This window comes from Thalia democratica, chromosome 3 (assembly GCF_965202585.1).
Source record: "Thalia democratica chromosome 3, ktThaDemo2.hap1.1, whole genome shotgun sequence".
NCBI classification, from domain to species: Eukaryota; Metazoa; Chordata; class Thaliacea; order Salpida; family Salpidae; genus Thalia; species Thalia democratica.
Window position 1 is genome coordinate 46,571,560 of NC_139167.1, and position 144,179 is coordinate 46,715,738.

The 144,179-nt window shown below is 26.0% G+C and overlaps 3 protein-coding genes and 1 long non-coding RNA gene across 4 annotated transcripts; 2 read left to right on the plus strand and 2 right to left on the minus strand.

Annotated features, from left to right (window-relative positions):
* Positions 1–49,742: 49,742 nt before the first annotated feature.
* LOC145831635 (lysyl oxidase homolog 3A-like) lies at positions 49,743–70,937 on the minus strand. Its single transcript, XM_082938944.1, has 16 exons — positions 70,712–70,937; positions 64,666–64,846; positions 64,244–64,395; positions 64,019–64,099; positions 63,824–63,954; positions 62,733–62,979; positions 55,719–55,905; positions 55,458–55,663; positions 53,737–53,892; positions 53,183–53,345; positions 52,635–52,721; positions 52,357–52,513; positions 51,825–52,019; positions 51,275–51,338; positions 50,956–51,067; positions 49,743–50,835 (listed from the first exon to the last, which is right to left on the minus strand). The coding sequence occupies exons 1-16, from the start codon at positions 70,844–70,846 to the stop codon at positions 50,777–50,779; spliced, it is 2,313 nt and encodes a 770-aa protein (XP_082795070.1). The 5' UTR covers positions 70,847–70,937; the 3' UTR covers positions 49,743–50,776.
* A 5,707-nt stretch (positions 70,938–76,644) lies between these two features.
* On the plus strand, positions 76,645–102,785 carry LOC145831584 (uncharacterized). Its single transcript, XM_082938885.1, has 11 exons — positions 76,645–76,836; positions 78,602–78,707; positions 79,190–79,313; positions 79,373–79,418; positions 84,037–84,144; positions 86,445–86,634; positions 87,081–87,220; positions 94,150–94,246; positions 94,361–94,448; positions 94,778–95,002; positions 101,514–102,785. Exons 1-11 carry the CDS (start codon positions 76,749–76,751, stop codon positions 101,700–101,702), a joined length of 1,401 nt encoding a protein of 466 aa, XP_082795011.1. The 5' UTR covers positions 76,645–76,748; the 3' UTR covers positions 101,703–102,785.
* A 17,874-nt stretch (positions 102,786–120,659) lies between these two features.
* LOC145832318 (retinoschisin-like) lies at positions 120,660–124,122 on the minus strand. The gene is made up of 6 exons (XM_082939638.1): positions 124,039–124,122; positions 123,317–123,380; positions 123,203–123,241; positions 121,968–122,126; positions 121,721–121,887; positions 120,660–120,797 (listed from the first exon to the last, which is right to left on the minus strand). Exons 1-6 carry the CDS (start codon positions 124,078–124,080, stop codon positions 120,660–120,662), a joined length of 609 nt encoding a protein of 202 aa, XP_082795764.1. The 5' UTR covers positions 124,081–124,122.
* On the plus strand, positions 120,779–133,634 carry LOC145832319 (uncharacterized). The gene is made up of 5 exons (XR_014369726.1): positions 120,779–120,800; positions 124,051–124,151; positions 129,941–129,998; positions 130,330–130,368; positions 133,459–133,634. It is a non-coding gene; the product is annotated as an uncharacterized LOC145832319 (long non-coding RNA).
* Positions 133,635–144,179: the final 10,545 nt, after the last annotated feature.

Genomic DNA, 144,179 nt, shown 5'->3' on the forward strand with positions numbered 1-144,179 from the left:
AAAAAAATAAATTTTACAACTTTTTTTACGAGCGTCACTTCATTTACCATTTACGGTACAACTTTTATGATTTCTACTATAGTTCTGTAGTTTCCTTGCTTATTCGCATCCTTATCTTTACTTCTACAATAATATTTTATCCATCATCTTTTAGCTTAGAGTATCTAGTTTCTGAATAATCATTTGTTTTTTATATTGGGTTTGTATAAATGGTGCTGTAGCCCATAGAAAAAGTGGTACATTATGGCTTTCTCAGTTTTTTTTGAAAATCTGACGATAGGCAAATAGTTTTGACTTGATGTTTTTCTTATACATAAAAAATAAGGGTAGCTGTCTAAATTGCGCGAGCGTACAAAATTGCACGAGGGGACAAAATTGCACGAAAACACAAAATTGCACGAAGATACTTTTGCACGAAGACTAATTTGCACGAGAGCACAAAATTGCACTAAGATAAAATTGCACGTAGACAAAATTGCACGAAGGTTCACTTTTGCACGAAGACACTTTTGCACGAGGGTACATTTTTGCACGAGCAGACAATGATGCACGCAGACACTTATGCACGAAGGGTCATTTTTGCACGAGTGAAAATTTAGCACGGAGGGTCAATTTTGCACTAGTTTTGTTTCCTACCCAGGGACGGGTCAAAATTGCGCGTAGACATTTTTGCACGAGGGGACAAAATTGCACGAGAAAACTCTTTTGCACGAAAAAATGTGTATTATAATATATTTAAAATAAAATCAGAATTAAAAAAATTAATAACTAAATAATAGAAAAATAGGAAAAAAAAATACAATATTTAAAAAATAAAAAAATAAGTAAAAAATATTAAGTAAAAATCAAAAAAAAAATCAAAAATAAAAAAGAAAATAAATATTAAGTAAAAAAAAAATCAAATAATAAAAAAAATAATAGTAACTAGAAATATAAAAAAATAATATTTTTAAATTAAAAAAAAAATTTAAGAAAAAAATAAATATTAAACGTTAAATAGAATAAAATAAATAATGAAAGAAGTCAGAATTTTAAAAATAAAATAACAAAATAATAAATAAATTTTGAAAAAATCAAAAAATAAATAAGACTTTAAAAAATTAATAAATTATATGATAAATACATTAAATAAAAATCCAAAACAAAAGTTAATAAAATTATAAAAAAAAGTTAAAATAAATGAAACAAATAATGAAAAAAGTTTAAAAGAAATACGAATATTTTTAAAATTCAAAATGAACAAATTAAATAGTAAACAAAAATCAATCAAAAAAAAAAATATGAAAATAAAAATAAAACTAGATCATAAAATTAGATTCTAACCGTTATTAAAATATAATTACCAAAACGAGTTTTGTTTATACTGATAATTTTTTTTGTTAAAAATAGAAATTAATTGATTCTAGCTGTTATATTATTTTGTTTGTTTTATTTTAGTCAAAAGCGTGTATCATCTTTTTCTTCTAAAAAAGTAAGAAGAAAATTGCTTCTGCCAGTGATTTTGCTTAAGTCTGGGTTAGATAAAGAGAAAAAACAGAGCAGGAGAAACTTAAGATATAATTAGAGTAAAACGCGTGCAAATAGTGATGCAACTAAGATAAAGTTTAGACAAATAGAAAATAATGATATATAAATTATGTTTAAAAGTTTTATAAAAAAAAATCTAAAAAACAATTATAAATATAATTTATGGAAGTACACAGCCATAACAGAACTTTTTGTACAATGCACAATAAAAATTTCATCAGACGGATTTTTTCCTTTATAATTTTTTTTAATTGATTCACTGTTTTGCATGCTCGTTTTTTTCTGTGCAAAAGTATCTTCGTGCAATTTTGTCCCCTCGTGCAATTTTGTATGCTCGTGCAACTTTAACACCTACCCTTGTAAATATAATTTATTTATTATTATCTTAATCTTGTTTTATTTCATATTGAAGTTTAGTATAATTTAATTTAAGTTCACATCAATACATGTTTCTTCTTTAATAAGGGATATATTTATTAAAACAAAACCCTATTTTTATTCTTATTAAAAACTTTTTAAATTTTTTATTAGCTTTTAAACACAATAATTTAGTTTCAATTTAAAAAAAGCTAAACAAATTAAAAAAATAAATAAAACTAATATAAACCTAAATAACTTAAAATTAACTACACTAATACATGCTTTTTTTTTTAATATAAGATATAAAGGTTTTAATATATTTTTTATTTAGTTATTTTAAGTTTGTAATTTTTTGTGCAAAATTGACCCTCCATGCAAAACTGTCTGTCGTGCAAAATTGACCTTCCGTGCAAAATTGTAACTCGTGCAAAGTTGAGCTTCCGTGCAAATTAGTCTTCGTGCAATTTTGTCCCTTCGTGCAATTTTGTGCCTGCGTGCAAACTAGTCTTCGTGCAAAAGTATCTTCGTGCAATTTTGTACACTCGTGTAATTTTGTTCTCGTGCAATTTAGTCCTCACGTGCAATTTAGTAACCTCGTGCAATTTTGTCTTTGCGCAATTTAGACCCGTTCCCAAAAAATAATATTCTGCTCATTCGCTATGTACGATTTTTTATAAAACTAATTATTTTTAAAAAAATTGGTGATTTACTGTTTTAGTATATTATGGTATATCTCAATAAATATTGAAATTAAGAAAAAAATCCATACAGAACTAATTAATCTGCATTGTTACCATGCACACTTTTTTTTAACGAAGTACTTTTTGAAATATTAAGCATTGAAAATTTCCTTTTTTTAATAACTGTAAGCTACTTAGTCTTTGAAGTACAAAACAAACTCTAATAATTTGTTTTAAATTATTTTTTTAGGTGGCGCTACAAACTATTAAACTAATTTAATACATAACTTGATGCTATTTTTCATCAACATAACAGCTAAAGTATAGTTTAGAATTATGAAAGTATACTTTCCACAAGTAATATAATTCCATAAAGTTAATACTTAGTTTTTGAATTATTTTTAAAACTTTAATATTATTGTACTTTTTATATGATAATAAGCTGAAAGTATAAAAAACAACTTTTACAGTTTTTACTCAAGTTCTTTATATTTCACACTCAATTGCATCCTTATTTTTACATCTTCATTAATGTTTTATACATCATCTTTCAGTGTTATGTATGAAGTTTCTTAAATATAACTTTTTTTTAATATTAGGTTAGTATTTTCTTTTCTTTGTTAAAGTTGCTGCTTTATAGGTATTGTTTTTATAAAGTTTTAAATGATTAAGAAAAAATCTGTTACGGTTATGATGAGCCCTATGTTAAAGTTTTTGTTCTAACAGTATAAATTATTTAAATTGTTTTGCAGTGGTACTTTTAATCTTTTTAAATTATACTTTTTTATTAATTATTATAAATAAAATTTATAATACATGCTTGATATATTTTTTATGTAACAATTCTAAATCATCTATTTCTGGTTTTTATCATTTTATAATATTTTATGTTACAGGTTGTTGTTTTTTCGACTTTTTCAAATTTCAAACCTTTTTAGGTTAAATGGCCAATGTCTTAATTTTTTAAATCATCAATAAATATTTATTGAGGTTATTATTTTTTGATAACTTGTTATATAGTTATTTGCCTTAACTTAAAAAGAATGCTCAATTTACTGGGATGTAAAGAGCTTATTTAAATAAATTTATGCAAACTGTATATTTTAAACAACAGTATAATTAACTAACGGTTACATGACTATTCAAATTTGGACAACTCAAATTCTTAAAAAAATATTAAAAGGACTATATCTCAATAAGTAATATAAATTTGAAAAAAATAAAAAATACATATGTAGATCTTAATAATATCTAAAGCCATTTTTTTTCTTTTTTTCAAAATCTAAAATACTTTTCAAGATATTTTAAAATCACTAAAAATAACTATGTTTTTTACTTTATATAAGCCATATCTTAAATTTTTTTTAATGTTTTGCAAAAAGAAAAAAATGGCTTGTAGATATTAATATGATTTACATTTGCATTTTTTATTTAAGTCAAATACACATTACTTTTTTATTTTTAGTCGTTTTAATCTTTTATTAAGAATTTGAATTGTCGGAATTTAAATTGTCCGAATTTGAATAGTCGTGCACCCTTAACTAACATTGTTATATGCAGTTTCATATTTTATTTTTGCTTGAAAAGGTCGCAATCTCTTGCCACCGAAACCGGTCGCGAACAAAATATACAATTTGCATAAATCTATTTGATAACTTGTTATAAATTAAACTGATTAATGTTTATAATTAAATAATTTAAATTTTCCAACATTTATTGAAACTTTTACTTTAGCCAACTTTTACTTTAGCCAAGTTTTTACTTTAACCAACATTAGCCGTGATGAAATTATTCAAGCAGAACGTTTTCTGACTTGTTTTTAAATCTTAGCCAAAAAAAAACCTTAGCAAATTAAGATCTTAATCTTGTATAGTGGACTCATCTGCCGTTTTTTTAATGATAATATAAATAGTTTTTTATTTATATTATTTCTTAGTCAAGATTGTAAAGCTTAAAGGTAGTTCTGATCTTTTAGGTTTCTTGGAATTTCCTCCCATACTTTACATCCAAGATAGAATAAGGTTGTACAATCATAAAGACTATTTACTCTAAGGATAATATGTCTCTGAAAATCTTGTTGAATTATTGTGAATTTTATTTACTGTTGTAAAGTAAGGCTTAAAGTTAACTGGCAAGTATTTCTTTAAACTTGTGCATAAAATAAAAACTCTTATTGCTGTTATTTAAACTATAACTTATAAATTATCCAATAACATTTTAAATGTTCTAAATTGAACAAAATTAGTTCTCAACTTATTAAAAATAAGGATAGAGATATAAAAAATTAATTAAGATTAAAAGGTTGAATTTGCTATATATTTAGAGTAATATATAGTTCTTCTCAAAAAAATACTTTTCGTTATAAAATACTGTTGATTGTACTTTTGTAACTGTATGACTGTTGAAAAAAGTTATTTTGAGTTAGCTAAAGAACTTTTCACCACAAATCAAATAGTTACAACCACAGTACAACGAAAACTTAATAAGTTAAAGTATTAAGTTAGATTGAAAGATCCTGTAGCCTGTAGAAAAAACAGTTATACGCACGAATAGGAGCCCTCATTAATCTACGTACTTAACACGGATACACACTTTTTAAAGTGCGTACCTTAAGTAGGTGCGTACCTTACACGGATACAAACTTGTTAAAATGCGTACCTTATGTGGGTGCGTTCCTTACACGGATACATACTTATTAAAGTGTGTACCTTATGTGGGTGCGTACCTTACACGGATACATATTTCTTAAAGTGCGTACCTTTTGTGGGTGCGTACCTTATTCAAATATATACTTCTTAAAGTATGTACCTTATGTGTGTGCGTACCTTACACAGATACATACTTATTAAAGTGCGTACCTTATGTGTTTTGTGTTTAAGTGTCACTTTGAGCTAATGTGTAACTTCATGCTAAAATGTCACATAAAGTGTCACTCTGTGCTAGTATGTCACTCCGTTCTAAAATGTCACTTTGTGCTAAAATGACACTCCGTGCTAAAATGCTACCTGTGCTAAAGTGACGCCGTGCTAAAGTGTCACTCTTTGCTAAAGTTTCACTCTGTGTTTCACTCACTGAGTGTCATTCGAATGTGATCAGTTTTCACCGAGTTTCCCCTAATTTGAATAACTTTTTTTTAATAATTTTAAAATCCGGGCATAAAAGTGAAATAAAGAATGCAATAGCAAAGAATAATAACCATAAGATCGTAAACCACATGAAAGGAAGTAAATAAGCTTAAGAAAAACAAATATTGCAATATAAAACATAACTATCGTAATTAGTTTAAAGCAGTGGTCGGCACGCTACTTCGAATCCGTGAACCCTAAATCACAAAATTTCAAATTTGTGCACCCCAATTTGCATTCTTTAGCGCCGCTAGTGTTTAAGAACATGTAAACACTTTTAATCGTTTTTTTTTTTACTAAGAATTCGATAACACCTAGTTAATTTTTACACGCTAACTTTAATTTTACCATTTTACCCTGTCCATTTAGATAATTTTTTAGTATCGATGATCTAATTTTTACAACAATATTTTACTTGTATCACCCAGGTCTAAAATACTAACTAAATTAGTTTAATATATACATTATTTAAAACTAGACTTAATTATTTTTAGAGGGCTAAGTATGTGACAGCCCTGATGTTATTGACCTTTTCTATACTTTAATTTATTATAAGTAAAACATAATTGAATTGTTCCGGTCTAACTAATTTTTTGTCAAATATCAGTTGATTAAGCTGATTAATATAGTGATTTTTAATGTAGCAAAACGCTTTTAAACAATAAGAGTCAATAAAATTAAACATTAATAGAATACTAATCGTTTTATTTTGTTTTAAGAATCTATGAGATTTGCTCACTTCAGTTTTTCTTTGGGCGGCTAAGGGTAAAAGAATTTTTACATAATGTAACAATCAGAACTAGGAGAGTACAAAAATGGTCGTTTTATTAACAAAAAAATGGTCAATTAGATGTCAAGGTTGAATATGTCTTAAATGTAGAAAGATTAAAAAAAAAAAACTTTGATTTAGTTTCTGCGCGAAAAAAAAAATTCATGTACCCCAAAACAAGTTTCATGCACCCCAAAAGTCTCGTGTACCCTAAAAGAAATTTTATGTACATTAGTGTGCACCAGTGTACACCGTGCCGACCACTGGTTTAAAGTGTAAACAAATTAAATACAAGTCTTTAATAGTGATAATGATCTTACAAATGTAGTGTAAAAATAAATACAAATGGAAAGTATCAAAAGTAAATAATAAAAAATAACGATTTAAGAACATAAAAACATCGATACATACGTTATGTAAAATAAGGTGGATTTATTATATTGTGTATAGTAGATTGCAAATTAATTAATTAGATTAGCAGGAAACATGATAATTTAATATCTTATAAAAAAACAAACATAAAATTCTGAAAAATATAATTTTGTCAATCAAGTCAAGTTTTAAAGTTTAAGATAGTTAAAAAAAAATTCATTTAAAAGAAAGTTAAAAATAGATATTTATAGTTAATAAAAAAAACATATATTACCAAGTTTATAAAGTTTTTAAACCTAGGCTATACTTATTTTTACTTAAAATCTAAATGTTTATAATCTGTTTATTGTCTTTTTATAACCTTATCTAAATATCTAAATAAATATTTTTATCATATACAGAGTATATAAATACAAACCTTGTTCCTATTAAGTAAATTAAGTGTTTATAAAAATTATTTTTTGAAACTTAGTCTTATATTTTATATAATTAGATAAGCTCCTTGTTATTTTTTACTGCTTGTTAAAACTCAAAGCTACTTTTTAGATATAAGCGATCAAAGTAAGAGCATTCAATAGGTTCCTTATGGGAGGCCCAAACTAAAAGGGCAAAAATAGACTATTTCACTAAAATTCTACTTACTTCTTCAATTTTTGAGCAGTTGTTCTAAAAATTTTACAGAGTAGTCTTAATTAAATTTTAAACAACTTTTTTTAAACAGATTTTAAAATTTTTGTAAAAAAAAATTATTTAATAAAAAAATTTCAAAACATTTTTAAAAATTAATTTTAGTCATAATTTTTTTAATGTTTTTTAGATAAATCTGCTTCCTAAAGATTGTTTATGATAATGAAAAATAAATTTCCTGAAAATTCGAACTTTATTGCTTTAAAAATAAAGGAGAAGATAGACTTTAAATAACCTTTTTAAAGTTCGAGATTATAGGTCTTGAAAAATTAAAAAAAAATATTTTTTGTAAAAAAAACTGTTAGACTCCCCTATGCCCTTAAACATCATTGTAAGTTGGTAACATTGTAAGTAAAGTAAGTAAAACTCTATGAAAAATTAGACTATTAAAATTAACAACATTAAACATTTTTCTAAAAAAAAATATATAAAAAAATAAAACAAATTTTATACACCCATATATCTAACATTATACACACATAAAATATATGTTGAAGTCTACGTTATAAGGTGAAGTTTCTATCAGAAATGTATTTAATTTTAAAATTTATCAATAATTTTATGAAGTAATTTAAATTGTTATATGATTAAAAAAGAAAACGAAAAAATTATGAACAAATTTGAAGTTTTTCAAAAAAAGTATGTTTAACAATTTAGACTCTACAATAGAATAAAAAGTAAATAGGTCCACTTTTTTATGTAATGATCTCAGTAATATATAAAATTACAAGAAGTTAAATCCCAATTAGGTAGATCTACATTTTATGATTGTATAATGTGAACTCAAAGGAACTTGAAAAAATAATTTTGAAAATATTTAAATTGAAATATTAAGAAAAAAACTATTTTTTACATATAATATTTTGCTATTACCTTCATCTTTATTTTTATCTTTTTAAATAAACAGATCTGTGGTAAAACAGAATACTGGTTATTCAAACATTGTCCTGGATATAAAACAAAGTTATAAAAACTATCAGCAGCCTGAGTTACCAAGTGATCTAAGATCTGATCCGGATCTTTTTTTAAAATTAAGATCTTGCCTGAACGGGATCCAGATTTTTTTGTAAATTGAGATCTGACCGGATCCTAAAAATAATTTTATGATTCATATAATTTTAATAGAGAAAATAAAACTTTAAAATTTAATTATAATAAATTTTTTTATAAATATTATCTTATAGTATATATTTAAAACTTTCAAAGAAGAGTCAATGTTCTGTTTTATAAAAAAAAAATCAGACTCCCTGCTGCAGTAAAAAATATAATAAATTGGTAAGTTATAAATAGTTTGGTCATAAGCTTCTTAATTTTTTTCAAACTGTTAAAATAGGATCTTTTCTACTAATGCATGAATCGCTTCCTGAAAATATGAGGTCAATTTATTATAAAACTAAGAAGAAGATAGAATTTTAGTATTCTAATTTAGAGGAAATCACCAATGAAAAATTCTTCTTCTATATTTTCTATGAAACTTTTTATACAAAAGTTAATTAGCAATTTTTTATTCTTTGAAATTCTTTATATTGTAATTAATTATCTTATGGTATATGATTTTAGCTGTCATAAATATATTTAAATCTAATTTAAAAAAATGATAAATTGTTCAAAAAGTATAAGAGTGGTTCCAGATTCATAAAAAACTTAGTACTCACCTTGGACTCAAAAAGTTTTAAGTTTAAGTTTTTTATTTCTCTAAAAACTATTTAAAAAAATCAGTAGAGGAATCACATTAGCTCTGCTGATATAAGGCAGGGCTAATTGAAATTACCTAACTGAAATTTTCATAATACTAATTATAATGTTTAAGTTCTTCCTATTTAGTTTGACTTTTCCTAATAAAAAATATAGTTTTGTTGTAAAAACAGAAACAATGTGGCCACTGTGTTTTAGAAAGGTTTTATAAAACACATATTTATTGTGCATTATTATATTTATATTTTTTTATATTTATTTATAGTTTAGTGTAAAGTACTAAGGGGAGAGAGTATGTAAAAAAAAATCTGAATTTTTAAAATTCACCAAAAATCAATCTCCTCCATCTCATATAATAGCAATATACTTTAAATGATTTTATAAAGGCAAATTTAAATAGTATGAGCAAAGAAACAGACAAACTGTTACTAAGGCTATTATAGGGAGGCGTCAGTCAACTTAGTAAAGAAAATTTAATACTAGGTGTTAAATGAAAACCTAAGTATTAACTATAAGTCAGTTTACATGTAATACATGGTGCTCTTACAGTTTTATGACTATTTGTTGCATTTTTGTGGTTGCTCTTGTAGAGAGGGCAACAAGAAAAATGTGAATGTACATGATCATAAAAATCGAAATCTAGGGGAGGAGACAGTGTGAAGCCCATAGTAGACTATGGTTTGTATGGTCATTATTGGCAGTAATGGGTTAAAAAAGAGTGCCTACCGTGTTTAAACTTAAAAAATAAATGAAATTTTTAATGTATGTATAAATACGTTTTAAAGTTTTTATTCTTTCATCATGACTTTTAAGTTAGCTAAAAGTATTAGTCACAAGTAAATAGTGTTCAGCTCGATGACCTAAAGGTCTTTCTCCACACCAATTCATACCTTAGTTGTGACCGTTCACATTTTCATTTTTTTGAATAAATAGAAAATTGAAACTTTGGCAGAATAGAGTACATATAGAATTATTTAATTTATCACTATCAATAATTAAAGTTTTTTCCAATAAAAAATCTTACGGTATATACTTTAAGCTTTTAAAAGGGATATATATTTATCTTTCACGCGTAGGTTGTGGTTGGTCTGATGGACCAGGTTGGCTACGGCGCGAAGAGTGTGGGTCAACACCCCTTTTATTGATTCCTCTGTCAATGTTTCGCTGGCTACAGCGAGTTTCGGGGTTGTTGACCTTGTCTAAGGTATGATGTATGTTCTCTTTAGAGAACATACTATCCTTTTTGGTGGGCTTGGCTCTATTACTCATTATGCTATACCCACTATATACTATATAATAGTTAGGTATGGCCCACTAGTTATTTAATTAAATTTAGATATTTTAGATATTTAGATATTTTAGATATTTAGATATTTTAGATATTTAGATTAATCAAATTTGGTTTGTAAATTTCAGAGATTATTAAGAGCACCAAAAAGCAGCTTGCTTCTTAACTAATTATCCACAACAAAGCTTATTTATTCAATTTTATATAACCAATTTACAGATAATTTCAATATAATGATCTATTAACACCAAAGTTTAGTTATTTAAATTTATGCAAAATCAAAAGTACAATTAACTACAATTTTATTTTATCAACAGCAGAGTTTATTTATTCAAATTTATGCAAACCACAGTAAAATTAACTTCAATTTAACTAATTTAGAAATTTCAATTTAAGAGACAGAACTAGAAAATAATAGATTAATGACAATACTCACAATTTAGCACCAGGAAGTTCAGCTTGAGCTTTTTCAAATCTAATCATTTAAAACTAAAGGCGGCAAAGTTAACAAATTAATAAAAAACCCCTAATTAGAGAAAACTCTTTTGCTAAATTTAATTTTTAGCCAGAGGCGTTACATATTAATTAAATATCTTGTATATATAGTGAATACTTCAACTAAACAAATGGACTTAAAATACTATAGTATACACATTATTATCACATTCTTAGATTAGGCTAACATCAATTTTATTTATTTATGTGATGATAACTGTGTCACCATTACTACTGTTTATAAATTCAAATATTGTAAGATTTTATTGTTTCACTCAAAAAAAATTATTTTATATAAGACTATTTAGCTGTTAACATCAATTTATACGGTTGAATGATCTTACCTCATTGAAAAAACTACATTGCATATTTGCTTAGTCAGCAAAATTTAGGAAATTAAAAAACAAATTCAGAAAAAATTGATCACATCCGTTTTAAATTATTTTTTTTAGGTGACGCTACAAATTATTAAACTCATTTTATACATAATTTAATGCTACTTTTCATCATCATAACAGCAACAGTTTCTTAAATATTTTTTTAATATTAGGTCAGTATGAATAGTGCTGACTGCTGTGGGAACGGGTCAGAAAAGCACGGGCGTCACTTTAGCACGGAATGACACAGATTTGATCAATTTTTTCCAGTTTTTTTAAAAAATCCCCTAAATTTTGCTGACCTATTCATACTGACCTAATATTAAAAAAAATATTTAAGAAACTATTGCTGTTATGATGATGAGAGTAGCATTAAATTATGTATTTAGTTAGTTTAATAGTCTGTAGCGCCACCTAAAAAAATAATTTAAAACAAATAATTCGTGTTTGTTTTGTACTTCAAAGACTAAGTAGCTTACAGTTATTAAAAAAAGGAAAATTTCAATGCTTAATATTACAAAAAGCACTTCGTTAAAAAAAAAACTGTGCATGGTAACAATGCAGATTAATTAGCTCTGTGTGGATTTTTTTTTAATTTCAATATTTATTGAGATATACCATAATATACAGAAAACAGTAAATCACCAATTTCTTTAAAAATATGTATAAAAAAACATCAAGTAAAAACTATTTGTTTATCGTCAGATTTTCCAAAAAAACTGAAAAAACCCCATAATGTACCACTTTTTCTATGGGCTACAGCACCATTTATACAAACCCAATATAAAAAAAAGTGATTATTCAGAAACTAGATACTCTAAGCTAAAAGATGATGTATAAAACATTATTGTAGAAGTAACGATAAGGATGCGAGTAAGCGTGAAAACTAAAGAACTCTAGTAGAAATCGTAAAAGTTGTACCGTAAATGGAATGACGCTCGTCTTTTTTTTTGCTTATAAACTTTAGATTACTCTTTCATTAACAAAAGTTTGAACTATAAGATAAACATTAACTTTCTTTAGCAATTGTTTACATATTTAGTTAATAACATTTACTCATACCTACGCCATTAAGCTATAAAGAAAGCTATTCTTCTTTTTCAAGTTGTGATGTTAAAATAAAAGTTTTTCACTGGACTTTGGAAGCAATCAATTTTGCCTTTGTTCGTATATGTTACCAACTTCTGAAAATAAACTTTCAAAATAAAGAAAATATGGTGGTGCCGAAAGATACCTGGAAAGATGTGTGTATTTTTTCTTGTTTGAGTTCCACCAACACAAGACTTCAGCTTCTTTAACTTCTTCAGCAGATAAGTTTTATTAAGCCAAAAAAAAGATTCTGTCTTAATCTCTCGACCAAATAAATCTTATTGCTCACTATCGTAAATGTTTCTGATTAAAACGTAGAATAGAACAACAAAAAAACTTTGGGAAAATCATTTTAGGTTTATTAGGCGGCACTAGAGGAACTTGATCACTTTGACCAGTCTCACGACAACTATAATTTTTTACTTCTGATTTCAGTAGCCTTACAACCTTTTGTTTGAGATTAGCACGGAAAAGACAAGTTGTAACGCCTCTGGCTAAATAAAATAAACTTTTCAATATTGCAAACATTAAGGGGTTTTTATATTGTTTTCCCGCCAAACAAACAAAAGTTTGAGTGTATAATCTTACTGTTTTGATTGGTTTTTTTCCTTTTGGAGTTTTAAGATTGAATTTTACATAAAAGTATTGTTGGTATTGTTTTTGCAGTAAATTTCGTGTTATAATAAATTCTTTGATTTGTTTCTACATTGTGAGGGGCTATAAATAAATAAAAGTTGTGGTTGCTACATTCACATTACTAGTTAAAAGTTTTTGCTATAGACTTAACAACATTTGTAAACAGTTTGCTTCTCTTAAAAAGTTATCTCAGTCAAAATTAATTCTAAGAGTTTTAAAATAATTGAATTCTTTGAGTGAAATATTCTAATAACCAACTATTAGTTTATTTATATTTGGTTGTTGCTATAATTAAATAAGTTTTAGTTTTTGCTACCATTATTCATAAGTGTAAATCATTTTAGTAGATAATTTGCAAGCAGGCTCTCACTTGTTAACGTTTTTCTATCAAACTAAGTTATATCAATTTGATACTAGTGGTTCAATAGTGTGGCTTAGCACCACTATACCCTGTTTAAATAATATCATCAGTGTAATTCAATAGTGTGGCTTTAGCACCCCTATTCCCTAAATAACTTCCATGATGGCCAGTAATAGTAATGAGAGTGAGCTTAACTTTACAAGACGAGTCAGTAACCGACTGCGAGACCAAGGCGTCGAGCCCCGGCCTATTGACCCGCAATGCTCTGCACTCCGTGACAGGTCTTGTCCCACTGGACAAGTATCGTCCGTGAGTGTACGATATGGTGACCCAGGTAACATTGATCACGCTTTAATTGTGTCTGAGACACTGAGTATAGAAACCAGTGCTGAGATCGACATGAACGCAGGGGTGCATCAGTCAGGAGGTAACCAGGAGGAGGAACAACCCCAAGCAGCAATGGTCAGTCATCCACAGGTAAACTTCACCTAGCATGAAACCCCCTATAGACCAGTCTAATCCAAGTGGTCTGCCCAGACAAAGCGACCCACCCCAACAAACTTCCCCACCAAGCAACTACGGGCTTCCACCAAGGGTGACAGGACCACCTAGCAACAGCTCCATCCCTCCAGCAATAAACTCACCTATGCCATCCCAACAACAACTCCAACCTAACAACCTAAACATGGGCTATTCCCTCAAAAACAACATGAGACCCCCTATTCGAGTACCACCTTAAGAACAGAGTGAGGAGGAGATAGTACAGGGAATCAAAGATTTGAAGGAACAAATTCGACGGGCTAAACTTCGAGAGGAATTTCGAAAATTACAAGAAGAATTACATGCATTGGGAAGTCCTAACCCATCCACAAGGACGAATCGCGACATCGCAACTCAGGGGAGAAAAACTCATACATGGATCCTCAAATCCAGGTTCCCCACCAGGTTCCACAGAACTCAGAGGCTCAAGACTTACCAAGGAGCCAGGTGACAAGTCGCCCACCTCCGAACGATAATAGACCCTTAGTCGAACCAGGAGGGCTGTGTAAACTTTGAACAAAGTGTTCGCAGTCCGATTTACTGCCAACCTCAGCCAGAAGACAGCAGGTACAACGGTATGGCCTGCACATTCGGCGGTACGCCCCGCACTACAACAAGTCAGTTACTCCAATTGATGCGGCGAGACAGTGAACTCATGAATCAAATTGGGTACATAAAACGTGATACAGACCAATTCAAACTGAAACTACAACACTTTGAGAAGATAGCTAGCGAGTATAACATCCAGTCAGATCAGGACCTTTACAGGTTGCTTGAAACATTAGTAACCTGGAAGGAGCGGGAAAGTTTGACACAGAGATAAGAACAGAGGAGAGAAACTACAGAACGTTAAAAGAGTTCCTGATGAGCGGGCAAGAGCGAGTGAGCAACATACTTCTGCCGCGGACCGAAAGAGGAGCCATGTCAAGTAGGGAGCGCGATGATCAAATAAGCCATTGGTTGGCAGAGTTCCGCAGTGAAAGGGTGTTTGAAAAGTTTGTCACAATACACCTAGCACCTCCCCATTTAAAAAATCGCTTAAGGGAAAAACTTCATCTTTGTGAGAGTGACTTCCGAAATGCTTGGAAAGTGATGCTCAACACAGATGAGCAAGAAGCGATGGCGCGAGCTAGGAACGTAAATTACCACCCTGCTCCGCGCCCAAATCGAACCAGTCTAATCCAAGTGGTCTGCCCAGACAAAGCGACCCACCCCAACAAACTTCCCCACCAAGCAACTACGGGCTTCCACCAAGGGTGACAGGACCACCTAGCAACAGCTCCATCCCTCCAGCAATAAACTCACCTATGCCATCCCAACAACAACTCCAACCTAACAACCTAAACATGGGCTATTCCCTCAAAAACAACATGAGACCCCCTATTCGAGTACCACCTTAAGAACAGAGTGAGGAGGAGATAGTACAGGGAATCAAAGATTTGAAGGAACAAATTCGACGGGCTAAACTTCGAGAGGAATTTCGAAAATTACAAGAAGAATTACATGCATTGGGAAGTCCTAACCCATCCACAAGGACGAATCGCGACATCGCAACTCAGGGGAGAAAAACTCATACATGGATCCTCAAATCCAGGTTCCCCACCAGGTTCCACAGAACTCAGAGGCTCAAGACTTACCAAGGAGCCAGGTGACAAGTCGCCCACCTCCGAACGATAATAGACCCTTAGTCGAACCAGGAGGGCTGTGTAAACTTTGAACAAAGTGTTCGCAGTCCGATTTACTGCCAACCTCAGCCAGAAGACAGCAGGTACAACGGTATGGCCTGCACATTCGGCGGTACGCCCCGCACTACAACAAGTCAGTTACTCCAATTGATGCGGCGAGACAGTGAACTCATGAATCAAATTGGGTACATAAAACGTGATACAGACCAATTCAAACTGAAACTACAACACTTTGAGAAGATAGCTAGCGAGTATAACATCCAGTCAGATCAGGACCTTTACAGGTTGCTTGAAACATTAGTAACCTGGAAGGAGCGGGAAAGTTTGACACAGAGATAAGAACAGAGGAGAGAAACTACAGAACGTTAAAAGAGTTCCTGATGAGCGGGCAAGAGCGAGTGAGCAACATACTTCTGCCGCGGACCGAAAGAGGAGCCATGTCAAGTAGGGAGCGCGATGATCAAATAAGCCATTGGTTGGCAGAGTTCCGCAGTGAAAGGGTGTTTGAAAAGTTTGTCACAATACACCTAGCACCTCCCCATTTAAAAAATCGCTTAAGGGAAAAACTTCATCTTTGTGAGAGTGACTTCCGAAATGCTTGGAAAGTGATGCTCAACACAGATGAGCAAGAAGCGATGGCGCGAGCTAGGAACGTAAATTACCACCCTGCTCCGCGCCCAAATCGAAACAGGCCAGGGCGAACACAACAGCAGTGGAGAGCCAACAACGATGAAATTATATGCAGGAATCATCAGAGGTTCGGTGCAAATGCTCACACCTGTGTAGACCATAGATGTACCATGCGAAATCAAGTCATATTCCCGCTCCATGCAAAAAATGAGCTCCCAAACTCTCCACTGTGAGAGGGAGAGTGATTGGGGCCACGACATCTCACACCCAAGCTGCTCGAACTGTACATAATACAACCCCTTAGCAGAAATTCCCACCTCAACCAAGACCAACCAGAAATACCTCGGACGGCGTGGTTAACCGTCCAGCAAACGAAGTGTCCACACCTTCAAATGAACCGAAGGTGATCATCCACATACAACAAACAGTGTTAGGTAATGCAGCAGAACCTGATGAGAACCCACGTTCTAAGCAATCACGGCCAGCATCACCACGACCAGCGCCAACGATCAGTGCCACTTTAGCCAGCCCCAAAACGGGCACTCCCAACAGTCTGGGCAACCGCAGCCAGCATCACCACGGCCAGCGTCAACGGTCAGCGCCACCGAAGCCAACACCTCCACGACCAGCCCCAACGATCAGATCAACTTTAGCCAGCACCAGAACAATTACAGCAAACGGCTAGTTCAGAAACTCACAGAGAGCCGTCTCTACCCTCTAAAACGCAAGCATTACCTGCATCATAAGACGAAAACGCTGGGACAGAGCCAATCATGAACGGCAGCACTCCCTTGAACAATATGAAAAAGTGCAAGTCCCCAAACACTACCAATCACAACAAAAACAGTGATGAAAAAAATGTAAATAAATGGACGTTCCAGCTGACTAAATTCCCTGCACCTAACCCAAAAAACCTGCCACAAAATCTCTTATTTGTGGCAGATTCAAACACGAATGTTATCTTCTTGGTTGACAGCGGATCTGAAAAATCAATCCTGCCAAAGGAATTGACTAATGGAATTAATAAATATTTCCCACCACAAAGCAGATCCATCCAGGGGTTTGGTAACAAGACAACCCATCCAATTGGTAGCGTGGATGTCGAACTTCACTTTGGAGAATTAGAACCCATCCACTACTCATTCTGGGTTACCCAAGCGACACGTCACTTCGGAATAATCGGCATGGATTTGCTAATAAAGAACCAACTTGCAATCCTGCCATCTACTTCTCAATTATGCAAGATGGGTTCAGGAAAACCAGCTAAACTGTTTGCACCGGCGGATTTGCCTGTCCCGATAGTTGCTTTAATCAACCACATAAACACGGTTGGTGAAAACACGGCCCCACTAGAAGAAAGATGCAAAAAACTGTTAATGGGCTTCCCTGAAATTACCAGGAAGCCAACTTACCAAACAAAGCCGAAACACAACCATGAGCTCGAAATTGTACTCGACAATTACAAACCTACAATGGTCAAAGCCAGAAGACCTGGTGGCCGACGAGCAGTCATACAACATCGTAAACACCAACGACACAAAGAAAGAAATGAATATTATGAACTCTCCCTATTCCAATGTGAAAAAGTTTGGGTGAAGCGTGCCAACAAAAAGAAACTATCCACGATATATCATGGGCCATACAAGGTGTTCAAGCCTCTGAACATTCAATGTTTATTCAAAATAATGGAGGGGTAGTAAAAGTGTCAATTAGAAATTTTAAAGCATGTTACCCAAGAGAGGAATTGGAAGAGAGTAAGAGTAATGAAATTCCCGAAAACAGGTATAATTTAAGGGAAAGGAATAAAGTGTTTAACTGGGATAAAGTAATTAACTACAAGGAAGGAAGCAGTAGCGACGAAAACTAGGGGAGTTAAGTTTACAAAACTGGTTGACAATTGCTACACTGGGGAACCGTTGGTTCTGATTGGTAAACAACAGTTGATTTTCACTAATGATTTTTTACAACACCTAGAGACTGCTTGCGTCTTTTATATTACCGTTAAATGACTTAACTTTTACAATCTTTTAACTTTGAAATTAATGGTGTTTTCGAATTGATATTTATGTAAACAACCATTGAAAATTAGTCTTTTATTGACATATATATATATTTTATATAAATATTTTTTATATGATATTTTATATAAAAATCTAAATTTTTAAATTGCATTGAGTTTTGATTGTCTCCTGTTTAATGAAGCTAAGTATTTTTTCAAACACAAAATAAATTTTTAAGAAAACCTGCTATTTTACAGTTTGATGGTTTCAATTGTTTTAAAAACTTTATAGTTCTAAATTTAAATTAACTTTATTAATTTATTATTTAGTTTTTGACCAACATAAATGTATATTTTTAATTAAAATTAGCTTAAAGAATTGTAAACTGGTTTTTGGTCAATCAGGATTGCTTTTTTACTTGAAATAGTGACAAACTCTAAATTAAATTAGTTTTCACTTAAAAATTAATAGTATTGGTTTGAAATAACAATAAACAAAAAAATAATAAATTAGTGAAGTTAGTTTAAAATTTATGTTCAGTTAAAAACTTAAAATACAGTAGTGATATGTAACAAATTTCATATCTTAGAATAAAACTAATTTGATCATAATTTAAATTTGAGTTTTCATTTTGTTTAATAGAAAGAATAAACAATCAATTACGACCTTAAACTTTGTGAAGTGCAAAAAGTCAATGCATGAAAGGAACAATGTCAGCACAGCATCAATTATACGGATAGCAACAAGATATACACAATTTTGAATTTACCGTTTTTTACTCGTCTTTTTGTTGTCGTTTTTCTGTTTGTTCAACATCATTTGTAAATACAAACTATTCTCACAAAGTAAAAAACATAGAGTTAGTTTGAGTATGTAGTTCATGTTTAATAAAATATTTAAAGAATACTGAACTGGGGATTTTGTAGTGATTGCGAAGATGTGTTCAATTAATAAGTATGTAAGTCAAAGCCATATAACTAAAATATCGTTGTCAAAATAATGTAAACCAAGTAGAAAGGTCAATTAAAAAGAGGATCAAATAATGAATTTCAGCTTCAGTTGTTAAAAGGTTTGCATGTAAATATAAACTGAGTTATGACTTTTAAGGAGATATGCTTTAATAAAAGTGTTTACGTAGTCCCACCACTAGCGGCGCTTATTAAAATTGGATCTTGGGGTGCACCGATTTTACTTTTTTCAGCTTGGAGTACACAAAATTTGACTAGCTTGACGACAACTGGTATAAAACCTTCTTTCAAAAGCCTCTTCTATATTTTCTGCCAAGGTTGCTAAGGTTGTAGAACTACTTTGATCTGGTGGACTATTAGCTTTATGATTTAAAACCTTTTTTAGTACTGCTATATTCGGGATTACAGTTGACAGCAATGCGTTTTTTTTACTACACTGCTGCGTAACTATGTAAAAAGGTTCGAGCAGTTCATTATGGAGGCTAACAAGTTTCAATTCATCAGCTGTAAGAATATTTTCGGGTTTAAATTTGTTGTTAGCCCCGTAGATCTGGACACTTGTTTTTACAACTTGCACAAGTAGCAAGGCTTTTTGTAATGACACTAATAAACCTAAAGTGACCTAGATTTGTTTTTAGTTTTTCGCAGGCTGTAGAAAAATGATATAAGTGGCCAACAGTTTAACAGGCCTTGGCTGTTAACACACTTATATTTAAAACAGTGAATCTTTAATTATCAGTTTAAGCGTTTAAAATAAAACAGGATGCTGATGAGGATTCTAACAACAACATACCATTCTCATGTTAAATGCATTGTCGCGCAGAAAAACGTGAATTTGATTCATAAATTCATTGAAATTAAAATATATGCTTTATTAAAAAAAAAAGAAAATATTTTTAGTTTGTAAATAGAAGTTCTATTATAGAACTAAACTATATAGTCAGTAAAAGAATCGTATCTGCAAGAAACTTTAAATTAACAATTCACTATTTTTACTATAATGGATCTATGTACCTGTATGTTTGCAACATATGATTGAATTAACTAAACTTTAATTATTCTCTTTCGCTTGACTAATTTTGTATATACTAATTATTCAAATCACAATAATCTAAGTATATAAAACTGAAAGAAGCTGATCGTAGAAAATAAAGTGTTTCCAAACTAACTGGATCCGGATCCAGCCAAATCTCAGCTAGAATTCAGATATAAAAAAAAAATCCGGTAGATCACTACCAAAATGAGTTATAAACAAAAATTTGTATGAATAATAATCAACAATATTGATAGGAGCTTTTAGTTTTTCAACATTCAATTTTAATTTACTACCAGGGTTACATGACAATTCAAATTCGGACAATTAAAATTCCCACAATTCAAATTCTTAAAAAATTAATTAAGAGATTATATCTCAAAAAGTAATAAACTTTCGAAAAAGTTAAAAAATATGTTTGTAGGTCTTATAAATATCTACAATGCCTTTTTATTTTTTGCAAAATTTCAAAATTTTTTGAATTTTCATTAGACATTAAAAAATTACAAAAAATAATTATATTTTTAAGCTTACTTTAGCCATATCTCAATATATATTTTAAACTTTGCAAAATTAAAAGAAAGGTTCGTATATACAAATATTTTGTTTCTTTAAAGTATACATTACTTTTTGAGTTAAGGTAATTTGCATTTTTTTTTATAGAATTTAAATTGTCGTACATGCTACTACCAGGTACAAGTTTCTTCTCTACAATAAGCTATCTAATACAGTAAAGAGATCAACAACGTACACACTTCAAGAGGTACGCACTTGCGTAAGGTATGCAATGCACTAAACCACAAAGTGAGTGAAATCAAAACGCTTTAGAAAAAACTGATAAAATCAGTTATGAAAAGAGCTTTCTATAAGAATTTCTGGTTTAATATAAAGTTTTACAAATTTAGATTCATTTAAATTGTTATACCCAGGGTAGCCACAAAACCTGGAGCTTGACAATTTAGGCAAAATAAAAACAGGAAAAATCTGGAACACGGGAAATCTTTTTTAAACTTGGAATTTTTTACAAAACTTATAAAAAGCCCTTTAATTTTTTAAATTATTCTTTTTAAAATACATTGTTTAAAAAAGTTGTATATTTTATCAATTTTAGACTTAAAAAACAAGTGTACTACAAGTTTTTAACTAGTAATTGATAAATTATTATTTAATTTATTTATTTAGTTAATAAAAATGTTTTTTTTTACTTTTAATTCCATTGTCATGTAAAGTCTGTCAACAAAAACCTATTTCTAACTGATGCAACTTATTAGAGCTCATTTTACAAGTCAATATTACATTTAGTGTTTTCGTTAAATCATAAAATTTTAATTGCACTAAAAAACGGTTGCAAGGACTAGTGCGAATAAAAAACAAGTAGAAATAAGAGATAAATTGAGAATCGAACTAAATTTTAATTATTTATACTTTAAAAACTTTCTTTTAGCTCTTATCATCAACATTTTTTAAATTTTATGTTAGTTGTTACAAAATTAAAAATAGTATTAATGTTATTTAATTAATTAGGTTGATAAATAATAATAAACTATCAAATTGAAACTAAAAACTAATTTTATCTAGATTGTATGGCTATTTATATTATACATCAGCATAAAGGCTTTAAAACAACCATATGAAAAGAACTTTGAAAAAATTGATTCGAAATATTAGTATAGGTTGAAAAAGAATAAAACAAAGATTAAGAAGTAATAAAGTATCGTTAAATAGATGAATATATCAAAAAGCGCCATTTTAAACTTGGGCACAGTTACCATAAGTAGCTATAAAGCTATAAATCTTAGTAAAAAAGTTGCTTTTTTGGAAGGTGGTAATAAATTAGCTTTTAGCCCTTAAATAATTGCGATAAGTGATTTTACACTATAAGCTTATGGAAAAAAATATTGCCGTTTTGATAAAAAAATTGCTTTTAAAATAAATAAAACCCCCTTTTTTAAAAGCTTTAAAATTTTTTAATTCTGGTGACTCAAACATTTAGCTCATCTAGTAAAAGCTTCTTGCTCTAAAGTAACCTTTAATAAAGAGTAAAACAGCATAAATAATTAGTAAACTGAAATTAATGTATGAAAATGAAATTTTTTGGCAAAATAAGTTTTAAACTAACTTAAATTTTAGCTTTAAGCTTGTTGAATGATAAAAGTAAAACTATTACAATCAGTTCTTTCCTTAAAAAATATTTAGAAATCTTATTAAAAACTGTCATTAAAAAGGTTAAGTTGATAATAATCTTGTTTGTTAGTTTAAGATAATTAAAATAATTTCATTGTTTGAATAAAATAAGGAGTAGAGTTTGAGACTGATATTTATTCACCATATAGAAAAAATCAAACAGCTCAATTCATAGTATATTAGTTAAAAAAATGTCTATTCCTTTTGATAGAAAGTATTTTATCATTTCATTTTATACATATTATATCTTAAAAATTAACTTTATAAACTTCAAACTAAAATTTCCAGAATATTGTTCTATAAGTAAACATAGCAATGTGAAAAAGCAAATTTTTTAACTCTTTTTTGCACATAGACATTTTTTTACGTTTTTCATTTAATTTACTTAAATTAAAACAAACTTTATGCTGGTTGGACATGTTAATTGTTTTATTCAATAAAACAAGTTTACAAATCAATAAAACAGTTAAGCAAATATTTAAAATTTTAACCTACATACATATACAAAATTTTTCTAGACAATATTTGAAATATATGGTGCTCTTAAGTATTATGATTATACTAAACATTTTACTGTAGTGAATTTACTAATTCTTTCCTTTTATTTATTTTTGAGTTATTTATTGCATTTTTTTGGTTGCTCTTGTAGAAAGGGAAAAGTAAAATTTAAATGATGTAAAAATCAAAGTTTAGGGTAGGAGACAGTGTGGGCGGAGCCCATGGTAGACTATAGTTTCCATGGTCAATATTGGCAGTAATAGGTTAAAAAAAGTGCTTTCCATTTTTTTTATTGTATGTATAAATAGTTGTTAAGTTTTTTGGTTATTTTTTACTTATTATTATTGTTTTTAAATTTAGCTCAAAGTATTAGTCACAAGCAAATGGTGCGCAGCCCATGACTGAAAGGTCCTTCTGCACACCAATCCATTGACCTTAGTTGTGAGCCTCACATGTTTTCTTTTTCTTTTTTTAATAAATTTTAAGTTATAAATTGAAAATGTGCTTTTTCTCTGGTTGCTAATGGACTTATATTTAAGACAAAATTTGTATGAAGTTTGTGAAGTTGAATTTTTGTTAGATATATTAGTTTAAGATTATAAAATACTAACTGTTTCAAAAGGATAATCTTTAAAGAATATTTTTATAAAAAAAATAGAAAGGATCTTTTTTGATACAGAAGTGGTAAATTTGTTTTTTAAATTCTACCTGTAGATACAATATTGCACATTTTAGTTTTTATAATCAAAGTTAAATGTGTTTAGTGTATACAAGGTTCTCTCTGGCCCAGACTTTTAAAATACCTAATCTCAAAAAACGGAGGAGAAGTTAAATTTTTAGTGAAATAATCTATTTTTGCAGTTTTAGTCTGCAACTCCTGTAAGGAACCTATTTTTGCCTCTTACTTTGACTGGCTATATCTCAAAAATTATTTTGAATTTTTAAAAGCTGTAAAAAGCATTTTGTAGCTTAGTAAAAATATATAAAATAAGATCAAATTGTGAAAAAAAGTGTTTTATGATTATATGTCCCATGCCCTTAAATTACTTTCAAAATAATTACAAAAATCACTTCTTGATTTTTTAATGTCATTTTGAAACATTTGCAACTGTTTTGTTCGGTTTGTTGTTTTATATGGTGATTGGAAAATATTGATTAAAACAATAGATTTAATTTTGCATAGTGTTGGACTAGCTGTTATATTTTTATATATACAATTTACTTTGATGATTTTTTTAATAGTTCCAGACTAAAAATAAGTTTGATCTGTTTTAGGAGGCTACTAACACTTTGTCATATTATATTGGTTTTCTATATTTGTGCTCCTGCACTTAATTTTACACTGTTTTTTGAAATACTTTTCAATTTGATTATAAACAGGGTTGCCACTATACCTGGAAACCTGGAATAACCTGGAATTGGACAATTTAGGCAAAAATAACCTGGAAAAACCTGGAATTTGAGAAATTTTGAAAAAAACCTGGAAAAACCTGGAATTTTGATCAAAAAAACCTGGAAAAACCTGGAATTTTTCATAATTTTGATATATTCAGTAGTAAAATTTCAGTTTGACACAAAAAATCTATCATATAAGTAAATTTTTTTTGTCATCATCAAAATTTTTTTTATTAAAATACACATTTAGAGTAACTTTACAGTTTTTTTTCAAAGTTTTTATACTATTTAACACAGTTTCTTATATAAAAATTAACTTAAAACTAAAAGTGTGTACTTTTAAAAACCTGGAAGAAATTTGGAAAACCTGGAAAAAAAATTTAAAAACAAGTGGCAACCCTGTATAAAGGTACAACACACTTTATAAAATTTTCTAAAAAATTTTTAAAAGAAAACTTATTTTGTTCCCCATTTTACCTTGAATTTTAAACTAAAAATTTAAACAAGTTCTTTATAAAATGAAGTATTATATACTGATAATATGTTTAAATATTTTTCATATTTTTGTTTAATAAAAAACCCATTATATCAAGTAGCTGTATAGTATCTTTTCATTATTTTTTACCTTTAGTTTAATTTTATACTTAAAAAAACAACTAAACTTGTACTTAAAAACTAAAATGTAGAACGAAATCATATAACCAGGAAGAATTTTTTTTTTAAATCACTGGCTACCCTGTTTATTAAAAATATTTTAACAAGTGGTATGGAATGTAAAACAGACCCAACTAATGAATTATTATAGAAATTATGTAAAACATTAAGATAAACTTTTGACAGAGTGGTAAAAAAATCTAGAATCCTGGAAAAACCTTGAATATTCAAAACAAATTACTAGAAAACCTGTAATTGTTAACAATTTTTACATATTAAGTAGTAAAATTTTGGTTTGACATGAAGAATCTCTCATATTTTTTTTTTAAACACATTTGAAGTAGCTTAACTGTATCTTTTTAATGTTGTTATACTACTTAACACAGTTTTTAACCTTAACTTTAGTCTAAAACTAGACTGTGTACTTTCAATATCTGTACTCAGAACGGATATCAAATATGTCAATATTCAGCTTTCCTGTTAAATTTGTTTATGAATTACATGTTGTTTTTTGTTGTTCTTCTTTTTTAAATTCTTTAAAAAAAAACTAAATTTTTTTAAAGAAAAAATAATTGATACATTAAAAGCAAGCAGGTTGATTTGAAACAAATGTTATGCTATGAAATGTTAAAATTTGTTTAAATTCTTAAAATATTTTTTTAAATCTTGATTGTTACATCAAAAGCAAGCAGGTTTATATGAAATAAATGTTGATAAAAGAGAAATGCATGAGCATGAATGTTTGGTTTTAATTTTTATAACTGCATGCATATTTTTCAGCAAATATTTGTATAGTTTGATAAATTTCTAGATGCTTTTTAGTTTGTTCACTTATTTTTCTAAGTAAAAGTTATAGAATATAATAAACATAACAATAAACTGTACAGACATAAACAAAACCTATAAATAGTATGGACAGATTATATATGTAATTTATTTATTTTTACAAAATAATTGATGGGTTTTAAATATTACCGAAATACTAAAAGTTTTACTCTAATGCACCATGCTGTAAGTAGCCAGTATTTAACAAATGGTAGTTTTAATTAATTTGAGCTAAAAACATTTCATAAAAATATAGCTATTATTTAAAGTTATTTTTTGTACATTTGTAAAACTGCGTTAGTTGAATGCGCCTTCTGTAATATGGTGTTATTAACTATGAGTGTTCATTCGACATATATGAATTTTTATTTATTAAAAGTTTATTAAATGTGAATCAAACCTCACCCTACAGAAACTTTGAAGTACTCTAAAAATATTTTTATAAATTAATTATGTAACAGTGTTGTAATTGTTGCTTAATTTGTAAACACAAAATTAATTAAACTTAGAATATAAAAACTAAATTCAAAAAAGTAAGTTAAATTTAAATTAACTAAATTATAAGTATACTTGGAAAAAGAGCAAAGATCATTTTTTAAACTTACTGATTTTTTTTTGGCCTCTAAGACTTTTTCACAAAAGTTTTTGTAGTATGACTTTTTTTAATTTTAATAAAGAGAATTTAAGTAGATTTCTGAAATTATAATTACTATTAAGTTACAATCAATTATTTGTAGTGGAGGCTTAAAAACAAATCTACTTCAGGCTCCCTCATCATTCACAATAGCTGTAATACATGTTAAAACTCGAGCTAAGATGCTTGAGGCAATACTGGGCATAAGCAGCTGCTTGCTTAAATGTTTGATGATAAAGTACAAGCTGCTCGTTTGAGGCGTACCGAGTGCACAGCTGTAATAAAACATGACCTTTGGCCCATGTGCAAGGATTACTCAAAAAGAAAATTGGAGATGACTTATAATTTCCTTTTTGTTGACAAGGCTACTGTTAAGGCTGGCGAAATCAGCTATTTTGGTAAGCATCCAAAAGTTGTAACTATTTTTTATATACCAAATTTATTAACATTATGTAATATTGGTTCTGCTTGTAAAGAGTTATTTTTTTTAGAATTTAATTAAGTTCTTCTAGTTATTTAGTAGAAAGGTTTTAATTTCATATTTAATTTTTCTGTTTTTAATTTATAAATTTGTAATAATATTATATATAATTATTATTTATTTGTAATCATTTTGAAAATTATTTTTAGAGTCTTTTGTAATATGAATGGGTTTAACCAATTAACAGTTTTTTTTACAAAAAACGCTTATTATTATAAATTGTAAATTTACCCAAAATTAAAAAGCAGTAAAAGTTGTTTAAAGCAAATTAAGTAACACAAGCTACAAAAATTATACATATAAATTGTAACGCTTTTCCTATGAAATAATTTTAGAAAATAGTCAATTCTAGTTCTGTTGATCATCTCGAACATTTAAACATTATTATCAAAATCTCTTTAATCACAAGTTAAAAATTATATGAATAAATTGTATATAGCTTGACTTTTATTTTTGACTTTGGTTGGTCTACTTGAATGCCCTTGTTCATGCACTTTTCATAACCAGTATATATATATTAAAGGGAGCATAACTACTTTTTATATTCTGTAGGTTGATATGAAAAATACTACCAATGAAAGTGGTTGGATAGAAACCTCAAATTAGCTTCTTTGTCCGAAATTAAAAAGTTCAATTCAAAAAACAGCAGACCCACATTTAGATGCTTCAACTACCCAATAATATAATTCAAGAGGTTTGAAACTTGTTTTTTTAGAATATGTTTTAATGCTAAAAGCATTTTTAAATGGTTAAGCTGAAATTTTAAACTCTGTAAAAATTTTTAAATTACCTTTATACATGTCTTGTAATTTAAGATAACAGTATGTATTATTATGAACAAGTTGTTGTGTTTCCTAGAGGTTTTGCAATCTTTATTAAGATTTAAGTGTAAAATCACAAACTTCAGAGCTAGGTATGCTTGATATATTGAAATAGTTTGTTCTTAGTGTTTTATTTCATCTGAGTTTTTAGGAAATGAAAACTTTTTAGAGATGTTTTTTATTTATTAGTTTAGTACATATTTGTAGTTTTATCACTCACAGTTTTTTTTCTAAAAAGTTAAACTTAATTTATTTTTAAACAAAGAACATGTTCCTCTATTGTTTTATCATTTTATTAGAATTATAGTTTTATCAATCACTGATTTGTGTAAAAGTCTTAACAATTAGATAAAGTATTGTTTTTTAACTTAAAATGTGCTTAAAATCTCCTGTTTAATTCTATTTTTTTGTTATATTAAACTATAAGAGTGTGTTAATCTACTTTAAATTGAACAAAAAGATATATTTTTGCTGTTTTTGTTTTCTACATGTTAATAACAAATCAAACATATAACATTTTAACGAACATTTTTGGGAGCCGATCATTTCTAACCCGCTATCATTTCTAACCCGATCACTTCTAACCCGATCACTTCTAACCCGATTACTTCTAACCCGATCATTTTTAACCCGATCACTTCTAACCCGATCACTTCTAACCCGATCACTTCTAACCCGATCACTTCTAACCCGATCACTTCTAACCCGATCATTTCTAACCCGATCACTTCTAACTCGATCACTTCTAACCCAATCATTTCTAACCCGATCACTTCTAACCCAATCATTTCTAACCCGATCACATCTAACCCGATCACTTCTAACCCGATCATTTCTAACCCGATCATTTCTAACTCGATCACTTCTAACCCGATCACTTCTAGCCCGATCATTTCTAACTCGATCATTTCTAACCCGATCACTTCTAACCCGATCATTTCTAACAAGATCATTTCTAACCCAATCACTTCTAACCCAATTAAACCCGATCATTTCTAACCCGATCATTTCTAACCCGATCGTTTCTAACCCATTTTATTATGTTACGTTTTTATTTTTTAGTCTAAATTTCATGCAAAAATAAACTAGTCTTAATGAAGTTATTAAAGTTACTTTAAACATAATGATTTTATTGTGTTACGTAAAAACATTTTTAGCATAAATTTTAATTTTAGTATCAACTTAAAATAATCTTAATATATTTTTATTACCTCATTATCCTATATATATTTTTAGTTTTTTTCTATTTTTATTTTTTGTTTTTTTATTACACTTTAAGAGACGTTTTTTGTTAATCATGTACAATTTACTTAACTGTTTACCTTAAAGTATTTTGAACAATTTTTTGTAGGATTTTAAAATAAGCAGTGATAATTATATCTTAGTTGGATCTTATTGTATTTAACGTGACTAAAATAGTTTTAAGATAAGCAAATTCTAAAAATTCAACTCTTACAATTGTTATATTCAGATACAAAAACTTTTATATTACGGTTTAAAAACTGCATTGAAAGTCTTACGTAAATGTTTTGTTATTGCTTACTAATGTATTAGCCTTTTATAGTAGGGTAGTTTTAAGTTTCATCTTAATAACTTATACAAATTGTTATGCAATTTGTATAGGCCTAACAAGATAATGGAATTAAAACAAACATTAGGAGAAGCTAAAAACTTTTATTATATTAAGTGGAAAAGCATGGTTTTTAATAGAAACTAGCTATTAAAATTGTTATGTTATATAACTAAACCGCAAAAGTTGTTATGTCAATTGACCGTCTAGATTTCACATCATTAATAAATTCCTACTTAGTTATAGAGCAAAAATAAATTGTTTAACACTAAGTTAAACAGACAAGTTTATTTGTATAACAAGTTCGAGGGTAATTAAATTTCGCCTATGTTTTAATTGCGAGTTTAATTAGTACTTTAACTGACAAACACTTCTTTAAAATTACTTTATTATGAGCAGTTGAAATAACGTAAGTAAAAACAAAATAAGTATTAAAAATAAAACATTTTGAAATAGAATAATTATAGTTGAATTAAGTATAATTATGAGCAGAATTTTATAAAAACTCCATTAAGTTCTTTGTTTGTTTTAATCAAATATTTTTCCAGACGATTATTACACAAAACATATTTATTTTTTATTCATTACAGTAAAGCCAGCTTGCAGTCTATTGACTTTATTCTCGGTGATTTTTGCACCTCTAAATTTCTATAAATATGATGAGTTTTTTCTTTATTAAAAATTTAAACCGATACAATAGGTTTCACAATACAAACTGGTTTTATTATTTTGTTATAAGTTTTTAAGTAATATAGTTTAATCTAGTAATTTATACTTACATTTGAAATATAATGATCGCTAAATAATCTAAAGTTTTTGGGTGTTTTAGAAAACATGTAAAATAATAACTTTCAAAAGATGTCAAGAAAACTATTTTAGAAATATCTACTATTAATCGTGAGAATAATCGTGTTTTAACAAGTTTAAATTTTGAAAACTTTTAAATTTTTATGAAAAATGTAAATTTATTTTTCCCTACATAAATTTTATTTCAAAAGAAAAAGTTAAAATGCGTAATAATAAGTTTTCGACACTAAACTTTCATAGTTAAGTTTATTATAACTAAATATAACTTAATTACAGTTTATCTTTATATACAATTTACAAGTTGATTTAAGAATTAGAATTAAACTAAAGTTCGAGTTAATGACAAGTTCTTAATATTTAAAAAACCTTATACCTCTACTTTTGGCTTTGTATTAAACAGTATACACTTTCGTTTAAAGATTTAGAATTTAATGATATTAGTTTTAAATAAAACCACCATTATAATTACAATTACTAAATTTTATTAACTGTATTATTTAGAAATAATAATTAAGTTTCATAATCGCTGATATTAATATTTTTAAAAAGTTGTATTTCATATAAATTCTCCCTGAATTTGGAGGCAAATTGGTAATCTGGTTTCTACCCTTAAAAAATTTACTAAAAATATAGAATCATTTCATAAGAAAGTACAGAATAGACTTTAACCGCTGCGATACTCATTATATTTCTTACATTGACGACTATCAAAACTTAATATTCAATCTTTAGAATACGAAAGACTTATACTTTTCCTAATGCTTTTTAAAACTAATTAACTACACTTAATTAATAATCCAATTTTAAACCTTATTGTCATAACAATAAATAAACCAATTAATATCAACAATTATTTTTTAACAAAAGCTATCTGAACATTAGGTTTTATTTTAAAAAAAATAAATTATACTTCAAAAAAAACAATTTTGTTGAGATTTTTTTTTAACAAATCCTTATCTTTAAAAATTAATAAATTAATATATTAATACAGATCGGCTAAATAAATTTCGGGTTAGATATGACGGGTTAGAAACGATCGGGTTAGAAATGATCGGGTTAGATATGATCGGGTTAGAAATGATCGGGTTAGAAATGATCGGGTTAGAAATGATCGGGTTTATTTGGGTTAGAAGTGATTGGGTTAGATATGATCTTGTTAGAAATGATCGGGTTAGAAGTTATCGGGTTAGAAATGATCGGGTTAGAAGTGATCGGGTTAGAATTGATCGGGTTAGAATTGATCGGGTTAGAAGTGATTGGGTTAGAAGTGATTGGGTTAGAAATGATCGGGTTAGAAATGATCGGGTTAGACGTGATCGGGTTAGAAATGATCGGGTTAGAAGTGATCGGGTTAGAAGTGGTGGGTTAGAAGTGATCGGGTTAGAAGTGATCGGGTTAGAAATGATCGGGTTAGAAGTGATCGGGTTAGAAGTGATCGGGTTAGAAGTGATCGGGTTAGAAGTGATCGGGTTAGAAGTGATCGGGTTAGAAATGATCGGGTTAGAAATGATCAGGTTAGAAATGATAGCGAGTTAGAAATGATAGTAAACCAACATTTTTATATAATTTTATGTTGAAAAGGTAAAATTTTCAAAAGAAAGTTCCTTCTTGTGTGAATTTTCTTTTAACTTTGATGCTACTTTAAGCTTTTTTAAAGAAGTAGGTGACTCTAAAAAAAAGTAACTGTTTAAAGCAATTTAGTTTTTGATTGCATTAAAATTTTCTTTACTTTTTAAGTCAACTTAAATATCGACAAAAAGGTTATTATTTAGTGTTTTTTTATACTTATTTTTATTAAACTACATTTAAATAAGTTTATGTTTAAAAATTGATTTCAAAATGTTTTGTTTTAATTGATTTTCATATTTATGTAGAACAAACAAAATTACTCAAGCTTGCAATATAAAATGCATTTTAAAGCTTAGTTATTTAAAACTTATTTGAAAGTTGTATTGTAGTAAGTTATTTGAAACATGTAGTTTAATTTTTTTAATCTCAGAAGAAAAAAAACTTCTAAAACGGAATTCATATATACTATATGATCAAAAATGTTGTGTAGTAAATTTTAAATTAATTAGATTAAAGGAACATAGCTTATTGTTAATTATTGTATATAAGTAAGCTCATGTAATGTTTTAAAACATTTAATATTAAATTTGTTTTTTTTATAAATCTCTGTTTTTTGTTACATCATTGGTAATATATGAATGCTTTAAACTAATTATTTTTTTTACCTTGTACATTGGAGGTTAAGTGTGTAATCTTTCAATTAATGTTGTAGTTTTTGATATTCAATTTTATATGAGTGTAAAAAGTATTTTAAGCCATATCTTCCCATCGATTTTATTTATTTTTAAAATTATGGATAAAAGTTAGTTTTTTTATTACACACTGAAAGTTTTTAATTCAATTTTTAAAACTATAATTTTAAGCTCTACATTTTGATTAAAATTTAACTATTATGAATACCAGTGTAGATACTATTCTTAATCAAATTTTTTTCATTTTCACTTAGCTAATGACATAAAACTATTAGAACAAGAATGTAAATAGCATATATATTTTTTAAATAATTTTAATAAATACCAATGTAAGTAATTTTTAAAATAGCTTTAATCCATATGTTTTCTCATTTTTATGATGAACATAAAGGATTATAAGACCAGCTTCAAATTAAAAATAAAGCTTATATGTATCTTTCATTAATAAATAGATTTTACTGTTTTTAGGGTGTATTCACACTTTTAGTTTTGCTAAGTTACAAATAATAAACAGTTTCTTAACTTTTTCAGTTTGTATATTGACATTTACTTTTTCTTTGATTTTTATTTGTAAAAAAGCTTTAGTTTTTATTATTCTTTTTAAAGCGTTTTTTGTAGATTAACTTATACCATTTGATTTTTTTTTTCAAATCTAAAAAATAATCAATAAAAAATAACCGTTAATCAGAAATTCTATTTTCTATGATTCAGTTTTAATAAGTACCAATAAAAGTATCTATTTTCTTTTTCAATAGCTTTAATCCTTATATTTTTCATTGTTATGATGAACAAAAAATATTATAAGACCAGCTTAAATTTAAATAAAAATTCTTCTATGTATACTGTTGTTGTTAAATATATTTTACTGTCTATAGGGTTAATTTACAATTATTTTAAAAGTTAACCATTTAAAACTTTTACATGACTTTCACATGTTATAAAAATGTTAATTATGAAAAAGCCTTATTTTTTTCACTGAGAGCTTATAAATGTGAAAGGTAATGTAAAATAGTTTAGGTATCGATAAAAATGTAAACATTGAATGCAATATTTATTACAAATAAGGTAAGTTTTTAATAAAGAAAAAAAAGTATTTCGGGAATTTTTTGTTTTTAAAAGCATAAGTATTGATTACTTATATAAATTTAGTTTCAAAATATCGCTAAAACTGCAAACTAGCGAATGGTTTTTGTTGATTAGACCATTTAATGTTAATGTAGTTTTTGCATTGTATCATAATATTTTTTAATATATTTCGTTTAAGTATATTAAATAGAAGTTAATGAATTAAAAATAACTACATTTAAAAAAAGTTTTCAAGTTTAATTTACTTAGCAAAAAATAGAAAAAATAGTATTAACACAATTTCTTAAAATGCAAACTTAAGCAGCAGTGCAAACTCATAACTTGCACATTTAACCGAATGTGCGAACTCACAAAATTCTCCATTTAGAAATAATTATTAGTTTTATAAACAAAAAATTATAATTTTTGAAAGTAGCTTTTCAATCACCTAAAAAACAGTAAAGGAAGTTGCTCTGCTCTGATGCAAAGGCTTTAGTTTAAGTATTTAGTCATGAAAAAGTTTACTTTCATAAACTTTAAATTTGTGAGAAAAGCACTATACTATAACTTTTTAATAGTAAGCTAAGCATTCATTGATATTCAAAGTAAGTCAAACTTAGCTCTTGTGAGATACCAAACGGTTAAAATATTTTGTATGTCAAGTTTTCATTGAAAATTATATAAGGGCAAAAATAGCTATAAAATTCTGGCAACTGTGAACTTGGGATTAATTTACTACTAAAAATTTGCCAAAAAATAAGTTCAAAAATTTGGAAGAAATTTTTAAAACCTGTAGAAAATTTACCAAAAACCAGTGGCCAACCTGTAGAGCAGAGCTTATAATTTAAAACTCATGGAAAATTTTAAATTACTATAAAAAATACTTAGTATTTTAATATACTGCAAATAAATCACTTTAATACAATGCAAATTTAATATATAATTCATATTGAATATATAATTTATAGTAACAAATTTTCACAGTATTCGTTCTTTATTAAACTAACATATGTTTCTGTGTGTTAACTCATTAACACACTTCAACAAAGCTATGTAATAAATTCTGTAAGAAAATAAGAGAAGTTAAAGTAGGTGTACATGTGTATTTACTAAAAATAATCATAATTACTATGGATTAATAATATACAGAATATACGATATTAAATATGACTGTTATAAAACTATATAGTGTATGTAATGATTAAATCTAATTTATAAAAAAGTAAAGTAAAATACAAGTTAAAAAAAAAAATTCACTTTTCTTTTATTATAAATAAGATTTGATCATAATAGTTTTATAACAGTCGGATTAAAACAATATATTCTGTCTATTATTAAGTATTAATCTTAACTCTGAAAGTAATTATGTTTATCTTTAGTAAACACAGATATATACTTATATTAGCTTCTATTTTTTTCAAAATTTAGCTTTTATTAATTTGTTAACACACAGAAAAATATGTAGTTTAAAAAAAAGAGTACTGTGAAAATCTGTTATTATATATTTCAGAGAACTTGGTTCGCAAATGATTAACCCTAAATTTTGAATGTTTATTTAATTTATATACACTATCCTTCTTTTATTAAACTGAATTATGTTTCTGTGTGTTAAACGAGTCAACACACTTCAACTAAGCTATGAAAATGAAAGAAAAAATCATTTTCATAACTCAGTTGAAGTGTGTTGACTCGTTTAACACACAAAAACATATGTCAGTGTAATAAAAGAAGGATGCTGTATAATTTGTAATTGTTATATATTCCAGTGAGCTTGTTTCACCAGGATCTTTTATTAACAAACCCTTAAATTTATATTTTGAATAGTTAACTTAGTTTCTGAAATTGCTAACCAAGCTTAGAAAGTTTAAGATTATAACTGTACTTTTTAACAAAAGGTTCAATACATGTTTTATGTGTATTTGATATCATATAACCTTGCTTGTCTTATACAGCTCAAATTATAAGTCTCTGACAAAAAAATCATTACTTTGATTTTAACTTAATTTTTTGGACTTATTTTCCTTATAAAATTTTTTCAAATTAGAAAGTTTGATAGTCTAGAGATATTGAAATTTATATTTTTCTTAATTTATTGTTCTAAATACTAAAATTTTAGTTATTTATTATAAATGTTAAAAATTTAACATGGTTTAGATTCTATTTTTGGTAAGATTTTGTTTACTTATCAAATTATAATTAATTTTTCAGTCATGTAAAGTCATTAAAAGGTTTGATAGCTTGAAAACAACAAAAATTTAAAATATTTTAGTCTTGTTTCATTTGTATTACCTTTAAAGATTATATCTAGAATAAATATATGTATTAACGTTTTTTTTTTGCAATAAATAATCTTAATTTATATATCTTAATTTACAGTCTGGAAAAAATTGTAAAAATTTATATTTATATGTATTTTAGTATATATTTTATATAAGTATATAGTTTTCAACTGTTGCAATCTATATTATAGCTGATTTTTTTTTCAAAAATTATTAAAAGTTGACTTACTTAGTTCCAATTTTTTTATTAGTTTTTATAAAGAACTATTTTACTCATGAAAATTTATCATAAATTAATCGCCGCATTTAGCCAAGCTTCTTGTATCTTTTAAAATATTGGTTCTTGTAAATACTTTTTAAGTTTAAATTTAAGTTGTTTTTGTTCATTTTGTGATTAAGTGTGGTGTACGACTTGATAACCCATAGCAGACTTGAAAAAACGGATTGTTTTTAGTGTTTAAAGTCCCCGTTAGTAGGACTTAATTTAAATTTTAATTATCTCCTACTGCCGTGGATTTTTTAACACTAGACATAGTGCTTTTTACCAAGTCTGACCGAAAAGTGTTATTTTACACCCATGTCCTTAGACAAAAATGTTTTTTGAGCATCTTCGTTGTTTTGTTTTTATCAATAAACTTGTTATAATTTTGTATTAAACGAAAAAAAAAATGCTCAAAAGATTTGGTTTAAAGACGCAGTGTACAAAAATACCTTTCAATTATCGAGTATACACCCCTTGGATACAACTTAACGTCTTGTTCAGTATAATAATATATCATATAATAATGGCAATATAATATACTGTTTTGTTATATGAAAACTATTATTATTTATATCTATATAAAAACAATAGTATAACTTCATATATTGCTAGTTTTTATGACTATTTTTATTATTCTTTATACGTAACGTAACTATATAAACTGATAAAAAATCATTTCTAAAAACAAATACTTGTTCAAACTGAAGCACAAAGTTTTAATATAATTCAATCAAAATGTGATAAACCAAGTCAACTTTAAGTGTTCACAAACTAATGCTTGGTTGATATAATACTTTATTAACATGATTTAATCAAGTTTTAAGCTTTAACACTTTGTCAATCGAAGAATTTTAATATGTATTGTTTATTAATACTTTTTATTTACTATTTCATCCAAAAAAAATCAGGTGAGCGAATAACTAGTTCTATAAAACAAAGTTTTAATAAAATCCACTATTCTTTGTTTAATTTAACTTATTGATCTTCGTTTTCTTTAATAATTTATTATTCTTTGTATAACTTATCCATGTTCAAGTACTTCTTAGTTAAACAAAAATACAAAAACAGGTAATATAATAGTCATATAAAAATAAATTAATCTTTAATTTTTTTTTAATAATCTTTCAATATATAAAAACCTTTAAACTGTAGTTAAAAATTAGTTTTAATTTTTCATGCAAGGGTGATTTTATGCTCTGTTTTTTACATTATAAACTTGATGATTGTTTACAAAATACGACTTTTTTTGGTTAAAAGTAAAACTTTTGTAAATAATAAATAACAGTAAGAACTATTTGTGTTAAAATTAAGTCTGTTTTAGAATTATTATTAAATCTTAGCATTTTTCACATTTAATTTTAATTCAGATATCTTTAACTTTATCAGTTAATTTAAAGTCTATCAATTTTAGATCCAAAAAAAAAAAAAAAAAAGTTACTTAGGTTGATTTTCTTTAAGTTAAAGATGAGTTTTACCAAAAATATCGAGCAGTCTATAACTATTGTTACTGTTATTATTGTTTATTAAGTATCGTTGGACTCAGGCATCAAAACCTGAGCCACTTAAAGAGATGACATAAGATCAGTAAAAACGAAAAACAAGTACTAAAGAGACAGATATTTTTAAATTTAGTAGTATATAGAAAATAAAATTAAATGAATAAAATACAAAAGTTAAAAAAAAACTTAGTACATAAAAAGAACACACACTTTAAGTAAGAATCTTTTTTGAAACTTATAAATTGTTATAATTGACAAAATCTTTAGAAATTTTAGGAGGATACGTAAAAAAAAGTTATTATTGATAGTTTGTAATAGTTACGGACAAGACATTAAAAGGTATCTAAGTGGTGTGCGACTCGATAACCGAAAGGTTTTTCGTGAACCCCAGGTCCTAGGACCAAATTTTTTGAGCGTTTTTTTTTCGTTCAATAAACAGTAGTGGTTAATAGTAAATATTTTAGAAAAAGTAAGTTCTTTTGAATATTGGAGCAGTTTTTCAAAGATTAATGTAAGGTATTTAAAAAAAAAGAAATATATTAAGTTTTGATCGAAAATTTTCTATCCTTTTGCACGAAATTACATCACGTGGTTACTTATTCTTTAAAACAATTGTACTTTGGAAAAAAAAGCTTTTTCATTGGCTAGTTCTAAAACCTTGTTTGTATTTTATTTCCCTGTTTTTTCTCTTACTACATAGCTTTTTTAACAAAAACTAATAAAACTAATCAAAGAATAACTTATGTGTACCACTTACAATTTTAAAAGAGTTATTAAGTCAAATTTCCATCTTATATAATTTTTTAAAGTTAATCTTTGTTGATAGATGAGTTATTAAAACTACAGCAATTATATATTAAACAAGTAAAATTCTTTGTATACTTATATTTTTTGATGTATTTTTAAGGATAAGTGGAATGTTGTAGTTTACTACCATAATGTTGTAAGACGAATATACAGCACAAGTATTTGGTTATAAAAGCAATTGAATTAGATTTGAAAATTTTCAACGTTTATTAGATTAATATTCATGCAATTTCATATATATAACTAATTTAATTGTTCCTTTAAAAATTTCAGATATATAGGTTCTAAAGTTATTCAATACTGTAACTAAGGATAATTTAATTTTATCAATTAGGAGATCAATAGGGTTAGGTTTGTATTGTTTATGTTAAGCATTTAGAATTTATTAAGACTTGGTTTTGTTATGTTTAATCGTTAGTAAATTTATCCAGAGTTAATTGTAAGTCATCATTTGGTTTACTAAATATTTTTGCGTCATCTGCAAACGAATTAATTTAACTTTGAATACCAATCTCTGTTACGACGTCAATAATATAACTTATGAGTAGAAGTGGTCCGATTACTCCTTTCTGTGGTTTTCCACTCAAAAAATAAAAAATGTTGTAAAGTTTCCTTAACAAATACTTTTTGTGTTCTGTTCGTTAGGAACTCTTTAAACCGACTAGTTAAGCTTTTATGCATTTTTTATTGGGTTTATGTAGTTTTTTTAGTTATAACACAAACAAGGTTTTGCTCAATTAGCATATTATTATAAATTAATAAAAACACTGAAAAAAATATTAAATAGTTTATAAAATAGTATTAATAGATATTTATTGATGGTAAATTTTTTAAATAAAACAAAAAAATTTGTAAGTCTAAAAATTAACAAAAGATTTTAAAGAGCTAATATTTTTCTTATTTAAAGGTAGTGTTAGGAAAACTTAACTACTTTACAATAATTTGGTAAAACAAATTTTAGACTTGGAACAGAAACTAAAAACTAAAAAAACTATTATGTTTTAAATTTGTAAGCTTAAGATCGAAAGTTTTTTAGCTTAATATGGTAAATAATGAAACTTATGTAATTTATTATAGAAATTATTAAAATTTAAAATGTTTTTAATTAATCTAATTTTAAAAGTTTAATATGTAACAATAAGCATCGAAACTATGATACTAACTTATTAAATACGCAGTTGTTCTACGAATTCAACCATATAGGTTAGGGGTCGGCAGGCATTTAGTGTTTGCGGGCCAAATTTAAAGTTTTCAAAATCTTCGCGGGCCACAATTTTAGTTTCAGTGATATTTAAATAATCTTTTGGCTTTAGTTTCGGTCACACCAGAGACAGTTTTAATTTTATTCACGTAATTACTTTAAATGACGTCTAGCTACACATATAATGCCTATTTAATATATAAATATCTACTGTAATAGAATTTACATTGTTTAATATACTTAAGTCTTTATAAAATATGTACTTTCTTAAATACTTAATAATTTAAACTTAACAAAATACTTTGATTATTTTACTTACAACCTAACTCTCTATAAAAAACCGAGCGTGAAAAATATTTTTGGGTCATATTTAAACATTTTTTATATTATGAACCAGTGGCGTAGCGTGGTATATTGGTCAGGGGGTGCGCAAATTTTTTTCTCAAAAAAATCTCCTAAATTAAAACTTTTGGGCTGCAAATTTTTTGTAGTCACTTATCTCGTAAATTTAAAAAATAATTAAAAAACTATCTCCTACTTCATTTTTCAAGCAATCTTCTTCAAATTTTAGAAAATATTCCTTTTTTTTATTCAAAATATTCTAAATTTTAGAAATAATTCCTTAAATAACAGAAATACGTTACTTATGAACTTAGATAATCATAATAAATAAAAATTTTATAAAAAATTAAAAAAAAAATATTTTTTTTTCAAAAAAAAAAATTTTACTACAAATTTTTAAATTCACAAATAATGTTTTTTTTTTATTGTATAAATATTAAGCTGTTAAAGTTTGAAGAAGATTACTTGAAAAATGTAAGAGGAGATATATTTTAAACAAACTAGCCTTTTTCGCTGTTTTAGTCTTCCCTTCCCATAGGGAACCTATTATGCGGCCCGACTTTGACTGGTCATATGTCAAAAAATAAATTTGAATTTTTTAAAACAACAAAAAGCATTTTAAAGCTTAAAAAAATCTTTAAAATAAGATCAACTTCTAAAAAACATGGCTTAAAGATAATTTTCCTATCTGACATATTTTTAGACTTGCAACATTCCATACAATATTACTTTGCATATTTTAAAAAATAATAATCTAAAAATTAATGAAAACAAATATTTACTTTTTCTTTAGTATTATAAAAAATATTTTACAAAAAAAACAAAAACAAGTAAATTTGAAGATATCAGGATTGCCTTGCCACTCTTTGAGTCAAAATAAGTGTCCTGAGTTATTTTTAAAATTCCGTATGTCATCATAAGCATTTTAAATTCTTTTAAAGATTTTTTTTATTGTTTTTAAACTAATAGAAATTAGGTTTTATAAAAAAACATTTAAAACCACTATATCTACCCTGAGTCCTGAGTCCTGTGTCCTGAGATCTGTTAATATGCGAGAACTGATACAACAGATATTGCTAATTTTAGAACTTTTATTACTTGTGGTTTTACTAATTTTTACATTTTAGAAGAGCTTTTAGTTTTAGTTCCAATACAAAGCACAACAACAGGTGAAGATATTTTAAAAGCAAAGGTGCAATGTGCCAATATAAAGATTTTAAAAGTACAACGTTTTGATTCTACTTTTAGTATATAATCAAGTTAAATAATATAGATAAATTTAAAAGATACTGTTAAGATACTTTAAATATGTTAAAAAAAAAAAAAATTTATATAATAGATTTTTTGTGTCAAATCAAAATTTTATTACTCTACATTTAAAAATTGTTGAAAATTCCAGGTTTTTTCAATAATTCTCAAATTCAAGGCTTTTTCAGACTTTTCAAGTATAGATTGTCAAATTCCAAGCTTTTCAGGTATTTTTTGGCAACACTAATTGTTCACACTTATATGTATACAATTAGTATAAATATTAATTCAAATTATATCAGCTAAAAGACTTAAAATTTAAAATATATTTTAATTGAAACCAACACTGTGCATTGAACAAAACATACATCATATATTTAATTTACTACTCTTTAAAGCAAAAAAAAGTCAGTCCGAATGACTAAAACTAGCCTGGTATCTTAGCATACAAAAAGCAATTCAAGCCAAGTCTAAAAAATGACTAAATTGGCCTGAGATTTGAAGTCTTAAAATAGTCAAAGTCTGAGTGTGTGGCAATTTGTATTTGTTTATTTGATCGAATTTGAACAATTTTGATTAAACTTAATAAATTAAAATTTCTCAATCTAGTTTGTACTAAATAGGTAGTTCCAAAAACCAGCAACTGTTTATATTAGTATACAACGCAGAAAAATTAACTTATTTTGCCAAAAAAATCAAAATGTATACCTAAAAAAACTTTTTTACTTTATGTAATATATATTGTTTTAAATGCGTCTGTACACACTTAAATATTACGTGTAGAAACATTAATGTTTGAAAATTATGCATAAACTAAATTTTATCTCTTTAAGTATTAAATAAAAAGTTGTTTAAAATATGAGCATCTTTGTTCATTGTTGTGCATAGAAGTTAATTTAAAATGCAAAGAAAACTTATAAAAAATCAAAATTAAATTAACCTTACTTCTTATTAATATTATTTTGTTATTTTAAAAGTTTTTCTGTAAACTAGAATAAAACATTATGAAATAAAACATCTGTTTTAGAAATCTGTTTTATTTAACTACTGTGCATTACTTTTGTACAAAACGGAAAACATTTACATTTAGTTTTTACTAAATAGATATAATATAACTATCTTACTAATTCAAAGCAATTTTTACACTTTTTTTTCAGAAAATAATTTGCTGTTGTGAGAAGAAAGTTATTATGAAATTGAGAAAAAAAAACATGGTAGAATGCTAACCTGTCTTTTTCACATTTTAAGCTAAATCAGTAAAGTCTTTTAATTGTTTTAAAATGTTATACAGGAATTCAAAACTAAATTTATCAAACAAATTTAACTTTAAATTTATTTTTGCTTAGCGGGCCACATTTACATGCTCGCGGGCCGCAAAATTTTCTTTTGTGGGCCGCATTCCATTCAAAAAATAACATGCTCGCGGGCCGCAGTTTGCCGACCCCTGATATAGGTTAAACTTCAGCTACTTACAAGTTTTCAAAAACTTATAACCATCAGAATAAAAGTTTTAGTTTTAAGTATTAGTAAAGTAACTACAAGTTTGCTAACTAAGTCAACTCCTATCTGAATTATTGGACTTAAGATCAATTCTTATTTGCTTTATTTATAATTTGCTCAATAATCATATAGTTAATATCCTACTATGCTAATTTCTACCGTGTATTTCTTTTTTTCAATTTGTAATTCTTAATGTAAATTTCTGCTTACAATAATTTAATTTTAATTATTTTTTTTAATGTTCCTTTAGTTTTATTTAATTTTTTCTATTCAAAATTTTTTTTTTTTAATTTTCATTTTTCCCCTAACCCTTACCCTCGGTCGGTAGCTTATTTTTATATTTTTTTATTATAATTTTTATTTGTTTAATTTTTTATTTTTACTATCACTGTTACCCTAACCAGGGATGGCTTGATACGTTTCTGCAAATCTACAGAAACGTATACTTATGTGCGAAAAAACTTGCTTTTATTCCGGCTTGAAAAGACTCTGCTTTCTTAGCTTTTAGTATTCATTTATAATTAGATATGCACTCCTAAGAGGTAATTTTAACATATATGTACTCTTTAGCATTTTTAGTGTCGTAAAAATGAAACGAATTAAATACATCCAAATTAAAACATTTAGCGCGTTAAAGTTTTAATTTGTCAAAAAGCTGCATTGCAAAATTGATTCTAATGGAAGCTGTAGCTTCAAAAATCAAAATCATAGAATTTTATGTTATAAAAATTATTGACTACGTTAAGTTGTGCCACTCTAGTGGTAATTGTCTCTTTTTTACTTTCTTCTTTTCTCTCAAGCGACTATAAATTCAACAATTGCGCGTAATTTTGACTTTTTATTTTCTGCTTCGTTGCAGCGGACTTCGCTGCACTTAAGTTTTAATGGTTTCAATTTTGTTGTCGAGTTTATTTCGATCTTAGAACACTTTTTGAGTTTGATTTAAACGTTTAGGTTTTAGTTTCTTTGATTTGAGTGTTGTCGTCTTTAAAAAGAATTGATAAATTGATTTATTAGTGTAATGTTGTGCAGTATTTTATCCTCTTTTCGTTTCGCAAATTCATTGTAAATATAATCATTATCACAGATTCGAACTAAGCTTAAATTAGTATAAGTAACTGATTTATTAAACCTTTAGTAAATAGTAAGTAAGTAATATTAGTTTATTTAAGTCAACTATAATTTAAGCGTTATCTTGGGGCATCTACTATACAAGTTAAAGCGCACGTTGCGTTATAAACCAGGCCTATAATATTGTATAAGTAGAATCCTGTGATAGCGACAAAGTATTTGAATTTTTTGATGTATTAACATAACTGCATATTTTCAGATTAAATTAAATAACATTAGAGGTAGTTTAAATTGCTGTGATCCAGCTAGGATGTGTTATTTCAGATTTTATAATTTTTGCAGATTCGTAACTTTTTTGAGCTAGCTACGTCCCTGCCCCTAACCTTTGGTCAGTAATTTTTTTTTTCATATTTATTTATTCATTTTTTTTTTCTGTTTATTTTCTATTTTCATTTTTTTCTTTATTTAGTTACTTACGTACAAAAATGTAACTCGTGCAAAACTGACCATTGGTGCAAAATCGTCTTCGTGCAATTTTGTGCCCTCGTGCAATTTTGGCTTTGTGCAAATTTGGCTTCGTGCAATTTTGTTCTCGTGCATTTTTGCCTTCGTGCAACTCCGACCCGTTTCCCATCCAAACGTAAGTTTTTTAAACGAAAAAAAAGCGATTTTTGTTTTAATATTGTAAACACCTAATCTCAAAAAAAGTTAAAACTTATAACTAAACATAAAAAAATATGTTTTACTAAAAATAAAAAAAATACTTTAGAGGGTATTTGTAATACTTTATAAAAGTGAAGTTAACTTATAATACACTAAACACATAATTCTTTAAATTAGTTCTATATAATAATTTCACTAAGTATGATCGTAGGATAAGATCTAAGTTGTAATTTAAAATAAATTGTAAGTTAAATAAAAATATATGCGATATCATAAGTTAAATGTACCATGTAAAATGGTACAGACAAATAATTCAAATGTACAACACTTTTTTTTTTAATTTAGTTTTTGCATTAGACATAAGTAACATTTTAACCTAAAGCAACCTTAGCACATTAACAATAGACAAAATAATAAAAAACATGTAGACTAAGGATACTAAAAATATTTTTTACAAATTAAGCCAAAATATTTACAAAAAACAAGTAATTTAACTACTAACTTAAAGTAAATAGTTAAATTTAACTTTAATTTAATAAACTAAAAAAAAAATCATAGGTAAAAAAATATTTAAATGTTTTTTGTTTAATAGTTTAAATAAATAGAATCATTAAGCTTTATATTTTTATTACTATTTAAATAGATTTTCATTTTATGATCATTCGAACAAAAATACTCATACTATTGAAAAAACTTTAAATTATGGCTTTTGTTATTCTCTAACAACAAATATTTTAAGAGGAATTTTTCTAGTTACTGTAAATAACTTAATGCTTGATTACACATCATTTTTAAATGAGATCAGAGCTAAAGTTATGTAACTAAAAAAAAAAATCAAAAACAATGTAATTTACCTAATTTAGTTTAAATAAAACATTGATTTTTGTTATAAAAAAGTCAGAAGTGCAACAACAACTTTATTTACTTCAATAAATATGTTTTATTTTTTAGAAAGGCAAGTATGCTACAGTTTAAGATCTAATAAAAAGTAATCTAAATGAAATTTTAAATTGTAGTAATGCAAAATTTTTGTAATGTAGAGTTTCTTAAAAATGTACAATATCTACAACTTTTTTATGACAACAACAAATCATAAATGTTCATAAGTTTGTTACTTTTTTCGTAACCTAGTAGTAGTGATAATTTATGATATATTTATACTGTTCTTAATAATTAAATAAAATTTCTATAACTTAAATAAGTAAACACTTCTTTCATAAATATTTAAAACAAAAGGTTTAAAAATCTTCCTAAACATTTTTTAATAATTTTTTTATCAAAAAATATTCACTACCACAATTTAAGGTAAAAAAATGCTGGTAGTTAAACATTTTTGCAAAAAAATAAATTTTTAACCTTACATGTTTGATTATTATGATGGTAAAACTCAAAGGATATTTTTTTATTTTCTATAAATGTATTAGTAATTGTTGAAAAATGTATAGAACATATTATCTATTGCAGGGTTTCCCAAACTTTTTTGCTAATGGCCCCCTTTAAAGAGTTTGAAAAAGTAATGGCCCCCTTCAACATATAGATTACTCAAAAACTACGATAAAATACACATAAGAGCTTTTTTTTTTTTTTTTTTTGCTCTTCATCTGCAACTCAAGAATATCTAGTGTAAGTTTCAAGTTATGGCCTCATGGCCCCCCTGTGGCTCCTTTACTGCTCATGGCCCCCCCTCTTCCCCCTTTTCTGCTCATGGCCCCCTGAGTATCTGTCATGGCCCCCTAGGGGGCCACTTGGCCCACTTTGGGAAACCCTGATCTATTGCTACTATTCACCACATTTTGGAATACTATCAACTATAATTTTCTTGGTTTTTGTGTTTATGATTTTAAATTACTTTTTGTTGTTACGTGTTTGTCTGCTAAAGATCAATTTAATAGGATGCTGTCGAATTTGAAAATGATAAATTAATGATGTAATAAATGTTTTAGTATTAAAATTAGATAAACAAAAAAATTTGTAACTTGTAATAAAATATATATAATCGAAAATAAAAGTTAAATTTAAAATAGAAATCTTCTATAACTTAACATTTTTATTCCATAAAAACTAGTTAAAGTAAGTAACTTATAGTAATTAATTACAGTACTTACTTAACTTTGGGCACAGTCTCATCTAGTGTCTGATATAGATAATTACTGTTGTAAATATTTCACTTAACTAGAAAAGGTGTCACTAGTAGCTTTATTATTTTTTATTTATAATGTTAAATACATTTAGTAAACTGTGTTTCATATACATTTTTAAAACATTATTTTCAGACCAAAAAACATAATAAAATGTTTTAAAGTAAATATTAAGTGAAAAAATTTAAACATATCAAAACTCAAACCGAATAATAGGTAAAAAAGTTAACAAGTTAATTATTTTATAGTTGATATGTTTCAATTAAATAAATTTCACAGCTTACAAAAATTTTGTACTTTAACTTTTACAGTTTAAAAATGTGCAACATTTATTTTGTCTACTTTTCGTTGCGTATTAGTTTAAAAATTATTTCTTTCAAGGTTTAAGCTATAACAAATAGTTTAAATGCATTTTGCAACTCAATCTATAAGTCCTTAGTAAGCTACATCTAAATTAAAATTTAAATAACAAATAAGAATACAAACACAAAAAGTTTTTACTTAAAGTAATACAATAATAGTTGAATTTAAAACCTTTTTTTGCCGTAAACTTTTTAACAATTAATACTTTAATGTTTTAAGGAAACACCTCTCCATAGGTTTTCATGTTTTTGAATTGGAACCAGGGGCGTGTCTAGACTTTTTTCAAAGAGGGTTCACAATTTTTTCTTTTGTTCTTAATTTCCCGCTTAAGTACGTATTTCTTAGGTATGCACTGCCAGTTATTTACGCAATATTTAGCCGAAAGGCTCTGTGTTTAAAATGCTTTTTTCTGCTTAGAAACAAAAAAAAAAACATATAAGTAGTAATAGAAAAATATTATTTTTATTTATTTATTATACTGTATTAAGTTTAGATAAATTAAAACTAAAAGAGCCGGAAAAAATATATTTATAATAAAAATATTGTTCAAGTAATTTAATGTATAAAAACTTGAATTTCACTAAAAAAAATGGGTAATTACCTAGGATGATGTCGAACCAATATCAAGCTGAAACTATATTTAATTCAATGTTGTTTTTTACCATAAGTATAGGCTTAGAAACACATAAATAAAACTTATTTATTATAAACCAATAAAATTTAAATATTTAATTGCTTTTATTTTTAAAATAAAATGATACAATAACTTATACACATTACTATACTGTAAAATAAAATCAATTAAGTATTTGGTTTATAACAAATGAATATAATTCTAACTTTGTATTTATATAGCTTGTTTTAAACGAAGTAAAATTTTAGATCAATCATACAAGGCTTAAAATAAATATTTTAAGCCTAAAATTATGGTTTAAAAAGATATTAAAGACAATAAAATTTCAGCTTAATATTAGTGCAACATCATCCTAGTTAATTATCAAAAATTTTTTAGACTTTTACAACTAAATTGAAATAGCTTTAAATTATAATTAAATGTTTGCCTGATGGTGCAGGAATTCTTATAATGATTTTGAAATCTTTCTGAGTTAAAAATTTGAAAAAATCTAGAACCAACTCTGTGGCTAACAGATATACAAAAATTAAACAATTTATATAAAAAATATTGAAATACCATTAAATGATAAAAGAAAAAACTGCTATGTGGTGTAGTTGTCTAAAGTTGATTTTGAAACTCTCTGAATTGAATTTTTAAAGGTTTAAACCCAGTTGGTCTACACATAAACATATAATATAAATGCTTAAGTATAAACACAACATTATTATATAACAGCATAACAAAAAAGCTTCACACAACATTATTATATACAATAAACTAAGCAAAATAAAATTTAGTGATTATGTTGGACGTTTTTTTAAGTAAAATTGAACTTACTAGTTCAAAAACAATACTGTATAAAAAGTAATTTACCCTTAATAACAATTTATAGTGGGAACTATAGCATCTTAGTAAAAAGTTTCCTAAAAAGAAAATGCTACTTTAAAACTTTTACCTATTATGACGTCACGATTAAAATTTTATTTAAAATCTATTTCAGCTGGGCGAAAAAGATCATTTTTTGTTAAGGAAACTTTTTAATCTTTTAGTGTTATAAATTCAACATTCATTATTCAAAGTTTATCAAATAACCAAGACAAAGTCAATAAACAACGTTTTTAGTGTTAATCTAAGAATCATTTTTTCTTTTTTTTTCTTTGTTTTCAGGGGGTTCACAGGAAACAGAAAACCAGTCAAAACACGCCCCTGATTGGAATTAAAACTAACCAAAATTGTAAAGTTTGAAAAATTATAAGGTAAACTTTAAGTTTTATAAAAGACTAAAATGAAATTATATAAAACTTATGCTTATCCTGGACAAGACATTAAAAGGTATTTAAGTGGTGTGTGACTCGGTAACCGAAAGGTCTTTTGTACACAAGGTACTAGGACCAAACATTTTGAGCACACTTTTTTTGTTATAAACTTTTTTTCTTAAAACTTAAACAAGTACGGAAGCATTACAATAATTAAAAAAGTAAATACAACTGTACCTAAAATTTAAAGTTTATTAAAAAGAATTAGAATTCACATTTTAAATGTATAAAACAAGAGTGAACAATACAAAGTGATATAATAAAAGGGTATAAATCAATGAAGGTTCATTAATATAATAAAATCTTGTACTTTTTAAATTCGAAACAGTAAATGTTTTTAATTTTTTATAGATGCCTCACAAAAGATGGGATACACTACTAAATTAAGACATTTCAAGTAATTTAACATCCAAAGTATATTACAGAATCAATTTTAAACGAAAATGCAGTTTATACTTCAGTAATACTTATATTGTTTATTGAACGATAAAAAAAGCGCTCAAAAAGTTTGATCTAAGGACCTGAGGTACAAAAACCTTTCGGTTATCGAGTCGTACACCACTACATTATTAAATACATTGTTAATTTAAAATACACTGCTCACTAGATTAAAATAACTTAGGTGTTATTTTTTTCTTTAAGTTCATAGTTTTTTTTCTTCTTTTAGAGTATTATGTTACCAAGTTAAAAGTTTTGGTTTTTTAATCTTTTATATAAATGTTAAAGTGTTCTTCTTATTTTTAGCCAACATAAGAAAAATGATTTTAGTGGTAATAATCAAAATTTATCTTTGTTTTTTACTCTTTTAGAGGGGTAAAAGCTCCAATAATACAACTTAGAGCCGCACCTGAGTTTTACTAATATCGTTATAAACATTTTATTATATAGCTACTGTTTTACCTTTCAATTAGGTTTTTTCTACAGAGAAATGTTGTAATGTGTATTTGAATTAACAACAATAATATATAAAGCGTATGAATTAAAAAAAATAAGACTGAAAGTAAGAATTGTGTAGATATTTAAGTTTAACACAAACAAAAATCAAACAAAAAAAAAGAATAATAGTTCTTAGAAGTTTAAAAACGATTAATGTATATATCAGTTTAGCAAGGTTTTAAATTTTGTCACAAAATTTTTCTATCGTGCTAATAATTTTACAATAGATTTGTAGTTAAAGTAAAATAAAAAAATTGTTGTAAAGATAAAACCAACATTAAATAATAAGTAAAGATATAATTATCTAGTTTTGTATATATATGATTCTTTTAACCTTTTTTCAGTAGTAATACAATAAAAACTTATAAATTGTTTCTAAAACATTACACTTCTATTACTAATTATAACACTGAAATACAGTTGCTTTCAAATTCAGTAAATAAGATAGGTTTTTACTGTTGCTGATATTGTTAAACACATGGCTATTTTAAGTATTTTGCTTTACTTAAAAGTTTGACCCCATTGTGCAGTATTTTATCTTAACAAGTTTTTTTGTAAAGATATATCGAAACATTGTCATTACAATAATTATTTTTGTATAACTTTTTATATGGTAGTTTTGTTAAAATAAAAAAAACTATAAAAAGTTTGGAGAGATTATGTTTCAAATTTAAAGTTCATTAAAACAAAGATTGCAACATAGTGAGAAATTAAGAAACTAGATATTTTTTAAAATGCGATGAATAGAAGAAAAGATAAAGTTCAGTAGGGTAGCAAAAATGTAAGTTACTTGAAAATTACAGAATGGCTTTAAGCCAAAAAATAAGTACTGAAATATTTTCAAAACAAAGTTGTTTTTTAATTAAAGTTTATTTGAAAATATGCTTAATTCATGCTATAATTATCATAAACAAAACTAAAAATACTTGCAAATGCTTTACAGAAATTTTCAGGTAGCAAAATAATGATTCACGTAATAGGCAGAAATTACATACTACAACTGTTTTCTTTATTTCGTTGAAACTACGGATATACTTCAGAAGTGTAATACCTTTTTATTATGTTCGCGTCAAAGTCTTCGGCTGTATAAATATGATCGTGAAAATAAAAACCACTTTATGCATAAAAATTTTAAAAATACAATACTAGCTTACGTAAAACAACCTAAAAACTGTTTGTTTTTATTACAAAAGTTAACTTACGCAAATGACAATTCCAAGCCCATACTCTTGACATATCATACTGTAAATTGCAATAAACTTGATTGTTTGTATAATCACTTTCAGCAACTAAAATGTGCGGATTTGCATGTATCTGGAGTTAAAAAATTATCAAACTAACTATAAAAAACTATTAACAGTCTGATTACAGTAAAGGTATACTAAAGTTTTTAAGTTTTGTAGACTTTTAAATTTTTGTTTCAAAATTTGCTTTAGTTTTTCGTAAAGTAAGAGAGATGAGTAAAATTGGTTTAATGTATTTAAATAATGAAAAATTTCATAAAGTTAAAAAAATAGTTACTCGTAATATATAGTTTCCTGCTTGAATATCTGTTATGTCTATCCATTGACAATCGATATTGTATCTGTAAAATAAATAATCAAACTATTACATCATAAAAATATGAACGATTATATTTAAAAAATAGATGAAAATAATATTTCTCTGTATACATCTTAGTACAATAAAGTTAAAACAGGCATTTTTTTTAAGTTGTAAGATTTGATAAAGACGCTAAGTTGTTTTAAGTACCAAAAAAAATCTATATCTGTTATAACTAAACTTAAATCAATTAATATTTTTTTGCATGCTTTCTAAAAAATAAATTTTAGTTAAAATTTTGTACAATATCTTTTAAAAAAAATGTACTATAATAAACAATATATTTAAGCCTAAAATTTTATTTTGTTACAGATAACTGTAGAAAAAAGTAAAGTTAAGCGAAAATATTGCAGTGAAACGTTAGCTTGTAGATCACGATTAAAAATGTTTCAATTTAGCTTTATAAAAACTTGAGAGGGCAGTTGTACTGTTTTTGCAAAAATATGGTTGTAAAAGTAGTAATGCGTACCGATAATTGTCAGCACATCCAACTGCTATTCCCTGAGTACCACCAGTAGGTGAGTCACAATCATATCTTGCTTCTACTCCTGGTGAACATTCTGAATCCTCTAGACAAAAACTTGCTTTGTGTCCTTCAGCTACTCTAGTGAAATTCAAGTCTAATATGTCGTAGTGGGTAAATTCGCTCATACTATGAAAGTGTCTGAAATATTACAACAATCTAGTTACAAGTGATAAAAGTGCAAAATCGGTATTTTATAATAAAAAACAGTATTCATAGTAGAAGTTATAAACAAAAAAGTTCTATGTTGTGTTTAAAAGCACTTCAAATGTTTACTTTACGCGTATATTAAATAAGTTTTGATCAAAACAGTCGAATTAGTATGATCAAACTTTATGTTAACTTGAGCTTGTCTCACAGCATTCGAAAGTCAAGGCTTCGGCTCTGTAGACTTTCGCCAATACTTTTGTTGATCTTTACGCATATATGAAGACAAAAAGTTAATCGAGCAAATTTAAATACTTTAAACAAAACATACTGATGACATTGGTGCCAGACCCATTGGTTTTTAGTTTTTGCTGGCTTAAAGTCAGCTTTACCACGGTTCCAAACTCTTGTGCTGAATCTTAACAACCGTCGGGAACCATATGGCCAATCTGCATCGTTTGCTGACGGAGACAGGCATTCTTCTTCGTCTGTAATTGAAAAACATACAAGTTTTATATTGTTATAAAAACACTGTAGTTTTCTTTATTACTAATAGTTCTCATAATTAACAGTGATAGCTTATATGCTTAGTATAGTCAAAAGGCTAACGTGCACAATACAGATAACTTAAAGCTCTGTCATCAATGTGAAGAGACTGTTGTAGAAGAGGAATATCTTGAACCAAGTCAGGTGCTTCTGTAAAATAAAATTGTCAGTATATGTATTCTTTGAAATAAAAAAGTTTCTTTTATTTAATGTTTTACGAAATTTGTTCATTTTTTAACAAAGTAGTCTCCTGTATACTATTTAAATTTTAAATACTGTTAACGGCAAAATTATTAACAAATTACATTACTTAAAATCATAAAAAAAACTATTGTATTAATTTTTTTTGTTATTTAAATACTTAATAACAGTAATGGTTAATCTTATAGTACCACAATTTCATTTCATAACTTAAAAAAATAAGCAAACTTTAAAAATGCTAAAAAAATGTGTATGATGTAAATAAAAAACCTTATAAGTTGTTATAAAACTGAGCAAGAATGGAGTTAACATATATTTCAAAAAACATAACAAATTGCAGTTAATGAAAGAGTTTTTTTATAACTAAAAACTTAGTTTCAAGGATTGCTTTTTTTACTGTACGGACTAACGGTAAGCACACATAACTCCAGCAACTGGTGGTCTTGTTCTACCAATACCACAATTTCCAACATTGACATCATGGAAACATTCTTGCAAACTGTTTTCATTACCTTCACAAATAATTCCTGTCATCACTACGTCTTCTAATTCAGTAGGGAAATAAATGACATCCTTTAAATTAAAATATTTTAAAATATAACTACTTTCTGTGAATTTGTAAGTTTGAATTCTTTTAAAGACATTAAAACTTGATCATTTCACTACGATCGTCAGACTAAAGCTCTCGGTAGACTTGGGTTACGTTCCCATTTAAACTCGTCAGTTAGTCGTAATCAAAAAAAAGCTATAGTCATCATTCAACAAACAGTTATAATATTTTACCATGAACAAAACCTTCGTTACGTTGCACGACAATTTGACTTTTTGTTGCACTGATCATACGAACAAACATTAGCTTAGTGTTAAAACATGATAAATGATAACTTTATAAAAATTTAAGACGATGAAAATTGTTTTAAAATGCAGTAGATTTTGTGTTATTTTTAAAACATTTATAACTAACTCTCAGTGCATATACAGCGAATCCGTATCCTAATTGTCTGCAAACAACTTGAGCTTCAGTAATCCCAAAGTTATCACTGCAGACAAGTCCCCACTTTTTTTTAACTCTTATTTCTACTAGACCTTCCTCTTTAGATCTTCCACCAACCAACTTAATCTAGTTCAAAAAAGCAGCTTATAAAAGACGATAATACTTAAAAGTTTAACACTTGTTTATATAAGTTCTTGGAATTTATATAAGATTATAGAAGGTAACAGAATCTAGTCCAAATAGAACCTTTTTGAAAAAACAGATTTTTTTAATACTTTGACTAAAAAAGTTGTTTATAAAATACTTATTTAAAATTTTTTTTTGTACCTTTGTTTTTAAGAAACAAATTTCCAGTTTAGAGATTTAAAAATTTTATAAAAAAATATTGAATGCAATATTGATTTTATAAGTTATATATACTTAAAAATACAAAATATTATTTAAAGTGTTTTTGAAAATAAGAGTGAGATTTTTTCTTTCGGCTCGCCAGAAATGATATTTGATTAAGTTCGGCTGTTCAAAATACTGCTTTTAACTTACTGTGAAAATTTAATAGCTCCGCATTAACTAAGGGTTTATAAAACAATAAAAAATATAAAAAGTGTTTTAGCTTCAAAAATTAGTTTAAAGCTTTTTTAAAAGTAATATTTAACGAGCAAAGTTAGTAAAAAATGCTCGAAAAAAAAAACATTCAGGAAATATGGTTCCTTCAATTTGAACAACTAAGCTAAAAACTAACATATCAGTAACGATTACAAAACTTAAAGCAATTAGAAAAGCTTTTCTTTTTTAATGTTAAATAATTAAACTTTTCTTTATAAAAAAAAAAGAACTAAATTCGGTATAATAAAAAATACTGTTTAAAATACAAACTTCATATACACGATTTCTAGGTAACACTTTTCAATATTTTTTTGCTAAATTTAATTTGTTGTTTTCGATTTTATATAAATACTACAGCTTTTTTGTTTAGTAAATCAAAGTTTATTAAATATTCAAAAATGACTTATATGTAGAAGCTATAACTTTTAATAATTAGTATGGTTACCTAATAAAAACTAATATACACAATAAGAGAACAATCAAACTTCTGAGGTAATTAAACAAATAAAAACAAACAAACGATTTTAATAAACAGTAGGTAGAAGTTTAAAGATAGCTTTTTTGTAAGAAGTTTAAAAAAAAATCTTGAATAAAAGAATTTTAATACATTGAAAGATAAACAAAAGTTTAAAAAAAAATATATATAAATGATTCGAAATAAAAAGAATTATGTTCTATTTCTTTAATTCATTTTTAAGTTTTATAGAACATGGTAACAAGCCAAAGTAGTTATATGGTGTAATTTTTGTCGAAAAGTTGTTTAAATTTAAGAGGACAAAAGTTTAATAATCTTAAGTTGAACTCTTTATATATGTTTTCGATTCATAATCATAAAATAAAAGTATCTAAGTTTTTTTGAATTTATTTAGTCTATGAAATAATTAGTCTGATGAAATTATTTAAACTGAGTAACATTAAACTTGTAAAAAGATTAACAATAGTAAGTTTTTATACTTTTGATTATGTAAACAATTTATTAAAATTCAAAGGAGAACTTACTTAGAACATATTTTTTTACTTTGAAAAATTAATAAAACAAGTAAAAAAAATATCTGTATTTAAATTTATCATAGTATCAGAAATTAAACCTTCTCTTTCAGTCGCATATCTGGAGTATGGCACACCACCCCAGCTTCCTCACCGTGTATGCATTCTGGGTCTCCAGTTGGAATTTCTTCTTCATTCATTGTTTTGTAATAGTCAAAGGGGTAGGCTAGCTGTTGGTGTTTACAGTCCTCAATTCGACGTTCATCACCTCTACATTCTAGTTTGCTATACCACAGTGGACCATGACCTATAATTTGTTATTTAATCTAAAAAGAACAACAAGCACAACTAATTTTTCAAACCTTGCCCAAAAGAAGAGTCAATAGATGCCTGTTTGGCTGTACCAAAACCCATTTCTCTGCAGGCTACGTTTGCATCTTTTAGATCCCATTCTTTATCACAAATAGTACCCCATCGTCCCCATTTTAGCACTTCGATTCGGCCTTCGCCAACTTGTGCACCTGATCTAACTCTGGTGTTCACTAATGCCTGCAATATTATTACAGATTAATTTATTAGATTTAAACTTAAAATTTATTATAACATATGTATATTTAAGTTTATTCCAAAATGAGAAGTAACATATGCGTCATACAAAGCAAGTTTAAACCGTTCTAATATAAGTTTACACTTAAAACATAATAATAACAAATTATACAGTATCATTCTTTTATTACACTGACATATTTTTCTGTGTGTTAACGGATTAACACACTTCAACTGAGCTCTGTAAAAAAATAAATGCTGTAAGGAAAGAATAGAAACTTACAAATTACACAAAACTAAAAAACAATGTGACGTAGAACGAATTTTATTTAGGACTTTTTTATACAGAATGTCATCTATAGAGCGACAGTAGTATAATCAAAGGACTTTAAGCAACGTCACCAGATTTATCGTTTAATGATAGATAAAAAATTAAACTACTCTTTAAAATATACTTTGGACTTCAAAAATAGAAATATAGACTTTCAAAACAATTTGAAAATTTTACAACGGAAAAAATTAATCTCTAATTTCTACTTAAAATAATTTTATAATTTTTACACTTTTTTTGAATTTTTTTTATACTTTTAATAATTTCAATCAACTTGTTTTATTAGTCTAGTAAAAACTTTACAAGTCATACATAGTTCAAATATTTTTTTTAAGTTGTAAAGGATAAAGTTTTAATAACTGTACTAAAAAAAGTTTTATAGTTTTTAAGTTAAGCTTACTTTGATTTTTTGTTATTTGATTGATAATCTAACCATTTCAAGATTAAAAAATTAAAATTTTTTAAAATATAATTGTTACAATACAATTATATTAAATAAAACTCACTAGTTTTGATAAAAATTATAACATTTTTTCTAGTACGGTTTAGGACTTAAAAAGGCAATGCATTTCCTTTTGCACGAAGTATAAGTTTGAGTTTTAACTAAAATTTATGTGTAGTAGATTCTTTTAACATGAAACTAGTTACGCATGTTACATCATAATCGTTGTTCTATGCAGAGTGTTTTAAGCACGTAGGTAGTTGAGTTTTATAAGTAGTACTTGATTGAAGTAAGTTTTAAGTATAAACACAGCTATACTCTTCGAACATGGAAAATATGATATTCAAAAGTTAAACCCAAATAAAGTTTTAAGTAAAATAAAAGAACTTTTTTGTAATTGTCAACACTTTTCTAACAATTATTTTAAACAATTTAAACGCTTTTGTAGTGCTTCTATTTTTAAACTGATTAATTTAATGGTTTAACAATGTTTAAAAGCTTTAATTTAGTTTGTGTTCATTTTGACTTATTATTTATGTTATTATCTATTAAATAAATCGACTTACGAACTATCCTTTTTACTAGGATAGCGAAACAGATGTATAGAATAAAACTGTTGTGTTTAGTTAATAATATCTACTGACAATTACAACTCCTTGAAGTGGGCCACTCGATTTTCATATTTATTTACTAGGCTAATCAAAGAAGTACAATAAAAAAATATAAAATTACACAAAGCTGAAAAAATTTTGACGTTTCTTTTTCAATTTTGTTCAGAGCTTTTTATACAAAAGTCTACTTTGCTTCAAACTAACGTACAAAGTCTACAAAATTTCAATAAGTGACTCTCAATTTTGTTTAACAGTGATTTTTTGTCTGCATACTAAATCTCTTAAAGTTAATGTTATTTAACTTACACTGTTTGAAAATTAAAAACAATTGTTTTAAGTACTTTGGCCTTGATAAAAATCACATATTAAAAAGACTAGTATCACATGCAACAATATTCAAAAGTTAGAAACTTAATATTTTTAAGTTTTAATAGTTTTAGAGTTTTCTTACCAAAGCTAAAACATGGTAAATTTGTTTTATTTCTATTTATTTGAACAGCATTAAGTTGAAAGATAAAAAAAAATTATCTTCTTTTCTTAAAAATGTTATTTTTTTCTTAATTTTTTTCATACTCCAAACTTATATATGCTACATTAAAAAGCTTTATTTTAATTTTAGGATGTATATTATTACCAAATAATCAGTTTTTTAAAATTCAGAAGCTATTTTTTGCTTTATAAATGTAAATGAGCTGAATTTAGTTATTGTAAAGTATATTTTCTTTAGCTAGTAAAGTTATGACTATTGTTCCTCCAATTATTATTAATAGACTCTCAATTAAGTTTAAATTTATGGTCAGTTACTTACTACTTTTTTTTGCAAAGATCAATTGTTGTTAAAACTGAAACTTTTACAGATGTATGACTAGCATAAAAAGTTGAATAATTACTTTTAAAAGTCTTTAATGGATTGTGTTTATTAAACAAATTTAACTTTATAATAACTTTATACGTGTTTAGGAACTGACTATGTTTTTATTGCGTATATAAAATGAATAGATATTAAAGGTTTTATAACAAGTTCTGATCGATAGTGCTCGACAAATTAAATTGGAGCTAAATATTTATCTAATTATATAAAAACTATAATTTAAACAGCTGTTTCACACATTGAAATGTAAAATTTCATGTGATCGTCAGTAAGTTACAGTTTATTATAATAGTGAACAGAAATTTCGATTTTAAATTTTTTTATAATAATTATGACGTAGTAATAGTACAGTTTATTGTACGATTAGCTGAATTTAAAATACGCTGTGAATGTTATTTATGCTTTTTAGGAAAGTTTAAAAAGGTTATTTTGAAAAAATGTTTTAAGCTATTAGAAAATTTTTTTTTAGACTGTTGGGAAAATACTCGTGTTTGCCGCTTCGATTTTATTTTGTTTTAATATTTAGTTGGTTTTAATTTTGTTAAAAAAGTATTTTTGATAATGGATGCATATGTTTTGTCTTTCGCTTTTCTTGTTTAGTGTTACGTTCTTATCTGATTTTTCGATTTCTATTTTTTCTGAGTTACAAAGTTTGCAGCCGAATTTAGTATTGAATTTTAATTTTGTCCTGTTTAATATTTCCTATTTAACTTTGTAGTCTGTATTGTTATCTTTTAAGTTCCATATGTAATTCGCTAGTTCTGTTGTGTATCTTTTGTTAATATTGTTGAATGATGATTTGTGGTTTCTGTATCTTTGTTTAAAGGTATTTCCTGTCGATCCTATATACTGCTTTATTGTTTTATTTGATGTTACTGTTGCTTTATAAATTATATTTGACACTAGGCATTCGTTATTTAAAGGGCAAGGTTCTTTACGGCAATTACAAAGTTTATTTTTTATGGTGCTTTTATCGTCTATATTGCTTTTGTTTAATATTTTGTTGTTGTGAGCTATTATTTTGCTTCTGAAATTATTTGTGCAACTGTAAGATATTTTGATTGTGTTTCGGTTGAATATTTTATGGAATGGGTGGTTTTCGTCAAATGATGTAGTAATCAGGTTTAAGAATTGTTTGCCTATTTTGGAACTTATATTTAGACTGAATGGTGGGTTGAAATATATTATGTCTCTTTTTCTTTGTTTTTTATTTCTTTCTGGTAAAAAGTTTGTTGTATGGTGAAAACACTGCTAAATATTTAATTAAACTATTCAAACAAAACGGCTTTAAAATAACAATAGAATCCGGATTATTCCAAACAGACTTCTTAGATGTATCCTTCAACATATCAAACTCAAGTTACCAACCATACAACAAACCAAACTCATTAATTTTTTACGTAAACTACAACTCCAACCACCCCCGACAAATACTAAAACAACTACCCGAAACAATAAACAGAAGACTAATAAAACTATCTAATAACGAACAATCCTTCAATAATGTAAAAAATGAATACCAAAAAGCATTAAATTCGGTCAATTATAAAACCACCTTAAAATACGATAAGACTACTTTACCAGAAAGAAATAAAAAACAAAGAAAAAGAGACATAATATATTTCAACCCACCATTCAGTCTAAATATAAGTTCCAAAATAGGCAAACAATTCTTAAACCTGATTACTACATCATTTGACGAAAACCACCCATTCCATAAAATATTCAACCGAAACACAATCAAAATATCTTACAGTTGCACAAATAATTTCAGAAGCAAAATAATAGCTCACAACAACAAAATATTAAACAAAAGCAATATAGACGATAAAAGCACCATAAAAAATAAACTTTGTAATTGCCGTAAAGAACCTTGCCCTTTAAATAACGAATGCCTAGTGTCAAATATAATTTATAAAGCAATAGTAACATCAAATAAAACAATAAAGCAGTATATAGGATCGACAGGAAATACCTTTAAACAAAGATACAGAAACCACAAATCATCATTCAAAAATATTACCAAAAGACACACAACAGAACTAGCGAATTTCATATGGAACTTAAAAGATAACAATACAGACTACAAAGTTAAATAGGAAATATTAAACAGGACAAAATTAAAATTCAATACTAAATTTGGCTGCAAACTTTGTAACTTAGAAAATATAGAAATCGAAAAATCAGATAAGAACGTAACACTAAACAAGAAAAGCGAAAGACAAAACATATGCATCCATTATCAAAAATACTTTTTAACAAAATTAAAATCAACTAAATATTAAAACAAAATAAAATCGAAGCGGCAAACACGAGTATTTTTCCTAACAGTCTAAAAAAAATTTTTCTAATAGCTTAAAACATTTTTCCAAAATAACCTTTTTAAACTTTCCTAAAAAGCATAAAATAACATTCACAGCGTATTTCAAATTAAGCTAATCGTATAATAAACTGTACCATTACTACGTCATAATTATTATAAAAATTTTCAAATCGAAATTTCTGTTCACTATTATAATAAACTGTAACTTACTGACAATCATATGAAATTTTACATTTCAATGTGTGAAACAGCTGTTTAAATTATAGTTTTTATATAATTAGATAAAAAAATTAATAGATATATAGTTATAAAAAAAAAACACACTTTTCTATATATAGTTCAAAATTTGAGTTTTTTAACTAAAACTGATTTTCAGAAAAGCTTTTGTTCATTAGAAGCTGCAAGTTATTGAATTTTAGAACTTTAAAAATGTTAAAAAAAAATATTATGACGTAAAAATAGTTTTAGTTATAAGTTTTTGTACAGCTAGTTGAGACTACAAATAAGCTGTATTTTATTTGTTATCAATTTTTTAATTTTCGCATTTTGAACCAGCTTAAAATAAATAATCTTTTACCTTGTTAAACTTCTACAACTTTTAATACGCGTATAACAAATTTGCCCTTTGTTATTAAGTTGTATTTAAATTTTAGTTTTCGGGAATTTTTGTGTTTTGGCGGTAATATTTTAGTTGTTTATAAATTGTTAGTGATGTAAGCTGTTTTTTTTCACACTAACTTTAAATTGCCAACCTGTATATGAAAATTTACACTAAACGTTCAAAGTGTTTGGCTGTTGAAAAAATTAACTGTAAGACTAAGAGGAACTTTAGCTCTATGTCTAAAAGTAATCCCCTAACGCAGGCCACAAGGGTTACACGCATTCGTCAGCAAGGTTTTTGTTTAATAAAAAATATATTACAAGCATAAGTAAAAAGTTGTATAAAAACTAAATGCTAAGTATATAACAATATAACTAACACATATCAAACAAAATTCTAAATAAATTTTTTTGATAAGTGCTTACGATATTGTAAACAACCAATAAGAAGTACGTATCTTTTATTTAAAAATTTCGACTTTTAACGTTTAAAGTTATTAGCTTTTCTGTGTCACATGATTGACATCCACTCCTTATACAGTATTTTTTCTGTTTTTGCTAAAACTTCCCAATTAATTTTAAAATCAGTTTAATTAGTTTAATCTTTTCATATATATACACATGATATCATAGCTTTATTACAGTAAATGATGATGCCACATACTGTGATAAGCGTTTCCGTGCTTTTCATGTTTAAAATGATTTGTGTTTTGTGTAGCAATCTCTGAAAGACAATACAGTTAGGTCATTATAGGATCTAATGTTTTTTGTTCTTTAAAATTTTCTAATAGCTTTATTACGCGTATTAAACGCTGAAACAGCTGTACAAGGTATAACATTGTTTTGGTATACTAAATTTATAATTGGCACCTTCGGAAAGTTGTGAGCTTCTTTTATCATTTATTGACTTCACAATGCAAGTATATGTATAAAAATGTGCTTATTTAAATGAATTTTCTCTTTCTTTTTTAGATAGCTTTTGAATAAGTGTAGTTAAAAATTAATATTTGAATAGTTTGTGTCCCTTGTTTAGGTTTTGTAATTTTTAGTTCTTAATCCGAAGCGAAGCAGAACTTTTGGATAAAAACGTAAAGCACAAAATTCACTGTATGCTTCAATATACTGCATGCTTTAATTGTTATTTTCAATTTAAGTATCCTTCGATTAAGTAATATAAAAATTTTGTTATGTTAAGTTTTGCAACTAACTTATAAATTTATATATACGAAGTTTAATCAACAAATTGTATTGTTGCTTTATTTCTTGAGCCCTCTTGAAAGTTCTTTTAAATACAAACTATTAATTTCAAGTTAGTTTAAAACAAATTGATATTTTGAGATCAAGTAAGAAATTATAAAAAGTTAAATAAAACTATGTTTCGTAGGGTTCAACAAAAAAGTTCGTTTGTAGGAATTTTCGAAATAAATTAAACCATGGGCAGCAAAACGCAGAGATCATTGATGTAAACTAATAAGAATAAGAAGAAATACAAAACTCAATGTTTTAACAGACTGATAAACTCATAATTTTATGCTAGAAAAATAAACCTTTTGTATTAAAATAAGAAAATGATACAGAATTTATGCTAGTACAATTAAAACTGTTTTGTAGTTATAGCTGTAGCTTTTTTATACAGGCAAGTTTCAACTAACTTGTTTTAAGTTTGGACGAGTTGCAGTTTGTTTTCCTTTTATGTTTTTATTAGGAGGATTTTTACGCATTCGAATGGTTATTTGTGTACCTTCCTCGCACATAACAACTAATGGAAGTCCTCCATCACAAACATTTCTATCATGGGAATCTATTAGGGTGTAATTACAATTACCTATAACACTTTCTGTTCCATCGCAAGACAAATCAGCCAACGCATAGGCGAATTTTCGGTTAGTGTCTTTTGACCTTAATAAAAATATTTTTTTCAAAATATAGTTAATATAAGTTGTATGGTAATGCTTTAAAACTATAAAAGATAGTTTATAAAAATAAAGTATAAGTTTAAGTAGTAAAATATATAAAATTAACTCAGGATATGCGAAAAATAACAAATACTTTATTTGAAGCAAGTTGAGATAGTAGTTTAAAAGCATACTTTATAAAAAACCTAAGTTAAAAACGACTAGTTATAGCTTTTTGGAACTTATATCTTAACTAAACATTTAAGAATAGTAAAATTTTATACACTCCCGTAAAAAAAATTAAGAGAACAAAATTTAAACCAATAAACAACAAAAAAGAAAAAGTTCACAAAAATATTATGTTAGATTTATCTCAATGATTATTAAAACTTTAATCTGAAGTTAGTTTAAATAAAATCTTTTAGTGGTAGAACTTTTTTATATTTACCTAAATCGTTGTTTGCACTACTTTGTACATGTTTTTTTTTTAAACATAATTCTAACTTTGATTTTTGAATTGTTTTGTCAATTTCATGAAAACTTGAAGTTTTGGTTTTAATACTTGTTCGTTGTAGTATTAAAAAAGAAACTTTTATTTACAAACTCTAATGTTTTGAGACTAAATTTACCTTTTATAGAAACATTCTATAACATTTGTCTATTTTAAACTTTATTAACATTTTAGGTTTTAGGACTTAAGGTTTAGGACATAACCAACTTAATTTGATATTTATTTAATTTTTTTTTATTTAAACATGTCTTTTTAACTGAGTTTTTTTTAAAGTTAAATATTTTTTAGAAAAATTTAAGAATATACTTAATTAAATCTTTTTGTACTAATAACTAACAGGTATAATTTAGTATCTTTTATTGTTTTTCCGTCGGGAAAACCAAGCTGACCACACGCTACAAATGCTGTTTTTGATAAACTTTCGTTTGGTTTTGTACAAATTTTTCTCCACTTATTTCCTTCTTTCACCTGGATTTAATACAAAAAACTTTTTTTTATTCATTAAATTATTTAATTTAGAATAAATAGATACCTCTACATAGCCGTGATTTAATGGAACTTTTTTTTTGTGACCTTGGGGTATACGCAGTCTAATGTTGTCAAATGCTCCGTTCTAATTGTTTTTAAAATTTACTTTTTATTAAAAATATATTAATTATGTTAACTTTTAGGTATAACTGAGCCTTACTAAATAGTATAAAATTTAAAAAGCGTTTAAAACTGTCAAGAATTTTTTTTGTATAAAAGGAGTCTTTACTTCATTTTGAAAAGCCCACAACCGTACAGGGCTGCATTGTACACCGACGTCTTCATGGTGACTACAGTCGGTAATTCCCCAAGAAGAAAACGAACACGAGGAAAGTTCACTTTCTTCGCCAGTACACTTAACATCATCCATCCATATTCTTCCTAGGTTTTTTGAAGTGCTTTTTACATAAAAATGTACAAACTATAAATGGTAGTCATCTCGCTAACCGTGATTCAGAATTTTTGTATGCTATTATATCAGATTTAGTACAAGTGTTCTAAACGATATAGATTATAAAGTTACTACATGATAGAGAAATCTAAGTAAATTAAAGCCTTTCTAAACTGAATATATTAAAATTAAAAATACATTTGACACAGAAGTTAAGTTTTTATGACTTATTACTTGAATACAGATTTTCTTTAAACTACCTAGACCATCACCATAAAAACTTGAGTGCCTGTACAATACGGCTCCATCCCATCCTAGAGACTTGCATATAACGTTAGCATTTTCTATGGTAAATCCATCATCACACACCGTACCCCATTCCCCATTGTAACTAACTTCTACTCGGCCTTCATGAGGTTGTTCTCCTCCTCGAAGTCGGTACTTGAATGTTAATTAATATACTTTGGATTTTTTTTGAAAGTAAAACCTTATTGAACTCAATGATAATGTTACTATAGCTTTATAACTTTTGGAGGTTTATGATAATTTTCTACTTTTTATTTAAAATAATTACATATTATTTTTTAGTTGGTAACATTTAATCCTTTTAAGATTTTAATCTTTTATAAAATAAAGCATATAATATTTTATTTATAACCTTGTTTTTATCTTTTTCTACTTTAATAGAGTTAAAGTGACATCTATAAAGACTTTTTTAAGTTACTCATATGTACCTAAAACATTTTAGTTTTCCTGTGCTTTACCTTTAAATTGTGCTCAAAGAAAACAGTTTTTTTAAGTAAAATTATACAGTTTTGTATACCATTTAGCCAGTACTTATTTCGGCCATCATCAACAAAATTGAGATGTTTTATGTCATCGATAATAAACAATGAACTTCACCGCACGATCAACAACAGCAGCATCCGAGACAATCCTACGACCGATTTCGTCCTAATTAAGGCTTATCAGGCAGAAATAGTCGCGAGAAACCGCTGTTGTTATCTAACCAAGCGGGGTTAAGTACGATGTACTGAAGCGACTGTTTGTGGGTAAAGTCCGAAAAGTTGACGCAGGCAAATCTTCATAGTCCAACGCCTTAGACATTGTCAGCTTAATGTGAGATTTTACTTTCCCCGCTCGTTTTATCAGTTTTAGCCAGTATTTATTTCGGCCATCATCAACAAAGTTGAGATGTTTTATGCCATCGATAATAAACAATGAACTTCATCGCACGATCAACAACAACAGCATCCGAGACAATCCTACGACCATTATACATTTTTTGAATAAAATTTTTCATAATCAGATTTACCTGAAGTATTTTTACACAAAAAAGGTAACAAATAAGTACAATGGTAGCGAACTCTTTTGGAATTCTCTTTTTAATGCTGTTAAATTACGCTTTTTAATCGTTAACTGTAAAAATTAAGCTTCATAAAATAACTGATGATTTATTTTTTTAACCTTGCACTTCTGATAGCAAAAGCAAAGATGAAAAACTTTACAGTACGAGATGTTCTTTTTGCTGATGATGCGGCACTAGTAGCTCACTCTGCCAGAGATCTTCATACACTACTGAGTCAGTTTTGTCAGCATACTTAAATTTCAGCCTTACAACTAGATTTAAAATAAATTAACGACCTAGGCAAAGTAACAGATATTCTACTAATAATAAAGATTGATGGCAAGGGTGTTAGAAATGATAAAACGATATGTTTAACTTGGTTCAAATGTCGCGTCAAATGCAATATTGAAAAAATAAATGAATTGTCGCATTGGTTAGGCGTCAGAAATTTTTGCTCATCTGACTGCAAAAGTTTCAAGTAAGTAAACTTTAATATTTGAATAAAGATTAAAGATGTTTTTGTATGTGCAATGCAGTAAAGTAGTCTTCCTGTAAGCACGCACTTCCTATTAAGCCAAAAAAATTTTTTTTTTAAATGCAATTTTCAGTCGTACTGACACTTGTCAGTTACGCACTTTTGAGACAAAAGTTATTGTACTCTCATTTATGGTAACAAAACGTGGACATTGTCGAGCGTGCAGAGGGAGAAAATAAATACCTTTCACATTCGATACCTTTGCTATGTCCCTAAAATTGGATGGTTAAAAGATCACCAACAAGGAAGTGTTGAGACGTACTGATCTCATCCTACAATGTACTTTATCCTCAACCAGCAAAGGCTTTGCTGGCTCCGTCAAACTTTTAGGGTTGGTGACGAGAGAATCCCAAAATCTCTGCTGTATAGAAAGTTGGTAGTTAGCAAACATAACCATGGTCGTCCAACACTACGTTTTAAAGACGTCCGCAAGCGTGACCTGAAATGATTGAGTTTCAGCATTGATCAGCGAAAAGAACCTGGTATTGATCGTGAAAAATGGCAACATTTTATATAAAAAAGGCTTAAAAAATAGAAACAGCACTCCAAGAAACCCAAGAAGACGAAAAAGTCAGAATCTAAACAAACTCTATTTTGTTTTATTTTTAATTTCACAATAATAATATGTTTATCTATCATATTTTAGCATCTTTTGTTTATCTTTGTTTTTCGTGTTTTGTATTCTGTTTCAAATAAATTTTTGAGCATAACATGGATAGCTGACTCCGACTTATAGCCTATTACTAGTTTATATTGAACTTATACTATTATTTTCTGTTAAGCCTTAAGTTAACAAATAACTTTGTAGTATTAAAAATATGTAATTTGCGTTTTACAAAGCTTATCATACAGAACATAAAACTAAATTTTTTCATAGTTAATTAAGTTTGCTTTAAATGAGTTAATTTTTTTTGATAGAACAAAAAAATCTTCTAAAAAAGAAAAGCTGTAGAATTTGCCTAATCTTAATTTGCAAAACTGTTTAAAGGTGCTTCAGCTGATAATTAATAACTACAAAAACAAGTAAGCATAATTAAGATAGTAAGCAAAAAGACAAAAGCAAACAGACATTCTTATTGAAGTATACTAATTTTATTTTAAGGAAATAGCAAGGCAATAAAACCAAAAAATTATCTAAAATGCAATTATACAACTCCTTCTCAATATTTCAAAAAAAATATTTTAGAATAATTTTTCAAAATTCCGATTTCTTAACTAATAACGTTTGAGTTACAAGAAAATAATTTACGTATAAAAACTTAATGAATACTTTTTAACAGACGTATAAAAAAGACTAAAAATAGTTTACGAAAGTTTTAAAATTTATGATTAATCAAATAGAAGAGATAATATACAACATTATGGTTTTGGTACTGGTTTTAACTAAAGAATTTAAAAATAAGTCATTCATTAAAAAAAAGGTTATTAATTAATTTCATTTAGCGCGTCATCAGAATAAACTTGCTAAAACCTGATAAGAATGTAGCGTAAATTTAGTTATAAACAATGATTTTGAAATGTCTGGCTAAAAATAGTCATGTTATAAAGAGTTAAGCGTAAAAGTCTGCTCAAAAAGTTCAAGTTAGAGTTAAGTTATACTTTGCCGATGTGAAGTTATCATTAAGAAAAAATAAATTGTAAAAACAAAAACATTTAAGAAAGTATAAATTTTACTTGAAACTAAATTAAAAAGTACATTATAAAACACGGCAAAAAACGACAATAATGACAATACTAAAAACACGTTATTTATATAGTTTTAAGTTATATAAATCTCGTTGTTTAAAAATTTTCGGCTCGCGAGTTGTAATGAACAATGATTCTAGAAGTGAGAGATGGTAAGTGTTTCTCGCTCTAGATAAAACTTTGTATCTACTATCCAGGTAGTTCTTTGCACAACTAGAATTATTGAGGAGGTGTTCATGAATGGATATTGGTTTACCTTTGGGCTTAACGTCGCAATTAAAAAAATCTTTTTTAGCTTTTTCGTGACATGCTACTCTCGCCTGAAATGGAAACGTTGACATGTTCGACCTACGTAGTTATTTCCGCAATGACATTCAAAAATATATACTATATTACTTAATTCATGAGTAAGTGCAGCATGTTTCACAACTCCGTTAAGCGGGCGGTTAGTGTTGTACACAAGACGAAGCGAAACGCTATTAAAGGTGGATTTTATAGCTAATGAATCTTGTTTAGCCAACCTTATTGAGTTTTCACCCATATAAGGAAGGCGGAGGTAGACTGGGCAAGGATATGGGCCGAAAGAGGGTAAGCGGTTTATTTTAGACTGAGTTGACTTATTTATCTTTTTGATGGCTGTTTCAGGGTAGCCTAATGAGAGAAAAAATTGTAAATGTTGTCCAATTCTAAATCCAAACAGTCGGATGTGCAAATTTTAATAGCTCTGTTGGTTATGAATTGTATGATCTTCAATTTTTGTTTGGTGGGGCAACACGAATTCCAGGAAATGAAGTGTGGACTAAAATACAATGCATAACAATTACAGAGCATTTACCAACGTTAAGCCAAAAGGTGAACAATCATCCATCCATGAACACCTCCTCAATAACCTTAGTTGTGCTGAGAACTACCTGGATAGTAGATTCGAAATTCTATTCAGAGCGAGAAACACTTACTATTTCTCACTTCTAGAATCATTGTTAATTATAACTTTGCGAGCCGAAAGTTTGTAAATAACGATATTTCTACAATTTAAAACTTTATAAATAGTGTGTTTTTAGTATTATTGTTGTCATTTTTTGCCGTATTTTGTAATGTACTTTTTAATTTAGCTTCAAGTAAAATTTCCATTATATTATTTTTTTTTGCTTTAACATTTTGTCTTTAACAATTTCTTAGTTTTTTTAATCCTAGTTATCTTAGTTTGCTTTAGACACACAGAAACATATGTTGGTAAAATAAAGCAAGATTACTGTATAATTTGTTTTTATTTATTTATATTCCAGTGAAGTTACTTCACTAGGATCTTTTGTTAGCAAACAATTAAACATACATTTTGAACACTATATTTTTATCAATTTTTAGCAAGCTTATTCTGATTACGCGCTAAATGAAATTAATTAATTAAATTTTTTAAATGCGTGATTTGTCTTTAAATTTTTTAGTTAATATACAATATAAAGAAAGTTTATGTTCATAAATTTCATCGATAATAATTTCTTAAACGGTTGTATGAATAGAATATATTTTAAGTTTTCTTTAACTAAAAATCTTTTTGAAAATAAAAAAACTACGGTTATCACAAACACAAATACTTTCTTAAGAATAATAAAAGCTAAAGTAGAGTACACTAGTATTTTCAAAACTTGTCAGAAATTTTAAATAGTAGATTAGTAAAAAAAAATATGCGTACTAACTACACCGAAAAGCATAAACAAACTTCAAAAAAAAAACAAATACTTTATGACTAGACTTGTACTTGCTAATGTACAATACAACAATTTTTAAAGTAGTTAATAATATACAGAACTACTATCAACCGAAATACGCAATGCATGCTGCTCTCAAAATTTACAAACTTAAACTTGGTAACTTAAACTTAGTTGTATGCTATTTAAACATTTTAAAATATTAAGAAAGAAATTCAAAAATATTTTAAAAGATAAAACTTATAACTAGTTTAAAGATACTTTTACTTTCCTTGAAAATTTTCTTTGTACAGTAGTTTCCCTGCTATTCACATAACTCTGCACAGGTTAACATTTTGTAAAACATTAAACATAACAACATTTAACCTTTCTTATACTGTTTTACAAAAAGATGTAGAAAAAACGAATACTAGTTAGAAACTTGTACATTCAAGATATATTTTTATTTTTTCAATGAGTTTTTAATGTTTTTATGAGATTGAAGCAGCTATCCAAACATTAAAAATATTAAAAAAACTTATGAACTCAGTATTATATTAACATTTGTAACAATTTATACTATTTATAGAATTTAATAATGCTTCTTAAAAGTATCTAAATTTAAATCATCAATTTTATGTAAAATTATTTCTTTTTATACAGTTTTATGTGTGACTGCTAGAAACTTATAAAAGAAAACTACTTATTTTAGGTTTTTTGTCTAAAAATCAAAAGCAGCATAAGATACATTATTATTTTTTAAGACAGGCAGAGTGCCTATCTAGGCTAAGCTTTTGTAATCAGTATATATGACCAAGTTTTGATATTATTAAACCTTAGTTTGTTAAAATAAACTTAGTTTTTAGTAATACTACTATGTCAAACGCCAATTGATATTAAACAAATTGCTTATCATCCGTGTAAAGATTATCTTGAATACTTGATTAGAAACTTTTTGTTGTAAACGTAGGTTTAAAAGTTTTAGCCTTTTAATAAAAAAAATTCAGCTAAAAGTATTAATCAGTTTTTATATCAAGTAAAAAAATTACTTTTACAGCAATTAGATCTTCGTCATTTTCTATATTTTCTGTTTCTTCGTAGTCTCTTTTAAAACGTCTTTCTTTTGAATTTACTTTTACAAAAAAAATTGATAATATAAATAATAATAAAATTCTAAATTTCATGACTACCTATTCGATGTTTGCTATAAATGAAGTCTGTTTAAAAAGTTTTTATACTCATGTAATATACTCCTACTACTTCTACATTGCGAAAACATTTAGAAATTAAGTTGGTTACGGCTATTGAATATGAAACTCATAAACAAAACGTCTAGACAGATACTTGGCATAAAAAGTTAACTTGTTTCAGAATTTTCAGTTGTTGCTTTTAATGTGTGTAAGCATGCATAAACACAGGTAATATTCTGTTGTAAACTTTTTAATTTGAACATTATAGAAAACTTTTCCTTTTAGTAGAAACAATTTAAGATGAAACTTACATAAAGTTTTTATTTCAAACACATACTTATTTAAACTTAAAAAATAAACAAAAACTTACACGCATTTTTTCCTGAATATTATTTTATTTAACTATTGTATTAAAAATATATTTTGTAGAGTTAATTCTTATTCATAAGCAAACAAGTTTGAATTAAGCTTTTTAAAAACTATTGAAAATAAAAATGTTTTACTGTGTTTTCTTTAAGTATTACACTAATGGTGTAAAACATATTTTTACTAGTATATTCTTCTTAAAATTCAAATATACTAGTAAACTATGGTTGTTTGATTATTAAAGCACTGACGATTTACTATCTGACGAACCAAGTCCAGCAATTGAGATACGACAATAACCATTACGATAACTCAAATCATATTTTTTCAAGTTTATAAAAATTCGAATCATGACATTGCAAACTTATGTTACTAAAACTTGAACATTTTAGATTAAGACCATTAAATTACGGCATTTTAAAATATCAAACATGACAGTTCAAACCACGATACTAATATAAACTTTTGTCGTTACGATTGTACTTAGTGAAACATCAACTTCTTCTAAAAATTCAAATGCTTTTTAGTTTTAACTAGGTAGTAGCTAAAAAGTTTTAAATTTAAGTTTAAAATAAGATATCTTCACAAGTTAAAATTAAATGGTTTTGTTAATTTCTGATATTCAAATTTTAAATTCTTAGTATTTTATACTTAGTTTTAGCAAATATGGTCATTAAATATATAGCTTTTTTAATAAAAGTTCATATTTGCCTACAAGAGAATTATGAATTTACACAATAAATACAAAGTTGGTATTGGATAAACTATTTGAAACAAAGTAAAACCTTAAAGTTTTCTAAACACTTACAAGTTAAGTAGACTATTTTGTATACATAGTGATACTTAAAACTTTTTAATTATTTATTTTAATAAGAAAAGTTGTTTTATCTGGTGATGTTTCAACAACATTTTAGTCAATCTAAATAGTAATAAACCAGAAAAAAATAGTCAATTTTTTTTTTAAGATACTAAAAGTAAAACTAATCTGAATTTAGTTATTGACTACTCAACTTTTTCTATGACATTTGAGCTTAAAGTATAACAATTGGTCAATCCACTTAAACTTTTTTATAAAGTTTTAATGTATAAATATTACTTTTTCAATAAGTTTGTCTGGGTTTTAAGGCACAATTGGTTTGCAAATCGAAGAAATAGGAAACTATTGTTGATTTGTGTTCAGAAAGCCAAAATTCTAGTGTTTTTAGAGCTTCTAACTAAGTTTAAAAGTTATTTTTACAACTTGAAGCTATGCCCGTTTAAAAAAAGTCTATAAACTAAATTAGAATATCGCCAAATCTAACTTTAAAATGAAATCATTAAAATTATTTCTGAATAAAATTTCTAGTTTAGATTTTCATAGTTTCAAAATGAATATAGCAAAACTTTATTTATACTGATTCTTTATGAAACCAGTTTGTTATACCAAAATAAAATTTAAAAAGTTATATTTTGTTTCCTTTTTTTTCTTGTCCTTAGCCTGATAAATCTCAATGATTGTGATGAAATGGCACTCGTAGACCATATAAATCTAAATACAAAAAAATACTTAGTTTATTATAATATTACAAACAAAAAATTGTACACATCTATCGTTTTTTCTTAAAAAAGTTATTTATTTTCTATAAAGTAATCATCTAAAAATACCTATCATACAGTTTTGTCAATATATATTTTTAATAAGTTACGTAAAATTTAATCTTACAATTAGTTTTGTAATTGTCAAAATTTAAAAACGAAGTATGCAGAATTTCAAGTTAAAAGTTTTCAAGCTCTAAATGTGTTTAAACTTAAAATTTAAATTAAAACTTTTTGTTTGAATTTTACTTTAAATAATTTTAAAACAAACCTAATTATTTTTACTAAAAAGATAAAAGTAAACTTGCAAAAGTATCACTCCGTTAAGAATTAATCCTCTATGCTAAAGTTTAGTTGTGCGAATTTGATATCTACCCTTATAATTCAGTCTAATTGTAAGATAAAAAGCGAAACTTAATAAATTTGGTATTTTTTTCTACAGTCGAGCCATAAGTTCTTGTGCTAATTTAAAAATTTTTTTTTAGAAAAATAACAACTGATAAATAAAAGTAAAATGGTTAAAAACTATTCCTAATGAAACTAAACCAAATTTAAACTATTCAATTTATATGTGATGGTTTCTACTTATTGATAAGGACTAGTAATCGAGGCACGCAGCGTTTTCTTGAATATGTTAGCTCACTATCTTACAGTAGACATCTTTAAAACATCAAAATTTCAATGAACAACTGAAGAAACCTATACTTTAACATAGATTACCTCAAAAAGTTTACTAGATTTGAAACAGGCGATGCAAGAGGCAAGTTTTTATTAATTTTCATAGATTTAATTACCTAAAGTTTTTCAAATCTTAGTTTTATTTTTAAAAGTTAAATAAGACAAATTACAAAACCTTTTTAAAACTTAACTTTCTACACAGTTTTTAATTATTACGTCATAATAATTTTTTTCTATATTTTTAAATAAGTTGCAAAAGTTTTAACTTAGTTATGTTTTAGTTCTAAAAGTTTGTTGAAAGTTTAATGAGAAAGGGTATTGTATCTGAAAGCGTTTATAATGTGCATTGAAACTTGGAATAGTTTTAAACAACCATTCGACTATTCAAAATTTAAATCAAATGTAAAACAGTTTTGAAAATTATTGAAGTTTTATTATAAAGTAATTATTCAAGACTATAAAAAATAAAGTTGAATTTTCAATTTAGTTCATTTGTTTATCATATTGTGTTTAACTTTGTGTTTCCATTTAAATTATGTTTGTATATATATATATGTATAATTTATCTTAAAGTTTTGAATATAAGTTTATTTTCTTTTTCTCTTTTTGTGTGTCCTGTTTAAGTGGCTCAGGTTTTGATGCCTGAGTCCAACATTGCACAATAAACAATATAATAATAATAATAATAATAAGATTCGACCTGTAATGCTATCTGCATTTTCTCCTTTTGGAGAAAGCGTATTTTGGTTAAAAGTTCAAGCTACGCTTGAGCTTGACTTTTTTAGTTTTTACTGTTTTGAAGTTAACTAGAAGCCATTGCTTTTGTTGGCGGCTTTTTGCTACATTTAGTTTATGAATGGTTTCGATCTCGTATAAGCGAACAATTAGTTAGTATGATGAGTTTAGTTTAAACGAACACTTCGTGTTCAGATTCTTTGATTCATGTATTTTAGCCTTTTAAAAGAATTGATAATTCGATTAATTGGTATTTAATGGTGAATAGTTTTATCATTCTCCGTTTCGCAATTTCTTTGTAAATACATTTAATTACCACATACTCGAATTACGTTTAAAAGTAGTATAAGTAATTTATTTATTAACCCTTTAGAAATAGTAAGTAAGTCATACTAGTCTACTTATCAAACATAGTTTAAGCGTTAGCTTGGGGACATCTTTTATATAAGTTAAAGTGCACGTTGAGTAACAAACCAGCCCCCTAACATTATATAAGTAGCACACCCCTAGTTAGCGATAGACCGTTGAACAAATTCAGAGATGAATTTCAATTTTGAAGACTCTAGCCCACACCATAAATGAAAACGGCGTTTATCGACGGTAAACGAAACTAGTTCAGTAAAAGCTTCAACTATTTAGAGCTTTTGATTATAATAAGAAAACATATCTAACTCTGCTGTGGCAGCTTTAAAATCATTATGAAACTTTGCTCTTCCTAGTCCTTTTTTGATTTCGGATCTGTGTGTTGTATTATTACTTTTATATCTTGAAGAGAAATTTTTTTTATTTATTTTTGATGATTCTTCATATTGAGGTGACACTTACATATTATATTTAGCCATTAGCCTTGCACATCTCTTCAAGTTCCTTCTTATCATTTGCTGAACAGCCTCAATTACCTTTTTTGTGCGAGGAGCTCTACTCCTAAGATGGTCTTCAGATAAACCATGCTCTTTAAGTTCTTTCATAACATAGTAAACTGTGGGTTTAGCCTGCCTAAAAGCTTAATAGTCTCCAAATTTTTCTTTCCAGAGAAAAGAAGCTTAGTTTTCGCAAAGTAAACTAATGATAAATGACATAAAATTTAGTTAGTAAAAACTTTGTCAGCATTTAGAATAATAACTTATTAGTAATAAGTAATTATTAGTAACTTATTAGTAATAATCTTACTTGTTTCCTGATAAAATTTTTGATAATACTTCAAGCAATTGTAATGGGTATAAAACAAAAGCTTTGTTAACTTTTTTGAAGTATAAGTTTTAGTAAATGATAAAGACAAAAAAGTAAAACACAAAGAACAGTTGACATACCAGTAAGAAGATTTTATAAACTTATATACTGTATTATTATTACTTTCAAACTACGAACACAAGTCTTTACTTATAATCAGGTACAGATAAAATACAATCTCTAATGTTTTGTAACAGTTTAATACACTTCCTTACTTATCCTCAGAAACATACAGTAAAAACTAGACATAAAAGTATAAAGAGATTTTAACTAAAAAACAACAAAATTTAAAGCTAAAGTGATAAATGAGAATGATAAAAAATCAATGTAAAAATTATTAAATTAAGATAAAAAAATCAAAAGAAACTAACTGGTTAATCTAACTAGATAAAACACTTTATAATCAAATGATTTTAATTTCCATAATTCAGTTTTTTTCATAATATTGAAAAAGCTTCTAATTTAACAAGGTCAAAAATATTACTGCAACAATAAACAATTTTAAATCTAGATACTTGATAATTTTTTAACAAAATTTATTATTTGTTAAATTTTAGCGATCGAAGATCTTTGAACAGCGTTTGTGATTGCCTTTGTCTATAGTTTAGTTTTTCTCCTATGTAATTCAGTACCTATTTATTTAGGTAAATGTTTTTCGTCTTGAAAGAGTCTGTCCCATATAGCTTCAGTGAAAAAAATAATTTACACGCAACGTTTGGTATCAAAGTTAAGAATAAACACTATAAGGGTTGTATTATAGCTAAATCGATAATATGTACTATTCTAATTTGAATTTTGAAATTAAATATGCTTTACTTATTGAAAGCTTTCTAAAAGTTTAATTTTTTATCGCTAGCACCTACAAAATGTGATATTTAGCTGCTTAGTTAAATGCTTTAAAGTTTTAATCGAGATTTATTTATGATTTAAGATAAACTACAACTTAAAAAACTCAAAACATAATTACTAAAAAATCAGTTTTTGTCAGATAACATTGTAGCTTTTTTTAAAACTTGTCTTGTAAGAGTTGAACTTTTATATAAAAAAATAGTAAATTTTCTAAGAGAAATAATTTAACTTTATCACGCGTGTTTAAATGCCCTAGGCATTTTTTATCAACTAAGCAATATGTTTTTTTACTCAAAAAGTTTTAACTTGTACTTTGCTTTTAATTTTTAACAACACCACTAATAAGCCTAAACTTCAATTAGAATATTCTAAAAACAATTTGTTGAGTTCAATTTTATTTTTTATTTTTTTTAAAGTAGAAATACGTTAATAAAAGTTTAAAGTGTATTTTTACTACAGTATTATGGAAAAGCCTTCAAGATTTATTTATTGTTGTTTTGTCTTTTTGATAACTTTAGACAAAAGTACTTCGTATGTAAGGAACCCACCATGTAAGTATGTTTTTTACAGTTGTTTTTCGTTCAAACGAACCATTAAATGTTTAAAAAAAATTGTGTACTACAAACAAACTATATAAATTTAACACAAACGCTTTTTAACAGTTAAAGTTATTAAATTTTGATTGATAAAAAAGTATGCTACTAAAGTATCAAAGTATTTCAACGATTGCGAAAAAATGGTCAAAAACCTTTAAGAACTAAACTTTCTCTTTTTTTTTAAACTTAACTAAAAATTAAAAATTCAAGTATGTAAAAGTTTACAGAAATACGTTTATTTCGAACTTTGTAAAAATTATGCTTATTAAAGTGGTAAAAACAAGTGTTTTAACTATTTTTAGTATATGTGTAAGGATGTATTTAGAAAATTATAACGCTTAAGTTTTACTACGAAAAAAATTGTTTAAAATTGTAATTTAATACATTTTACTGAATTGAATAAAAACACTTACTCCAATATATACACGAAAGCGAAATTAATCAAAAACTAATGATACAGAGTTGGTATTTTTAGCAAAATAGAATTGAATGCTTTATATAAACTTAACTAAAAATTATTGCATTCATAAACTTTTTTTTTCTATTGCTTATTTCTCATAATTTTAACTTTAAATTTTTATTTAGCTTAATCCAACTTAAATTACAATACAATTAAGGTATTCGTAAACCTTTTCGTCTTAGATATTAAAGTTAATATTAGTATATGCTAACTAAACAAATATTTTCTTGATTTACATACTTTCAAATAGGTTTGAATAATTTTTATTAAAGATAAAGTAGAGTATATAAAAAGAGATATCAAAGATACAATCATTTGACGTTTTAAATTAGGGGCGGGCAACGTTTTTAATCGGCGGGCCGGATCAGGAAAAATTTAGTCCTTTGCGGGCAGGAACATTTCGAACTAGTAATCTAATATATCCAGTATACGGATCCGGTACGATAATCTCTTCTTAGATCCGGATCCTAATTAAAATTCTTATCCGGATCCAGCCGAATACTAATTTTGAAAATCGGATCCGGCCGGATACTACTTTATGGACCCAGTTGGTCACTATTTCGAATTAATTTAATTCACAAACATTTCTCAAGTATGACAAGTATTCTAAGTTAATATATATAAAGTATTTAGATTTCTATATTTTTGAGGCAGAACAAAATTTTCTTCGTAAAAATTTAATACAAAGTTTTATACAAATTTTGTAATATATATTGTTTATTGAACGATAAAAAAGCGCTCAAAAAGTTTGGTCTAAGGACCTGGTGTACAAAGAAACCTTTCGGGTATCGAGTCGTACATCACATGCTTATAAAGTTTCTTACGAGGTATTACACATAGTTTTTTTTATCATTTAAATATTAAAATTTTTAATTAAAAAAATCAGTTAAACGAAAAGATAAATGAAAGAAAATTAAACTAAACGAAAATATATATTGACCTTGGCGGGCTGGTTATTTTCATCCGCGGGCCGGATTCTATTGAAATTTAAAAAACGTTCCTGGGCCGGTCATTTTCACTCTGCGGGCCGGATCCTTGTGCCTTCCGTAGCCCACCCTATTCTATATGTATTTAAATAAATATATTTAATAAAAATTTTTTTATTTAAATAACACAAGATTGGTTAATATCTGTAAACAAGACAACTATTAATGTAACATACACAACACACTTACATACATATATATCTAGGCCAACATTTATACAAAAACGAAGCGCTTTAGTAACATTAAAAATTAAATGATTAATGTTTACTTTTAGGGAAAAACTGCGTAACAACAATGACTGCTATTTCAAATGCATGGAAAATGATTGAAAGCCCTGGGTATCCAAGTGGAATGTCTTCTCAGATACAATGCTCTTGGATGTGCGTTTAAATATAAATATTACAACAGTTAAAAATAAGTTTATAACTTTGTAAGCTATTTCATGTTGCATTTTAAATAGTTAAAAAAACATGCTTAATGTTATGAAGATGTATGTGGTTAAATTTATGTACAAGTTTAAGCTCGTTTACAACCAAACTTTCTAAATACTTAGAAATTACTTGCTAATAGTTTGCAAATCTGTTATTAAAATTAAGCTGTTTTTTACTGTTTTACTTTATTCTAGTATTTTGTTTAAATTTTTACACTCGTTTGGCTAATTTAGCTTCAGTAGTTAAAAGTTAGTAAAAGCTAGTAAAATTAGTAAAAACGAACTAGAATGTAATGGTTTATTTAAAAGATCTTTATTTTAAACAAAAATATAAGGAATATTTGTTTTTATAACTTTTTATATTTTTTTTTGATTTATCATTTTTTGTCCTATTAAAATTTTTTATTTATTCTATTTTTTTATATTCAATAGCATGGTTTCTAAACCGAAAACCCGCATTCGGCTTGCATTTCAGAACTTCAACTTAACTGGTAATATGGGGCATTGCTACACACAATATATTGAACTAATTGACCTAAAAAAACAAGTTTCAATGGTAAGAAACAACATTAGTTATTTAACTTAGAATGGTTGATAGAAATTATAAGTTTTCAGGGTAAAATCTGTGGAACGAAACGTGCTGGAGATTTCGTATCATACGGTTAGCAATTAGTTTGAACCTGTTTTAAAATATAATTATATGTAGTAATTATTGAGGTGTTTGATTTAAATAATTCTATATATCAATAAACTTAAAGCTGTCTTAAAAAAAATCAGATATAACAAAGTTAGTGCTTAATTTCAATACTTTTTATGATACTAAGTATAAACTCAAAACAAAAGTCGTAAGATCTTAGTATTGTTAAGTAGTTTTGTCGTTGTAAAAGTTTTCTTTAATAATTTAAACTCAAATCAATCGTTTTAAAAGTTTTGGAAAGTTTGTTAACATTATTTTTGTTTATCAATCATTGTTTGAACTTGCTAAAATCTCAAGTTGTAGAATAATAGCTATATCAATAAGAGTCTTATAATGTGTTTTACCATAAAAAGACAAATTTAATACATGTTCATGTTAAAAGTATTAATTTATAAATAGAGTAGAAGTTAGACTTATTTTTAGATGTTTAAAGTAAGTTTAGATTAAATTTTAAAAGTACTAATAAAATGACGAGAAATTTATTTAAAACTTAATAAAACAATAACAATGTTACAATAGCAGAGAAAATAAAACATTACAACTTTTGTTGGTTTAATCTAAAAGTATCTTGTTGTTTACAAAGTCTCAAGAGTTTTATTGAGTTACGATTCTAGATCAAGAGGTAGTACGTGTTTTAAGATGACAAAATCTGTTTAATTTGCGATCTATACAAATTTATGCACATAATAGTAAGAACAACAATCTGTTTTTGAACATCTTCTAAAAAAAATATTTTATGCCGATAATTATATGGATAGTAGATTTAAAACATTACTTGGAGCTAGAAATACATATTACCTTTCAATTTAGAATCATCAATCATTAAAACTTGTGAGTCAAAAATCTTTGACAACTAGATTTTATACCTAAAACACTGTTTTCTAACATTTTTGTTGTTTAATTCAGTCTTAAAGCTCTGTTTTACTCGTCATTATTATAAATATTTTTTTCTATTAGTTTTGAACTTAAGTTTAAATTGTTTTATAACAAATCTCAATTTTACTTAAATTAAAAATTAGTATGTACTTTTAACACAAACATGTTTTGTATCGTTCTCTATATCAGTGCTTCTGAACCTTTTTCTGGTGGCGGAACCCTTTTCCAAAGTTCAACTTTTCCGCGGAACCCCTAATTTTAATTTTACATAAAATGTTTAATTAAATAAATATTCTTTTTTAAATTTTGAAAGGCTTCGCGGAACCCCTGAGAGGCGTCGCGGAACTCTAGGGTTCCGCGGAACCCCATTTCAGAAGCACTGCTCTATATGACGTATCCTTTTTATTAAATTTTAAAAAGTATGTTATCTCGAGAGCCTTCTATCAGTCACGGGGCAGTTTTTTTGAAAAATTGTTCTCGGACAGCATTTTATAAAAAAAAGGCAATGCTTAATCAAAGTATACTACTTAATACACAAAAATGGAATAAAATAAAGCACTTATTATAACTAATTACTCATTTTTAAAGTTAGAAAGATTTATTTTTTTCGTTTAAACATCGTCAGAATAAAGTTGTTAAAAAATAATAAAAGTTTATTTCAAATTTTAGTTATGTATGATGACTTTTAAATATATAGCTGAAAATAGCAATGACATTCAATAATGAATACTATATTACTTAAATCATGGATAGGTGCAGCATGTTTTACAACTCCGTTAAGCGGGCGGTTACACAGACGTTTTACACAGACGTTTACACAAACGTGGCGAAACGCTATTAACATTATAGATAACTATAATTTATACCAAAATTTTACCAGTTTTTAGCAATTTTATACTGAAAATGTGCTAAACTAAATTAATAAATAAACCTTCCAAACTTTAAAATGAGTGATTTGTATATAAACTTTCTAATAAAAATCAGTACAAAAACTTTCTTTTATTGTGTGAAATAAGTATGATGAAAATTACATTGCGGACCGCAGATTTTTACTTTTCAGGCTGCAGTTGCTGTTCTACACAAATTAGTTTTTAGTAAATCTAATTAATGATAAAGAAACGGATTATTTATAAACCTTCAAAACTTTTAATAATGATTGATTTGAGTTTAAGTTTCTTAACATAATATGAATAATACTATAGTGAAAACTTTTTTGTTATTAAGTATAAACAACATATATTTTTTAAATTATATAAGAAAGTTAAAATGAAGTATTTTCTACATTAGTATAGTGCTATAGAACATTTAATTAAAAGACTACGACTTTTTAAATATCTAAACAGTTTAAAGGGAATCCAAAAGTTTTTTAACAATTTTCATTAAGTAAACATTTCTGCATTTAAGAAAACATGTCTAAAAACTTAAATTGGAAAAAAAGTAATGAAGAAATGAAAAGGAATAAATTAAATTAAACAACCAAATAATACATAAAAGAACTGAACGCATTTAAAAAAAATTTGAAACTGAAAAAACAGGTTATTTAGCGAAAAAATAAATAAATTTATTTATATGATAATAATAAAAATTATTTTAAACTGCTAAAATGACCCAATTTTAAAGAAATCCTGTTTCAAAAATAAATTTCAATATCTATTTTTTTTTTTTTTAATAAAGGTATACTTTTTAAAACCAAAAAATCGGATAGCTGTCTAAATTGCACGAACGTACAAAATTGCACGAGGGGACAAAATTGCACGAGTGCACAAAATTGCACGAAGATACTTTTGCACAAAGGTAATTTTGCACGAGGGGATGATATTACACGAAGATACTTTTACACGAAGGGTCACTTTTGCACGAAGACACTTTTGCGCGAGCAGACAACTTTGCACGGAGACAATTTTGCACGGTTTAAATATATTTTTTTTTTTTTAATTTTTAGTTTATAATACAATTATTTTTATTTTTAATTTTTTTTACTATTACTGTTACCCCTAACCCTTACCCTCGGTCGGTAAGATATTTTATTTATTTTATATTTTATTTATTTTTAGTTTAATTTATTTTTACTATCACTGTTACCCCTAACCCTTACCCTCGGTCGATAGCTTTTTTTTTTTAATTAGTTTTTTTTTTGTTATTTTTATTACAATTTTTATTATTATTTTTTTTACTATCACTGTTACCCCTAACCCTTACCCTCGGTAAATAACTTTTTTTTTTACTAAATTATTTATTTTTTTTTTGTTTATTTTTTTTTTAATTTTTTTATTTTTTTACTCTCGTGCAAAAATGTAACTCGTGCAAAATTGACCCTTGGTGCAAAATCGTCTTTGTGCAATTTTGTTTCCTCGTGCAATTTTGTGCCCTCGTGCAATTTAGTAACCTCGTGCAATTTTGTCTTCTTGAAATTTAGACCCGTTCCCAAAAAACATATACAGCTAAAATATAAAAAAGAAATTAACAACTGAAATTGAGTAATTTACTAAAATACAAAATCTATTTTTCAGTAATTTAATTGTATTTTTTAAAACTAGGTTCTAAACGTTTAACAAGATATTTTGATACCTAGTTGAGTCGTTGTTTTTACTAAAGATACTTTAATACTTTCGTAAACTCTTCTAGTTTAATTAATCTCTTTCTCTTTAATTTTAACTATAAAGTTTTTAGTTATTGAGTTTCGTAAGAAATCTAAAATAGTCAATAAGTAATTTACCTTAAAAAGAATTTGAATTACCAGTCAAAAAAAACAACTTTGAAATTTTATAACATACAATAATAAATGGCTTCCAAGAAATACTTTAAGTACCTTGGTATGATGATTGATTAATTTTAAAAAGTATGAAAAATGATAGTTAAAGTTACTACTTTTTTTTATAAATGATAGTTTAACAAACTTTAAGCTATAAACTTGTACGTAAAATTGGTATAACTCTTCATTTAGATATACAGAAGTTTTAAAATTTATTATTAATAAGTATGAGAATTTGGCAATCTAAGGCTTAAATCTTGAAGTTAGAACAGTGCTTAGGAAAAGCAACTAGTTTAAATAGACTCTTTATATTCTCATCTTGGCGAGCAAACTTTATAAAACAAACGATTTTTCTCTTGGAATAAAAAAAACATACAAGCAACGACACGTTTTAAAAAGACCAAAGTCTTGTTCCAGAGCAATGTTATTAGTTAAACCTAGGGATCGTTTTTATAGTGCAGTTCAACTTCAACAAACTAAGTTGCAGTTTTTTTTCCTCTCCATAATTAAATGGATTAATTAAAACAGTTTTGAACAAGAAGACTCGTGTTTAATTTTCAAGCTATTTCTAGGTTTTAATTTGTAAGAGTCCGTAAAATAAGTATTTAGTTTTGCATTTAAAACCTATTAGTTAAAAGTAACATTTTAGAGTTAAGAAAATTTTGTAGCTTATAATGCATTAATATTATAAACCTAATAACTTTTTTAGAAATTGTAATTTTCTGAGCTTAGATAAAACAAAGGTGTTTTTTTCAAGTTTGATACAATAGATAAACATAAGGAATACAAATTATATTTATTTTTAAATTTCAAACGTCCTAAAAGTTACAAAAAAAATATAGGTAAATTGGTACAAGTTTATAAAACTATAAGATTAAAACCTAAACTTATAAAATTAAAACTAGTATCTCTCTTCTTTGAGCTGAGCTTAAATAATTTGGATTTTTATTTTAGGAAATGAATTACGGTTAGATCTCCTTGCAGACACATCAACAACTCCTCATAAAGGATTTCAAATGCAATTTAAACAAGTATCTTTTAAAGAAAAATCTGGATTTACTTGTAAGTGCTATACAATTTAACAAAAATCCTTAGTAACATTTTTTTTTCGTTACTTCAAAAATTTCCTATTTATATGTATTTACTGATTTGAGCTCTTTTACTATAGAAAACTGTAAAAAAAGCTCAAAATGTTTGGTCCGCAGACCTGGTGCACGAAAAAACCTTTCGGTTATCGAGTCGCACACCACATGGATACCTTTTAACGTCTTGTTCACGGCAAGCTAATAATTATAAAATTTATAAAACAAATATTTTAAGTTTTTTGAATAAAAACTCATGTTTATCAATTATTTGATGTTTAATAATTTATTTGTTTAATGTTTTAAGTTTTCAAGTTTTCAGATTAACCTTCAAAATTATATTAGTAACACATAACTCTTATAGTAATCTAAACTTAATCAAAAATAAAACTTTTGAAAATCGTTATTTGCTTGCAATGAAAACTGTTTACGTCAAAAGTTATTGTGTAAATTGGTGTAAGAATTGTACAAATACTCTATGTTTAATGAAAATTATTATTGTTCTTTTCCTAGTTATGGTTTTTATTACTCCTCTTGGAAATGAAACTTCACTATTTATAAGACTCTGAATAAAAGGCAGGTAGCTTAGTGCGCTTCTCTAAATCTACAGCATCGTATAAAAAAGCGCTTTTGTTTCAATAATTTAGCTTAGAGATATACTCTGTTTACTTGTTGAGTAGCTTAGGTATACTCTGTTTTTTTTTTAGTTTAAGTATCCATTTACATATAGTTTATTCCTGGTAAGATTTACTCGTTAGCACTTTTAAGTGTATATAGATTTTAACGAATAATATTAGATTAAAACTTTTTTATTTAAGTTCTACAAATCTAGTAGATTTTCTTAAACAAAATGTATTCAATTAATAATAAATTAGTAAATTTTTATATACTATGATCTGTTAGGGCTTTTAAAATAAAGGTTAGGGTATAGGACGTTGATTGTTAACTTTGAATTTTCACACACAGTCTTAAATTGGACAAGAAGTTTAAAGTGAAAATTAAAACTTTAGGCAGAAAAACTTTCTTTCTATACTTACTTTCTTTATTTATTGTTTTTTTACGTAAAACTTTGATATGAAAAACTTTAGTGCATAATTAATTATATAATTTATGTTATTAAAATAAATCAACTTTTTTTTTTTTGTGTTTTTGGAATTCTATTTGGTTTTTCTGCTTTTTAAATTTGTTGGAAAAACTATTTTAACACATATTTCAAAAAAATTCTATTTTTAACTAAAAGTATTTAACAAATTAGTTTTAAAAAAACGTACATAATTTTTTTAAACAGGTAAACTTTTTGTTTTTATGGTTATATTTTTGTTTTTTCATGTAACCAAACTAGTTAGATATAAAACTTATTAAGGAATTATGTTCTTTTCATATTTATTACACTATAAATTATGAATTTATTTTATAAACTAAGTTTCGGTCAAAGACCTCGTTAGTGCTTAAACAAATTTTATTCAAAAATAATTAATTATTTCTCCTCTAGTAGTTGAAATCTCTTTATTTTTTTTCTAAAAATCAAAACATATAACAATATAAATTATTATAAAAGCAATATAATTGTAACTTTTTGAAATCTATTTTTGCTGAAAATTACATCTAAAAAATTTAGAAACTTTATCTGATAAAATGAAAAACAATTTTTAGCAAATAACTTTTGTAAAAGTTAAAAACTTGAGGACAAGTATAAACTTTAAGCCAAACTAACATTTTTTCAAAACAAAATTATGAGATTTTTGTACTTATTTAAAGTGAACATTTTAATAAATGTACATAAGTGGGCTACACGTGAAGAGTAGGGGTGTTACAAAAAAAAGCGACCTTTGAGTTTACAGCTAAAAAATGTTCTATATGTGGCACTTATCACGAAAACACCTTGTGCAAGTTTTTATCTGATTTAGAAAAACTTTCATGGAGGCTAATTTTTATTTTTTAAACAATCCCAATGAAAACTGTATGGGACTAAAAAATTCGACCTCGATATTTTAGTTGAATTTTTTTTACATGAGGCAATTATCACAAAAACACATTGTGCGGAATTAAAATTTATTTGAAGAAAGTTTTGAAAACATTCATGAAAAAAAGAAAAATCTGAATTCGTACATTCTTAGTTGCAAATTGTATATAAATACTTGTATTATTGTTAGTGTGATTACTACTACTGAATTTGTGTAAAAACAAGCTTTATTTATAAACACAAAGTTTTAAATAAGCTTAGTTAAAACATAACTAAAGAATAAGTTTAATTTATTACTTATGGTAATATTATTTTAGCAAAATTTTCCTTTCCCAACGGTGGAAAGAAAAAAAGAAAACTAATAAAGAACCCAATTAACCCTGACAAGAAGTTAAATCCAAACAAGCAAACAAGACTATGGAAAACATCAAACAGCGGTAAAATTAGCTTCAATCACTTAGTTAACAAAAACAAAATTCTTCAGCAACCAAAAAGTGTTAAAAAAATGTGAGAGCCGGTTAAGTTTTTGAAAACTTTTTTTATTAATAGATGTTATAGACGAACTCTTAATTTTTTTACCTTGTTTAACTAAATTATTTAGTTTGCAAATACTTATACTTTGAACATATTGATACATGTATATGAAAGTAAAGTAAGCACTAGAATGGATCGAACGACAATCAAAAAAGTTTCTTTCTGACAATTCATAGCCAGTTTTTTGTTATGTCGCAGAAACACTTGTTGATATTTGTGCGTTGCAGACTAATGCTTGTTGTATGATACTAAAATAATTCAGCTTTGCTGTAGATAACCGAAATATTAATATTAAATTGAAAAAACTAGAAACTTAATATTTTTATACAAACATGAATTTTCAAACCCTACTTTTTCTTAAGCAGTTTTAAATTAAAAAAAAAAAATTTTTTTTATTTAAGCTGTATAATTTTTTTTAGAAAATCAACCAATCAACAGACAAATGTTTCTCAGGAAGAAATTGATTTAGAAAGAACTGTTTCTGATCAAAAACGAGCAACTACGACAAAAAACAAAGTTAAAATTCATTCTCAATCTCAAAAAAATCAACATGAACCAAGTATTTTATTATTTTATTAGTTTTTATTTAAACTATCAACAACTTTAAAACTGCAAATATATGTAAAATTTTGTACCGTAATAAAAGGTTGTAGTTAAATTTTAAATATTTACTTAAATTACACGTATGAAAAATTGTATTTAGTTAGATAGGTCTACATTAAAATACTTTATTACTGATTTCTATAACTTTAAATTCAAAGGTAATTTTTACATGCAAAATTATGAAAAATACAGTGTTTAATTTTTAGTTGTAGTAGAAGTAGACAAAGACAAAAGATTTCGAACTAAATTTTATTTAAAAAAAAAGTTACGTGGTGTTTTTTTAAGGTTTCATTTTTTAGATTATAAAGTTCTTTTTTTCTTTGTGCTTTAAATATAAAGCAACAAATGAACGAAAAAATATATGTTTAAAAAGACATAGTCAAAGTTAGAGTAGAAATATACGATAGCTATTTTATTTACAAAAAATACTGGTTTTTGTGCTAATTATCTGCAAAAATAGTTATTTAATTTTAATTGTTTGTAAAAAAGTTTAAAAAACAAAAAGTACTATATAAATTTAAAGTGTTTCTTTTGTGCAATTTACTCTTAAATTTGTTATTAGATAACTGTCTCCTTATGAATATATTGTTGTAAAAGTATAGTGTTATAAAACTAAACTTAATGAAATTATACTTCTATTATTTAGTTCTTTAAGTTTTAAGTAAATTATGCAAAGTGTCAAAGCAACAATAAGCAAGTTTAATCATTAAACTTTAGATATTTTGTTTAAATTTTTGTAAGAAAGTTGATTGAATTCAATATCGATAAATCAAAAATTAGTTATCTACTCTATACTATCATAAAAAATGATAATAGGTATTAAACAAGTTTAGAAATATATCTAGAGTGTAATCTACCATTTTATAAGAACTTAAAACATCTAAATTTGGATTTTAGTATTAAGGACCAGATAGGTCACTAATCACAGTGCTAATTGATTTTCTGATAGTTTTAAAACCTTAATTTTACATCCTTAGTAAAAGTTTCAAAAAAAGAAACTTTTGTTTTTAGAATTTTAATATTCAGAAAAAAATTATACTTTAATGTATCTTTCGCACGTTGCTTGTGGTTGGTCTGATGGACCAGGTTGGCTACGGCGCGAAGAGTGTGGGTCAACACCCCTTTTGTTGATTCCTCTGTCAATGTTACGCTGGCTACAGCGAGTTTCGGGGTTGTTGACCTTGTCTAAAGTATGATGTATGTTCTCTTTAGAGAACATACTATCCTTTTTGGGGGGCTTGGATCTATTACTCATTATGCTATATCAAGAGTTAGGTGTGGCCCACTAGTTATTTAATTAAATTTAGATATTTTAGATATTTAGATATTCAGACATTTAGATAAATTTAAACATTTGAATTAATTAAATTTGATTTGTAAATTTCAGAGATTATTAAGAGCACCAAAAGCAGCTTGCTTCTTAATTAATTATCCACAACAAAGCTTATTTATTCAATTTTATGTAATCAAATTACAGATCATTTCAATATAATTAACTATTAATACCAAAGTTTATTTATTTAAATTTATGCAAAACCAAAAGTACAATTAACTTCAATTTAATTTTATCAACAGCAGAGTTTATTTATTCAAATTTATGCAAACCAAAAGTACAATTAGCTTCAATTTAATTTTATCAACAGCAGAGTTTATTTATTCAAATTTATGCAAACCACAGTAAAATTAACTTCAATTTAACTTTATTAGAAATTTCAATTTAAGAGACAGAATTAAAAAATAAGAGATTAATTACAATACTCACAATTTAGCACATAGGAAGTTCAGCTTGAGCTTTTACAAATCTAATAATTCAAAACTAAGGCGGCAATTTAGAAACTTAACAAATTAATACAAAAAACCCCTAATTAGAGAAAACTCTTTTGCTGAATTTAATTTAAAGCCAGAGGCGTTACATTTTCCCCTCTTATTAAACATTTTTAGAATTTTAACTTAGGTTTTTTAGATAAATATTAGTTTTAAGGTGATAAACGTTTGTTAAACTGAAAAAAAAAACTTTAAATATAGTCAAGGTGAAAACCATTATACACTAAAGCACTCAACTTAGAGATATATAAGCATGCAACATAAGTTTATAACTTTCTTTTTGTAATTTACATGTAATAAAGAGAAATAATATTTTAAGAGATACTTATGATCATCAACTTTATGTGCTAAAAGGTACTTGCATATAACAACATTTTTGAGCTAATTCAAAATCTGGATTTAAACACTCTACTAGCCATTTTTAAAGTAAAATTAAAACTATAAGTATTTAAATGTAGTAAATGCTTAAGACACTTTTTAAGTGTGGTAAAAATGCTTTTTTTAACAAAATAAAAAAGAAATTCTAAAGAAATTGTAAAGAAAAGACTTTTTTTGAATATAAATTTACAAATTCCTAATTACAATCATGAGTCAAAAGTTTGTTTAAAAGTCAATGTTTACCGTTCATGATGATGGTTCCTTACTCTTACACTGGAGGTTGAGGCTCGGCCTCTTCTTACTCGCCTTCTCCTCCTCTTCTCTGGTTGCTCCAGCTGCGGCCGCTCTTCTTGTAGCGGTTCTCCCGGAACTCTGGCGGGAAGTTTGGCTCCACTGACGTCCTTCTCCGCGAATTAATCGCTGGCGACCTGGCGTTGTTCACCATCGTCATCAACGCCAACGGATTTGAGGGTCTGCTTGACATCATCAGCAGACGGGTTGGCATTGCCCCCATGGGATCCGAAGGTGTGCTGCCTTGTATGCATTTCCAGACAAATCGACATCGTCACTACAATTCTGCTGTACGTAGTGGCAGCTTGTTCTTATTAGAATGGTTCATTCTGAGGTCTCTGGGGTGTGGCAGTTCGACTTACCCCACCAAACTAGATGAGTGAAAGTTATTGAGCCATGATTTTTACAATTTGCTTGGCAAGCTTTCCCAGTGCTAAACAGGAGACAACCAAAACTCAATGCAATATAGAAAATTTTAGATTTTTATATAAAATATCACACAGTACCTATTTTAGCTAAGATAATTACAAAAAAAAAAATACATGTCTATAAGATACCAATTTTTAATGGTTGTACAAATAAATATAAAATCAAAAACCCCATTAATTTTAAAATTAAAAAAATTCTTAAATTTAAGTCATTTAACAGTAATATAAACAATGCAAGCAGCTTCTAGGTGTTGTACAAAATAATCAGTGAAAATCAACTGTTGCTTATTTGAATAAGCCCTTAAGCAGTATTCATCTAAAAAGTACCAAATATCTTTCTATGCTTGTACAAAAAAACACCAGGTCTCCTGGCTTTGACCATGGCAGGCTTGTAATTATCCAATATTATCTCGAGCTCGTAGTTGTGTTTTGGCTTTGCGTGGTAGGTTGGCTTCCTGGTAATTTCAGGGAAGTCCATTAATAGTCTTTTGCATTTCTCTTCTAACGGAGTCGTATTCTTACCACCCAGATTGATGTGGTTGACTGAAGCGACTATAGGGGTGGGCAACTCAGCAGGTGCGAACAGTCTAGCTGATTCGTTTGACCCCATCTTGCATAGTTGAGAGGTAGATGGCAGGATCGCTAGTTCGTTCTTTCTTAACAGGTCCATGCCAATAATGCCAAAGTGGCGTGATTCTTGAATAACCCAGAACGAGTGGTTGATGGGTTCTAAATTCCCCAATTGAAGTTCGACATCCGCGCTACCAATAGGGTGGGTTGTTTTGTTACCAAACCCCTGGATGGTTCTACTTTGTTTAGGAAAATATTTGTCTATACCGTTAGTCAATTCCTTCGGCAGGATTGAAATTTCGGATCCGCTGTCAACCAAAAAGATAACATTTGTGTTTGAATCCGCTAAAAATAATAGATTCTGAGGGAGGTTTTTCGGTTTGGGTGCAGGGAATTTATTCAGTTGAAAAGTCCATTTTTCTACACTTTTGTCTTTATTGTGATTGGTAGTGTCGAGAGATTTTTGTTGTGGTTCTGGCTGCGGTTGCGCTGACCGTTGGGACTGCCCGTTGTGGTGCTGGCTAAGGTGGCTCGGATCGTTGGCACTTGTCGTGGAGGTGCTGGCTAAGGTGGCGCTGACCGTTGACGCTGGTCCTAGTGATGCTGGCTGTGTTTGCGCTGACCGTTGGGACTGCCCGTTGTGGTGCTGGCTAAGGTAGCTCGGATCGTTGGCGCTTGTCGTGGAGGTGCTGGCTAAGGTGGCGCTGACCGTTGACGCTGGCCCTGGTGATGCTGGCTGTGTTTGCGCTGACCGTTGGGACTGCCCGTTGTGGTGCTGGCTAAGGTAGCTCGGATCGTTGGCGCTTGTCGTGGAGGTGCTGGCTTCGGCGGCGCTGACCGTTGACGCTGGCCCTGGTGATGCTGGCTGTGTTTGCGCTGACCGTTGGGACTGCCCGTTGTGGTGCTGGCTAAGGTAGCTCGGATCGTTGACGCTGGTCGTGGAGGTGCTGGCTTTGGTGGCGCTGACCGTTGACGCTGGCCCTGTTGATGCTGGCTGCGGTTGCTCAGAACTTTGGTTCTCATCAGGTGTTTCTGCTGCACTACGTGAGGCTGTTTGCTTTATATGAAAAGTCATCTTTGGTTTGTTTGAAGGTGTGGACACTTCATTTCCTGGATGACTTATAGCGCAGTTTGAGGCATTTCTGGTTGATCTCGGTTGAGATGGGGGTTGCTGTCGAGGGGCGGTTTTATTTACAAACTGGACAGCTTGGGTGTGAGATAGTGTAGCCCCAATCACTCTCCCTCTCACTGCGGAGAGTTTAGGAGCTCGTTTTTTGCATGAGGCGGAGATATCACCTGGCTCCTTGGTAGGTCTTGAGCCTTTGAGGTGTGTGAAACCTGGTGGGGAACCTGGATTTGAGGATCCATGTATGTATTCTGTCTAACCTGAGTTGAGATGTCGTGATTTGTCCTTGTGGATGGATTTAGACTTCTCAATTCATGTAATTCTTCTTGTAATTTTCGAAATTCCTCTAGAAGTTTAGCCCGTCGAATTTGTTCCTTCAAATCTTTGATCCCCTGTACTAACTCCTCGGCACCCAGTTCTTGAGGTGGCACTTGAATAGGGGGTCTCCTGTTGTTTTGGAGGGAATAGTCCATGTTTAAGTGGTTAGGTTGGAGTTGTTGTTGGAATGGCAAAGGTGAAGTTCTTGCTGGAGGAATGGAGCTGTTGCTAGGTGGTCCTGTCACCCTTGGTGGAGGCCCATAGTTGCTAGGTGTAGAATTTTGTTGGGGTGGGTAGCTTTGTCTTGGCAGACCACTTGGATTAGGCTGGTCTCTAGGTTGTTGATAACTGCCCATTTCTGCCTGGGGTTGTTCCTCCTCCACGTCATGGTCACCATATCTTTCGCACGTTGCTTGTGGTTGGTCTGATGGACCAGGTTGGCTACGGCGCGAAGAGTGTGGGTCAACACCCCTTTTGTTGATTCCTCTGTCAATGTTACGCTGGCTACAGCGAGTTTCGGGGTTGTTGACCTTGTCTAAAGTATGATGTATGTTCTCTTTAGAGAACATACTATCCTTTTTGGGGGGCTTGGATCTATTACTCATTATGCTATATCAAGAGTTAGGTGTGGCCCACTAGTTATTTAATTAAATTTAGATATTTTAGATATTTAGATATTCAGATATTTAGATAAATTTAAACATTTGAATTAATTAAATTTGATTTGTAAATTTCAGAGATTATTAAGAGCACCAAAAGCAGCTTGCTTCTTAATTAATTATCCACAACAAAGCTTATTTATTCAATTTTATATAACCAATTTACAGATAATTTCAATATAATTAACTATTAATACCAAAGTTTATTTATTTAAATTTATGCAAAACCAAAAGTACAATTAACTTCAATTTAATTTTATCAACAGCAGAGTTTATTTATTCAAATTTATGCAAACCAAAAGTACAATTAGCTTCAATTTAATTTTATCAACAGCAGAGTTTATTTATTCAAATTTATGCAAACCACAGTAAAATTAACTTCAATTTAACTTTATTAGAAATTTCAATTTAAGAGACAGAATTAAAAAATAAGAGATTAATTACAATACTCACAATTTAGCACATAGGAAGTTCAGCTTGAGCTTTTACAAATCTAATAATTCAAAACTAAGGCGGCAATTTAGAAACTTAACAAATTAATACAAAAAACCCCTAATTAGAGAAAACTCTTTTGCTGAATTTAATTTAAAGCCAGAGGCGTTACAAATGAAAAAGAATTATTTTTTGTAATTTTGACATAAAGTGCTTTTTTTACATTCCATATCTATAAAAATGACTTTTATGTATAAATTTAAATACAACTTTTCAAAAATTCATCGTGAAAATACAGAAAACGAAAAATGGTAATAATTTTTACAAGAATGTATAAACTAATAAAAAAAATATAGTATAATAAACAAAACATTTACAAAAGATACAGTTTGAATAAACACAAAATTTGTATAACTAATTCTTCGGGTAGTAGCCAAACCCTTACGATATAAAAAGTCTAGGCTTATTTAAAATAAGCTAAAGTTTCCTCTGTTACTTGAACTTTTCCTATAAAATTGAAGGTTGGTTTCTATGCATAAGATTTTCTTGGTTTAATAAATAACCATGTTTTTCTTGTAGTTTACTTATCTTTTTATCGACTACAACTTGTTATATCTCATCTAAGATAATTATAATGAAACGGGACAATTTTCAGGTCAAGTTGGTTAGTTGAAATTAAAAAAATATTCTTATTCATTTTTTTTTCTTAATCGTAACATGAGCGAACTTTGCACTCCCTGTGACGCAAGGTTTAAACTATAACTGCTTTTTTTATTTTTACTGTACGACTGAAAGTTGAGGTAATTGCTATGCTAGTTAATTTTTGTTAATATTCAAAGACATAACAAAACTTGAACAGTGTTGTACAAAGAAGATGAAATTAACTTGTACTTTGTTATTGGTATCTCGATTGGATTAGTGCTTTTCTTAATATTTCTCGCCGTTTTAATAAAAAGGTATACTTTTCCTTGTAAATTTTTTTTTTAATTAGTTAATTTTTAACAACAAACTGGTAATGATAAATCATTAAAATTATTTCAAATTTCATTTAAACAGTATAAAACTTTAAGGTGCTTCTTTGAAAATAAGAAAAAATCGAACTTTTATAAGGAAAACGAAAAGAAGTTTAGTAAGACAAATGAAGCATATACAACAGAAGTTTATTTTATTAGATAGTTTTTTAATAGTTTGCAACCTGTTTGGCTTGTTTTTAAATTGACAGCAACCTCTTAAAAACTAATTTTGGATTTTACCTTTTTACTCATTTATTTAATAGTTGTAGTAAATATGTCATACTTATAATACATAGTTTATAATGCATTATAATGTTTATTAAAGAACATAAAGTATTAAAGTAAATAAAAGTTAAAACACTATTAATCTATTTAAAGTATACAAAGTTCTATAATAGCTTGTTATGAAATTTTTACTAAACATTTTAAATCAATAATTATCTTAAGATAATAAAGTTAGGTTATATCTAACAGAAACAAACCCCTTTACCTACGCTTGAACACTCTACGAAGTCAAAACCAGAACGTATGTACAGCTTTATAGATGATGAAGAAAAGAATAAAATATTGGAGTACGAAGGTTGTTTAGGACGACATTTAAAAGAAAAAAGACAAGAGAAAAAAAAATTCCAAAGAAATGCAGCAGACTTAGCAACAGTAAGAAGTTCAAGAAGAGGAGTACCAAATGTTCCCTATGAGGTATAATGAAAATAATTATTTATAAAAATAAAAAAAAACTTGTTTCAATTTTTAAAGGTTTTTAAACTTATTAAGCCTAATTGCTAAACAATACTTTAATTTTTTTTTAGACTTGATAAATTAATTAAAAAAAACTTTTAATTCTTATTAGAACTCATAAAACTTTTTTAGTATTTTGATTTAATTAAGTTTGAAAATTACTTTTATCTTGTTGTTAAAAAGTTTATGATTGTTTTAAATTAACTAGTAATGTAAATTAAACATAGCTTTTGTTGAAGTTTAAGGTTTTAAGACATTGAAATTTTGTCATCTTCTTGTTTAATACTTTGCACAGTTTGTTTAAAATTTTGTACATAATAGTGTAAATATTACATAGCTTAAAAATAATTATGAAAAACAATGTCCGTGCTAAATTGACTATTTGTACAAAAATTACGGCGTGGTATTCTTGCCCGTATTCCCACAATTTCTATATAACTCGCCACATGTTTTAGACATAGACTTTCGCTAGCTACTTTATTTTTGTAAATTTATACTAAAAAAAGTTATTGTCAAACCAACATAATATATCATTATAACTACGGTTTAGTGCCATAATTTACTAACAGATACATTTATATCGCTGTTTAAAATTTTTATTAAAAAGTTTTTTTTCTACGTTTAGTCAGAGTTTTATAGCTAAAGATTTAGTTGCTGGTGAATAAGTTTGCACAAGTAAGAATGTTTACGCTTTACACGAGTGTTTAGATAAACAGGTGTTATCATAAACGTAGTTTGTTTAGGTTTTGAATAATTAAATAAATTAAATTGTGCACAACAACAAGTTTTCTTAGTACTCTTTCTTTATAAAACTAACACATGGTACCTACTTTAGCTTATATTCTTTTCTTACAATATTTATTTTTTACTGAGCTTCGTTGAAGTGTGTTAACTTGTTTAGCACAGAAACATATGTTAGTTTAATAAAAAAAGAGTACTGTGAAAGTTTGTTATGATATATTCCAATGAACTAATAAGATCTCTATTAGCAACGTTGCAGCACTTAGTTTAGTATTCGACAAGTATTCGATGTAATCTTGTTTCCGAAAATTCTCCTATTAAGAGTAAAAATGGTCTTTAAAAACGGTATGGGCGTCTTCCACAAGGTCTGTAGTTTTGCAATTCAGTCTTTGCATTTTAATTTTTGACGTATTTTGTTCAAAAATGACGTCAGAAAAAATGTCATTTTTCGCTTTAAAAAACTTTTTTTGGAGAATTCTCCTATAAAGAGTCAAAAATGCTCTTTAAAAAACGATTTTAAAGTTAGCTTAATATTTGAGTACTTTTATTCATATTGTTTTATCTTGTGAGTCAAACCTTCAGTTAACGTTCTATCGTTTTGATACTTTGCAATTGTGTTCTGATAGGTCGTTTTAAGTGAACTTCTACATGTTAAATTAAATAAACCAATATAGAGGTCATAATCGACATTTAATAACGAAAAACCCGAATAAATCTCAAATCTACGTCTTATGTTGTGTGCTAAACCTTCAGTTTACGTTCTATCATTTTGATGCTTGCCACCTAGGAACGTATTTTGAGAACAGCGCAAAAAGGAGTACAATACCGGCTGTGCGTACGTAAGAAATTTTAGTCTTTAGTTACTTAATTATATATTTATGTTTCATTCATGGGGTATACCAATTGCAATATTCATTATTTCTGCTAAGTTCGTTTTTTTATACGCTTTTCACATTTATGTTTCAATTATGGGTATTTAAATTTTAATTCCACTGTTAACTATTTTAGTTAAATAAATTAATTTTTAATTTTATAAGTAAGTTTATTTCACATTATATTATGTTTTTATTATCTTATCTTGGTTTTCAAAGTGAAAAATAATGATCAAGAAATTAATAAAACTAAATAAGTAAATACTAATTTAATGTTTTTTTAGAACTAATAAATTTTTTTTAAACATTCAGTTACAAACAACTTTATTATTTTCAGTCTAATTTTTCTTTCAGAAAGCAAAATTTTAAACTAACTAAATTAACCATAGGTGGCAAAATTGTATGAAAATATTTATTAAACCTTATAATGTAAAACTATGTCTAATTAAAGTTGAACTTATAATATATATAATCAAACCAAAACATTAAATAAACATTTTAACAATAACACTTCAAGACAACATATACAAACAAAAAAAGCATAATTTTAAGGGCAGCTAACTAAAAAAAAATTCAACACTTTACTATAAACACGATAAAGAGTAAAGAATTCCAAAACAAAAAAGTTTAGATTTACTTCTTCACATAAAAAAAAGGATCAATATAAAAACTATCAATTATGAATATTAATAAATTATCAATATTAAAAAATATAGCATTAATATAATACTAATCATTAATACTAAAAACTCTATCTAAAGTTATCTATATAAATCAATTGTAATAAACTATTACACTAAATAAAAAAATAAGGCACTTTTGTTCACACTAAAAAAGCAATAAATATTAATAAATGATACTAGAAACACTATATATAACTAAAAACAAGCAAAACCTGTTCACTTTTTTAATAAAAGAGTAATTTAACTTTATTAAAGATTAAAAGCATTAATTCAACTTAAATTGTCTAAGTAGTACGTTTAACATAAAATAAAAACAAAGCTCTTGTTTGGTTTGTAACTAAAAAGCATAATTGTACATACAAAGTATAATCAAAAAAGAACTATCACTGAAATTTAATAACGATTAAACAATAGTCAACAAAAATTTACTTTAGTTATAGTTATAATTAAAAAGAAAACCTAAGGCAAGCTCTGCCGCCATCTCTTTTCTGATAGCTGGAAGATCAGACGGACAGATTGAAAAGTTCTCTCTCCTTAAAATACATTTTATATTTTGACAGACATAAACTCCACAATTATGGCCATCTGGTTGTTAAGGTGTGTTAGCAACATTTTCTAAATTTTATAGTGTCAAATCGTTTGTGATCGAGTTTAAGATACAGTTTGATTAAAAATTTTTTTTGAAAACTTACATTGTTTGAAGCCATGGTGATTTTCTCGACATAAACTATCGTAGTATCTAATAAATTTTTCCTTTACAAAAGTGGTTGTAAATTCCGAATGGTTTTTTGTTATATGTGTTTGAATAAATATAAGATCAAAATCAAGAATACTAGCTTTATCTCTTTTTTTTTTTTTGTTTTTATCATTAGAAAAAGCAGTGAAAACATAAGTATCTGATGTAAAAACACTTAGTGTGGTCTGTTGATTTTATAAATTGAAATAGACATTTAATGCATCTCCACACAGCTAATTGGTGCCTTTTAAAGTAGATAAACCTGGATTATAAGTTTCCTTTATATTGTAATATATTTTGTCATACATAGAATTTAGCAAGTACTTTTGGTCGTTATTGATAGATTTATACAAACTTAAATTTATTTTAGGCCTCTTTTTATTAGGAATTTTTTTTGATAAAGCAGTCAAACTAAACTGATTGTTCTTGTCCAAAGAAATGCTTTCTGTAATATAAACATCCATTATTGATACATATATACATTTTTCCAAATGTATTCAACCTGTTACGAATTTTACTTAAGTTCTTAAGAGGATTAGTTTAAAACAATAAAAAATTTTATAAATAAAAAATTTAATAGTTCTTCGGGTTGTTGTGCAAGTTTTCTCTTCCCACAGTAATAAAATAATTAGATTTGTAAAATTATTTTCTTGTCTTTTACTCTACTTGGTTCGTACTGTAAATAAAATTATATTTTATTATATTGAATTATAAGTTATGTGACTTACATATGAGTACGGTTTTTTTGTTAATGAGCCAACAATTACATCATTTTCTGCAATTTCATCAACGTCTTTATTTCGTTTACTTCCACTTGAGCGTTTTAAACTAGTTGAAGCCTGTGATAGAAAAGTTTACAAAATCGAAATACTTCACAAGAACTTTTAACGATTGTAAAAAAGCAGTTGGTTCAAAACCTGAGTATGATATACTAAAAGCTTTAAAACTGTTCAAATCACAAGTAACTTACTAAACATTTTTCCTTTTCGGCCTATGTATTTTTGAGAATAAGCTTTCATTATTTAAAATATACATTTTGGATAAAATGTTCTCAAATGAAAATTAACTTTGTTTTGAAACTTTATTAAAACAATCAGAAACTGATATTCAAAATTGAAAACTTGATAAAGATTCTTAACTTTTTTCATTCAGGTAATCCTCATTGTGAGGAATAACACTAAAGAAATATTTCAAAAACGATTTTTCTTCTATGACTTAATTTTTTTTAAATTCGATAGTCAAAAACTAAATAAGAAAAATAAAGACCTTGAAAAAGACGCCCAAACTATTTAAATAAACAATTTTGCCTCTTGGAGATTTAGACGAAACAAGCTTTTTAAGGCAAGAAATGAGTTTTTTTTTGTGACGTCATTTTTAAAGAAATACGTCAAAAATATAAAATCAGACTGAGTTGCAAGCCTACAGACCTTTGGAAAGACTCCTATACTATTTTTAAACACCAATTTTGACTCTTTGAAGGAAAATTATCCGATACAAAGTTTTGAAGGTGAAATTTTAATTTTTTATGACGTCATTTTTTACAAAGTATTAAAAATTAAAGACTAAATTGCAAAATTACAGACCTTGGGGAGGACGCCCATACCTTTTTTAAAAACCAATTTTACTTTTTATAGAGGATATAGCTAAAACAAGGTTTTTAAGGCGAAACAAGACTTTTTTGACGTCATTTTCGAACAAAGTACGTCAAAAATTAAAAATTAAAGACTGAATTGCAAAACTAAAGACCTTGAAAAAGACGCCCATACCGTTTTTAAAGACCGTTTTTAACTCTTTATAGGAGAATTCTCCGAAACAAGGTTTTTAAGGCAAAAATTGATTTTTCATTGTAACGTCATTTTTTACAAAATCTTAAAAACTGAATTGCAAAACTACAGACCTTGGGAAAGACGTCCATACCATTTTTATAAGACCAACTTTGATTCTTTGTAGGATAATTCACCGAAACAAGTTTTTTTTAGGATATTATATACAGAAAAAAAATTACTACTTTTGTGACGTAATTTAAGGTAATTAAAAATTTATGTACTTAAAAATTAAAACTGTTTTCTGCAACTTCAAACCTTCTAGAACAGTGGTTCCCAACCTTTTTGATGCCCCACACCCCTAAAGTCTCTTAATTTGATTTCGCACCCCTAACACTATATGCTATAACTATTTATTAATAATTTGATTATAAAATCATTGGTTTGATTAATTAATAATTTGTATTTTAATTTTTATGATAGAGTACTATATTATCAAAAAAAAAATACTTGGAAATTTATAAAACATAGCAAACTATATTCGACCAAGTTTTATCTATTTTTTATAAGGTAGAAAACATCAGCTGTTCTAAGTTAAGCTTATGTTAAGTTTTATTTTCAAAACTATTAGCAGCTAGGAATTTTCAAAATAATAAAGGTTTGAGTTAAGATTTTTAAAATTTAAAAGATATGTATAAAAGCAAATACAAAAAAAAATTTGCATACTTACAACATAAATAAAAAAAAGTAGATTGAAAAAGGTAAACTATTTAGGTTCAAAAAATGAATGAATAGAAATAAAGTTTATGCATTGAATTCTTTTGCTGATCTACTAAAATTGGTTTTACTAAAGCTAAAAACAAGTTTTCTTAAATGGTATAAAATACAGTAATAGCTGTGAACTTTACAATTTACTGATGTTAAATCTTTAAGCACCACTTTCTGGACAACGAAGCTTAATAAACGATTACATTATAAATGTAATAAACTTAACAGAACCAATTTAGAACCAGTTTTAAACAATTAATGGCCACTTAAGAAACTAAAATATTTAAAGAATAGATGATTAAAATTCACAGGTGTAAAACTCTAAGAAAGCTTTACTGAAGTGTTAATTCTAAACTAAAAGCTATTAAATGAAATTAGTAAAATGAATTTACTTCTAGAAAAGCGCTCTTGCTTTATGACGTATTAATAAAATTAATTTATTCAGAAAATGAGCGCCAACTTCTTTTTATAACAAAATTTACTTTTTAACTTTATAAACTTTATCAGAGAGTGAAAATCTCCTTATTTATAATTCAAAAATTAAAAGCCATTTTGCACCCCCTGGAATGCTACCTCGCACCCCCAAGGGGTGCGAGCACCCCTGGTTGGGAGCCCCTGTTCTAGAACAAGAAGGTACTTTTTTTTGGTATGTACTTAATTTTTATGTAATAAATTATTTTTTGAAAAAACTTCGAACACTTGGCGAATACTACACTAAATGCTGCAACATCTATTAGCAAACGACCAACTGTAAATTTAAAATATTTATTAATAGTTGTGTATATATATTAAACTGATCTTTTTTTAATTAATGAGTTCGTGTTTAATTATTAGTGTTGTATGAATATTAAACATAACGTTTTCTTAAAAAAACTAATTTCCATTTGTTTATTTATACTTTTTTTAAAGTTTTCAGACTTTCTTAATCGAGAAGCAGTATTGGTAGAAACTGGTGATTCGGCATCAAATGTTAATGCTAATTTAAGGCATGCAAACTTAAACGAGCAGAAAGATTATAAACTGCCAACAATGAAAAGAAAGTTTTCCCAATGGGAAAAAGACCAACTTAAAATTGCATCAAGAAAAATGCAGCAGTAGTTACTTTCTCAAGATGAAGTTAATCAATATTTAAATAGAAAAAGCTTATGGGGAATAGTTGAGTATAAAGATGGCGTAGTTAATGTGCTTTTTCTAATATTTATTTAAAGAAGTATTTATCTTAAATTTTAAAGTTGGTGTTCACAACAGAGTTTACTAAAAACTTAAAAAAAGACAATTCGTTGTTAAATTTTAAGGTTTCCGTCAAAGTTTTTCGAAAAAAAAAGTTTAAAAGGAGAACTATTGTTTAAAAAAGTTTTTTTGAATAATGAGACTTGTTTACCAAAATAACCTAAGAAATTTAGTTTTAATTGATATTAATATAACACTAAAGAATTAGAAAAAAATTAAAAACTATAACATGTTAAAACTATACTATTTTTTAAATTTAAGTTTTTAAAACAAGTATAGACATAAATACTTTAACAGAATAAAAAACTTTAATTTTTATCTTAGATCAGTATCAAAATCAAAACTATATGAACAATTTTTAATTTTTAAATTAAACTAGTATAAATAAAAAACATGGACATCTTAGTAAGACTTCATAGTTATGCTTTACCATTTTTTAGCTGCAAAGCACGATATAGAACGTAACCATTTTAGATTAACACTTTAGATAAAAATAAGTAAAATATTAGCCAACCAGAAGCGCCTTAAATTTGCAGCTTACAGCATTTCTTTTTTTAAAGATTCCAATTTTTCAATGTTAAATTTTTTTTTTCGTAATTTACATCAATATTCAAACTATGCTTGTTTTTCGTTCTTGCTAATATTTCCGAAGAAATTTAAAAGTTGGTTTTAATATATTTTTAGTTTACGTACGTACTTCCATTAAATTGTACGTTGTCATGTTGTAACTATAATATATAGATTTATTGTAACAAAATGACATCGCAAAATAAACGGTAAATTTTGAATAATAGTACGAAAAATTTCAGTTAACAAAAAAAATTTAAGTTTTACCACTTAAGCAGAACTTAAAACAATTATTTATTTTTAAAAAATTTATCAACATTTAAGTTTCATTAAAAAGTCTGAATTTTCTAAATGTTGTGTTTTAATTATACATAAAAAACTGTTTTTGTATCGGTCTTAATGTTATATTAAATGTAATTGCAACAAATTTAAAATGTTAAATAAACATAAATATTATAAAACTGTGCTTTTTGTTGTAAAGAAAACAAGCTTTTAATGAAAATATATTTAAAAACATGTTTTAGACTAAAAAAATATTTATTATGTATTGTAATGTTTAAAAAAATTTAAAACTAAATTCTAAAAAATGTAAACAAAACCGAACATAAAACAAAAAAAATAATTAGTATTTAACACTAGTGATCTATAGGATTTGAATTTTTTTTTCAACTAAAACTCTTTTTTCTCAAATACTATTAAACTATAGGGTTATTTAGCGTTTTATAAGAAAAACTTACGAGATTGTTAGGTTTAGATCGTTTTTTTATGCAAAAAACCTACTAATTTATAGGTTTTTTATCACATTATCTACACACCCAATAAGATTTGTTTTTAATTGAGATACAAATCTTAAGATCCAGTAGATTGAAATTTAAAAGTTAAAAGACTAGCAAATATACTTTGCTTAACAGTATTTTGTTTTTTTAATCTCATTAATTTCTACAAGAAATTAGTTTTTTCTAAATGCTCAAAATAAGTCTGTTCGTTTAAAATATAAAGTTAATTTTTGTATAAAATTATTCAAAAAAAAAAAAACTTTATTAATATTTGAAAAAAATTTTTAGACATAATAAAGAACTCATTTTAAACTGTGTGTTTTTTAATTAATTTAGCTTATAAAAACTTTTTAAAAGGTTTGTTCAAAATTAAATTACTGCAGCTTGGTAGTAGTATTACATTCTAAAAAAAGTGACAAAAAACTATTTATTAAATCTTTTAAGTAATCAATAAGTGTATAAAGTTCTATGGACTTGACTTCTTTAATATTCATAATACATCAATATAAAATTAAAAAGTAAACTATCATCAAACAAAACTAAAGGATACTTTAAAATATGGCAAAATAACAAGAGATTTAAAAAAGTTTATACATACTAAGTAATGTTTTTACAGTATTTTTTTAGTTTCGTGTAAAGTTTTTGACAATTAAAAAAAAAGCACTTGAACGATAACAACTGGTATTAAGCAAGTATTAAGCTTGTTATAAACGCATTTTTACTTTCCAAAAAAGTGAAACATTTTTATCCCAACTTTCTGTAGTATTGCTCTTATCTTTGTTCAATCGTTTTATTGTCACATCAAACTTTTCGTTTGTAAGATTTTCAATTTTTGTGTCAAATCTGGTCACAGTTTGTTAGTATATATTATTATTATTAAATATTTGAAATTAAGTATGTAAACTAGTTTCGACGAATACAATGGTAAAAAGAGCTGTTATTTTTATCAAAACTTAACTAAAAAAACTTTCAGATAGAAACACCTATATTTAGCTAGCTTTAAATAGTGTGGAAACAAAATTAAATCTTACTCAAAACAATCAGATTGTTCATCATCAAAATGGTCTTCTTCGTGTTCTGCCCAGGTTTCAAGTAAAGGTATAGTATCATATTGGTTTGGAAACTTAATACGAACCTTTTTAGGTCCATCACTCGGCCCGATCACCATTTTGTAGCCTGTTTATATTTTATATTTTTTCGAAACTTCTCACTACGTGTTATAAAAATATATATAAAATTACACTTACTTCTGGTTCCAATAAGATCTAAAAACGTACAATTAAGTTAAGTTTTTTAGAACTATTTTCGGGAATACTAATAATGTTACTAATAAGTTTCTTTTATAGTTATTGTAATCTGTGCTAACTAAACTTAGAAATTTTTATAAGTTGTTCTCTTTTTTTTTAACTATAAAAACTAATTATACCAGGTTTACAATATACATAATCAAACATTTTATAATCTAGTATACTTTCTGTATCATTAGTTAAAGCATTTAAAAACTAAAGCAAATAGAATTAAATATTATCATAGTAATCATTAAAGTTCTTAATAGATAATAAAATGTTAAAAGAATAAAAAGCTTATTGCGAATTGCTAACTCTTTTTCTATGCTAAATACATTTTAGACAAATATTTTACTTAAAAATATATGCCACTCAGATATAAATGTATTGCATTTGTTGTACTGTTTTAGGAAATTATTTTAACAGTTTTACTTTTCAAAATTTAAAAAATATATATTTAGCTAATATTGGGTATAGTTTTACAAAATTTTTAAGCTTTAAAAAACTTTAAATACCTTTAAGTATAGAAGTTTTCTTTTTTAAACTTAAAATTTCAGAATCGATCTCCGAAATGTCTATTAGAAGTTCATTCTTTATTTCAGATGTCTAAAAAATGATAAACGAATAAAACCTATTTTACTAAGCAAACTAGAGATCTTTGTAACATTGTTTTTACTTTATTTTGAAAAATTCTTTTTCTGTATTAAAAAATCTTATAATACTTCAATTTATCAAAAATAACATTACTGAAAGTATAAGTTCTGCTAGTGACTAAATGAAAACTAACAAAACATTACGAATAAGTAAAAAGTTATACATTAAAAAATTTTTGAAAGATATCATTTATAAAAAGGTACATTATTTTTTTAGGTTTTACTACCTTTTTCTGTGTTTTTAACTTTTAAAGTCTGACGCAAAGTTTATCTATGGATATCTTTACTTGAAAAAAAATCAACAAAGCAGATGCCAAGACTAACATTTGTATAATAAAAATAAATTATGTTAGTCATAAAACGGAAAAACAGTTACATAAGAATATAAATTCTGACTATTAAAATTCTTAAAAAAATACTTAAATGTCCAAAACTCAAAAAGGAAAATATATTTGAAAATAAATGCGTATTTAAGTCTAATTAAAGAGGTTATGACAGTTTAAAATTATTGAAAAAAATCATTAAAAGACATTTTTTTAAAAATTAATAAAAGTTATTTTATCTAAAAACTTGTTTTAGCTATAGCTAAAAAGATATTTAAAATCTGGCAAAAATACTAAGTGTAGGTATATATTAGACATATACACGCTTCTATCTTTAAATATATTACTTTTTGAGTTGCAACCTTTTAAAAAAATTTAAAGAATATGATGTGTCGGAGTTGATTTGTCTGATTTTAATAGTCGTGCACCCGGTAAAAACTAGTAAGAAAGAGCTAAAGATCAATTAAAAAGATAAAAACCAAGTTCAAGAATTTACAGCATATGTTTGCATATGAACATAGTCAAACTAGAATAGAATAATACTTTTAGCATAGATTTGTATTTTATTTCTTTATTGAAAATAAATTTTTTTATTGAATTAGAAGTCTAGCTTTAAAATAAGTGGCATCAAAATGTCAAGTTTTATTTTTAAATTGAAATTATTAAATCTAGAATGACAGGTATAGTAGGTAGTCACTAGTCAGCCTTCTTATAAGCAATTTGCAACTTATATTGATTTTAATTTAAAACTATTTATGGTAAAAACCATTTAAATTATTGTCATACTTTTACATAAAGCTTACACATATTTTTAATTATGCTAAAAAATACTTACTAGTAGAGATAAGCATATAATATGTTATTAATTAAGATAAGGCAAAAGAGGACTTAGATACTGTACGTCGTGGAAAAGACGTTAAAAGGTACCCATGGTATGCGACTTGATAACCGAAAGGTTCTTGGTGCACCAGGTCCTAGGACCAAACACTTTAAGCGTTTTATTTGTTTGTTGTTTAATAAACTATATAACTATAAACTATAAATAAAGCTCAAGTTTAATTCAAATGCAAAAAATGTAGGTTAATCTTATAACACTAAAAAAGTATAATCTCATTAGTACAAGAGTTTAAAACTAAATCTAAATCATTACTTAATTTATTCTTAAACATATAGTGGTATAAGGTAGCTAAAAATCACTATAAACACACCAGTAAACCTAGTAAAAACTTCATTTTACAAGAACTTAATTATAGAAATATACTTTTTGAGATGTACGTAGAGTAGATATTTAAACGAAGTTTTAAAGAATTTAAAATGTGGTTAATTATTATCTCAAGAAAACATTTTCGAAAAGTTTTGAAAGTGTTTATAGTTGTTTAAAGAACAACTTTTTTTCTACATTGCAATATTTAAGTTTAGTATAAAGAGAGAATAGTGAGATACATATGATAAAAGCACTTAAAAACTAAAATAAATTACAATAAAAGTGAACAATTTATGTTCAACCAAAGATATTTATTTTAGTTCAAAAACTATTTATATTTGTGAGTTTAAGGCCATTGATTTTACTCATCTAGTTTTCAACAGGATTAAACTGTTATCTAAAGAATTTAGATAGATTCTTATTTTGAGATCAATAAAAAAATTTTAAAAAACAAACTATAAACTTATAGTTTATTTAAAAAATTAAAAAATCAACGCTCAAAAGTTTTGGACAAAGGAACTGGTTTATAAAAATAGCTATCGTTCATCGAGCTACAAACTTTAAAGTATTACTTTAAACTTCATACAAAAAAACTTTATATATTTGCATTTAACTCCAATACTCTTAGTTTTACCTAGGGGTCAAAATAATTAGCAGTATTTATAGTATTTATTTTTATTTAATAAAGTTTATAGTTTTTAAATTTTGTCTTAGATAAAAATTATAATAATAAAAGAAAATTTATGATGATACTTTTATTTGATATATTTTAAACTAACGTATAAATTTTCTGTGTTTTTTAGTTACTTTCTACCTGACTATATTTAAAAAAATATATTGAGCTAAAATTATAAAAGTTTAATATTTTTTAGTTTTTAAACAACGGATATAATAGTTTTATAAAACAACTTTATAAAAATTTCATTGAAACATTAGCTACATTAATTTCATTTTAGCAAGAGAACTTAGTAGTAGTTTTACAGTTTGCTAAAATAAAAAGGTTAAAAATAGTTCTGTTTAGTTTAAAAAAACATCTAGAGCTAGACTTTAAAAAAATTATTGTTTGCAACCTACTTTTCTGTTGATAGATTCTTTTACTGTCGACATGTCAACACCCATGTTAAGAATTTGTGATTGTAAGCTTTCTACTTTTTCAAATTTCTTAGAGTTCAAATAAGTTTCGTCTAACTTCGTTTTTATATTTTCACATTGTTCATTCAACGTATCGATATCGGTGTTCTACATTAAATAGACTCACTTAAAATTTCTTTATAATTGAACTAGACTTAATACTTTTAGTCTACTTAATCCTAGTAACTATTTTGTTAAGTAAAAATAAAACTACAAAACACTAGTTTTCAACTCTATCAACGGTCTTATCAAAATTTGTGCTGTCAGATAGAAAAATTTAAAAAATTAAAAACTAATTTTTATATATATGCATGTACAAAACTAGTTGTTCTAAATATTTTTTACCTTTTATTTCCATAAAATACCTTAGTAAAGTACTAAAAATGAAAAAAGTACAGTTTTTAAGAAGCTACGTATGTTTTGTAATCAGAGATTTAAAAAAAAGTTTTTATTTATTTCTCAAAACATTAAAACTAGCGTTTTATTTAACGAGTTAACTTATTTATAAACATAAAGTATACTGAACTATCTATCTTAAAAATGTATTGCTCGTTATAATTTGTTGAAGTATAATCTAAGTTTAGAAAAAATTTTATTGCTATTTTAGTCTTTTAAGAGACTTTTTCAATAATTCAACCTTTTGCTCAAAATCTTGGTATAAATCTTCTATCTTATCTTCATTTTCTAGCACAGTTAATTCAATGTTGTTAAACTTGTCACCTATTGATAGACTCAAAATTTGTATAGATTTTGAAATTTCTTCTATCTCTTCCTTCATTTCACTTATTTTAGTTGTAGTTTCAGAAAGTTTTCTTTTACCTTTATAACTATTTTTTTTTAATATTTCATCTATTCTTTTTGTGTTGTCATCAATCTATGAAAATTAAGTTTAAGCTATTAATTTTTTATGAATATATAGTTTTATGTATTTTACTACGTTTCGACCAATGACATTTTAACAAGTAATCTTTTATTGTAGCATTGATTATAAAGACAAATAGACAAATAATTGTTATAATATTCTTCGTTTTAGAGTTTAAATTTTGACTGTTAAGTTCTTTTTTAATTTTTTGTTTAGCTCACTTTAATTTTAATTTAAGTTGGTTGTGCGACTCGATGACTGAGAGGTCATGGACCAAAACTTTTTTGAGCATATTTTGGTTTTTTTCAACTTTATATTGTTTATTAAACCACAAAAAAAAAGCGCTCAAAATATTTGGTCCATGGACCTGGTGCAAGAAAAAACCTTTTGGTTATTGAGTCGCGCACCACTGGAATACCTTTTAACGTCTTGTCCATGACAAGTTAACTTATTAAATATAACACAAAATTTTCATATTACAACATTTTTTAAATTAAATACTTATTAATAGTAAAAACAAAGAAAATGTAAACACTCCGAAAATTTATACTGTATATGTTACAACAATGATTTTTTTTAGTCTCATTTGTTTTATGTACCCTATATCATTGTGATTCAACCTTATTGATGTATAATTGTGTTTACACATTTTTTTATTTATTTTCAATTTTTAATAAAACTTGTTGCATGTGCAAAATAAAATAAGCCAAATTTTATTTTTAATGATTATTAAAAACGTTGTTATTTAACTACAAAATCGTTAAAAAAACTTTATAAGTTAAAACTTAACGATAAAATTTATAGTTTTTTTTCTAGAACATATATCCTTACACCTACATAAAATATATTAAAAGTCTTTTATGGTTACAACTTGTAGTATTTTGTTATATTTTTTGTCTAGCTATCATTAAATCCAAAACTCAGAGCCTTTTAGTTAATTAGATCTTATAAATCGAAAAAATTAGTATATAAACCAAGTTTGATTATTCATTAATAGTTTCTTGTTTGTGTTAGGACTTATTCAGTTACTAAAGATTTATTTGTTTTACTAATTTTATTAACTTAAAAATACAACTGTAGTAATTAGTTTCAGAATAATGTTTATCTAAATTTAAAAAAAACCTAATTGTAACAAAAGTTTTATAAGTATAACTAAAAGAAAAACTTTTCCAATACCTGTACAATCCGTTTAAGAATAAACATACAAGGAAACATTGTTGAGAATACGTGACCCTGTAATTAATTATATTTAAATAATACAATTTTAGTTGATTTTTTTATGCATTAAGTATTCATATACAAAATATATTTGAAAAGCTAACCATATCTATCTTTTTTTGGATTTAAAAACCAATAACTGTAGCTAATTAAAATATAAAACTTGTTTCTAACTACTGAAAAATAAGTAAAATATATTTTGATATTATGCATTTGTTGAAAATTGTTGACGCATAAAAATGACTAAGATAATTGGACCTTTCATAATAAATACTAATAGTAATTTTTATTAATATATCACATGACAGATTAAATTTAACATGTAATTACTTACTTTGTTATATATATTTAAACTTAACTAAGTAAAAGTGTAGAGCAAACAAGTAGGTTCAGCTTATTTAGAATATAAAATAAAAATATATTTCAACCATAATCTTATTTTTAATCTCCATGAATATACTTCGTAGTTTTAAGCTTTAGCTCTAAATTTTTGTGATTAAACAGAAAAATTTTGACTTTGTTATGATCATTTAACTAACTTTTAATTGACATTGTAATTATTCTTTATAATAAGTCTTTAAGTAAAAGAAATCAAACTTAACATAACCTTTTTGTAAAAATTTTAATTTAATACAGCTAAACTCTATTATATAAAGTATAAATTATACTTTGTGGAGATAAGTATTACAACTGTTAAATAAAAATTATCTAGCGGGAAATTTTCAAATCTTGTTTAGTTAATATTAACAGCAACACATAAGTTACACAAACCATTTATTTCTTTGTTTTTCAATATTAAAATCAGGACTTATTCTAATCTAACAATTAACTTTATAGTAGCTTTTAATCTGACAACTAAATCTAAACTTTTAGTTTTTATAAATAAATAAAATATATTTAAAAGCAAGTTCGTTTAACTATATTATGTCTCGATAAGTTTTAGTCAATAGCATAACGACTTTTAATCACTTGATTTTTTATAATATTTCTATATTTTTGTTTTAAACTATTTTTATACTTGATTAATAAGTGAATAGCCCAAATAAGCGAAAAACTGTAATATTATAAAAATTTGTTTTATATAGTCTGGAAAATTTTTTAGTTATGTATACATATTAAACATGAAAACTTAAGTACTTAATTTTTTTTTTATTAACTATCTCTTAATATATGTATTGATTTCATTCATTGTTAGTCTAGTCATAGTACTTATATTAGATGAAAATTAGATACTTACTTTACCTTTAATGAAAAATACAAATATGTCTTGCTGAACAAATTGCTAAACATTTTTATCTCTAATGTTTCTTAACTAAAGTCAAGTCAAAACTTTAGTAAATAGTTGGTTTCATTTTATTTAAGTTTTTTTTTTATCGATATCATACGGTTGCATATTTTTAGATAAATTAAGTTTAGATGTTTAAAGATAGTCAAAATTAATAATCTGTTCTATATTGTTTTTTAAACGACAAAAAAAACGCTTAAGATAATTTCTTCAAGAACCTGGTGTACAAAAATACCTTTTGACCATCGAGTCGTAAACCATTTGTGGATACAGTTTACCCCTTTTCCAGGACATTAGAATAGTATGTTTCTTAAACTAAACTTTTTTTTCGGAAAAAAAAATTTTTTAAAGTACCTTGTGAGTATAAAGGTTTTTTTATTATTTTACTTAACCATAAATTATATTAGAAAATAATCTTTTTCCTTATTCTATATTAGTGTTATTAGACCCTTTAGTTATTTAGAGTTTTTCTTTAAGTCAACAAAAAAGTTTTTCTGGTTTTTAATTATAATTTTATTTTTAGTTTTTATTTATGTTTTGTATTGCAAAACCTTTATTAAGTGAACAATCACAGTACAAAATTTAGTTCAGTTTAAAAAAAAAGTAATAATTATTTATCTTGTGGCTGTGAAGCTATTTTCAAATTTAAAATATTTTAAAGTTTGAAACACTATTATAATTATAAAAAAAACTATTTACAGCTCTATGAACATTAATTTGTTTTTAAATTAAATTAAGAAAAAACGAATAATAACACTTAATATCGCAAATATTTTTGTTTTGTTACTATTAAGTAAACCCTGTAACGTTTGTTGTTGCTATCACTTGTACTTTATATTGGATTATTATTAATATAAGAACAAAAACTAGTTGATAAGAATTTTTAAATTTGTGATTTTTACATGAAAAATTTCAATTCATAAAAAACTAAAAGCAGCTTTGATGCAATTTCAGAAAAATGAAGTTGTTGCAAATTCAATTGTGAATTCTAAACATTTTTCAAAAACTGAAAAAAATAAACAAAATTAACAGAATTACAAAATATGCTTTTAAAAACCAATGATAAGATATTTCTTTTTAATCTTGAATGACGCTAAAAATACATGTATTAATAAATCCTGAAAAGAAAAAAACATGTCGCTACTTTTTAGACGAAGAATAATTGTACTGTAATAATAACTTACAATAATTTCATAACGATATAAATTTAAATCATTTTCAATTTTAAGTTATACAACCGTAGAATTTTATTAAGTAAAAAGAAATTTTATCGACTGTTTATAATAAATTATCAATTACAATAGTATGACGCTACGGTTAGTTTAAAAAGTATCACCATGTTTCCACTTCAGCTTTAATGTTAGTATATAGTTTGTTGAATGACAAAAAAAGACGCTCAAAATATTTGGTCCTAGGACCTGGCGCACGAAAAACCTTTTGGTTTTAGAGTCGCACACCACGGATACCTTTTAACGTCTTGTCTAGGACTAGTATGTACAATCAGTTGCGTTATAATGCATTTTTTTGTGATTAAAGTGCTCTAGATCTAGACTGTTACTACTTCAGGTGGTTTTAAGTATTGTAAGTGTTGTGTGAACTATAAAGAAAGTTTAACGATAAAGAAAGATTCTCAAAATAATTGGTCCTAGGACCTGGTGTATGAAAACACCTTTTGGTTACCGATTCGTAAACCTCTTGGATACAATTTAAAGTCATTTTCAGGACAGATGAGTTGTTTTTCAAAGTTCTACTTTATAACTGTAATAAAAATATTTTATAATAATTTATTTTCATTTTGATAATTAATAATTATAAATTACTTATGAAATAATTAGTATTTGTTGTAACTGTTATTTGTTATTAGTTTGTTAACCAATATTCATAGTTTATATGCATTTATGTTAATTGAATACACAGATTTATATGCTACCCAGCATATTTTTTAAACTTATAATTTTATAAAAACTTCGTAAAATTTGTTTAGTTTTTAAGTATAAAAACGAAGTTAGTTTTCAATAAGTTAAGTTCTTTACAAGTTGTTGTTACATGTCAAGGAACTAGTTTCTCTCAGATCTCTATTAGCAAACATTAGTAACAATTTTATTTTAACCCTTTTTTACCATTAAATAGTTATTAAGAAGTATTAAAAAATGTTCAAGACTGTATAAAGATTTGAAAATTAAATGAGATTAAAGTTTTTGTTTTAAACCAAGCATCTGAAACTTTTGCTAAAGTTTATGACTGTTATGTAAACATGCTTCAAAAGTAATTGAAAGGACCTTAAACAATTATTTAATTAAAAATTAAAAAATAAGTTTATAGTTACTTAAAATACTCATTTAGTACTTTAAAAATTTGTTTATAAAACATTTTTCATCTTGCAAGGCTCTTCAGGTACAATTAAGTTCTTATTCCAATATAATCTTATTTGAATGTTACTGTTTTGCCCTGCAGGGTTAAACATTATTTTGTAAACAAATTCTTTGGAATATTAAGTTTTTACCTATCGCTTTGACCTCAAATTGATATCTCTAATTGTTGCTCTCAAAAGAAAGCAAAAATATATATTAAATACTCTTACAAAAGTATGTATTTCTACTACATATGTTAACTTTAATAACTTTGTTAATTTAATATAAACCTTTTTATATTATTTTTCAACATTAAACGTCTAAAAGTGTAATAAAGATTACAAATGGAACACTTATATGCTAAATTACTAATAATTAAAAGTGTATAAGTGGTCAAAACAAAACTTTTTAATAATGTTTAAAGTATTCTTAAAAAAATTATCATTTTAGTTATTTTTTTTAATGTGTCAACTACTTTAAATAACATAATTCAAATATCTAAATGTGACTAAGTTCTCTAAAAATACCTGCCTAAAATTAAATACAAAGTAGACATTTTTTGCATTAGCAGCAATTTATAAGATTATATTTTTTTAACAAATTATATAGCTAAATTGAATGATGTTTTTTCAAACCTAAAACACTATACTTTTTTAAAGTTATATACAGATTTCAAAAAAAAAAATAAAGTTGAAGTCTTGTTTTAATTGCATTTTTATCGATTTTTTTTTTATCGTGCATTAAAATGGGTGTGTTATTAAACCACTACGGTATTTATATGAAAAAAATAGTCACGTTTATCTGGAAAATAGCGCTTACAAAGTGGTCAATTTTAAGTACAGTGTTTGTATGAATGACTACAGCAAGTTGTTGGATAAATATTTTTTTTATATCACGTGTCAACACTAATGACATGGTTGGGATATTTCGCAGTTTGTGGTTAGTGCATTTTATAGATAACAAATACTATAACTATTTTTTTTTTTTATCTGTTTAAATACTTAGTATCAGTAAATTATAATTTGTTGAAAATAAAATCAGTTCTGTTGTTATTGTTTTCGCACTACACGAGACATAACAATCGTTATAATTCTTTAAACCTAAGTTTTACCAACTTAATACAGAACTAAAACTATCATTGATAATTTAAAAAGTTTTTAAGGTATTAAAAAAAGCACTGTGTAGAACTTTTTCAGTTTTCTATATTAAACTGTTTAATTTGTAAAATTCTGTAGAAAAAAAAACGTTGATTTTATATAGTTTTATTAAAATTTATACATTTTGATATCTGGTTATAAAAATACAACTTTACTAAAATATAAAATGTAAAGTTATACTTATTTTTAACTTTTTCATCTTTTTCATTGATTTTTATTGACAAAGCAGTTAAAAATTTGAAATTTGTGGTTTAATTTTCAAATTATGGCATTTCAAATTAATACTTGATACATTATCATGCTGTATTTATGTGCTTGTTTGTTATCTTTAAAAATTTTGATTTTATTGAAACTTACTTATATTAACAAGTTTCGACTGTTTGTAACTAGTTTTTAAATTAGATAATCAAAAAATATTTATAAACAGTTCTATACTGTAACCATAACGGCCTGTCTTAAAGGATTACTTTTATATATAGAGCTAATTTACTTTTTATAGATTTTAATACAAGAACTACAGATTTATAAATAGTTTAATATTTTTAATGAATTAATAACAGCTATGAAAACAACAATATGTACAAAATTTGTGTAAATTCCAGCTTAGAATCAACAACAACTCAAAAATTATAAAAACATTAACCGCCAACACACAAAAATAGCCTAAAACTTAAATGCAATATAATAGAAAAGGGCGAATTTGTTACAATACAAGCTCGTCTAATTTTATAACTTTAGCTCAACAAATTAGTTTGTAAAAGTATTTAAATTGTATGTGTACGACTCGATATTTAAAATGTATACAATTATTTTAAATGTGGTGTACGACTCGATAACCAAAAGGTTCTTTAGTCTAAAATTCTAGAGCGCTTTTATTTTATCGATAAGTAAATAATAATGATATTTAGTGATTCTATAATATGTTCTTTATGACAGAACATGTAATGAAGTTTATACTACATGTAAAGAAGCAACTTAAAATGTATTAGTAGTCATTTAGCTTACGTTGTTTTTAAGATAGCATCATTCGAACAGTTTTCAAACTAACGACATCTATAAACATAAATCAGTATTAATACTATCATCTGAAGAAACTTAAATTTTTAGTTGTACAATTTTTAATTTTTTAGCAGTACACAACAAGTTGTAGATAAATGAACTTATGTTTTTAGCTGAAAAAAGTTTACCAAAATTTGATTTAACACATTCTTTAAACAAAAAAATGTTTCATTTTAATTTCACTAGAGATCGTAAGTTATTACTAAAATCTGAAAAAAGTAAAACAAAAAGTGTAAGATATTTTAAGAATAAAATAAAACAAAAATCTAAAATAGTTAACAATAGGGTTGAAACAAATTTAAAATTAGTTAAAAAGTATCTAGCATCTACTTTTTTTTAAATAATGGAACTAATTTAAGTTGAGAATATGCTAGTATATAGTATAAACTAAATTTAAATATATATAAACATTAATATTATTATATTAAGTACTTAAACTACTATTAAACTATGTAGTGTATACTTAAATATAAGGAAAACAACAAGAAAATAAAGTATTTTTTATAATGAAAGACTAAAAATCTTATAGATTACAGACAACAGAACAATATTATTTAAAAGTTTAGTTTCTACAATAAAATGAAAAGACTTAATAAAAATAGAAATAAAGCTTGTTTTTTTTTTGGTTTGTTTGTCAAACTTTTTTAATTCATTTTAACTACTTTAAACTATGTGTACGAATACAACATATAATTAAAATTAATTTTATCAAAACAAAAATTGATATAGTATATTTTAATCTTATCATATTTATAATTTTTTATTTCATATTTCTACTTATAATGAGTTTATTACATCAGAAAAACTTTGATTAGATTTGTAAGTTTGGTTTAAAAAAAATTCCAAACAATTAATTTAAAATTCTAAAATGTACACCGTGTCATAAAAACCACAAAAAAAATGTTTTTTTTATAAAAAAACCATTAAAAAATTATTAGTTGTTAGCTATGGTTACTAGTTAAATTGAAACGAATTAATTTTGTTGGAATACAACACCAACAATATTTAAAGGTGCTCAGTTTATTGAACTTGACCTTTTTCTATGTTGAAACAATGAAATATTTCTACGTAGTTTTCATAACTTAATTATCTATGCTACTATATAAAAAATTCAGTACACTTTAAACTGTTTCTGTAGAACTAAAAGTAGTTATAATTCAAAAGTCACGCCTACCCTAGATTAAGTTTGTCCGAAAAATTTTAAGTTTATATGATAAGTAGATTTATTGTAATCGATGCTAAAAGTAAAGCTTGCAATTTTTAGAAGTTTTTGTCATTAACATTAAGTTGTTATTTAATACGAAATAAAAACTATAAAAAGCGAATAAAGCTTAGAATATGTATCAATGTTCACCTAATCTTAAAAATAAAGTAAAAAATAAAGTTGTGGAAAAATATGCAAATATTATTTCAATTGACCTACTAAATTAAGAACTCACTTAAACTTTTTAGATCTCATAACCGAACAAAAGCTTATTTTTACTTTTTTAGTAACTTTATGGTTGGTTTTATTTTGTGTCGTGAAATTCCTAATTTAGTATAAGTTTTATAACCACAAAAAATAAGAAACTTTAGCAAACTTTTAACAATTTTTATACATAGCAAGAGATTTTTTTTTCGTAAATTTTGATTGTTTTAATGAAATACTTTTCAGAACAACAAAAAAAATCAAAATTTATAGAATTTTTAGTAAACTAAACAAATTACGCCTGTACTTGCTTATTACTTTGATGTTAGCGATGAATTTTGTTTAATTTACTTAAAATGATTCTATGATCACTGAATACTTTTAAAACTCAAAAGTTAAAATAAATTACTAGCACATAAACTTAAAGTATAACTATAAATATTCTTTCTCAAAAAAAATTTTTTAAGCATTAGAATTGTATTAAAACTAATCTTTAAAATTAACTTATTGACATTGAATATTTTTTAAAATTAGTATATGTTTGTTTAATGGAGACTAAAAATCTATTATTTATAATCAAATAATTTAAAGAAAATATAAATAGGATGCTTTTTTAATCACTTGGTACTATTTTTACAAGTTTTCAAAAAATTAATTTTGAAATAAGACTTACAATATCGAAAACTAAACCTTTTAAGAACTAAGATTCTATGTTTATACTTTTACCAATGTTTATTCACAACCTAACTAATAAAAAACTTTTACTTTATTTTTATTAATATTTTTCAACATTTAGTTGGTTCAAACAAATAGTTTTGTAATAAAGAAACACATAGCGCGACATAGAATTCTAAATGACAGGCTGTATCTATTCGCGGATTTTAACTTGCTAACATCTTATCTGTTATTTTGCACATTTATCTTAAGCACTAAAACGTGATTGTACAAAATAGAATCAGTTTTGTTATTAAAACAAAAGTAATTTTAACTATAAAAACTATAAATTTTGTCAGTTTTTTCAGCACAAATATCGTTTTCTGAAAGTTTTTTTTTTAAACGAGAAATAACATAGTTATTTAGTTATTTGTCTTAACTAAAAAATATTACTCAATTTACTGAAATGTAAAAAATTTGTTTAAATAATAATATTGATGCAAATTTAAGATTTTATTCACTACCAGGTTTCGGTGGCAAAAAATAAATACGACCTTATCAAATATAATAAAATAGTTTAATAAAATAGCAAAACTGCACAGTAAAATAGTAAGTACAGTTAACTATTTTATTATACTTGAAAAGGTCGTAAATTTTTTAGCAACCGAAACCTGTTAGTGAATAAAATATATAATTTGCACTAATACTTTTATTTAAACGAGAAACAAAAAAACATAACTTATTTTTTATTCCAACATAAAACTTAAATTTTACATACTCAATGTTTTTTTATTAATTTAGTTTTACTAATGCTTACAAAAAAAAATAGTATAGCTTTTTATAACTATATCACTTTTGGATAAAACATCAAACTCTTTTCTAAAAATATTTTTAAATTATATAAACAGTATACAAAAAATATATAAATAAACAATTCTTTTGCGTTAAGCTATATTAATAATTTCCATAATATTTCAAACTAATATTAGTTTATCTTTCAAGTTCAATTTTAGTACTTCAAAAATGCAAGAAAGCTAGTCATAAAAAGTATCTGAAAAACTTATTTTTACAAGTATGTTATCTATAAATTCTTCATACCAGTTTAGTTTTCTTTTAATATTCTATCTTCTTTTACATAAATAAAATTATAAAACAGATATGTTTATATAGATCCATTTTTACTGTGATTTAATTTTATTTTAGTGAAACGAATGTTTAAAAGATGTTTTTAACTAAGTACGTTACACTGCTGTTACTTAAATAAAATGTATTTGAATTAATTTAAAATTCCTACGGACATGAACAGCCGTGAGGCGTAATTAGAAAAAATATAATACGTTTTAAAAACAATGAATTATTAAAACATACTTTTAAAGTCTTATGCAAGGATTTTCACATTTTATTATATGACAACGTTTCGCAAAATAGGGCTCTAAATAATTTGAAAATTATAATTGTTCAGTTTAGAACTAAAAGTATATATTTACTAAAAAGGATTTCAATTAGAAAAAATAACTTAATTTCAAGCTGTTGAATCTCAATGGGTTTCGCCATTTCAATATCAGTTCCGTTAGTCTTCTGTGTCATTTACATTACGATAGCCTCGATTACTTTTTGTAAAAAGGAGCGACGAGGTTCAGGAGACGTTGTGGTATACGACAAGCTTGTAATGACATCTTCAATAGCAGTACTTCTACAGCTTTCGGTGCTTGTTTTCGGAGTTTTAAGTTCTCAAGACTTCGAAAACCTAATCTTTAACTTGTCGTTTGTGATAACATCGACGTTTTTTGGTGCCATAAGTCGATGTATTGTTCAACTGAGTGTCTGGCTGCAACTAAGAACGATTTTCAGAGGTAGAGGCGAATCCAATCGTAAAACTGTTTCTTATATTATTGGCAACGTAGCTGCTATTACATCTGTTATTTCATCTTCCTTAAACCTCGGAGCCCATGCAGCCAAAGAAGGAATAAAACAGAAAACTTTGGGCTGGACACTACCATGTGATACTTATATTATGATAAAGATGATTATGACTTTAACAAACGTAATGGACTTAACTACCAAAATGACATTGATTTCTCTTGTTTTAATGGAGGTTTTACGACAAAAGCGTACAAACTCTCTTCGTGGTTTTGAGTATAAAGACTTGCACAAAATAGCTCGCCGCATGGTTATATGTATGGCTCTAACTCTGATAAACGATATAACTATGTTATCAGTAGCTATGATGCCTAGAGTTAAAAACCGAAGTTTAAGGCTAGAACTTATGCCTACTGTAGGATGTATAAACTCTTTAGGTAACCTTATCATTTTGATTATCAGTTTTTCTTCATGGAAAGAACGGTTCTTTCCATTTATTAATTATCAAAAGCAAAACCCCGCTAATGGCGATTTGAGCATGACAAACATAAAGAGTAAGTTTGATAATAAAAGTTCAAGAAATTTTCAAACTGAAATGACTTCTGACTTTGTTTTTGATTAAAATTAATAAAAACTGTTAATAGTTAAAAAAAAGCTCATTGTCATTTTTTATAGTTTTATTAAGTGTGTAAAATATTGACTTTTTCTAAATAATTATTAACTCACTTTTTACAAGGTTGTTTATAAAGCTGTAAAAACTACGAAATTTGATGTATTAAAAAGAAATAAAATAGTTTAAAATATTTTCGTTGCATGAATAATTATTTTTTTATAATAAACAAACACTGTTGATTTAAAAAATAATCATTTCCTTATTGAATTGATTTTCTTTTCCTAATCTATTGTTAAATAATAACTAAAAAGTATTTGGTCTAATTTTTAAAGAAATGCTCGCTTGCTAAATAACTGATTAATTTATACAAATATTTCTTTATTATTACATTTTAATAAGTTTTATTGATAAACGTAGTTTAACATTCAAGAAAGTCAAATCGTAAGCAAGGATACTCATAAAACTCGTCAACAACAATTCTTAAAAATGTAGTTTCAATTGGTTTAGGAAATCTTCTTGCATAAGCTGTATTAGGATCAGTTGCACCATCGAAAACCTAGTAAGTATAATAAGATTATACAATTTACACAAGCCTTAATGTCTTTTTTTTTAGATTTTTAAAAACGTTAATTGAAACTAAACATTGCTATACGACTTATAAATAAATAAAAATATATGAGCCAAAATAGTTTTAAACATTATCTTCGAAATCAATAAACAAAATCTACTACAGCGTTCAAGTTATAAAAATACGAATAGTTGTCGTTTCTTTTTGTGATTTATTATTTATCTGAGTTTTATAACACTGCTTTAAAATGAGGCAAATAACATTATATATATATAAATTATCTTCATTTTAAATTTCCAACATAAGATAAGGCATGACTAAAAACGCTTACATTTTTCATTTTTCAAAAGTTTAATTATCAACATAAGTTTCACTCAATTAGGACAATAACTTTGAACATGCGTACGTTTTTTTAGAGTCTAACAGCTCCTAATCTACAGTTCTTATTTTTAAAAGTTTAAGATTTACTTAAATATTACTACATTAGTTACAAAGCTTTCGCTTTAAGATAATATTTTTTTTTGACTTTTTATTTTATAGTTTTGTTTTGCTCACTACTTTAACAAACTGCTTAATTTAATGAAAAATCATTTTCAATGACTTATAAAAATTTTTCAGAATTCAATTTTTTTTAACCACTGACGAGCTTTTTGAGCAAAACTTAGCATGCCAAGTAAATTTTTGAAAAAGTTAAAAGTATTTTTTTTCTCTTTTAAAACAGTAAGGATCTCTAACTTTTTTTAACAATCAAACCTATAGTATGACTAAAAACAATTATACAACATATTATTATTGATTATGAATTTTTAAAACAAATTACTATTGATAAAAAAATTTTTAAATGTGAAAAAGTAGATAAACTAAAAACTTGTTTATGAATATATTTTGAAAAGTATAAAATTAATACTTACCAATGGTTTAGACCCAATCGAAATATATTTTAAATTATTAACGCTGTCACCGTACTGAACTTTAAATTTAGTAACCCATTGTTGAATTTGACTTCTTCCTTGTATCATCACGCCATAAACAGTTTTAGGTTTGTACAAATTAACTTGAATCCATTGGTCCCCTTCAACTATATTTTGAAATATTTAGTTTTTTTTTAAACAATTCTAAGATAAAAGTCTAATTAAATATTTTTTTATAATCGACAACCTTTGGCATCTTCACCTGGACACCAACCCCCAACTCCAGTATTACTGTCGAGTCTACCATGCATTGCACTGTGAGAGCCTAAGTTACCGTAAACACTACTTGAACTTATTTGACTATCTTTAATGTATCTGCTTTTTAATCCTCCCAAGCATAAGTTGTCTATACAAAATAGATCCTTTGATAGGGTTATTGCTTTTCTAAATGAAATGTTTAACAAAAGTAACGGTTATAAGTTACAATACCTTATTGATTAACTTGGTTTTTTATTTATTAAAGCACAAACTGTAAGTTTATATATATTAAATTTTAACATTCTTCTGAAAAACAAAAAATATTTTTATATAAAATAGCAATAGTCTCTATGAAAATATTTTTGTTTAGTAAAAATTTTTTTTAATGTTTAAAATGTTATTTTTAACAACTAGTATATTTGCTTGTTTAATCTACAGTCTTGTTTTTCAAAGGTATAATCATAATATGTAAAGGAGTTAACTATACCTGGTACATTCTAAATGTTAAGTTTTATACTTGTACAAAAAAGGCAACATATTGCATATAAATTAAATTTTCTGAAGCAGAGTTTACACATAGTGTGTCAGAAAAGATAGTCAGGAAGTCAAGATATTTTTTAGTTAATTTTATCTACTTACCCTTAACTAATATGTTATTTTATATTCATCGCCTTGAGTTTGTACGTTCAAGTGTTTATAGTTAAAACAAACAAAGTTATTAGCTAGTTAAAAAAATCAAACTTTTTAAAATACTAAAAAATCTAAATATTTTTACATTTAAGATATAAGTTTACAATCAACCAAATTGCTATTTACTTAAATTTAAATACAAAATTTAATTTTGAGTAGTTTTACAGTAGAGTAATTTATACTTCTAACTTACGTTTTTGTCAAACTGAATTTTTTTTATTGTGTAACGGTTTTATTGCAATCAATGATACAGTAAGTGATATAAAGTGCTGATCTAATTTTTGCTCATTCATAGAGTTTTTCTCTTTACACATATTTTTAACCATCAAAAATTTATTTTATCAATAATTACAGTACTACGTTACTAATACTTTAGTTATTTTTGTACGTACCGTACATTGTTCAGTATATATCTCTTATTATTTAAAGTCATGATAAAACTTTACTAAATTTTAGTGTAATTTCAATGTAAAGACAGTAAATTATAATTAAATAAATTAATTTTCATCAAAGACTAAATAGTATCAAACTAACTTTTTCTGAAAAATCCAATGGCTGATCCTACTCCTGAGTCTGTTAAAAAATTATTTTTTAAGTATTAAATAAAGTTTTTTTTAAACTTAAACTTTGTGCAAAATACTAGCAAACCTTCTAACACAGCTATTTCGCGTTCAAGTAAAATTTTTCTTTCTTCTATTGTCAAAGCTCCAACCTAAAAATTCAAAGTTTATCCTACTAATTACAAAAAAGTTTTATCAACTTATTTTATTTTTATTTTAAATATTGAGGTCTTTATTGGTAAAAATTTTTTTGAAGGTATTAAGTATAATTAAACAAACCTAAAGTAAGTTAAAAGTAAGAACTCATTTACCTTTTGTTTTATTTATTAAAAATGATTTTTACTTAATTAATAATGTTTTTTTGACTATTACGTTTACTGCATTATTTAAACAATTAGTTTTTTTTATTTGAAGTATCTACGTTCTGTAATATTTTATGTTATTTTAATTGTATATACCCTTAATTTAAAAAATATTTGATTGAGTTATTTGTACTGTGTTTAGCACAAAACAAAAAAACTAACTAATTCAACTTATTTTTAGAAAAAAAAAGTAGAAACTAATTAGTTGACTACTGTTTCTTACTGGCTGATTTTATTTTTTTTTAAATAATCATAAAAAAGTTTCAAAAAATTTTTAATAGAAAGTTATTTCATTATTTTAATCAGTAATAATAAAAAAGGTAGTAATTTTGTAATGTTTTTTTCTTCCTTAAAAGTCAGAAAACATATTACTTAATTTTTCTTTTGTAAATAAACTTTTTATCATCGTAGCTTTTAAATAGTTAAGGTTATTCATATGCATACTTACTCCAATTAACAGAAGTAGAATTCCTCCACAAAGTAACTTCATTTTAAAAAGAATTGAACAAAAATAAATTTAGAAACTATGCCTAAAAAATGTCAAACCATAAAGGTGACAGGGTTTGTGAGATTTTTTTCACTAAACATGCTCGAAAAGTTATATTTTAAATATATTTTGAAAAAAAAAGATCATATTCTAATTGTAATTTATTCTAAACTTATTTACAACTTTTGGTGCTACAATCATTTAAAGTAAATTTTTCTTGTTAACCTGATTTTATTTTGTAATAAACTACTTTACTTAAAAACTTCTTAGTTCAATATAGAATTAGTTTACTTAATTAATAAAAAAAATCTTTCTCTCAATAATTTAATTTTCGTCATTAAATCTTAGGTAAAAGTTCTAAATATTACGATTTAAGAAATAAAATTGATACGAACATTAACTTTTTCTGGTTTCTACCTTATCTTTTGTATTTATTTTTTTAAAAACTTGACTAAAGAGATCTAAACCTAGGTACTGTAATGATTTTTTTTATCAAGTTAGACTTTTATGTAAAATTTTACTTTTTTCGTAAAATGTCATAAATAAAAAAAAAGTTGAACTTGCCAAAGGCGATTTATTTTTCTTAAAAATACTATATAAACTCTTAAAATTTTGAAAGTTCTTGTTAGCAATAATTTTTTTTGGAAATGATAGTAATAAATTTTAGGAAGCAAATCATTATAATATTTTTTGTAAACAGAATGGTTAAAGTTTTAACGATTTAATTTTTAAAGATGTATGAACTAAAGTCTAAACAGCTTTTTACAGTATCTACAGCTAGCTAAAAACTATAAATTACAAAACTTTATACTTATCATTTTTATTCAAGTTGTTTTTTTATCTCATTTTAAATTTTTTTTAGTGTATTAAGTTAACAAAGTTTAGTTTTAATTTCTCTAATTTACTCTATACCTTCAAAATATTACTTTTACTAATATATATTTATAGCTTCAAGCTAACTTTAAAGATAAGTTTGTTTCATTTTCTTAAATATTAGCTTATATGCATATTGTTTATTAGAAAAGCATTAAAAAAAATTGTATAAGGACCTAGTGCATGAAAAAACCTTTTGGTTATCGAGTCGGTTTACTATTGGTTACTAAAATATTCTTACAACTATAAAGTTATATTTAGACAGAATAAGACATTTTAAAAAGTGTTTTTTCAAATTATATTAACCATAAGTTAAATTTTTTGATATTTTATATATTGTTAGGACTTAGCTTGATATTTAAGGTGCCCTTTTTTATGTTTAGTAATTAAATTTCAATTTTATACAAAAATTTTTTTTGTAAAAAAAATCATCATATCTATAATTTTTACTTGGTTTTAGTTAGTCTCATATGAAATCTAACAAAACTTATTAAGATTTCTTTTAACTTTTAAGATAACATTAAAAGTATATAAATAAAAAGTAGTTAAGTATAACATTTTATAAAGTCTAACTCATTTTAAACTAGGTTAACATTAAAGTTTACAAGTGTTAATGCTTTTCTATAACTAGCTTTAAAGGATAAAAGTATAAACTTTGTAAAAAAAGTTTTTTCTTTAAAAAGATACACTTTAGCTATTTTAAAACTATTTTAGTTTTAGAAATTTTGTGTACATATATGTATATATATATATACATACTAAAGATATTATAAAAAGTTCTGGTCGATAGTGCTCGACAAGTTGAAATGGAGCTTAATATTTAATTGATTATTTAAAAAACAATAGTAAAGACGACCGTTTCGTATATGAGATATAAAAACCCATATACTCCTCAGTAAGCTAAAGTTTATTACAATGTTAAACAAAAAGTTGGAATTTGAAAGTTTTATAATAATTATGACGTAGTAATAATTAATAGAGTTTATTGTACAGTAAGCTAAGTTTGAAAAAATACGCTGAACTTATTACTTTATACATTTTTGAAAGTTTAGAAAAGGTTATATTAGAAATTTTTTTTTTAATATTCGTGTTTGCGGCTTAATTTTACTGTTGTATGTCTTTTGTTAATTATTTTGAATGATGATTTGTGAATTTACTTAGGATCCACAGAAAATACTTTCAAACAAAGGTACAGAAACCACAAATCATCATTCAACAGTATTAACAAAAGACATACAACAGAGCTGGCGAACTACATTTGGAATTTAAAAGATAACAACACAGACTACATTAAATGGGAAATATTAAACAGGACATAACTAGAATTCATTACTAAATTCGGCTGAAAACTTTGTAACTTAGAAAAAATAGAAATCGATAAATCAGACAAGAACATAACACTAAACAAGAAAAGCAAAAGACAAAATATATGCATTCATTACCAAAAATACTTTTTTAGCAAAACTAAATATTAAAACAAAGTAAAATTAAGCCGCAAACCGAATAGTTTAAAAAAAATTTCTAATATAACCTTTTCCAAACTTTCTAAAATGCATAAATTAACAAGTTCAGCGTATTTTTTCAAACTCGGCTTACTGTACAGTAAACTCTGTCTATTATTACTACGTCATATTTATTATAAAATTTTAAAATTCCAAATTTTTGTTTAACATTGTAATAAACTTTAGCTTACTAAGGAGTAAAGGGTTATATCTCATATACGAAACGGTCGTCTTTAATATTATTTTTTATACAATCAAATAAGTACATATATATATACATATATATATATTTATAATATAAAAAAAACAACTAATTTTCAATTTGTTTACTTAGTTTCAATGCTTTATGCATCTCCTCAGAACGAAATAAAGAACAAAGTAAGATTTTTAAAGAACCACACAAAAAAACACATTGTGACGTAAATATATATATATATATGTATAATTTATTGAAATGACGATTTTAAAAATACTGGAACATATGATTCATAAAGACAGAAAAGATTGTCTTTAATCTTCAGCCAGTTCAAATTTAAAATAAAAAGCATATTTAAAAGCCCTTCAAGTGGGCTCAGTAGAAGGTGTTCAAGTTTGAATATTAACCTTATTATATATATATATATATATATACTTTTTGGCGTTGAGACGAGGTTCTACATCGGCTTGTGCTCGACTCAGTTCATATTCAGGTATGCCAATCATAAAAAGTCTTTTAAAGGCACTGAAAACTAAAATGAATATAAAATAACACTGAGCTTTCAAAATATGTTTGTGGTTTAAAGCGCAGCGGCGTTGACTTTGAAATATCCTGGGAAGTTATAAAAAGAGCACAGCCTATAGCTGACGGCAATAGCCCGATATGTAGGCTGTGTCTCAAAGAAGCAACAGCCGTTGTGTCTGCACTGAAAGACAAGAGCTGTCTAAACAAAAAGAGCGAGTTTGTATCGTCTTGTAAACATATAAAAAATCGCTTTTGAAGTTTAACAAGTTTCAATTTCACCTTATATTAATTAAAGTTTCAATTTATTTTAATTTTTTTACCTTATCCAATTCTCTGTTCAAATTTGTAGTCACTCACTGAAGTTTTATGAATTTTAGCCAGTTTATTGTCGACTTAGAAGTTAATTTTTGCACAAGCCACTTTGCATGATTTTTAGCAGTTTAAAAATTACGTCATAATGCACTTATATTTAAATTTTAAACTTTCATTTGAGTATTTTGTTTTGTACTTAATTTTGAACTTTTTTTGCAATTGAGGAGTGCGTAGGCACGAATCTTGCGTTTTGCAAGTTTTTGCACTTTGTAATAAACTTTTTTTATTAAAAAAGCCCTTAAGGTGGGCTCTGTGTTGAAAAATTTAATTTATTAAGTTAATCAAATTGTTTCTACATATATATACAATTTATTGGAAAAGTAAGATTTTAAATATACTGGTACATATGTTCTATAAAGCTAAACACTTTAATCATCAGCCAGTTTATTTTAAAATAAAAAGCACTTTACCAAACATAGTTATACAAAAAAAAACAAAAAATAATACGACGTAATATTGAGCATAACAAAAATTAAGTATAAAAATCAATCTTCCATCGAACTAATCAAAAAACTAAAATTCACAAAGACTATGAAATAAGTGACTATAAAATACTTCAAAATTTATTGAACTTTAAGAAGAGCTTTTTCATATGTCGACAAGACGATATGAACTAACTCCTCTTATTTAAACAACCTTCCTTTTTTAATGCATACATAAAAAGCTCGTCTTAAAATTCAATAAATTTTGAAGTATTTTATAGTCACTTATCTCATAATCTTTGTGAATTTTAGTTGTTTGATTAGATAGATGGAAGATCGATTTTTGTACTGAATTTTTGTAATTCTCAATATTACGTCATAGTGTTTTTTGTTTTTTTGTATAACTATGTTTAGTAAAGTGATTTTTATTTTTAATTAAACTGGCTGATGATTAAAGCGTTTAGCTTTATGAAACATATGTATTAGTATTTTTCAAATCGTACTTTTCCAATAGATTATTTAAAAGTCCTTCAAGTGGGCTCTGTAAAAGGTGTTTAAGTTTGAATAATAGCCTAATTTTGTATATATATATATATATATATATATATTGAAATAAGGTTAATGTTAAAACTTAAACACCTTCTACTGAGCCCACTTGAATGGCTTTTAAACAATTTATTGAAATGGCGATTTTAAAAATTCTGGTACATATGTTTCATAAAGCTTTAATTTTTCATAAAGCTTTAATTATTAGCCAGTTAAATTCAAAATAAAAAGCACTGTACTAAACAAAGCACTGTATTTGTAATGTACAGTATTACGTTATACTGTTTTTTGTTTTTTTGCATAACTTTTGTATCTTTGTTTAGTACAGTGCTTTTTATTTTGAATTTAACTGGCTGATGATTAAAGCTTTATGGAAAATTAAAGCTTTATGAAACATATGTACCAGAATTTTTAAAATCGCCATTTCAATAAATTATATATATATATAGAATTAAGTTATTTAACTTAATAAATTAAATTTTTCACACTGAGCCCACCTTGAGGGCTTTATTAATAAAAAGGTTTATTTAAAGATGCAAAACTCAAAGGACTCGAGTTTCGTGACTATTCACTCATCAACTTCAAAAGGATGACATCAATTCAAAACATCGTTTTGAAGCTGATGAGTGAATAGTCACGAAACTCGAGTCCTTTGAGTTTTGAATCTTTAAATAAACCTTTTTATTATATATATATATATTGACTATATGAGATATGTAACCTCATATAGTCAATGAAACTATATGAAGTTACATATCTCATATACGAAACGGTCGTATAAACCTATTTTTTTTATGTAGTCAAATAAATAATATATATATGTGTATATATACATTTAAAATAATGTTAATATTCAAACTTGAACACCTTCTTTAAAATTTTATTCTTAAACAACTAAGTAAACTCTACTCAAAAGAGTAGCCTAAAAAAATCAAAACCTTGTTAAAAATAAAATTCAAAAGTCAGTAGAAATAAAATATATTTTTGATAATTTTTAATATTTTAAATTTTATTCTTCCAAAGTTATAAATAAGGATATCTAAGAAAAGATATTAAACAAAAATAAACTTCTGTGACAAGAATAGTTTTTTAGTTGTATAAAAATTTACGTTCAAAATGAAAATACTTGTTTTTTTTATGCTATTGTCGTGTTTCCTTGGTAATATACCTGTCAACGTTAGTTTTTGATTTTTCAGTATGCATTATGTTCAATTTTCATAATTAAAACAGATATATAAAACATTAATCAAACTATATTTATGATTAGTTAAACATATCACTATTTCAAGTGTTTTCAATATTTTTCGTTAAGTAATAAGCAAACAAAGATATTTAGTAAATAAAAACAACTAAGTAGTTTTTTTTTTGTAAACTAGTGTGTTTTAGTCAAAAACGTTTAATATGTCAATAACTAAACTTCTTTTAAGGCTGATAAAATCGAAGAGGAAATAAGAGATCTTGAAATCAGAGTTGCAAACCTTGAAAGTAAAATTAAATTATTCTTATAAATATATTTTATGATTTTTTTGCTCTAACAAATGACTTATAATTAATATTATAAGGCTTCAATACACTTAATAAACTTTAATCAAACAAAATAGTTCAAAATATTATTGAAGCTTTAAAAATAAAAGATTTAGCAAGAAATTTAACATTAACAAAATTTAAGTTACAGAAACTAATTAACAAAGATTACAAAATTTTATTTTTAGTCTTTGTATTTTTATAACATGTTTCTTGTCAAATAAAATATCAACTTTGTAATAATTTTGATCAATAACTAGTTTTTTTTTTAAGCAAAAAGTGATTATTTTAGATAAAAGAGCTGCTGATATTTTGGGGATTATGCGAAAAAGTAAGTAAATCTAATTTTAATGTTAACCTTAGCTGTTTAATTAAATAAAGTATAACTTAATTAAATGAATTAAATTAGTATATTTTTTCAAATTCTTTGTTTAGTTCTTAAAATCTTAAACTAAATTCTTTTTTTAATAGTTTCGTATAAATGTAAATTAGTATAAAATTATAGTTTTTTTCAAAGCTTTTGAAACAAATGTAATTTATTGTATATTTGTGACTACTAATCGAACTTTATAACTATGCATAAAATGCACGTTTTTTCTTGTTTTAAAACTAATAAACTTTAATTATTTATAAAGCTCAACATTATTGTAATGTATGTAAGCTTAGATTGTTTGTTTAAAACAATTATTTTTTTCATTAAATAGGTCATCTTGGAAAGGTTTTTCTAACATGCATTTTACTTTTTTAAAATTAGATAAATGAAGTATAAACAACGGGTTACATAGGTTTATCATTTTCACATGTTTAAGGGTAATGCTGATAATTACAAGTCTATATCTAATGACTGAGTATCTTGACTAGGTTATAATGAAATTGTTTAATTTTAGGATTATTTAGAAAATACTTTTATAAAATTGTTATGTTTTAGACTATTAGTAACAAACCATTTAATAAATAGTTCATGTTTTCTATAAGTAAGTTTACAAAATCTTTGATCTATTTGTTTTCCCAAAAGTTTGGTTAGTCAAGTTCTTTACTCAAATTATTTTTGTAAAGTAGTATTTAGTTTATAATACAACTAAATTATTTTTTATATGGTTTTTCGTTAAAGTTAAATCTTTAGTTATAGGTATGCATATACTTGATAAAAAAATCATCAGTTTATATATGTACATTATGATGCTCTAGTTTTGAGCTAAAAATTGATTTACATTGTGCACAACTTAAGTCGATCTGAAGTAAGTTTTAAGTGGGCACTGCTAGATTTTTTTTTTAACTTTAAAGTGAAAAAAATATACAAAACAAGAAAAAAGTGCATAATGTATATTGTTTATTGAACGATAAAAAAAGCGCTCAAAAAGTTTGGTCTACGGACCTGGTGTACATACTTATAACAATTTTTACGAGCTATTAGATTTAATTTTTTATCATTTAAATATTGAAATCTTTAGTAATAAAACAATTAGTTAAACGAAATGAAAGAAAAAAACAAATAAACGGAAGTTAACTGATCTTTGTGTACAAAAATGTACTTAAAAACTTGTTTAGTAACATAAGAACTATAAATAGATATAACTTTAAATCAACTTATAAAAGGAGATAATCAATACTTATAGCAAACATTTGAATGCTTGTATGATAGGTTACAACTTTTTTAAAGAAAGCAAAAATGTAATAAGCTAAAATATTTTTGCGTTTAATTTTATCAGTTTTTTGTGCTAGAGGTTTTATTTTTACTTTGTTCAATAATTTTAATTGATTAGAAAAAACAATTTTACATTCGAATAGATAAATAAATTATCGCATGATTTGTTAATAACTTTAAAGAAGTGAATTCTACCATAACTGAACTTTATTTTTATAAATGAAAATAAAAAGATAAGTACTTTTAAATTTATGCTCCTCATAAGAAAACGAAAATTATTTAAAAAAAAATTAATAACAACAAATTTCCTTCTGTTTTAAAAAATACTTTTTTCATATTTTGAATACTTGTCTAAGTCTAGAATTGTAATACTACAAGGCAAAAATATTTTTAAACATAAAAATGAAGTTTTTTTTTTTGATTTTCTTAGAAAAAGAGATTTTTTAACAAAAGTTTGCTTGAAACAGTTATCTCAGCTTACTTTTTAAATAATTAATTTTCTGTTAAAGTATATACATCTATAACTATTTTTTTACGTTGGCATGCTATAAAAAAAAGTTGTGAGTCTCCCGAACTTTATGCAAAACAGTAATCTTAAAAAATAATCTAAAGAATGCCCAGATAGAAAATGCTGCAATCTAGACTAAACCACTGTTATTGTAACGAAACAATTTAACTTTGTTTAGTCAACATAAAATGTAGAAGTGCTTCGTAAAACTTTTTTCAAATCGTATTAAATTAACCACAATGTGTTTTAGTGATAATTGCCATATGTTAAACTATTTTCAGCTACAAACTCTAAGGTCGCATTTTTTAGGTTTTATAGAGTCTACATTGGGTTAATTTTAGAAAAGCAAAAATAGCGTCCATAATTTTTTTTCTAATAAGCTAAAATTGTGCAAAAGGTAATTTTTTGATATTAAATATAAAATTTTTAATAGCTGAAAACTCAAATGACACATTTTTATAACTACCCTAGTATACATATGTATTATATATAAACATGTAAAGTATCTAATTTGATTAAGTAAATAAGTTTTTACATTGTTCAAAAGAAATGGTTTTAGCATGCTTTAAGTATCAATTTTTAATTAAGTTTTATAAGTAACATGAAACACTTGTAGTATTTTATTTTAGATAATAATTTTTCCATTAAATTATACATATAAAGGTAAAATTATCTATTTACCGTTGTAAGAAAATAGTATCCAAAAGTAAAAAAAATCTGCTAACATATAGACTTTAACTTTTAGTATTTTATTAATTTTATTTTGACATTTTAAACAAGTTGATACGCCTGGGCTTATTATTCTAAGCAACTGTTTTCATTAAAAAATTAATTTTTTAAACTTTTCTCTGTTGCACAAGTTTAAGATAAGAATCTGCAAACTTTGACAAATATACTTAACAAAAAATTTCATGCTGTTTCAAATAAAAATATAAGCTTTTTCAAATTAAAACTAATATCAAAATCAGTTTTACATAAGCAAAAAACTACCAAGTTAAAGCTAAATAGTTGTTAAACATGTAACGATAAAATTTAATATGTTTAAGGAGTAATAATTAAAAACAACTTTTGTTCAATAAAACTAATCATAGTGTCCTTTTAAAAAATAATACTTTTAAAATCTTAAGTACTAATAAATAAATTACTTTTTGGAATTACAATTAAAAATAAATTACAGTGTATACTTCAAATGTCCTTTATCTCTGTTTTCAACAATTTAATACTAAATTCTGTTCATACTAAGTTAAAATTAAACTTGTATTCTACAGACAATTTATGTTTGGGAGGATTAAAAAGCAGATACATCAATGATTATCAATTAAGTTCAAGTGGTTATTATGCGAACTTAGAATCACACAGTCATAGGCATGCTAGACTTGACAGCAATTCTGGAGTTGGGGGATGGGCTGCACCTGAAGCTGACAAAAGTAAACAAACTAATTAGCTAGTAAAATTGTATGAAAAAATTTCTAGTCAACTATGCAAGATTTTAAAATAATTTTTTTAACACAAACAAAGTGTTAAAGCACCTATAATATATAGTAAGAGATGTAAACAATTTTTTGTAAAAAATACATAAGGTTTAAATTTATAAAAAAACCTAAAGTTTTCTGTAAAATAGTTTTTTACAAGTCAATTTGAGATTTGTTTAAAAAATACTTGTGTCACAGTTTTAAGCGACATACTTATTAGTTGTTTAGTTATTAATTGTAAAATAGATTTGAAAAGATTTAACGAAACTTAATTAGTTATTTTTAAATGCATTTCAGTCAAAATAAATAAAACATTTTTAATCATGAAAAGAAGCTTAGAACGTAACATAATATTTTTTTTTGTAAATTAAAAAAAAAAACAACAAGTATAGGAAATGCAACTACATAAAACTAATAATTCAATTTAGTAAAGCTTAACTATTTTTCTAATTCAAAATAACATGTACATGATGACTGTCGATGGGATTAACTAAAAAAAAACGATTTTTTAATACTTTTAAATAAGAGAATTTAGTTTTTCTAACACTTTTTTACTGTTTTTAGATATTACGTAGTTTTTTCTTCTCTGGTATATATTTAAGCTATACTTATAGAAAGGTTTTCAAGTAGAAATGTTCAAACTTATTTCTAACATTTGAAAAAACTTAATGTATAAAGTATAATCTACTCAAATATAATACATAGCATAAAAAAATTAATCGAACTATTTTATATTTAAAAATTAAATTGCTCAATTTTTATACTTTGAAATTATAAAAAACATGCCAAAATAAAACTAGGACAGTTTTCTTTACTTTAACATTTATAAGTATATGTTAACATGCTTAATACATTAACACGAATTTTTTTCTTGGACAAGACGTTAAAAGATATCCAAGTGTTGCGCGACTCGATAACCGAAAGGTTTTTTCGTGCACCGGGTCGTTGGATTAAATGTTTTAAGCGTTTTTATTATCGTTCAATAAACAATATAAAAGATTTAAAACTTATAAATTCTCCGAATAAAGCTATTCTTTATGATTTTTTAAGTTACTCAAGTAACTAGGGCTTTTTTTAGGAACGACTTTTAACAATTGTTTTTTTTTTAATGAACGACATAAAAAATGCGCTCAAAAAGTTTGGTCCTCGTGTTATACACCACGAGGATAAAGTTAAATGTGTTGTCGAGGACTAGAATATAAATAGAAAAAGCATACTAAACTTTATTAATAAAAAAAAATAAAAATAAAGACTATTGTACGTTAACCATAAATAAAAATAAGTAATACAAAATAGTCTTTACGTAACCTCGTATCTTTTTTTGTTTATTAAAGTTTTATGTACTACATACTTAAATTAGTTTGTGATTAGAGCTGTCCCTGTTGTATATCCGTTCTTTTCTAAAAATAAGTATAGTAAAATGAAATTAGAACACAGACTTATATTTCAATTTATTTCATTAGTAGTAGTACACAAGCCTACAATTTTAAAATTAGTACTGATACTATCTTGTGTTTGTTATTTTTTGAAACTTCAAACTTCGTTTTATTAATACTAGTAAAACATGACAAAGTTACAGAACTTTAACTTCAGAATTAGCAAACAAATAACAATTATTAAGACTTTAAAAGTGTCTTGCATGATTAATGAGGTATAATCCAATATTTTCACTTTTTTTTAACTCTTTAAGAATTTTTTCTAAAACAATAGCAGCATAGCTGTTATGATTATTAATCAGTCATATTTACATTCTTAAATAACAAAGTTAGTCAAAATTTTCAAAACTGCATATTTTTAATAAGATTGTAAAGTATGTAATGAGTATTATTTTTACTACAGCGCATATAACATTTCTTTAAGGTATTTTAAACTTGTAGACAAGTATCAGTGGATTCAAGTTGACTTACTAAAGCCTAAAAGAATTTTTGGGGTAATGATTCAAGGTAGAAGCCAAATTCAACAATGGGTAACTAAATTTAAAGTTCAATATGGAAATAGTCCAAAGCATTTGAATTACATTAACTATTCAAGAAGCAACCCGAAAGCGGTGGTAGGTATTTTTATCAATTCACTCACTTAAAAATTACAAGCGTAATTTAATTAGGGATGAAATCATTTGGTTAACATAATTCCAACTGTCTGTTTTATGATATAGCAGTTATATTAATTAAGTATTAATTTTTTAACTTGCATTACACTTAAAACTGTATGTGCTTCTTGATTTTTTGTTATTATTTTATAAAAAAAGTCTAGAAAAGCGAAAAAGACTTTAAAAATAAACTAAACTGCTATTGATTACAAGAACTAGTTACTTAAAATTTAAAATTCACAAACATAAAAATAATAATAGTTTTTGCCATATGAATTAACGTTTGTATTATAAAACGACAGCAGAACACATAAAATTCAACTATTAAAGCAAAAATAATAATATATAGACAATTAATGGTTCTAGAATAATTCTTTTAATCCATTAACTACAAGCGAAGTTCTACGTGTTTTTACTATGTACTGCGTTCTTTAACAAAAGAGTAATAAAATTATAATTTAATAAAACAAATTTAAAAAGTTTGTGTAATATTTTTTTATCTACCTTAAAACTTAAAAATACCAAGAACTCATATTAATAGTTATTTTATTTTTTGTATTATAGAAAAATTGCAAAACTATATATTACAATAAATTTCAGATACGTAATATATTGCTATGTATCAGTTTTTAGCGAGTGTTTCATGTTAAGAAATCTAGTAAATATATTTTCACTCATTACTTTTATACTTTAGTTTATCAAAATTGGCTAATTAAATACCTCTTAATTTAACTTTTTTAAATATTACTTTTTTAAGGTATTTGACGGAGCCACTGATCCGATGACAGCATATTCAAGAAGGTTTCCTCAACCAGTAGTCACTAGATTTATTAGAATCGTAGTTGCTGATTTTTCTATTCACCCATGTTTACGTTTTGATGTACTAGAATGTTAAACTTTAAGCTTTAAAGTTTGACATAGTTTTAAGCAACGTTTGAATAAAATATAACCTTAGAATTGTTCAAAGTTTTTGGCTAATGTTTTACAGTTTTTGTATAAAGTTTTTGTTTGCACTTAAGAATTTATTTTAGAATAGTTAAAAAAACTAAATTTTCTTTTTACACATTAAAACAACTACAATATTAAAAATTTTAGTTATGCTTGTTAAACATAGACTTTATAATTTAACATAAGAAAAAAGTGATATTAATTATAGCCACTAAGCTTAGACTCGTTAATTTTTTCAAGGTATACATAAAGAAATATAGTTTTAAGGCTATTGCTTTAATTTTTTTAGGAAATGCATATAAAATCTATTTGAAGTACATCAGTTAAACTACTTTAAAATCTTCGTTAAGTCTTCGTTAACAACAAAGCTCTTAGAATATATTTTAAAGTATATTTTTAAATGGATAGCATAGTAATATTCATTATAATTAGAAAACGAATAGTTTTAATTTAATTAGTATAATGCTAAAAAATTTTATACAACAGTTTAAAGAAAATTGCTTTTGTACTTAATTACCTCAGATAAGTTAATTAAAACAAATTAACACTTATTCCAGTTTTTCAAGTTAGTATTACTAATTACACTTCTTCGCTCGTATTAAGTTTATATGAAAAAATACTAAATATCTAGAACATATAACATCTCAATTATACAGATAAGTCTTTAAAAGCGGTAGGACTTTTTATGTGTACTATTTTATGGGCACTATTTTATGTGTAGAATTGCTGCAATCAATTCTGCCTATAATTTGCTGTGATGTCATTAATATTATGTGTAGTATTTACATGTTGCTGCAACTAAGTTGCTGCAATTAAATGAAAAATAAAATACAGTCCAGGCCTTTATAAATATTATGGACAGTTTTCGAGTTTTAAATTTTTAAACAAACAAATAAAAAAAAACTTGATTACACATAAACCAATAGTTTGATTTGTTTGTACATTTATTTAAATTGTATTTTGTAAACTAACAGAAGTAGTGGCTAGATTTATTAAAAGATTATGGATAATTTTTCTATTTAAGATTTAATAAAGAAAAAAAAATTGAATACACTTAAACCAATTGTTTGATTTAAAAGTATATTTATGTAATTTATTTTTTTTTATATTAACAGAAGTAATGGCTTGGCATATTATAAATATTTTGAAATTTTTATTTATTTAAGATTTTATAAACAAAATAGAAAAATAAAAATTGAACACACATAAACCAATTGTTGGATTTGTAGTTGTATATATGTAATTTATATTTAGTAAACTTATAAAAGTAGTGATTTGCTCTTATGTGTACTATTTTATGGGCACTATTTTATGTGTAGAATTGCTTCGATCAATTATATTCAATGGGTAGTATTTAGATGTTGCTGCAACTAAATGAAAAATAAAATACTTTCTAAGTCTTATATAATTATTATGGTTAGTTTTTGTGTTTTAAATTTATAAACAAACACATAAAACATAACTTGAATAAATAGATACCAATAGTTTGATTTATTTGTACATTTATTTGAATTGTATTTTGTAAACTAACAGAAGTAGTGGATAGACTTATTAAAAGATTATGGATAATTTTTCTATTTAAGATTTAATAAAGAAAAAAAACTTGAATACACTTAAACCAATTGTTTGATTTAAAAGTATATTTATGTAATTTATATTATTTATATTAACAGAAGTAGTGGCTTGGCATATTATAAATATTTTGAAATTTTTATTTATTTAAGATTATATAAACAAAATAAAAAAATTAAAATTGAACATACATAAATCAATTGTTTGATTTATAGTTGTATATATGTAATTTACATTTAGTAAACTTATAAAAGTAGTGATTTGCTCTTATGTGTTCTATGGGCACTATTTTATGTGTAGAATTGCTTCAATCCAGGGACATAGCTAGCTCAAAAAAGTTACGAATCTGCAAAAATTAAAACATCTGAAATAACTCGTGATAACGTCCTAGCGTGAACACAGCAATTTAAACTATCTCTAATGTTATTGAATTTAATCTGAAAAAATGCATTTATGTTAATACATCAAAAATGGAATGTTGAGATACGAGTGATAACTGTGTACAAGGCAATTTAATTTGCTCCACACCCATATGACTCTTTATGTCTTGCCACTTGTGTAAACCAAGAAAACATTCATTAAACGGTAGGAATTTTTATAGGTAGTTTTAAATATTGGGTACTTTCAATTGCAGCAAATTTTCAAAAAAAAAGTATCAAATATTTTGATGACGTCATTAACTTTACTTTGGGTAGTTTTGAAGCTTAAACTTGTAAAAAAAACAAAATTGCTGTCTAAGCCTATTAAAAATTCACTTTTATAACTTTCTAATATATAAAAATAATCATACCTGAAATAAAACAATAGAATAATACTAAACATTTCCCTATGTTAACAAGATTATAGAAATATTTTTTGTTAACATAAAGTTACAATTTTAAATTCAAACACAAATTTAAAAAAATTATTTAAAATTTTTTTCTTTTATAGTTTATTGATGAGTTTAATTCATAAAAAATTTTAAACTAATTATACATGAGTTATGTACTTCAATAAAAGCTACCTTTTTATAGTTTGAAATAAAGTTAACAGGGTGGCCATCAAACCTATATGCTTATGGGATTCTTGGAATGTTATATAAAATCCTAGAATGACTTGAAATTCTGATCACTTATTTTGCCTAGGAAAGTAAATAAGACTCGAATTTTAAAAAAATATTAAATTTTTAAAAATTGGAAGAAGTTGCAAAAAACTTTAGGAGCAACTTTGGGTACAGGGAGGGTGTAGATCACTTTTATTACAAGTTGATGTCACTTTATGAAATTTAATCTAAACTACAAGTATCTTTTTACAGATTTTTTAAACCAAAACAAATTTTTGATATAAAACATTAAAATAAAAGAGTACAGTAAGTTTTAATTGTCATCTTTTACTATTTTTTAAATATTAAAAGGAATACTTCCTTAAAATTTTAGCAGAGTTGTCAAAACACCTGGAATCCAGGAACTTGACAGTTTAAACAAAAACTGATAAAACCTTGAACTTTTGAAATTAAAAAAACTTAAAAAATCTAGTGTTTAAAAAAAAATGATTAAAAAATCTGTAATTTTTAAACTACTTCTACATACAAAATAATGAAATTTTTATAAAATATGATAACTTAAAGTCATCAATAATCTATAAAAGAAAAATTTTCAAAGTCAATAGCTTAATTTGTAGTTGAATTTAAAATTGTACTTACACAAAAAATATCAAGGTTGAAAATTATATTTCCTTAATTTTGTTAACTTAGTGAAATGTTTAGTATTGTTTTATTTCAGATATAATTATTTTTATATTTAATAAAATAATTATATCTGAAATAAAAATTAGAAAAATAAACAAAGTGAATTTATTATAGGCCTAAACAGCAATTTTTTTTTTACAAAGTTTAACCTTAATAACTACCCAAAGTAAAGTTAATGACATCATCAAAATATTGGGTACTTTTTTTTGCAAAATTGAGGCAATTAAAAGTACCTAATACTTAAAACTACCCATAAAAAGTTAAAAAAGTCCTACCCTTCATTAAAAATAAGTATAAATAATCACTATTTAACTCAAAAACACTTATACTGTTTTGAAAATCAAACATTTAACGTAGTCAATAGTAACAACAAGTTATGCAAATTTTTGTAACATAAAATTGTATGATTTTGATTTATGAAGCTACAGCTTCCTTTAGAATTAATTTTGCATTGCAGCTTTTTGACAAACTAAAGCTTTTACTCCCTAAATGTTACAATTTGAATGTATTTAATTCGTTTAATTTTTTTACGACACTAAAAATGCTAAAGAGTAAATATATGTAAAAATTATCTCTCAGGAGTGCAAAATTAAGCATAAATGAATACTAAAAGCTAAGACAGCAGAGTCTTTTCGAGCTGAAATAAAAGCAATTTTTTCGCACATAAGTATACGTTTCTGTAGATTTGCAGAAACCTACCAAGCTACGTCCCTGCTTCAATCAATTATATTCAATGGGTAGTATTTAGATGTTGCTGCAACTAAATGAAAAATAAAATACTTTCTAAGCCTTATATAAATATTATGGATAGTTTTTGTAGTTTTAATTTTATAAACAAACACATAAAAAATAACTTGAATACACAGAAACCAATAGTTTTATTTATTTGTACATTTATTTGAATTGTATTTTGTAAACTAACAGAAGTAGTGGATAGACTTATTAAAAGATTATTAATAGTTTTCTTATGTAATATTTAGTAAAAAAAAGCTTGAATACACTTAAACTAAATGCTTGATTTAAAAGTAGACAGTATATTATTTTTACTTAATTGCAGCAACATCTAAATACTACCCATAATTTAAATGAAATAACATAAGTTAATTGAAGCAATTAAATCTTAAATAGAAAAATTATCCATAATCTTTAAATAAGTCTAGCCACTACTTCTGTTAATTTACAAAATACAATTTAAATAAATGTACAAACAAATCAAACTATTGGTTTATGTGTATTCAAGTTATGTTTTATGTGTTTGTTTATAAATTTAAAACTACAAAAACTAACCATAATATTTATATAAGGCCTGGACTGTATTTTATTTTTATTTAATTACAGCAACATCTAAATACTACCCATAATTTAAATGAAGTCATATAAAACTATGGGCATAATTGATTGAAGCAATTCTACACATAAAATAGTGCCCATAAAATAGTACACATAAGAGCAAACCACTACTTTTATAAGTTTACTAAATATAAATTACATATATACAACTACAAATCAAACAATTGGTTTATGTGTGTTCAATTTTTATTTTTTTATTTTGTTTATAAAATCTTAAATAAATAAAAATTTCAAAATATTTATAATATGCCAAGCCATTACTTCTGTTAATATAAAAAATATAAATAACATAAATATACTTTTATATCGAACAATTGGTTTCAGTGTATTCAAGTTTTTTTTCTTTATTAAATCTTAAATAGAAAAATTATCCATAATCTTTTAATAAGTCTAGCCACTACTTCTGTTAGTTTACAAAATATAATTTAAATAAATGTACAAATAAATCAAACTATTGGTTTATGTGTATTCAAGTTTTTTTTATTTGTTTGTGTATAAATTTAAAACTCGAAAACTATCCATAATATTTATATAAGGCCTGGACAGTGTTTTATTTTTCATTTAATTGCAGCAACTTAATTGCAGCAATATGTAAATACTACACATAATTTTAATGACATCACATCAAATTATAGGCAGAATTGATTGCAGCAATTCTACACATAAAATAGTGCCCATAAAATAGTACACATAAAAAGACCTACGGTAGGACTTTTTATGTGTACTTATGTGTACTTTTTTTGTTTAAAATAGTGCCCATGAAATACTACACATAAAAAGACCTACCCCTTTAAAAGTAAGGTTAAGTACCGTTTAAAATTATTTATATTATATATATTTTAACATTCTTTATTTTTTATTTTCCACACTCTCTTTTCTATTAATCTTTATGTTTGTGTTATTGAAGATAACGTATTCACAAAATGTTGATACTTAAATACAAAACAAAAATACTAAATTGAACACAATAAAAGCATATTTCTTAAAAAATTAAATAAAGCACAACTTTTTTATATAACGTTGTTCTGTATAAGAGTATGACTAGAGCAGTCGGCAAGCTAATCGAATTCTGTGTACACCATGCTGCAAAAAATAAAATCGATGCACCCCAAGATCTAATTTTAATAAGCGCCGCTAGTGGTGGCACTACGAAAACACTTGTATTAGTGAACTCTCCTTTCTCCTTAAAAGTCATATTTAGTTTGTACTTACATGCAAATAATTTGACAACTTGAAACTGAAACTTTTTATTTGATCCTCTTTTTAATTGATCTCTTTATTTGTTTTACCTTACTTTCACAATGATATTCAAGTTATATGGCTTTGTCTACCATACTTATTAATTGAACACTTCTCCGCAATCACTACAAAATTCCCAGTTTAGTATTCTTTAAATACTTTATTAAATATTAACTACATACTTAATCTAACTCTATGTATTTTTTTTGTAATCTCAAAATTTCCGTAAATGTAATGCCTAAATGACTTTCGTGTACCCTAAAAATTTCGTGCACCCAAAAAAAAATTCGTGTGCACCAGTGTACACCTTGACAACCACTGATTTAGAGAATTACGTTATATTAATGATGATCTGTAATGCAAAAAAAACAGCTTACTAACAAATTGAATCAATAACAACTACCACAAAAACAAAAATAACTTGTATCGATAAAAGTGCGACTACGATAAAAACTTGTATAAAAAAATTCTTTTATGGAAAGCTCAAACTATTTATTAAGCCATAACCATGGTTAACATTTTTTGTTATGCTTTTAGTAATTAATTAGAGGCAGTTCTACATCTACGTATCGGTTTATAGTTAATATTGCTACTAGTACAAAAGTTTAATAGTATAGTGATACGTATCAGAATATCAGAACTAAAAATATATTTTTTCCGTGCTTCATTGTTTTTATCGTTAAATATTAAAACATTTGGGTAGCTAACAATTTCCTTTCTAAAACAAGTTTTAGTCAGAAAAACTCTCATCTGAACAACTTCCGTTGTTTTTCTATAATTAAATCGTTATCAAAATCAATTTACTTAGTATTTACATTATTCTAATCTAGAGCTGGGTAACATATGTCACACAGCATAGGCTTTTTTTCAAATCAAGATTTGGTCTAATCCAGGTTTTTTTTTTATTACCTATTATATGTATAAAAAAATTTTTTGTCAAAATAATAGTTCCACAAGATGAGCCTATTACGGGCCGGACAAACCAGGAAATAAATCTTGGCAGGTCGCGTAATTTTAGAACTTCTTACTGTAACACTCTTTTTAATCTTTAATCGTAAAGTTATATTGGAATAACAGTTTAAGAAGTACTACTGTGTACGGACAACTTAATTATTAGCACATTTGAATGGCATTCTTATAACAAAAAACTTATAGTTCTCTTCTAAACCATAAAGCTGACCTGTTAATGTTTCTGGCTGGAAGTGCTTGTTTATGTAGGATCTTTAGACAAAAAGTTTTTTCAGTACGTCGACAATATTTTTATAGTTTTGATACTAAAGCTTAGTGTTGAGCAACGTAAAGCCTTCCAATGTGGATGACAGAGAGGCTCTCCACTTAAATTCAATGCCAATTATAAGTTAAGTTACACAAAAAGGACAGCCGTTTAAACGCTTCCTTAACTCTGAGATCAGACCACATAATACATAAAATGCATAAAAGTTTATATGAAGTAAACCAAAATCTATAGTTTTATTAGAAAGTTTTGGTAAGTAGTGCTGTAATGATATTAACATTTCATTTTCTTATTTTAAAGCGTGTGAATAAATACGGAATTTTCTGTAACAATAATATTAATAACAAGCTTTCTGAAAA

Bases quoted from the DNA above. Each gene is read 5' to 3' on its own strand.
- LOC145831635 (XM_082938944.1), bottom strand. From the start codon at position 70,846: ATGAAATTTAGAATTTTATTATTATTTATATTATCAATTTTTTTTGTA. The intron at 55,906-62,732 runs GTTAGTTGAAAC...ATAATATTGCAG, and splicing joins CTCGTCCAAACTTAAAACAA to GCATTAGTGAACACCAGAGT. The intron at 52,514-52,634 runs GTTAGCCTTTTG...TTTCAATTACAG, and splicing joins AAGTTATCTGTATTGTGCAC to ACGAAGAAGAATGCCTGTCT.
- LOC145832318 (XM_082939638.1), bottom strand. From the start codon at position 124,080: ATGAAGTTACTTTGTGGAGGAATTCTACTTCTGTTAATTGGA. The intron at 123,381-124,038 runs GTAAGTATGCAT...TTGAATTTTTAG, and splicing joins TTCTACTTCTGTTAATTGGA to GTTGGAGCTTTGACAATAGA. The intron at 121,888-121,967 runs GTTGTCGATTAT...TTCAAAATATAG, and splicing joins TCCAGGTGAAGATGCCAAAG to TTGAAGGGGACCAATGGATT.
- LOC145831584 (XM_082938885.1), top strand. From the start codon at position 76,749: ATGGAAAAGCCTTCAAGATTTATTTATTGTTGTTTTGTCTTTTTGATA. The intron at 79,314-79,372 runs GTAAGAAACAAC...ATAAGTTTTCAG, and splicing joins TAAAAAAACAAGTTTCAATG to GGTAAAATCTGTGGAACGAA. The intron at 84,145-86,444 runs GTAAGTGCTATA...ATATTATTTTAG, and splicing joins AGAAAAATCTGGATTTACTT to CAAAATTTTCCTTTCCCAAC.